The following is a 121,519-nucleotide window of genomic DNA, read 5'->3' as shown; positions in this document are numbered from 1 at the left end:
AAGAGTTACATACAGAAGGAGAGGCAGAGAGAGAGAGAGAGTCTTCCTTCCGCTGGTTCACTCCCCAATAGGCCACAATGGTTGGGGCTGCACGGATCCAAAGCCAGGAGCCAGGAGCTTCCTCCGGGTCTTCCCCACGCTGGTGCAGGGGCCCAATGACTTGGGCCATCTTCAACTGCCTTCCCAGGCCACAGCAGAGAGCTGGAGCAGCCACGACTCAGTACAGAGCCCAAATGGGATGCTGGTGCTGCAAGCCAGGGCTTTAACCCACTGCACCACAGCACTGCCCTGAATCATTTCTAATATTCAGATTCCCCCTCTGTGTGTGTGTGAAAGGGCAGTGAGGAGCGGGCTGTGCAAAGGGAGACCCTCAAGGGAGTCCTCTGAGCCAGGCACTGTCCTCACTGCGTTATTAATGTTCATTCATCCTTTGATGCTGTCACCCCACCAGGAAGGCACTGCTGGCACCGCTGTTTTCCAGGTGGAGAAACCAAGCCAGGGAGCGACTTGCTTTAGGCTGCTCATTCAGTCAGGGCCAGAGTCGGACCAGCCCAGGGATGTTCTGGGTTGAAAATCCTGCATGTCCAGTCTCCCTCCATGGCACCTGCAGAGAGTGTTTGGAATTGTGCTCCAGTCTGTGTGTGGGTGTTTTCTAAAGTCCTGATGATGAATGCCTTTCCGGCATCATGGCACTTTTCGTGCACTAACAATATACACCCTCCATTATGACACCGGGGAGTCATTGACTCTGGAGCCGGAAAGGGGGGGATACAGACTTTAGGAAAACAACAGACCCCAGTTCCAAGAATAAAAATAGCACACCAGTGTGTGCTGTGGCCCAAAGGGAACCTAGTGTCTGAACATTTTCAAGGCCATAGGAGTTCAGTGATTCAATATTCTGGTGGCCCAAGTAGAAAGACAAGGAGGTGGGACATGCTACTCAAGCGCACCCATTCAGCAAATAATGGAACAGGCATAACAAAACTGTACAGCTGATGGCCTCTTGTGCAGCTACATTGTTCAGTGCATGGGGTTCAGATCTGCTACACAGTTTATTTCCTATCTTTAAAACTGTTTTTTTTTTTGTAGAATCACAGTCACTCAGAAAAGTTTGATTCTAAAGTTTAAAAAGCTGGAGCTGGTACTGTGGAGCAGTGGGTTAAGCTGCTACTTACAATGCATCCCATACTGGAGCGCTGCTTTGTGTCCTGTCTGCTCCACTTTCCATCCAATTGCCTGCTAATGTGCCTGCAAAAGCAGTGGAAATGGCGCAAGTGCTCGGGCCTCTGCCACCCACGTGGTGGACCCAGTCAGAGTTGCAGGCTCCTGGCTTCAGCCTGGCACAGCCCTGGCAGTTGTGGTCATTTGGGGAATGAACACGTGAATGGAAGCTTGTTGTCTCTCCCCTTCTCTCTCCCTGTGTCACTCTGCTTTTCAAATAAAGTAAATCTTAAAAAAAATTAAAGGTAAAGGACAATCCCATATCCAAAGTTAAGGTAGATATCAAGATATTATTATCCCAAGCAGAGATTTGCAAATAGACGTGGCTTAAGGAAAAGTTTGGAGTTGAGGGGTCCAGAATATACTACTTGTGAGACGAAAGTTAATTTGAGAAGAAGGTACTGAATTCCTTTAATTTTTTACCTACCTAAACGCAGAGCCTCCCAAGAAAACACGAAAGAACGCAGTTGTCTCTAATCCCTCTCCCGGAGCAACCAGGGAAGGCATGCGTCTCCGGAGACATCAGCACCACACCTAAATAGACACTGTCAGCAAGTTCTCAGAGCTCCCACGTAGACCTCCAGGGGCCCTGAGAAGTCACCTCTCTTCCCTAAGTGCCCTTCTCTTTTATGCACCTTTTTGGGTCTCATTTTTCTGCAGTTTGCCTTACACATGTGTCTTTTCTCTTGCTAACCCGACTTTCATCTGCTTTTCAGGCTCCCACCACTGATCATAAGAGAGAAGTAGAAGTTTCTCCCCCAACTTGTCAAGATACATCCTGACCTTCTCTACAGAAATTCGTTTTGAGCTATGCCTGTGGGCTTGTGTGCCCCTCCTGCATGGTATCTTTGATATGGTTGCCAATCACAACGGCACATGCGAATGGTAGGGTGTGTTCTTGTGGGAGCTGACTCAGAAGGTCCTGGGCCTCAGTCAGTGATGGGCTGAGGGTTGCATTTGGCTTCTCTCCTGGAGTGACTTAAGGATCTGCTCTAGGGTTTCCTACTGGGATGCCAATCCCCTGTCCTAACCTAACCTGGGCTCCCACTCCCTTGAAGAGAGTGTAAATTTAGGAGTTATGCAACTAGGTAGTTAACTCAATGGTGAGTGTAAAATGAGTCCAGATGGAATCAAATGATTGATATGGTGAGATTTACCAAGGTCTTCCTAATTTCTTATTTCCTTTCTGTGGGACTTCATACTAGTATGTTCTCTGAATGGAATGACGCATTAGACATTATCAGCATTAGACACAGCAAGCTGGAATCTGCATGTCGGGCAATCATTACTCCTGGACCAGGCGAGGGCTGAGCTGTTGTTGAGTGCTGTGATGCTCCTCAAAGCCATAGTGTGACTTCTGAATGGCAGTTCTCAGCTCCAGTGTCATTTTTGTCTTATTTAAGCTAGAGATGATAATAACTGCATAAGGGAAATCTCCTGAATCTCACTAAGTGTCAAATTTTTTCCTCTCATGCTAATCCCTAATGGAGTAAATAATTGTATTCAAAGAATACAAGCCAAGCATTTTATTCTGTAAGATTCTATGGAAACAGCCCATTTATCTCTTCTCTTGTTATTTAAAAATAACAAAAAGAGACTTTATATTGTGGCACAATGAGCTAAGTAATGCTACTTGGAATGTCTGCATCCTGTAGCTTTTAAAAATATTTCTTTCTTTCTTTGTTTAAAAGGACAAGAGCGAGAGTAGGAGAGACAGAGGGAGAGAGATCTATCCACTAGTTCTTTCCCCAAATGGCCTAAACTGCAGGGGTTTGGAGACTGAAACTGCATTCATGTCTCTGACATAGGTGGCTGGGGTTCAAGCACTTGGGCCATCATCTGATGCCTTCCCAGGAACATTAGCAGGGAGTTGGTTCAGAAGTGGAGCAGCAAGACTCTATACCAGGGCTCATATGTGGGCTGGTGCTGTCACAAGGGTGCTTTAACTTACTGAGCCACAACATCGACTCCATGCCTCCACTTCTAATCTAGAGTTCTGCTAATGCACCTGAGAGGCTGCAAATGATGGTCCACTCCTATGCAATGCTACTCTTGTAAGAGAGCCAGATGGAGTTACTGGCTCCTGGCTTTGGCCTCACCCAGCCCGAGCTATTGTGGGCATTTGAGGAGTGACCAATAGGTGGAGTTCTCTCTCTTCTCTCCTCTCCTCTCCTCTCCTCTCCTCTCCTCTCCTCTCCTCTCCTCTCCTCCCCTCCCCTCCCTCCCCTCCTCCCCTCTCCCTCTCTCCCTCCCCCACTCTCCTTCTCTCCCTCTCTCTCCCTCCCTCTCTATCTTTTTCTCCCTCCCCCCTCCCTCAGTTACTCTGCCTTTGAAATAAATTAAACAAACCAATAAATAAATGAATACTTTCCCCTGGAAACTAAGTAAGTGAAATCACACAGCAACAAAATTGTTTATTTAGATAACAACTATTGGCCAGTGCCGTGGCTCACTAGGCTAATCTTCCACCTGCGGCACCAGTACTCTGGGTTCTAGTCCCGGTTGGAGTGCCAGTTCTGTCCTGGTTGTTGCTCCTCTTCCAGCCCAGCTTTCTTTTTTCTTTCTTTCTTTTTCTTTTTTTTGGACAGGCAGAGTGGACAGTGAGAGAGAGAGAGAGAGAGAGAGAGAGAGAAAGGTCTTCCTTTGCCGTTGGTTCACCCTCCAATGGCTGCCGCGGCCGGCGCACCGCGCTGATCCGATGGCAGGGGCCAGGAGCCAGGTGCTTATCCTGGTCTCCCATGGGGTGCAGGGCCCAAGCACTTGGGCCATCCTCCACTGCACTCCCTGGCCACAGCAGAGAGCTGGCCTGGAAGAGGGGCAACCGGGACAGAATCTGGCGCCCCGACCAGGACTAGAACCTGGTGTGCCAGCGCCGCAAGGCGGAGGATTAACCTAGTGAGCCGCGGTGCCGGCCCCAGCCCAGCTTTCTGCTGTGGCCTGGGAAGGCAGTGGAGGATGGCCTAAGTGCTTGGACCCTGCACTGCATGGGAGACCAGGAGGAAGCACCTGGCTCCTGGCTTCAGATTGGCGCAGCACACCAGCTGTAGCAGCCATTTGAGGGGTGAACCAATGGAAGGAAGACCTTTCTCTCTTTCTCTCTCTCACTGTCTAACTCTGCCTGTCAAAACAACAACAACAACAAAAAAACGGTCAGTGAGTTAGTACATTGTTAGGTGCCTTGCTAATACAGAGATAATACAGATACAAATACTTTCATCTGGGCTTTTCAGCTTTTCCAAAAGTAAAAACTATGAAATCAAAAGGAAAGATGGACCTTAAAGTGATATTTTTCAAAGAAAAGCCACTATAAATTAACAACTGTGACTTGCGTGAATTTGCATGTCTGATTTGTAAGTAAAGAGAAAGCTGTTTGTTCAGCTGTTCTTTTGAGTATGATTAATGACTACTTCAAAGTGCTTCATTCCACTTGTATGCTAGCTGGTTTAGCATAAACACACTGGGACTTTCTCAAGATAATCAGAGACCATCTGCAGGATTTGGGGGCAGAGACCCGTAAGCTGGCAAAGGAAATTGATAACTCTTAGCTCATGGCTCAGGGTTCAGACCCTTGTGCCTGAAACACATCTAATGCAGATGCTATTTTCTGGGCCTTGTGAAAACAAGGGCCTGTTCCTGTCCAGCTGTGGCCAGGGGAAGGCTCTTAGACGAGTTGGAGACTTACACATTGCTAAGAGGCTGATAAAAACCTGAGAAGTCTTAACTACACATATAGTGCTTTAAAGGTAAGTATGCAATGTGAGTTGTTCAGAATCACGAACTCCACCCTCCAGGCAGCAACACTAAATCATAAAAGCGGAGGTAATGTAGATCCTTCTTAACGAAGCAGCCAAACACAGGTAGCGAGGTGTGGGTGACGAAGGAAAGAACACTTACATAATTGGAAATGATCTCAGATATAAGCTGCAAAGACACTAAGAATTTATGCTTTTTTACTTCCTATTACACAGTTTCAAAAATCACTGTGCAATCATCATATCCTCTACACTAAAAAGCAAAATGAAATCTAATCAGACATAGGAGTGGTTTTCTTTACCACTCAACTACTTTCAAAAGTATCCAAATGAAAATGAAAATTAATTAAAATCCTGTTTTAAACCTTTAACATCAGTTAATTTAAGGGATAAAGATAGTCAAATATCAAGCTGATTGAGAATAAGGTATATGCCAGACCTGAGAAAGCTTTCTCATTAGAGCAAATAAAAGCATAATGACTAATAGTTGTCAAATGCTTACTACTGATGAAAATGGAGGCCATGTAGGGTACTTTAGAAAGTTCATGGAAAATTAAATTAAAAGATAAATTTATGTTGGTACACCAAGAAGTTTGAAATCTATGCATAGCTTTTTTGTGATACACATATTCAATGAACTTTTTGAAGGTCTTTCATCTACTTAAAGGCAAACTGCCCATAGCCACATAACTTTATTATTATTTCTCAAAAAGGCTAACCCTAAACATAAGAAAAACATAAATGTAAATCTTTTGCCTTGATCAGCATTGTTAATAAAAAAAATACTTCATGATACTTGTTAAAACACGGTAAAGGAGACTTTATTCAGGACCACTGTTGCAGGTGTAAGGACCATCGCAATGGGTCTTGTTGTGGGGGAGCGATATTGGGCTCAGCTTCAGATACAGAATGGGCAAGTGGAAATTTAAGGCCAAGGAATAGTATGGGAATGAGTGGATGAAAATTGCTAGGAGGAAACATCAGGGGTCAAGGGGCTTGTGACCACGCTGACTCAGGATTCTTGCTGAAGACAGGGCAGCATGTTCAGACATCACCTGGGGATGGTGGAGGACAAGAAATCTGGGCAGATATTGAGATAATCAGGTCTTGATTGAGGATGGGGGGCGGTGCCTCTTGTCAAGCTGACTTAGCAGGGTTTTTGCCAAACTGGATTTTACTGGAAGCTCACAGACGGGTTTAGGGATGGTTAAGAAGGCTGACTACAGTTCTGCCAGGTGAGAGAGCTTTGTCAGAATGCTTCAGTACATTAAATTAGTGATGGACACATAAGTTCAGACATCTGTTTGCCTTATAAAAGAATATATTATTGTCAACCATGAAGAAATTCAGAGTAGTTCTTCCTTAATGAATTGTGTTGGAACTGCTGTAGAATGGAGACAGTGTTTGATATCTTCAAGTTTGCAAACTGTTTTTGTGGTAAGCACAGTAAAATCTCAACATTCTTACTTGACCTGATTTTGTTTTTGACACTGTATTTTGACACTGTGATTCCTAATAGCAGTAATTCCTTACGAAGTACAGATGAGGAAAACCAAGACATTTGCTAAACATCCTACAACTGAGAATGGAAGAAATAGGACTCAAATCCAAGTCTCTGACTCCAAGGACCATGTATGCTCTTCACCACTACACAACATACATATGCATTAAGAAAAATAGCAAATCGAGGCAGTAAGAATATGAAAAAAAATACCAAAGTGAATGCCAAACACACTGCTCAAGAAATTCATCAGCAAAGGATAGCAGAAGAATCTCGGAGGAAGGTGAGGCTTGATGTGGATTACAACTTAAACTTTTTGACAAAATTTAGAAAGAGGGTGTAGCAGGATGACAATGAAGATATCCATCATCCTTTCTCATGAATACTCCTTTGGTGTTACCAGAGAAAGAATTGGCTTCATCAGTCATTGAGCTGATCCATTGTGACCAATCTTATGTAATTCTGTCATAAGTGTATATATATATGTAGTATATATAAAAGACATCTTGATTAACTATGTGCCAATCATCTCTACTTTATATATGAGAAGTGCCTAAGTGAAGTGTACACTGTAAGAATTGATGAAACTGCTGGGAAACCCTTCTCTGAGCAACTTTGCATATCTTTCTAACTCCCCTTTGTTCCAGATTATCATTTCAAGGATGTTAGTGTGGCCTTGGAAGCAAACACTGCATGCCCCCTACTGGCCACTATAAAAGTTTTGGAATCTATCAATTTAGGGTTCTGTAATCCAGCCCACCGCATTTGTAGATGTCCATCTTGGTCTATCCATGTTGTCTCTGTGAGTCAAGGAGCAAGACAAATGGACACAAATAGTCTGGCTTGTGCTTCTTGCTGTGCTATGAGTGGAAAATGTCCTTTATCTGTGACCCAGTTTTCTCATGTCTTATGCCAACACCCACAAAACTATGGCATTTAGCTTGTAAGTAGGTAAAACCTCAGATCTTTCACAATTCTCAACAGAAATACATAAGATAGGAAGATTTAACTTCCTTTGTAGATAGGTCAGATTTTTCCTCATCATTGTTGAAAAACAAGTCATTTACTATGGCATCCATTGGATTAACAACAAGCAGATTACTATTTCAGCCAAGAGAAACCAAGAAAAGTAAAATTCAAGGATTGGTGCCTCCCGTGTCCTTACACTCAAAGTGCTCATCACGTAAAGCTAGGACTGTCAAACTGTGTCCAGCAAGCCAGATCTGTCCCGCCACATGTTTATTGTCTAGGGATCGACTGTGGCTGCTTTGGTGCTGCAGTAGCAGAATGTAGTAGCTGCAACAGAGAATGTATGGTCTACAAAGTCTAAAATACTTACTGTCTGACTGTATATAGGGATCTAAAGGAAGAGCCACACAGAAAACAAAGAATTCTCTCAAAACAATCTAAAGGTAAGCAGAAGGGAATGAACTTAACTATAAGCACATGAACACACTTGCATATGGCCCCTGCCCCACTCTTGTCATTTATTTTATCCTTACAGCAGCTTTATGAGGCTTATAGGTTGGGATCTTAGCCTTTGGGTCCAAACTGTTGAAATTCAAAGCCTTGCCTCTTATTAGATGAATGATTTTGGGTAAGTCACTTTACGTCACTGCGAGCCCTCTTCTCACTTGCTAACTGTGGGTCACATCACTTGGTTAATGGCAGAGTTAAAACTTCATGGAACAACACCAGGTACATGGTAAAGCATGTGCTATTATTGTTTATCTCCATTTTTCATAGCAATAAACTGAGGAATAGAGAGGTTAAAGTATTTTTTCAAGGTCACATAGTTAGAAAAATGGAGTGGCAAGGCTTATTCTCAGCTCTGATTCCAAAGCCCATATAATTGCTGTTATATAACATCTAAATAATAAAGGTTTCTTGATTTTTTTTTAATTTGAAAGTCAGAGAGTGGCCAGCATTGTGGTGCAGTGTGTTAAGCCACTGCTTGTGATGATGGCATCCCATATGAGCACTGGTTGGAGTCCTGGCTGCTCCACTTCCGATTCAGCTCCCTCCTACTGTGCCTGCAAAAGCATCGGCAGATACCTCAAGCACTTCGGCCGCTGCCACTCAAGTGCCAGACTCTCATTTATGATGCTGTACAAAGATTGAAAGCTTGTGAAGGAGGATTCTACTCAACTGTCCATTTCACCATGTAATTAATAGCTCTCTTAAGGTTATAGCTATTTTCAAAGATATCAATTTTAATGAAATGTTTTTATCTCCATAAGTGAAACTTGAGGTTTGATTCTGATAGAAGAACAACTACAAATTGCTTGATATAAATTGTTTTGAAACCTCATACCCACAACTGTTGCCAGGGTTTCCAGAATTTTCCCCACAGTTAGATCCTAAATCAAATCTCTGTGGCTCCAGACACTGCCCCCTATTGTCTGGGTCTAGTTCTGGCCACATTACTGTTATGCCAGGCCATGGCATGTAATTCCTGAAGAAGATCCTTAGCACTTACCCCTCCCAATGTGTCTACCAAACCATATTATCGTGGCTCTGCATGGAAGAGCTTCTTCCTAATCCTACTTTGATACTAGGCCATTGGCCTAGAAAAGATTCTTTTCAGAAATTGAGAAGATTTGATTTTTGAAAGTGTTATTATCTACAGTACAATTTGCCATTTCTCTGAATCTTCCAAAGACAAATCCCTCTCGTCTTCGCTGCCCTATAAGCAGCTGCTCCGTGCTTTAATCTAGCTGACCCTGGCAGAAATCACAGAACGGAAACAATACTCCTCTGCGTTGGGTGCTGGAGAGTAGGCTCAAATTTTCATTCATTTCTAATGAATGCATGACATTTCCAGGGATATATTTTGAAATCTAAGCTTACCACTGGTCTTACTGATTTTACACATATGGCTGAGTTTTATTTAGTTTTATCTTGTTACAGTTCTCTGTATTAAAACAGATAGGTTTGTATCCTATAATCTGTGCTCCAATGTAATGAAATTACGTGATAAATATAATTACCACACCATTTGAAATAAAGGACTTAATTCAGAAAGAAAGAATTACTTTTCTAAATATAGATTGGTTCAGACAAAATAAGGTTCACCTTCATTTCTAAATTAAATCTCATTTTAAAACACTCTCTAGGAAAATAATTCTGCAGGTAAACTTTAGGTTTAATGACTGACTAGGAAATACACCCTCCATGGAATTCATCACATTCCTTGCCTTGGCCTTACCACCTGAAATGTCTATTTACTCCCTCTTTTGCGCTCAATACTAAAACTACAATTTCTCAGCAAATTTGCTCTATTTTTATACTTCCAAGTTTTCCAAAATATCAGACATGTTTAGTCAAATACAGTAAAAATATTTAAATGTATAGCTTTCTAAGTTAACACAGATAAGACAGACTCTTTATTGAAATACTGCTTGAAAGATTATTGTTCAGTAAAATAGAAACGGCATTCTTAATACGTTTTAAAAATATGAACAAAACTTTTGAGTAGAATTTGTAATACAGTACCAAAATAGATGTACAAATACTGAAACTATCAAAAATCTTAACGAAAGTGAGATAGGTGACTGAAGAAATTGAAAAAGCAGTGAGTTTTGTTTTGTTTTTAACTGAAGGCTCTTGAGCAGTCACAAGCTGCAGCGTTGTCTGGAGAACAGCCGCTGTGTGCGCTGACACGTGGTCCCTAGTGGCAGAGGTGCGCCTTAGCAAGTGGTGGGCTGGGTTAATTTTGACAATAAGTTTTATGTGAGCAACAGTGAGAATAGTATGTCTGAACCTTTGCTAAGAGCCAAAAATCAGAAGGACATCAAAGCTCAACCGAAGAGTCCGCATTTCTACAGAAAATAAAATCAATTGGTGGACTTTCTAGAAAGTATATATAGTGCATTTCCTGTTCGAACCCTCCTTGTGTTCTGATAATTTAAAGAAATCTGTAGAGGTCGGCCTCTTTAGTTCCTAACTTCATCAGTGCGCCGGGATGGAACATGAGGTCAACAATGTATACATCCGGCAGGGAGAAGCCCCCAGTCGCTGCCTTAGGAGACACATTCACCAGCTTCACTTCATTCCAAGCTCGGCCATATTCCCCTCGAACTAGAGAGCAGCTGAGGCCAATCCGATCCGCGAGAGCCTGTGGGAAAAACAAAGGAACAACCAAGGGTGATGAGGAGGAGGGGCAGAGAGAAATCTGTAGGCATAAGCCCACCTTGGCTGCAGTACTTGAAGCATGCAACTCCTGGGAAGACATGCTTAGAGAGGAAGCGTCAAAATGTGGAACATTGTCACAGGAGGAGATCCAATGTGGCAAGCTCCTTTTTCCTCAGGATTCTGCAAAGCTCACAAATCCCTGTGTAGATCCTGCTGGCAAGTGACAACTTTCAAGTAAGCTACGGTGTGTTGCATCAGCACCAGGTTGACAAAGGGGACTGAACAGTGGCTATTCCACAGGCTCTCTGTCAACTGTTCCACACTTGTATGCTGTGCTGTGATATGCTGTGGGATTGAATGGAGGCATTAGATCAGCAGGGACCTATATCAAGTCAGTTTATTCTATATAATGTAGATGGGTGCCGGGGAGCAGGTTTGTGACTGGGTCTTCTTGAGTTGGGGTAAGGTAAAGAGTAGGGCCATAAGCTGGAAGCCACACACACACACACACACACACACCAGCCTGCCCTATGTAATTCTATCTGCCTACTTGTCAGTCAAATAACCCCTATCCCAGGATGTTTCTCCCCTCACCTGGGATCTGGGGTAAGTACCATGTAGCCACACCCCTTCCAACCTCATCAGAGGCCAGGCAGCTGGGAGGGGCTTGCTCTCTTCTCCCTGCAAAGGAGGACTGGACAGGGCGCTGAGGCACCCTATCTGTTCTTCCCGCCCCCATCCTTTTCCCTTTCTGACCCGCTCTATTCCTGCGCACTTCCTCTGTGTGTGTGTGTGTGTGTGTGTGTGTGTGTGTGAGAGAGTGGTTTCCTCACCTTTAAAATGTCATCGCGTTGTGCACCGTACTTATGCTTGTACTTAGAATGCTTCTCTAGGTAACAGATTCCGCCTTGCCCACAACAGTCCTTGCAGGCTGTTTGCTGCCACTTTCACCGGAGGTTGCTTATGTTCCTTGGAAGCTGTTTCTCCCTATGTTCAATCCTGATCTCTGGAAATTTCTCAGTCATATCATAGTGAATGAGAGAGGCGGCTCAGGCTGCCTGGGTTTGAATTTCAGTTCAGCTCAGAAGCTTACTGGCCACTCACCGCAAGCAAGTGAGCTTCCATTTCTTCAACCATGAAATGAAAATAATAGCAGCTTCCTCATGGTGGCGTGATAAAAGTGAAATGAGGTATAACATATTCCACGTGCTTAAAAGTTAAGTAGCTAACAATACCACAGGGCGGAATTGTTTTGTTTGAATATTAGGTATATATAGATTAATTTAATGTATTGATTACCTGCTATGCTGAGGTGTCCCGGAATTTGGACTGAGAATGATAATTATCTATGGTAGAAGTAATGCGGTAGGTTTTTGTTTCAAATAGGCATGAATTTAAATTCTAGCTCCACCTCTGGTTGACCTTGGATGAATTATTTCTCTAAGCATGAATTTTCTTGTCTTAAAGGTAGGGGGGACTACTGTCAACCTTTGGCATTTTGGAGAGTGTTTACTATAATATTTATCAAGTGCCTATCAGGTAGCTAAAAGTGAGCTATAGTAGGAGTTGCAGGTATTATGAGAAAGGATTTTACATTTTCTCTATGTATTGTAGACTTAAGCGTGTTTGTAATTTAAAGGGCAATAGCTAATATAGATACATAGATTTAAGACAATAGAGAAGGAAGACTTGATAAAGCAAGAAATGTAAGAAAATAGGAAAGGTTGGCATTTGAATGCTAAATAGAATTAGGTTGGAACTGCAAATAAGATTCACCTGGATGTGGTGTGGTTACAAGTATTTGGAAGAGAGTATGAACATTTCAGAAACATGTTTTCAGCTTCTATTAATGTGTCAGTCACTGATACAACTGAATAAAAGATTGCCCTGTCTCTTAAACTGACCCTTCTCTAGTCTTCCATTTCAGTCAATAATCTCATTTTCTTCAGCAGCCACCCAGAGACTGGAAACACAGTGTTTCTCTCGTGCAGTCTTTCCCACCACACCTAGACAGTCACCGACTCCTTTCGGTTCTATATGCGCCATTTCCCTCTGAACACATCCCCTCTTCCACATCTGCACTGCATAGCATTAGCGGAGGGTCAGCCATGCTTCTTGCTCCAGTCACCCTCTAGTTGGTCTTCCTGTCTTCATTTTTGCCCTGGTTCCTTTGTCCCTGCAAGAGAGCTGTCACCACTGCCTTTCAGGATCTTTATCAGCAGGAGGCTACAGTCACCAGCAAGAGCCGGGCAGTGACCTCAGAACCGGAATCCCAGTCACTAGTCCAAATCCCTGACCCTAAATTTATCTTTTAATTTCAGTTTTTCCGTAAACTTTTTAAAGTACCCTTATATTTAAATGTAAGTATATCTAAATGACAGGACTTCTATTATGCAGTTAAATGCTAAAAACAGGTTCATTTTAATATGCTAAAGACAACATTTTTATCTAATGGCAAATGAGGCAAAATATCTCCAATACCTTGAAAAGCAAAGCCCGGTGGTAGAAGATTCCTTTTTTGATCTGTCCAATTGGCACAACATTGGATTTAAGTTGGAATTTTAGCTCACTTATGTGGAGTTCCCAACCAAAAGAAATCATTTTCTCTTTTGCGATCTTACCACCCATTTTTTCTGCCACATACCTGTGTCAATTGCATTGAGATCAAATCAATCAAGTTTAATATTTTATTTTCAATACATTGTATATTACACACATGCACAATTATATGTGTAAAAGACACATTTCCTCTGAATTTTTATTGTTGGCTTTACTTTAAAAATGTACTTACAGTAACAAGGTTGATGAGCTTATTGTATGCGAACATAAATTGAAATTCTAGTAACTTTGTTTGACATGAAGAAAATGAATGCTAATTTTCCCAGTATTTATAAGAAGATATATGTCAGCTAACACTAAATATCAATGCCGTTTAAAATTTTTATCTTTCTTTTGTTCTTTTTAAAAATTTTATTTATTTGAAAGGCAGAGTGACAGAGAGAGAGAGAGACAGATAGAGATAGAGGTATCTTCCATCTGCTGGTTCACTCCCTAAATGGCTACAACAGCTGGGGCTGGGTCAGGCTGAAACAAGAGCTAAGAACTCCATTTGGGTCTCATGTGGGTGACAGAGACCCAAGTGCTTGAACTACCATCTGCTGTCTTCCAGGTGTATTAGCATGGAGCTGAATCCAAAGTGGAATAGCCAGGACTGGAACTGGTGCTGCAGTATGGAATGTAGGCATACAAAGAGGTGGCTTAATCTACTATGCCATAACACCTGTCCCTATCTTACTTTTGAAAAATACTTTTAAATATTTTAATCTGAATTCCAAGGCATTACACTTCTTTCAAGGAATTTAAACTCAGAATGAGACAAACATAAAGGTTTTCCCATTTGAATTACAAGAACTTTCATATTTTATTATTTTAATGTTTCTTCTAAAATGTATTATTTGTTCCAATTTAGAAAAAGATTTGACATTCTGTGACATTGAAATTAGAGGAGACAGAAGACCAGGAAGAGACGAGAAGGGGGAGGGGTGTAGTAACAGACCAGTGAGCAAGGTAGGATCCATGTAGTATGCTGAATCTGTGAGTTGTCTCCTTGTGTTGAGTTCTAACTGAAGAAGTCAGGAAACACACCTGCAAAACTGTCAACTAATCCTCTATCACCACACTCTTGGAGTAAAGGCAGAATTAAACAGAATTTCCTCTTGCTGTATGTGAAACCAAGCAAAAAACAATGGTTAAAACAAAACAAAGCAAAACTCTAAAACCAAAACAACAATAACAATAACAAAACAAATATTTCGAGAGAAATCTGCTGAACTGACCCACGGTTCCATCCAGCCAGAGGTACTTGTAGTGAATGCCAAGGAATCAAAGATGTGAGGAAATATTTCTACATCTCTGTCTAGCTTGGAGTGGCTCAAGCTGAAAAAAGTCAGTTATTTGGGAATGATAAAAAAAATGTTTCTAATAGAGCATGAGTAAATTCGGCAAACGTTTATATGAGTCGGAGGAGCTGAATAAGAGTTCTGCTTGAATCATCACCTCTCAAGGATACCAGGAAAACTTTGTGGCCTAAAATATTCTCTCCTAGACCTGGCTGACAAGAAGTCAATGATCTCGTAACTTGAAAGTTGTCACATTCAAGTTCGATGATTGCAACTCACTTGTTTTTGGAGTAGACCCAAGCTCTCATAGAGATGGCAGCTATTTCAAAAGCTGGCGGCTCACCTACTACGTGATGTCAATCACAGTGATTCCTAATCGGTTATAGATATCAAGTTCTCAGCCTTCCCTTAGTGGAGTCAGATGCAACAGTCCTGAGTTGGCATTTAACTTAACGGTTAAGATGCCAGTTGGGATGCACGTGTCCTGTGTTGGTGTACCCTGATTCAAGTCCCAGCTTCTACTCCTGACATTGGCTTCCTTGTAATGTGCATCTTGGGAGGTAGCAGGTTGTTGAGTCCCTGCCTCCACATGGGAATGGAGCCCAGTTCCTGACTTCCACTTGACCCAGACCTTTGCCATTGTAGGTATTTAGGGAATGACCCTGAGAAAGGAAACATGCTCTCTCTTTCTCCCTCTCAAAAAACCAAAAACAAATGTACCCACGTGGACGAAATAGAGGAGTGCCATGCACTGATAAACTTTAGAGTTCTTTATTGTTGGTGGTCGAGAGTGGGCTCATGCCCACCTCGGAGCTGTAAGCAACAGGGTTGACAAAGGCAAAAACCATGAGGAGGGGAGGGGAATACATGGGTGCTAGGGTCAAGCTGACCTAAATCATATACCAATTACAATCTTGACCATACCGATTGCAATCTTGACATTAGTCCAGGTGTTGACATAAATCATATACAGGACTTACACAGAACACAATCTTGACATTAGCCCAGGTGCAGCCTATCTGTTTCATGCCTGAGTGATCAAGCTAGGGGATTTCTGTGTTCTGTTAGGCAGGATGTGATGTGCTGTTGTTGTTTTAGTTTTAGACCAGTCTCACGTTGGGGGGTGCTTTTTCCAAGATGGAGTCTTGTTTGTCTATAAAATGGAGTCCTTACTGTCAGCGTGTCACTTCACAAACAAATAAGCAAAACAAATTCTATGAAGAGTGCAACTTCCTGGACTTTCATAGAATCCTGAGCCTGCCCATGCAACCATCTCTTAGGATGTTCATACCCTACTTTAGAACAATGTGAAACACAACAAAAACAGACATGTAACAGAAAGAGGCCTGCTATTTGTATCAAGAATAATTTGTGAGTTCATAAAGCATTCACAGTATGATTCCATTAAATTCTGAGTACTCCATTCACATAAGAAATTATATAATTTTAAAACTTGATTCATTTATAACTTATTCAGGATCACATGGAAAGATGTTTAGCTGGAAAAAATAATAGGCATTTTCCTGTAAGCAATTTCCAGCTCTCAGCTCTGATGCTTAGTGGAAATGTGGCCTAAAGTAGAAATTGAGAACTTTCTCAGTTCATGGTGTTTCAATTCATTGTCAGAGTCAGAGTGAAGGAGCTATAAATTTCAATTTTATTATGTTGTATTTGTCTGAAAATTGACTAAGAAAGCAGATCACTAAATTTTAAAAACTCAGGAATTTAGACTCAGAAACTTACTTGGCAAGAACTTCGATCTGTTCCTTAATATTTGTTATGGGCAGTATTGACTTGGTCACCTCATATACATAGATACAGAAGTCAGGGTCAGAGGGAGGGTACCATTCTTTATCAAGGGTCCCTTCTCCAGTCAATTTTGGTACTGCCAGAACCTCTTCCTCCTCTTTTGCTTTTTCCTCTTCTCTTCTTCCTCTGCCTTTCCTACAAGAGTAAACGACAGCAACCAATATGACACCCTCTGTTAAACAAATCAGCAAACACTGTGTTCTGAGTTAATCTGAAAAGCATGACAGAAACAGGGCGTCTTAGAACTCAACATCTTTAAACATCCTGTTTAAAATTTTCATTTACAGAGGCTATATTACATAGAAGAAACTAATTTTAAGAAAATACTATGTAGCCGGCACCGCGGCTCACAAGGCTAATCCTCCGCCTTGCGGCGCTGGCATACCGGGTTCGAGTCCCGGTCGGGGTGCCGGATTCTGTCCCGGTTGCCCCTCTTCCAGGCCAGCTCTCTGCTGTGGCCCGGGAGTGCAGTGGAGGATGGGCCAAGTGCTTGGGCCCTGCACCCCATGGGAGACCAGGAGAAGCACCTGGCTCCTGCCATCGGATGAGCGCGGTGCGCCGGCCGCAGCGTGCGGGCTGCGGCGGCCATTGGAGGGTGAACCAACGGCAAAGGAAGACCTTTCTATCTCTCTCACTGTCCACTCTGCCTGTCAAAAAAATAAATAAATAAAAGAAAAAAGAAAAAAAAGAAAATACTATGTAATACATATATTATTAAATCATATTGGGCTTCTGTATAGATATCTGCAAAGTATCAGGTACTCAGCAAGTATATATTGAATATTTACTGAACTGAAAAAAATTTAGTTTGCCACCTCAGAGAGTCTAAGCTAGTTTTATATCGTATCTTGCTTTGGTTGAGATATTTTTTCTAAGATTTTATTTACTTATTTGAGAAGCAGAGTTACAGAGAGAGGGAGAGAGAAAGAGAGAAAGGTCTTCCATCTGCTGGTTCACTCCCCAGTTGCTGCAATGGCTGGTGCTGGGCTGATCTGAAGCCAGGAGCCAGGAGGTACTTCTGGGTCTCCCATGTGGGTTCGGGGGCCCAAGCACTTGGGCCATCTTCCACTGCTTTCCCAGGCCATAAGCAGAGAGCTAGATTAGAAGAGGAGCAGACAGGACACGAACTGGTGCCCATATGGGATGCCGGTGCCACAGGCAGAGGCTTAGCCTACTATGCCACAGCGCTGGCCTCTAGTTATCTTTTGCAAGAATTTGTGTTACCATTTTCAAGAAAAAAATATCCAAAACATGGAAATAAAGCAAAAAACAACATAAGATTGGCACTTATTTTCCAAGTCACCCAAGATTTATTTAGGGAGACATACTTAGTTCTATACTTAGTAAAAGGAGAATTTTCTTAGTAAATAGTAAAAACGCTATTTCCAATTAATGAAGACACTATTTCCTATTAATTTTATTAGGAAACAGTAAAAATATTACTTCCTACTAGTGAGAGTTCTGGACATAGAGGATTACTAGTTAACATGCAAATTTTTATTTAATTGAAAAGCAGATAATTTCCATCTAATGAAAAAGATACTACCAAATATTGCAGTTAATTGTCTTGTAAGATTTCATCCAGTTTTTTTATAACTCATCAATCTTTTTCTAGTATTCCTTAATTAAATTGGATATAAATACCTTACACCTCAAATGTTTGTTGAACCAGTATCAACATCTTACTGGTTCTCTCATTAATTAATGAGCTGAACAAAAACATTGGCATGGATTCTCATTCTGGGAATATGGAATAAGAACACTGCAACTTGACATCTCCATTGAAGATAATCATAAAAGCTGGACAAGATGCATGCAACAACTACTTGAAGACCCTGAAAAGCAAGTAGCAGCAGGAAGATCAGAGAAGACTGAGAATGAGTGCTGAACTGATGGTGAGCTTATCTTCCATATTATTTTCTTCCATTCCCCATGGTGAACTAAACCTAGCCAATATCTGGACATCGGCTTTAACATGAAGAAAACTCAGGGAGAAGCCCTCCTGAGAAACAGGGAAGACAGGGAGTGGAGAAGTCTCTGCTTTGTTATTTCTTATTTTTCTCCATTCTGATGCACCTCAATTCCTAAGAATCCTGTGACAGTGGTGACACTAAGAGACTATCAGAGCCTAAAATGGCTTTATTCTCACCCAGACCACTTGATGTTCGGCTGCATACAGGGGTGCAGTCATGGTAGGAGTGTAACAGAGCAGAATAAATAAAATTTTCTGGTAAATGAGCTAAAGGGAAACACCAAGCAACTGGAAATGATGAGGGAGATCATGGACAGAAAGAAGTCATAATGCAACACCTTAAGATTGCTTCTGAATCCCTGGGCTTATCCTCATCTGTGCATGCATGCTTTGACTCTAAGCGACACATACAGACTTTGAGAACTGATTGAATTTGAGAACAAAGGGATAGACTACCACTCAAACTCCAAACTGGATGCTAGTTAGAATATATGCAAGATTGATCAAAGTGGCACTGCGAAGGCTTTGAAAACTGGATTGACATCGGAATGACACCCCACGGGGATATTGATTGAAATTTACAGCCTGGGGCCAGGCACTGTGGCATAGCAGATAAGGCCACCGCCTGCAGTGCTGGCATCCCATATGGGCACTGGTTCTAATTCCAGCTGCTCCACTTCCAATCCAGCTCTCTGCTATGGCCTGGGAAAGCAGTAGAAGATGGCTCAACTCCTTGGGACCCTGCACCTGTGTAGGAGACCTGGAGGAAGCTCCTGGCTCCTGGCTTCAGATTGGCACAGCTCTGGCCATTGCGGCCAATTAGGGAGTGAACCAGTGGATGGAGGGCCTCTCTCTCTGCCTCTCCTTTTCTATCTGTGTAACTCTGACTTTCAAATAAATAAATAAATCTTTTAAAAAAAAGAAATTTACAGCCTGAATCCAACCATGAAAAAATAACTGCAATAACACACACACAAAAGGGGTAGTCTTAGGATGTGACTAAAGCCCTTAGGACTTATAACATAATATAACTGAAATTTTTTATCATGTGAAGAACTAGGAAAATCTCAACTCATATGGGAAAAAAACACTCAAAGACACCAACATCTGGATAAAAGCTATTAATCTCACAAAATGCTCCAAGGAGAAAAGTCAAGCACTCTTGAAATGAATAGAGAGTTAGAAAGTCTTAGAAAGGAATGGAGATGTAAAAATAAAATTTTTAAGTGGAAAATACAGCAATCAAAATAAAATCCAACTCCTTGGGGTCTAATGGTGTGGCAGGTGGAGCCACACAACCTGTGTTGCCGGCATCCCATAATGGGCACTGGGTTGTCTCTGGCTGCTCCACTTCTGGTCTGGCTTCTGGCTGATGGCCTGGGGAAAGCAGCAGAAGATGGCCCAAGTGCCTGGGCTCCTGGCAGCCATGTGGGAAACCCAGAGGAGGCTCCTGGCTCCTGGCTTCAGCCTGGCCCAGTGCTGGCCATTGTAGCCATCTGGAGAGTGAGCCAGCAGGTGGAGGATCTTTCTCTCTCTTTCTGTTTCTCCCTCTTTCTCTTTAACTCTTTCAAGTAAGTAAATAAATCTCTTTTAAAAACCCTCCCTGAATGGATTTAAAAGCAAAATAGAGATAACAGAGCATTGAATCAGTGAATTTGAAGATAGAGAAGTAAAAATGATCCGATCTGAACAATGTAAAATTGACAGTCTCTCAAGGGTATAACATAAAAGATCTAATACTAGTGTCATCAAAGTTAAGGAGAAAAGGTGAAATACAGGAATAATCAGATAAATAACGGTTGTCATGGTTTCATCAATTTGTACAAATGTACATGGTCAACAGTTTCAGTGAATGCCAGTAAGGTAATCCCAAGGAAATGCACACCCAGACACCTCAAAATCAAACATCGTCGAGCTGAAGACGGAGCAGAGGATAAGCCTGTCTGTGCAGGAAATCCTAAGGAATCTACCAAAATCTCCTGGGACTAATAAGTGCGTTCAATAAGGTCTCAGGCTATAAGCTCAAAATCACTCATGTTTCTAAATAGTAACGATGAACATGTGGAAAGCAAACTTGAAACCAAAACATTTGGGAGTATTTACAATTGCTCCAAAGAAAATTAAACATTTAGGTATAAACTTTATAAAGCATATAGGAATTCCACGTTTTAAATTCCTATATGGTCTGAGTGAGGAAAATAAAGCATTTTGTTGAAATAAATAGTAAAGACCTAAATAAATGGAAAGACACACTGCTTTCATGTATTTGAAGATACAACATATTGAAGACATCAGTCCTCTAATGTGATTTTTTAATACGATTCCTATAAAATCTCAGCAAAGTTTTCTCTTAGACAAAAAATTTTATTCTAAAATTTATATGAAAAGGCACAGTCTATGTAGAATAGCTAAATGAAAAATAGTAGGAAGACTAACTATACTTGATATCAATGTTTACTACACAACTACTGTGAAAAAGAGTGCTTGACCCCAAAGGAGGGATAGAGACATATACTGATGTAACAACAGAGGAGCAGCAATAGGCCCACATAAATATGCTCACGAAATTTTTGACAAAAGTGAAAAACGAACTCAATGGAAAGAAGATAGCCTTCTCAACAAATCATATTGGAACAATTAGAAATATAAGGTCCATGTAGTGACAAAATCTGTCATTATCTTAACTGCACATGAATCTACGTGTTATAACACTGTATAGAGCTAAATACCCACACACAGAGAGAAGTGGAACACCTGAATAAGTCACTGGATTGAGCCCATATCAATATTATAATTATGATATGGTGCTATAGCTTTCAAAATTTCATGATTGGTACATAGGATCTCTATTATTTCTTATAACCTCATGAGAATCTGTATTTTTAATTTTAGTTAAAATTTCACTGACCATTTTTGTGTGTCAACTACTTCTGCATTCTATTCTTTCTATTAATCTGTCCATACCTTCACCAATCTACACTTTTTTAGTCACTGCAGCTTGACAATAAGTCTTAAAGTCAGGTACAATGATTATTTCAAATTTTTTCTTCAAAGTTCTTTCCATAAAGTTTAAATATCAGTCTGCATCTACAAAAAATCCTGCTGAAGTTTGATTTAACTAACCAGTAGATCAGCTATGGGATGAGACATTTTACTATATTATACTTTTCAATATTTCAACTTGATATGTCTCTGTACTTATTTAATAATTTAAAAAATTCTGCCATAAGTGCTTTATGGTTGTAATGTGTAAGTCCCATCACATTTATTTCACTATAATTTTTATTTAATATTTTATTATTTAACACTATTAAAATATTTTAAACATTTGGTTTTAATTGTTTACTGCAATGGAAGTATTTTTGATTTTTGTATATTGATCTTATTTACTGACATGATATTAAACTCATCTGTTAGTTTTAGGCATTTTTTTCCTTAATGGATTCCTTGAGGATTATTTATGTAGAGAACTATGTTATCTGCAAACAGGGACAATTTTCTCAAACACTTTCCAACCGTTTAACTTTTTAACTTACCTTGTCCAGGATTTACTATTGTAAATGTTGAATAGGGGTGGTGAGAATGAATATCCTTGTCCTGCTTATGACCTTTTCAGTCTGTCACCGTTAAGTATGATGTAATCTGTAGATTTTTTCTAGATGCCTGTTTTCACATCGAGTAAATTCTCTCCTACTCCTTTTTTAAAAAAATTATGAATAGATGTTGAATTCTGTCAAGTGCTTTTTCTGCCTCAATATGATCATATAGTTCTTTTTTCCTCCTGCTGATATGGTGGATTACATGGATTGACTCTCAAATATGAACCAGCCTTGCAATCTTAGGGTAAAACTATTGCTTAGGTGAATTATTCTTTTGATCTATTGATGAATTTGATTTGCTATTTCATAAAGGATTTTTGCATCTATCTTCATGATGAATATTAGCCTATAATTTTCTTGTACTCTCCTTTGTATTAATGTTAGACTAATGCTAGTCTCACAACATGAGTTGGGATCTATCCTTTTCCTATTTTTTTTAAATGATGATGTAGAATTGATGTTAACTCTTTCAATGTTTGTTAAAATTCACCAACACAACTGGATCAGGTGATTTCTCTTTTTGAAAGTTATTTTAAATGAATTCAGTTTAATTACTGGTTACAGGACTATCCTAGTCTATTTCATCTTTGGTGAATTTTGATAGCTTGTAGTTTTTCATGAATTGGTCCATTGCATGTAAGTTGCTGAACTAAGGTGCTTGAGGCATTCCAGGATTTTCCTTTGATGCAGGGGTTTGTAGTTATAATTCCTTCTTTCACTGCTGGTATTCATGATTTGTGTCTTTTTGCTTTATTAGTTGTCAGCTTTCCTAGGGATTTATCAGTGTTTCTGATCTAAAGAACCAGCTACAGGGCAGCATTGTGGCATAATGTGTAAAGCCTCTGCCTACGACTCTGGCATCCTATATTGGCGCTGATTAGAGTCCCAGCTGCTCCACTTCTGATCGAGCTCCCTGCTAAAACTCCTGGGAAAACAGGGGTGGACTGTCCAAGTGCCTGGGCCCTGCATCCCTGTGGGTGACCCAGAAGAAGCTCCTGGCTCCTGGCTTTGGCCTGGTCTACCCCTGACTATTGTGGCCATTTGGAGGTGAAAGCAGATAGATTTCTCTCTCTCTCTCTCTCTCTCTCTCTCTCTCTCTCTCTCTAACTCTGCCTTTCAAATAAATAAAATAAATCTTTTTAAAAACTCCAGCTTTTAATTTCATTAATTTCTCTACTGTTTTTGTGCATTCAATTTCATTGATTTCTAATCACTATTATTTCCCTCCTTCTACTTGTGTTGGGTTTACTTTGCTGTTGATTTTCTCAGGTTCTTGAAATGAAAGTTTATTGATTTGAAAACCACTTTAGTTGCTAAAATGAGCATCTTGTGCGATAGATTTCCCTCTCAACACTGCTTTAGCTGTGCCTCACTAATTTGTATACATTGCATTTTAATTTTCATTCAGTTTTATCTATCTTTCAATATTCTTTGAATATCCTTTTTGTCCTATACATTATTTAGAAGTAAATCATTCTATATCCACAGGTTTAGAGATTTTCTTCTGTATATCTGTTATTAATTTCTAGCTCAATTCTACTGTGGGCAGAGAGCATATTCCTTTTTTTTCTTAATAAGAATTTACTCACAGGAATACATATAAGTAGAAAAGATAACAGAAAAGCTAAATAATTAAATGAAGACATTGCAAATCAAGTTTCACTCTGTAGCTTTTAACTTGTATCCAGGGATTATATATATATATATATATATATATATATATATATGGCAGAGAGCATCCCCAATGTGTGCCAGTACAGTGTAGGAGCCCTGATTTCCATTCATTAACTTAAACATATCCTTAAAATCTTGCTTTGAACAACAAAAATGTTTAGAAGGCAATATGCTGAGTAGGAATAAACATTGAAATATAGCAAACATAGCAATTATTTTTCAATTTCTACAGTTGTCTTTATGTGCCAACTAACATTTAAACTGTCCTTTATAGACTGTTTAACATGTAGTTTAAATTTTAGATTTTTTTAATAAAATCACTAGTAGGATATAACCTCGCAGAGAACATATCACACTGACAGCACAGAGGAAAATATTTTGCACAGATAAATCAGCTTTCCATATTGTGCTGGTTACACAGAATAGAATATCAATCTTATTCCTAACAGATCCTCAAAAGGTATTTCAAGGTCAGGTGCATACAAAATACATATTTATTTATTTATTTATTTGAAAGTCAGAGTTACACAGAGAGAGAAGGAGTGACAGAGAGAGGTCTTCCGACCAATGGTTCACTCCCCAGTTGGCTGCAATGGCCGGAGCTGCGCTGACCTGAAGCCAGGAGCGAGGAGTTTCCTCCAGGTCTCCCACGTGGGTGCAGGGGCCCAAGTACTTGGGCCACCTTCTACTGCTTTCCCAGGCCACAGCAGAGAGCTGGATTGGAAGTGGAGCAGCGGGACTTGAACTGGAACCCATATGGGATGTCAGCACGGCAGGAGGAGGCTTTACCCACTGTGCCACAGTGCTGGCCTCATATATATATAGGGAACCTACACCCACATGGGATACTCTTGGCTCCTGGCTTCTGGCCTTGGCTTGGCCCAGCCTTGGCTGTGGTGGCCATTTGGGGAGTGAACTAGTAGATACAAGACCTCTTTATCTGTCTTGCCCTCTCTCTCTGTAACTCTGCCTTTCAAATAAATAAGTCTTTTTAAAAAAGGAAGTTTAAATACAGAGCTAAACTGAGTTGTTAAGCCACAATACAAATTAGTACAACTAGTAGAATGAAAACCAGCACCACTCTATGTGACACAAAGCATGCAACTTCACCACAAATTTAATTACTTTCAGTCACAAGGAGGTAGAATGCATGCCTGAACCTTAAATCACACTTCAAAGTCTTGGCCCAGAAATTAAATCTAATGAAGTATAAATTGCACCCACTATGTTAATGTTTTAATGTAAAATTAAGATGTCATCTTTAGTTTGATATGCCCAATCCCATTTATTACTCCTCAAAGGTAAAAGGAGTGACCCATTTGGCATTTCACAGGATGCTTCATTGTTTAAATTTGTTTTGTTTTATTATAAACTTTTTTCTCGGATATCCTAAATTGTGACTCCCAGGAAGCAGCTTCTACCATGGGACGGCAAGCTGATACTCTATTTGCTTTGCTTGTGCAGTTCTTCATTGGTATGCAAAATGAGGCCCCACCATGTGGGGAAATTTATATTAAAATCTTTAAATAAAGAAAAACTCTTTACTGTTTGCAATCCTAATTCTTGGGTTTATTTATTATGTGCTACAATGTCGCTCCCCCTCTTCATGGAGGAACAACACAGGACCCTGCGCTGTTCTTTTGTCTGCTCGGTCCTTCCCGGATTTGCTGCTGGTTCTTCCCGGGTTGGCTGCCGACCCGTCCACCTCCGTGGAAGGGCGGCTCCCCCTGCCACTTTCCCCACTTCCGCGGGGGAGCGGCACACCTCCGGCCGGCTCTCTCGGGGGCTTCTCAGATGTTATCCGTTAGATGTTCCCTTTAGATGTTCCTGGTGCATGTTGTCTCTCTCCTCCTTTGTAGTCCTCTTCCACCAATCCCAACTCTGCTACCCACACGCTGAGTATGCTGCTCTCCTCCAATCAGGAGCAGGATCAGCTCCTGCAGGTTATTGGTTGAACTGGAGGCAGCTGTGTAGAAGTTGTTTCCTCCTCTCCCAGCACCATATTGTGGGAGAGCAGATGCATAGAATAAGTCTTAATTCCAGTAACTTAGTCTAGTCCGAGTTGCTCCCCACACTACAACATTTTATTTTTTTTAAAATATTTATTTTAGTTATTTGAAAGGCAAAGGGATGGAGGCAGGGCAGGGGGAGAGAGATCTTCATCTGCTTGTTCACTCCCTAAATGGATGCAATGGCCAGGGCTGGGCCAGGCCAAAGCCAGGAGCCTGGAACTCCATCCGTCTCCGATGTGGGTGAAGAGGTCCAAGGACATGGACCACCTCTGCTGCTTTCTCAGGTGCATTAGCAGAGAGTTGGATCAGAAGTGGAGCAGCCTGGACTCAAACCAGTGCTCTGAGATTTGGGGTGCCGGTGTAGCAAGCGGTGGCTTAACATGCTGTGCCACAACACTGGCCCTGCTATAGAGATTTTCCTCTTTCTTATCCCCATGCATCATTTATTTGGTTCTTGTTTTGGTATAATTCCCCACAATAGTTAAGAATGTACTGGTTCGTAAGTAGAATGAAAAAATATGTTTATTGTGTGTTCACATATGGCACAGAGTTGTAACTGGAGATACATTTTTACCCAGACTCCAAATGTTAACAATGTTTCCTAATATTGACTTAACACAGTGATAGCAATACCTCCCTCCCACCCCTCTCGGTAGGTACATCTTGTTATTGTTACCAGCTGCCTTAGTACCTCTTGGCGGGAGTGGAGATGAGGACGTGGAAGGTGGAGGAGTTTGTTTGCACTGGTCACTTAGTGGGTTCTAATCAGCATGCTTGTCCAATGGCACTGAACTTGTCTAAGTATTCTTGGAGAAACTGGTTGCTTCTGCTGCTAGGTTGACGGGGGTCCTGTTATGTGGGGGGACATAGGATGCCCCGCTGCTGTATTGCTCCCCAGTCCTAGGCCCCCAGTCTAGGATTCACCTTCTTCTTATCACCTTTGGAATTCTTTGTCTCTTGCATTATTCCCAGGGTTAGTAGTTGTATTTTGCAAGGAGGAGCAGAGAAATACTAATCTACATCATCTTTGAAAAATTTTAAAAATTATTTTATTAATTGAAATGGGATAAAGGGGAAGGGTGGGGTAAAGAGAAAGATCTTGCATTCACTGGTTCACTCTCCAAATGCATGGGGCTGGACAGATCAAAGCCAGTAGTCTGAAGTTCAGTCTGGGTCTCCCCAAGGGTGGCAGTACTTGAACCACTGCATGCTGCTCCCCAGGGTATACAGCAGTGTGAAACTGGTATTGGAAGCAAAGCTGGAACTTGAACCAAGGCACAATGACATGGGATGTGGGTTTCCCAGCAGCCTCTTAACTGCTGAGCCAAAGGAGTCTATGACATCTTGAGAGGAACTGATCATGCTATCTAATGCCATACTTCCAAATCTTGAAGTCCCACGGTGCCCAAATCCCTAATGCTTAAAATTCCATACATTTGCATCTCTTGAAGATTAAAATTCTGAATGTTGAAACTAGGAAAGCTGCAATCTTGAAAATTGCAATTCTCCTGGGGGCCAAAGGCTATATAAGAGGGGTAGAGATCAAGTTCTGAGAAGGCACTGGGCCATGCAATATGAGATGATGAAAATGTCCGTTCAAATATGCATTGAAGTAGGTGTCGTGGTGCTTAAGCTGCTGCTTGGGACAGCTGCATCTTGCCTAGCTCAAGTCCCAGTTCTCTGTGCTTTCAATCCAACTTCCTGCTAATGCCCCTGGGAGGCAGCAGAGGATGGACCAAGTACTTGGGTTCCTGCCACACTCTTGGGAGATTCCGATGGAGTTCCTGGCTCCTCGTTTCTGCCTAGCCTAGCCCTGGCTGTTGTAGGCATTTTGGGGGAGAACCAGTGAACGGAACATATTCCTGTCTGGCTTTCCCTCTTTGACACTCTGCCTTTCAAACAAATATTTTTAAAAAAGGCTAATGTGTCTGCCCTGGTGTTCCTGAAAGCTGATGAAATTCCAAGAGCTCTTAATGAATTAAAGCCATATTTGCCTGAAGAAGCTAGTGAAATTGCTGTTTCAAAAATAATTATATGCAAGGTAGGATAAGAAGATAATCACGATGGTCTATCAGCAGTATTGTTTCTGCTGAATTTGTGGTCTGTGTATGAGTGCATGCAGAATATCTAAAAAAACATGGCACAGAATTTGAAAAAGTTTAATAAGGGATGTTCATGTTTGTGTATACTGAATCACAGAAGAATTTCAAAGCAGAATTTCAAAGACAGCAGTGCCCATGACAAATGAATATGAATGTGTTCTCCCAGGAAACCCATGGCTTCCTCCTCCCCCAGATCAACTACTACTCATCATGATGCAAGACTTTGAATACTGTTAATGTTCATGAAAGTCACTCGGCTTTTGTGGACTGCCTCCATGTAATTACCCACATACTGTCTCTGTAATACGTTGTTTTCATGTCAACATTTTTTGATTTTTGACTGTTTCTTTTTTAAGCCCCTTTTCCCAGCATGTTAAATTGTCCATATAATTATTATTATTTACAATTCATGATGCTGTGCATTTCATCTTTGCCCCATTTCTAATACTGGAGGTGTAAATTGTGTTAAAATGCTTACAGAATTATAATCTGTTCCATGTATTTGTGTGTGTGTGTGTGTGTGTATGTGACAAATTTGATTCCCCAAAAGTGCATTATCACAACATTGACTTTTTGGCAGTATGCATGTATATAACAAGACTAGCACTCTCTAAATAAATACAGAGATATCCTTTTTGTATATTGGCACTTGTGGAAGAAAATTTCTCATAAGCCTGGCTCTTGATTGCATATGTGGTCATGACTCACCTTGATTTTTGACGAATGTGGTAAAAAATCTAAGGTTGCTTATCACAGTATTTCAGATGACCACAGTTATAAAGCTAGATACAATCTAGTTATGTGCACTTGCACTTTTTGTGTACTTTGCACACTTTTTGACTGTTCCTCAGGAATATGTATGACTGTTGTTACTATTCCTGAGTGTTGATGCTTGCAAAAGTACGTATACGGGGGCTGGTGCTGTGGCGCAGCGTGTTAAAACCCTGGCCTGAGGTGTCGGCATCCAATATGGGCACTGGTTCTAGTCCTGGTTGCTCCTCTTCTGATCCAGCTCTCTGCTATGGCCTGGTAAAGCAGTAGAAGATGGCCCAAGTCCTTGGGCACCTGTACCCATGTGGAGACTTGCAAGGAGCTCCTGGCTCTTGGCTTTGGATCGGCGCAGCTCCGGCCATTGCAGCCATCTGGGGAGTGAGCCAGCAGAAGGAAGACCTCTCTCTGTCTCTATCTCTTTGTAACTCTGTCTTTCAAATAAGTAAAATAAATCTTTTTAAAAAGAAGTATGTATACTATTATTGTTTATTGTGTAAAGTGGCCTATGAAACATTCTGTCATGTTTTCATGTTTTCCAAATAGGGCTCCTTTAAAAATAGAAACAAATGATTTAAAAATAATTTTTTAAAAATTATTCTTTCCTGAATTATATTTTTGGGATTTTGATCTTTTGGGAGTTATACTTTAGAGATCTGAACTTTCAGGATTTCAACATTTGGTATTATGATGTTCCAGATTGTGATTTTTGGTATTATGGCTTCAAACTATCTTGACCTGCAAGAAATCACCAAGTGGTTTTGAGGAAGAAACAAACACAATTCAAAGGAGAAAAGGTTGTTTTCGAGCAAATGTTGTTGGAATAATTTGATGTCCATATGCAAGTTGAACTTTCACCTAAGCCTCCCATGTAAAAATAAACTCAGAATTTTGCTAGAGTCAAAAGATCTAAAAGCACTCACATTTTGGAAGTGGAGAAAATACTGATGTGGGGTTAGTTTTTAGACATGAAACCAAAACCAAAAATCATCAAACTTTGATAAATTGGAATTTATCAAAATTAACCCTTTGGTCTGAGAAAAATACCACTAACAGAATGATTTCACAAAGTATAGATTTGGAGAAAATATTCGCAAGCCAACAAAGGACTTCCAACAAAGATACAAATGAGCTCTCAAGACTAAAAAGTAAGAAATGAACAAGGCAACTTAGAAAATGGACAAAAGGATTAAACAAATACTTCATCAGAGGATGTAAGGATAGCAAATAAGCAACATCATCAGTTACTAGGAAAGTTAAAATTAAAATCATGATGTGGTACCACTATTTACATATTAGAATGGCTAAGAATTATAATGCTGAGTGTTAACAAGGATGTGGAGCACCTTACAACTCTTACATGTTGCTGGTGAGGATACACAATACTATCGCCACTCTAGAACAGTTTTGCAGTGTTTTATAAAGTTAAGCATACAATTATTACATGGTCCAGAAATTTTACTCCCAGGTGTTTAACCTAAACAAATTAAAACTTACATGCACAGAAAACTCTGCACACGAATGTTTAATATGACTATATTTATACTCACTAAAACCTTGCAACACGGAAGTGTCCCTCAACAGGTGAGTGGCTGTGCCGTAGCATACAATGGAATTCTATTCAGGAATAAGAAGGAATAAATTCCTGATTTACAAAGCAGTTTGGAAGAATCTTAAAGGCACTATGTTGAACGAAAAGATCCAGCCACAAGGGTCATTTACTGTATGATCCCATTCATGTGTTATTCTCAAAAAGACTAAACTATAGTAACAGGGAATAGATCAGATAATATCAAGAGTGACACAGCTGTAACAATTACTACACAAATATCCACATCTTTAAAATTAATGGAACTGTTTACAAAAGTCAATTTTATGGACCAGTTAATATCAAAAATAAAATAAAGTTTACCATGTTTTAATTTTACACTTACATGAGAGGTATTTTGCTTTTACATAGACTATATCTTAACACAATAATGCAGAAGTTTGTTCTTTATTTGCTTCTTGTACTAACCTTGGGCACCCTGTGGTGTGATGTGTACCCCTTCTACGAAAAAACACATCCCCACCTTAAACATTTTCAGTGTCAAAGGATGCAATTACCATTTTGCTAAACTACCTCTGGGCTAATATGTAGCTTCCTATCTGTCTCCGGTACTTCAGCAAGGTTTGTTTTATCAAACATCTCCACTAGCTCAGAGCCAGCACTAGGAGAACAGAGAGTGATCCAGAGGAACCGCTGGGAGGAAGTGGTAGGATTTCCTCCCTCCCTGTGCGAGCAGTTTGCAATAAAGTCACAGAAATTTAACAGGGACCACGCAAGGTCAGGAGAGTGCCGGCATTCTCACCAGCCGGGCAGGACTCCGCCTAGCTCTTTTCACAAGTTTGCAGCTTTAAATGCTTTTCCTTGATACTTACTAACAGGTGAGTCTAATAAGTGATACTCTTCAAGATGCTTTTCCCTTTTGAAGTAAAGAGGTTCTTGGATTATTCAATGCCACACAGAGGCATGTCAAGAGGCAGCCTTCTGTGGCCAAAAATGGCCTTCCATAGTGAGTTGTCCAATGAATGAAATGAGACCTACGTTCCCGGGAGTCCAGGTAGTTTGCTGGACTTCACTGTGGGCCGAGAGGCGGACCTGAAACCATAGCTACAACCACAGAGTTGTTCCCCTGCTCAAAACCTAGCTTTCCAACTCTTTACGATGGGAAGTTTCCAGAACAGACGTGGGTGGGGGCTTTGAATGCGTGGAGTTGCTGCTTCTAGTTCTACCAGAAAGTTCTGGTAGATGTTAGTTTTCCATTCCATGTTTTTCCAGCAGATTTTTTTTTCACTTAACCAGTTTATATAAACCCTTCAGTTTATGATCACAAAGCATCATTGCTTTGCCTGGATATCTTCCACACTCTTCCTTTGTATGTAATACCAACCACAGTCCACACCTTAGGAGATGTGACAGCACAGTCACTCTAGCAAGAAAATGTTGAGGATATGAGCTAAATAGCTTCCAATACCACAGTGGCTCTTAAGGGCTTAAGTATACAAGAGCACAAGGGTAATGGCTTTTTGTGTAAATCCAAAAATGGTTTCACAGAAGAGTAAATATATTTTAAACTATAATGCATGTAGAAGAAAGTGCATTCAAAATATGTCAAGCCTCAAAAGCTCATAAATATACCGTAATTGTTGCAAGTGAGAAGCTCTGTCCTGTTTCCTGCTTCTCCTTCTTACTTCTACCCTGAAGGGTTCAAGACTCAGTTAATCAGAGGGGCAGGAGGAATGGGAGTAAAAGACAGGAGGAGAGAAGATAGCACTGGGTTTGGAAAGTTTAACCCCCTGCAAAAGGCAGCAGATCTGGGGGAGGCAGGAAATACCCTCAAGCCGCTTTCTCTCCAGGGCTGGACTTTGGAAGGACTGACTGCAGCTTACTGTTTCTGTTGCTGTGTGAATTACAATGACTGTAGGGATGTACAGTTCCTGCAAGTGATCAAAGTGACCTATGTTCTCAACCAGAGTCAGGAAAGAAATTCTGGGTAAATTTTAAAGAGATGATAAGAGGCAACAATAAAGTTACTTTTAATTCTGTCTCATGATTTTATAAGGAAAACCTCTGCTTCACCAAACTTGCTGGATAATTAAAAGTTGTTGTGATTATAATTAGGAGAAGAATACAATGATGCATTCTCTACCTTGGTCCTTTTTCTTTCGTGGCGCTTTTGCTAAGAACAGTATTTCGCCCAGAAGTCGGCTCTGATTTCTCTTCTGTGGGAGATCCAAATCCAGTACTAAAACGAGAACTGATTTTTTTTGTCATTTGAAAAACAATACAAACAATTTTAATCATGTGGAAAATAACAACTTGTTACATTTGCAAGGCACTTTATAAAGTCCTTCCACTTCCATTGTATGATTTGATTCTTGTCATCATTGTGAAACAGGGGACCCTGCATTATTCCATCTACAGCTAAGGAAACTAAATCTGCACATAGACACTAAGACACTCAAGATCACTGTAAGTGCATGGTAGACGAAATGTGGAGCCAGAGTTCCTGGTCCCCTTTAAGAGTTACTTGAGTATAGATAAAATATTATTTTCTTACTTGGTCTTTTCTTTGCTTGCCCTTCTTAAGGAAGATGAAGAAGAAATACTTCGGCCATAACCAATGTCTGATTTATCTTCCAAAGATGGAGGTGGAGAACTAAAATTTTCCACATTTAAAATTATGTAGAAATTAAAAGAATATATTTGTCAATATCCACTTTGTCCCACAAAACAGATTTTTTTTCCTGAAACCCATATTTAGAGTTGACTTTTAACAGTGACATACTGTTTTAAAAGCAAAAAAGGAGAGGTTGAGATAAGACAAAAGTAATATCTAAAGCTTTTCAAAAGCTAAAATAGGAAATATTTGTAAGAAGTGTGTGACATAAACACTATATAGATATATGAAGGGAGCTCAAATGAGTGTGAAAAAATATAATTAAAAATGTGTTAATGTGTGGCGTTGGTGTTGTAGGTTACGTTGTAGGTTACGTTGCCATGTGGGACACTGAAATCCCACACAGGAGTACTTGGGATCAAATCCCACCTCTACTTTCCACCCAGTCTCCTGCTAATGTGCCTGGGAGGCAGGAGTTGATGGCCCAAGTATTTGGGTCCCTGCTATCCATATGGGAGATCCAATTGGAGTTCTTGGCTCCTTGCTTTGGCCTGGCCCAGATTCAGCTGTTACAGGCATCTGGGGAGTGAACAGTGGATCTCTCTCTCTCTCTCTCTCTCTCTCTCTCTCTCTCTCTCTCTGTCATCCTGCCTTTCAAACAAATCAATAAATCATCAAAAACCATAATTCCCATTTTCCATGAACTTTTTAAGGCCCCCTCATAAATTGATATACACGACCATCTTAAAGAGGAATGTTGAAGTTTTCATTTTTAGCTTGACCATTTACTTCTTACTTCAAAGAAAAATATTGGGCAGTATACTCCAGCACACAGCTCTGTCAACTTGGAAACATAATTCATTTAGTTTTGCTTCTATCTATACTTTCTTCAAGTACTACAAGGGTAAGAGGCCCTAACCTCAGAAATCCATTGGAAATTGCCTGACAACATGGAGTCCAAGGAGGAGATTTGTGGTTGTGGCTGTTCCATGTCAGGCTCTGAGTTTATGGACCAATGCTTATTTTTGGTGGCACTTGATACAGAAGACATGAAAGATAACATGCTGGGAATATTTACATATTCACATGCTGACGGATAAACCAAAACAATTCTCTTCCACATCCTCCCTTCTCCCAAAGACTCACATATCGGAAGATTTACTGTTAATTAAGAGAACAGCACGCCGATGATTTAGTTCTTGTAAGCAGAGCTCCTTCAGAGGCAAAAGTTTTGTGCCAGAATTTATCTATAAGAAATTTCAGGACCAAAAAGTAAAATCTGTGTGGATCATAATTTAAAAAATGAGCGCTTGGCTGTTTTATACATCTAATTTCACACACTCACACACATGATATATACATCTAGAATGAGAAGCAGGAACTGAAAGCTGTGAACATTCTGGCCTTGGACAGGACATATCCCTTCAGTTTCCTAGGATCTTTACACATAGTTGTTTTATATACGGCCACTATCTTGGTCCGAATGTTCTGTGTATATAGAAGCAATACAGTACTGAAACATCACTGAAAGTGTTACGAGGATGTCTAGAACCAGGCTAGACAAAGCTCTATACTAACCGGGCAGAAAGGCACACTAGATTCCCTTCTGAGAGCTCTTCTCAATCAGGCTGTTAGATCACTTCTTCATTCAAAACACTTTTCATGATCTTTTTAAAGAAATACAAAAGTGATCCTCTGAAAATAAGACAAATCCTGTCATTTTTCTGCCCAGGACACCACTGTGGATTCCCACTTCATTCAGAGCAAAGGCCAAGCCTTCCAATGATCTACGACAGTCCCATGATCTGGCCTCCCTTTGCCTACACAATTGCATCTCTACTATTCTCCCACCAGGTCCATTCAGCTCTGGTGACACTGTCCTTCTCCCTGCTCCCTAAGCGTGTCGAGCAGGCTTACCCCTCATGGCTTTTGAACTGGTTCATTCTTCTGCCTAGTAAAGCTTTCCCCTCAGATATTCTGGTGGTTGAGTCCCTCACTTCCTGCAATTTTTTGCTCAGAAATTACCCTCTGAGTTAGGCCTACCCGATGACATTTTTTTTTAAAAGGCAACCACCAACCCCAGTGCTCCAGGCACTAGAAGCTCCTCATCTACCTCTGCTCTCTTTTCTCCCCTACAGCTTTCATCTTTTCTAGTATGGGGCTCAAGTTACTGATTTATAACATTTGTGTTTTGTTTTCTGCCTCCTCCCACTGGGACCAGGGGAGCAGAGCTCACGCTGTCTCTTTTGGTCACATGGGATACTATGACACAAATCTGACAATATCAGAAACTTAATGTTTATTGAACAAGTGAGTTAGGCATTCTGTCAGGATCATATCTGTGGTGACATTTTCTTGGTCAGTATTCTGCAGGTGTTTTCTACTCTTTCCCTAAGTTTTCTTAAAGTATCTTTGTATTGACTGTGTGATACTTCTTTTAAAATTATTAATAACTGGATTACATGAGCATCTTCAGTGCTGTTTCTCGTGGGTTTGTGTGTGTCCTAGGGTGATATATGGTATAGTGGTGGCAGAGGCAGAGGTTGGCTGCAGAAGGAAGAGGCAGGGCAAAGCTTTGGCCTGTGGCTTTCCATTATTCAAAATTCCTCAACTTCTCTGCTGCCATGATTGAATGCTCCCTGCAAATACAGCTCCACATGCCTCTTGGACCCCAGAAACACAGGCAATAAAAGCAGAAACAGACAAATGAGATTCTATCAAGCTAAGACCTATTGTGAATGGCATCAATCTTAGCAGTTCTTTCTCAGCTGTGGCATTGCCTATGTATACAAAGGCTGTTGATTTTTGTGCATTAATTTTATATCCTGCTACTTTTCCAAACTCTTCTATGAGTTCCAATAGTCTCTTAGTAGAGTTCTTTGGATCCCCTAAATAAAGAATCATATCTGCTGCAAAGAGGGATAATTTGACTTCTCCCTTCCCAATTTGTATTCCTTTAATTTCTTTTTCTTGCCTGATGGCTCTGGCTAAAACTTCCAGAACTATATTGAATAGCAGTGGTGAGAGTGGGCATCCCTGTCTGGTACCAGATCTCAATGGAAATCTTCCGACTTCTCCCCATTCAATATGATGTTGGCCGTGGATTTTTCATAAATTGCTTTGATTGTGTTGAGGAATGTTCCTTCTATACCCAATTTGCTTAGAGTTTTCATCATGAAAGGGTGTTGAATTTTATCGAATGCTTTCTCTGCATTGAGATAATCATATGGTTTTTCTTCTGCAGTTTGTTAATGTGGTGTATCACATTGATTGATTTGCAAACATTGAACCATCCCTGCATACAAGACTTAAGAGCAGGCTTGGCAAGGCAGAAGAAAGAATATCTGAACTAGAAGACAAATCTTTGGAAATCTTACAGTCAGACCAAAAAAATTAGGAAATGAAAAACTGTGTTGGAGATTTAGGGGATACTATCAAATGACCTGATATGGGTCGTAGGAGTTTCTAAAGGTGTGGAAAGAGAGAATATATGCTATTTAAAAGCAATGTTAAGGGATCTAAAGAGAGATACAGACTCCAAAACAATAGTAAAGGGAGACTGCAACACCCTCCTTTCATCAATGGACAGAACAACCAGACAGAAAATCAACAAAGAAACAGCTAATCGACACTGACTTGAAATGTTCACCTGAGTGGTAGGTGGGCTCTGGGCCCAGTGTGGCAGACATTTGCTCATTTGTGGCTCCCAGTGTATTGGGAGCACTAAATGGATGTTACTATGCTGCCTGTATAATCCAATGTAGAAGTCTTAACTTATAAGCAGACTACGTTAAATTCCTAGTATTAATTGAAATATTTTGTTAATTTATAAAGATGTGTGTACACTTGATTTGCTTCTAATATACTAAGGTTGAAATAAATGACTAAATGAACCTAACAACTGATATCTTTAGAACTTTTCACCCCACAGCTGCAGAATACATATTTTTCTCATCAGTGCATGGAATTTTCTCTAGGATTGATCACATGCTATGCCATAAAGCAGATCTCAGCAAATTCAAAAAATAGAAATCTTATCACGTATCTTCTCTGACCATAATGCAATGAAGCTGGAAATCAACAATTTAAGAATCTCTAGATCATATGCAAACACATGGAGACTGAACATCATGCTCCTGAATGAACAGTGGGTCATAGAAGAACTCAAAAGAGACATCAAAAATTTCTGCAAACTAATGAAGATGACAACACAACATCAAAACTTATGGGATACAGCAGAAGCGGCAGTAAGAGGGAAAGTTATGGCAATTGTGTATATATGAAGAAATTGGAAAGGTATCAAATAAATGAGTGCATCTCAAGGACCTAGAGAAACAACAAGCCAAACCCAAAATTAGTAGGAGGAAAGAAATAATTAGAGAAGAAATAAACAAAATTGAAACAAAATGTACAAGAGATCAGTAAAATGAAGTGCTGGTTTTTTGAAAAAAAAAAAAAAATACACAAAATTGGCCAGTGCCGTGGCTCACTAGGCTAATCCTCCACCTGTGGCTCCAGCACCCCGGGTTCTAGTCCCAGTTGGGGCGCTGGTTCTGTCCCGGTTGCTCCTCCTCCAGTCCACACACACAATAGCTAAGGTATGGAATCAACCCAGATGTCCATCAATTGTTGACTGGATAAAGAAATTATGGTAAACATACACTACAGAATATCAGTCAGCTGTAAAAATAAATGAAATCCTGTTTTTTGCAACAAGATGAATGCAACCTGAAACTGCTATACTAGTGAAATAAGCCAGTGCCCAACAGACAGACACCATGTGTTTTCCCTGATTCAAAGTAACTAATAGAGTACCTGAAATGTAATGTATTGGAGTGGAATAGACATTTTGAGATTCTATGTTTGTTTATAGCCCTTGTCTCTTCTGTTGTTTTTCCTTTTCTTAATACTATTTGTTGAACTCTTTTACTTAGTGTAGGGTTAAGCATATGATCAGTAAGTAAGCTGGAAATAGATCTTTGTAAAAATTAAGAGTGGGAATGGGAGAGAGAGGAGGAAGAAGGGTTGGAGCTTGGGTGGGAGGGAGGGTGGGGGGCAGTGTCACTATGTTCCTAAATCTGTATATATGAAATAAACGAAACTTGTATAACTTAACTAAAATTTTTAAAAAATTTAAAAACCAAAATGAGGTATCCTCTCACTCCAATTAGAATGATTAAAATCCAAGATTCAAAGCAAATGTTGGAGAGGTAGTGGAGAAAACAGTACCCTATTACACTGTTGGTAGTAATGTCAATTATAACAGTCATTATGGAAGACAGTATGGAATTTCCCTAGAAATTAAAAATAATTCTAAATAATTCTAAATTCAGTTAAGTAAAACAACATTTTTCTATACTCCATTTTCAAATTTAATATTAAAATTTCATTTCAATTAAGCTATTATTATTAAAATGAAAAATGGACACTTATATTTACATAATAAACATTAAACTTTAGAAGTAATAAAACCACCAAATTAAAAATGTTCCTTGTAGTACATGAAGCTGTGACTGATATTAATAAACTGACATAAGTTCAAATAATCAGGCTGTAGTTAAAGCTGTATAAAATTGCAAAATGTTATAGCCATACAAAGGATGAAGGGTGATTTTAAAAGTTACGTCTGTAAAAACACAAATTAAGTGGTTATAATAGTGCCACATAATGGCACCATGATTAAAGAAAATATTGCCATCAAAAGTACTAAAATACAAGTAAGCGCTGTCACCTACCCGGCCGTAGTCATAGAAGCCATCACAAATTATGTCACTGGATGACAAATAGCCAGTCTGGCTGTATTTCAGCGAGAGGTTATTGTTGAGCAGCTTGTTGTAAGCTACCTCACTGAATTTATTTTTTCGACTTACTGATAGATTAATTTCTTCAAGGATATCTAAAGCTCTGTCAATAAAAGTAAAAAATCTTATTTAGTTTACACAAGCACTCCCCGTTGAGTTCTCAACTGTATACTTCTTAATCCTTTTTTGTTTTATTTAATAAGATTCATTTTCGATTATCTTTATATACAGAAGATCAACTTAGTATATACTAAGCAAAGATTTCAACAGACTGCACCCACACAACCACACAAGATACAGAGTATCAATCCAACATGAAGGCATTACTATTATGAATGTATATGCACCTAATTACAGGGCACCTGGCTACTTGGAAGAATTACTAAAGGACTTAAAAGGGAGATATAGACTCAAATACAATAGTAACAGGGGACTTCAACACCCCACTCTCACCAATGGACAGATCGACCAGACAGAAAATCAACAAGGAAACAACAGAGTTAATTGACGCTGTAGACCAAACAGACCTCGTAGATATCTTCAGAGCCTTCCACCCCACAGCCAGAGTTCACGTTTCTCCCCAGTACTTATTAATCCTGAATGAAGAACTGATGTGCATATTTCCCCTATCCTTTTAGTGTGAGCAACACGGAGAGGAAAATGAATCAGCTCTTTTTGAGACCCTGTGTACTGTCTCACAGCTGAATGCTTTCAGAAAAAAAAATCATTTTTTTTCACTTGAAGCAAAATTAATATTGGACCCCAATTTTTCAGCTAACCAGGCAAAATACACTAAGAATAGGAATAGTTAAAATCAGTACAGTAAACCTGCTTATGGAACATTAAAACCCTATTTGCTGACACTCTAAAGGCCACTAAGTCCCTTGCTGTTTCTAAGGACATCAGATGGCAATGAACTTGGGCACATTTGCCGTTCTGGTGAACAGATGTGAGCGAATGGGAGGAGAGAAAAATAGGGTAAGTCCTGGCCAACCCAGTTCAACCTTGAAGTTGAGAGACAAGCAGGACTGTGTGTGCCGGGAGCAGAGAAAAGTAAGAGCGAAGCATTTATCAAGGAGATGATTTCATACAGGGCATTCAGTGAGCTCGGGCCAGGGCTGGGAAGAGCAGGCATATCCTGGCCTGCAGGCCATCCTCAGAGCACAGGCCTGAGCCGTCCGCGAGCGGTAGTGCAGGCTCTGCACCCGAAGAGGACGCTCCTCCACGTTCTGCTTTCCCGGAACCAAGCGCTGTGGTGGGCATCCACTCACCCGAGCCTGCACAACTCGGTGGCTGTGAGTTCATCGTTGGCGCACACCGCCACCGCCCAGCTGGCATGCCTTCTGACTTCTGCGTTGTCCGAGCGCAGGAGCTCTACCACGGGCTCCAACCCACCAGCATTTCTTAACTGTAAAGCAGAAACCAAAATTTGATGCATTAAACGCTTCAGCTTTTAACCAGCTCATTATTGGATGGATGAAAGGTTTTAGCTGTGTAAAATTGTTTTAGTCTCTGTCTTTAGTTATAATTATTAAATTCGGCAGGGATTAGGGAGAAATTTTTCCAAACCCCAATGAATAGGAGCTCACTTTGTCTTTATGGAGGGGCCCAGCTGCAAGCTGCAGATCTCCTGGGAGATAAAGACCTGCAAAACTGTCACCCTCCAGGCGAGCTCAGGGACACCATAAAGGATGTTAGACGCCAAAATGCAGGGCTGATCTTATGCAGTGGGTCAAGCTGCCACCTGGGACCCTAGCATCCTGTATGAGTGCTGGCTCCAGTCCCAGATGCTCCACTTTCAACCCAGCTCCCTGCTAATGTGCCTGGGAAAGCAGCCGAGGCCTCTGCTACCCACATGGGAGACCCAGATAAAGCTCCTGGCTCCCTCTCTGGCTAGGTCCAGGCCTTGCTGCTGGCGCCATTTGTGGAATGAAGTAGTAGATGGAAGCTCTTGCTGTCTCTCCCTCTCTCTGTAATTGACTTTCAAACAGAGAATTTTTTTTAAAGAGTTATTTATTTTACATGAAAGACAAACACAGAGAGAAGGAGAGGCAGAGAGAGAGAGAGAGAGAGAGAGGTCTTCTATCCACTGGCTCACTCCTTGAAACCAGGAGCCAGCAGCTTCTTCTGGGTCTCCCACTCGGGTGCAGGGGCCCAAGGCCTTGGGCCATCTTCTGCTGCTTTCCCAGGCCATAGCAGAGAGCTGCATGGGAAGTGGAGCAGCCGGGTCTTGAACCGGCGTCCATATGGGATGCCAGCACTGCAGGTGGCGGCTTTACCCAAGCGCCGGCCCCTGTAATTGACTTTTCAAATAAATAAGTACATAGAAAAAAAAAAAGCCAAAATCCAAGACAAGGTGGGCAATGTGCCTTACCTCCCCAGCTCCCAGGACAGAACCTGATAAGACCACCTGCTGCAGGTGCTCTCATCACCACATCCCTGAGCCACGGAAGCCAACAATAGGGCGGCCATACTAACAAACTCTGTCCCAAGAAGAACAGCCACCCTTCACCTTCCCAACCCCAAGGGTGGCCTCCTGCCCTGGCCCATGGCCCTGGGGGACCTCCGTAAAGTTTACTACTCCAGTAGTAATTTGGAATAGTAATTTAAGTAGAAGGGAAGGAAGAAGGGAAGGAGAGAGACGGAGAGAAAGCAGCACAGTAATAGAAGAAGGGCACATGGTTTTACAGAGACTGGGGAAGGAGCTTGTCTTCTCCCTGCCTGCCTGCGGGATGCTCTATTTCTTCACTTTGCTCCTGAATATGGCTGTGCCAGCTTAAATGGCACATTTCAATGACCTTGAACTGTCTACTCCCCCCCCCCCCACATCTACTCCTTTACTTTCCTGAAAACTAACCACCCTTTTGAATTTTGCTTTCCTCACCTGGTTTACGTGTACTCTGCATGTCTAAACAATGCAGAGTTTAGCTTTGCATATTGCTTAACACAAACAAACACATTACATGGATTTTTTTTTTTTAATTCTAGAGACAGAGAGAGACAGTGATCTGCCATTTGCTAGTTCTCTTCCCAAATGCCTGGGAGCCAGACCTGCATTCAGGTCTCCTGGGTAGATGGCAGGACCCAAGTACTTGAGCTGGGACTCCAACTCAGGCACTCTGATATGGGGTGCTTTCCTAACTGTTGGAGCATCTGGCCCCTGGCATTGCATAATCTTGGGTGTCATAAAAGTGATTCTTTGGATTCTTATAGTTATAGTTCATTTGTTTTTATTGACTTAGGATCCCACTTTATGAATACTCATATGTTTCAATTAATTTATCTAATCACTTAATGTCGGACAATTGATTTATTTATGCTTGTTTAGAGATTATAAACAATGCCTTCTCATACACAGAAGCAAGAGTTTTTTTTTTTTTTTTTTTTTTTTTTTTTTTTTTTTTTTTTTTTAGGTATAGACAGAAAAAAAATTGCTGGATTATAGGGTATCCTCATATCTTTGCTAGAAAAAGTCAGTTTTCCAGTGTTGGAATAATTTTGAAAGGTTTCAATGATAAGTAAGTTCAAATACTTGACAATGTTTTAAATAATTAACCCACTGGTATGTACTGGTACTGAACAGAAAAATGAAGAACAAATGTTACTGTCACTCTCACCTCTGTCCGGGCCTCGACGTCACAGGCAGTCGCAGCCACAGTGAGAGCCGCTCTGCTCTGCACCACGGTGTTGGCGGAGCGAAGAGGGTTGACGATGGCCTGCATGACGCCTCGGCTCTGCACGGCCCCGCGCAGGGGCTCCTGCAGGGCCATGTTCGTTAACACTGTGGCAGCATTGGCAATGGCTCCATCTCGTTTACTGGACAGGATGTTTATTAATGAATCGATGCCATCAGCTTCAGCAGCAGCACTGGGCAAATGAAGTGATTCGGCTGAGTTTAAGAAACAGTCTTTGGAGCATATAACCAGGCTTTTAAAACAAATGAATTCCAAAACACAATTTTAGAAATAAATGAATTTGCCCTTGAGGAACCCGGAATTGAGTACTGGTGACTTAAATAGAGTCTGGGAAAATCTCAGATGTGCATGGATCTAACTGATCCTTTTCCTGCTTCTACAACTTTTAATTATAGGAAACTATCAACAACTACTTCTTAGAAATCCTACTGCATTGCTAATTTTTTACTTAGTGATTAGATAAGAAACTTTTATTCACAGAACTATTAAAATGCTCCTGATTGGTAGGAACACAAAACCATAAACAGGAGGAATAAGCAAGCACGGGAATTCATGACTTGAGCTATATTTTTTTAGCCCATATTTCCCTTCTTCAAATTAGGTTGCTAATTGTAGTCACAGGTTAACATATTTGAAACCAGCAAATCATTTTGCATGTGAATGTTGCTTTTAACTACTAAACATCAAAGATCATCGTCATGATATTGACAGACAAGCACATATATGTATGAGTACTATACGTATACTATGTTGTTAAAATTCCTATTTCTGGTATGAAGAGACTACAGTTATCCATTAATACATAAACTTTTTTTTTCATGATTATAAAAAATAAATTTAAGTATATGATACTTTTTCTAGTTTTTGCTATTTAATTGTTTTATAAACTCACAAACAATAAAAATAAAAATTAAAGCATTTTAATGAGTGGCACATTATTTTATTATATTCCTTAATTTAGGAGTTATTTCAAATAAGAGATATTCTAAGCAATATGATATACAGAACATCCTGGTTTCAAATGAAGAGTCCAAATTATTTGCTAAAGATTCATTTAAATCACAGTAATAGAAGTCATTTAGAAAATAAAAATATTCAAAACTCCAATAACATGAGCATCTCTTTTAAGTTTATATTTGACGCTGGTTTTCATTTTGGATCATATTAATAAAACAAAATTGAAAAAAATGAGGCTATTTGAGTTAGTCTTACTCTGTATTCTGATAGATTAAATTTAATTTGGTATGAGCACTTAAATTTGCTGATTGGGCAGGAGAACTGGTGATCTCAAAGATAGAAATAATGACAATTATCCATCAAAGAGCAGATAGCCAAATATAGTTAAGGAGCTTGGTAGCTCCTGGTGAAAGGAAACTGTGATTGTGGCACAAAACTGACTTTCAGGAAGTGAATGACAGGAATTGGACAGAAATGGAATGAGTCAAGGAGGCAGCCCTGGAGACCTAGGGGTCAAGTGGGGTTAACCTGAAGGATCATCTCCCAGCCCTGGCTTAAACTAACCCCTCCCGTCAAGCACACTTTGCTGACACCTAGTTCTGCTATACCATTCTCTGATCTTTGGCATACAGCTAACCTTCCTTGTGGTATTGATGTGCTGTAACTAGGTAGCTGGTTGAGGTCTGAGTTGGCTAGAAGTCCCTGATAGCCCCATGCTATCCCTCCACCTGTCGATCAAGATGCTCCCTTTCCCAGAATGTACCTGTTTCATCCAGAAGAGGTGGATGCCACAAAAACACGGACAGTAAGTTCCACGTGGAATTTATGGAGGTATGAAATTCCCAGGTGGCTTCATGCATGTGGAGGCGCCACTCCCTACTTCATAAAAGAGGCCACCAACCAGTGCCTTCTCTTTTGCTGAGGACCATGGCTGGAGGTACTATTCAGGTGCTCTCTGGCTCTCCCACCCCCTTCTCCCATGGGGAAGTCTTCTGGTCCGTTCATGATAGGCATTTCTATGTGCGGCAGCCCACACTCAAATGTGAATGTATGTTTTCTCTCTGACTCTTAAGTACATCCTGTTCCTATTACTGCACCTTTGTAAATTATCTTTGTGTGAGACAAGAGCCTGGACTAGAAATTAAAAAATGCCCATACCCACAACAATATCTTCCACTATTTCTCTTGGAGGATATCCCTTAAAATTAAACTTTGGTTATATGACATGTAACTAAAATTTACTTATATAAAAGTATTGGAAAGGCTTACATTGTATTCTGATAGCAGAAGGGACAGCATTTAATTTTTCTCTTCTAGGTGATAAAATATACACCCTTAAGATAATTTCACATTTAATTATCTCTCCTAGTATTAATTGGTATGGTGGTCAATTAGTTTATGAGCAGGGGAAAATTTAGAGGTTCTAATACATTAATTAATCAGAATCTTCTCATATGTTTGCTTTCATATTTTTGTGGTCCAGATACTGAATTTAAAAAAATAGCTGCCAACAAGACTTCTAAATTATGTATATTTTCTAATTAATACATAATTAAAAATTGTCAAAACTCTTTTTCTCTTTGACTTGTTTTTCAAGCACTTAAAGCAATCAACTCCTTTTATTGAAATACTTGGTATTTAAAAATAATTATACATGCCCTTGCCCAAATACCTAACTTCTTTGCTGCTTAGTGGTTGTTTCCTTTCACAATGTTTACTTTAAAAAAAAAAAACTTGGAGAATTAAGAAATAGCATATAATGGAACTATTTCAATCGCATCTATGATAGAATCCAAAAAACTATTTTAAATAGAGGCTAGCATTGTGGTGTAGTGAGTAAAGTTGCCTCTATGACGTCCATATCCCATATGAGCACCGGTTCAAGGCCCAGCTGATCCACTTCTGATCTAGCTTTCTGATAATGTCTTGGGATAAGTAGCAGAAGATGGTCCAAGTGTGTGGACCCTGCTGCCCACAGGAGAACCTGGAAGAAGCTCCTGGCTCCTGGCTTTGGTCTGACCCAGCCCAGCCACTGCAGCCATCAAGAGAGTGAACCATGAGATGGAAGATCTCTCTTTCTCTCTCTTTCTCTGTTAACTCTGACTTTCAAGTAAAATAATTCTTTAAAAAGTACTTATGTAAGTGCTTACCATTAAATTCTCAGGCTGTCTTTGTATATATCAAGGAATCTTAGCTTAGTGAAATAAGCCAGATTCACAAAGAGAAATATCACATTTTCTCTGATTTGTAGAAGCTAATATACATTTTTCAAATCCTTAATATGTATGAGTGAAAGTGACATCCTGGGATTTGATTATTGCTTATAGTCTTTGTATATATTTCTGCTGAATAGTGGTCTTTCTACTTTTTACTCATTGAACTCTTCATTTAATGGAACATTCAGCCTGTGAGTATAAATATATTATTACAAAAATTAGAAGAGAAATGAAGGAGGTGGAAGGGGAAGTATCATCATATTATAATTGTATCTATGAACTACTTGAAACCTGCTGTTTACTGTTTATATTAATTTTCTTAATTGACAGGCAGAGTTATAGACAGAGAGAGACAGAGAGAAAAGTCTTCCTTCCATTGGTTCACCCCCCAAATGGCTGCTACGGCCAGCGCGCTGCGCCGATCCGAAGCCAGGAGCCAAGTGCTTCCTCCTGGTCTCCCATGTGGATGCAGGGCCCAAACACTTGGGCCATCCTCCACTGCACTCCCGGACCACAGCAGAGAGCTGGCCTGGAAGAAGAGCAGCCGGGACTAGAACGGGTGCCCATATGGGATGCCAGCGCTGCAGGCAGAGGATTAACCAAGTGAGCCACGGCGCCAGCCCCACTGTTTATATTAATTTAAAATTAATAAATAAAAAGAATAAATTCCCCCAAACTGTTTTTCTTATTAAAAGCTAAGAAAAATTGGGTCATTGAAATGTAGAGATTTGCATCAGATGTGCCTGGTTTCTTAGCCTTTCTGCTTTGACTTAGCGTCTTTCTTTCTCCTAGATGTAGGCATATTTTGCCTTGGTTAATTTATATCTCTACTTTCTGCTCTTTTATTTGCTCTTTATGGAGACAAATGGAAGTACATAAAAATATATCTGCTTAACATCATCTAAGATTTGGGCTGGCATTGTGGCATAGCCACTTAAGCTGCCCAACATGCCCTGTGGGCTCTGGGTAAAGCCATGGATGCTCTACCTCTGATCCAGCTCCCTGATAATGCTCCTGGGGAAGCAGCAGAGGATGGTCCACCCATGTGGGAGACCCGGATGGAGTCCCAGGTTTCTGGCTGTGGCCCTGACCAGCCCCGGCGTTGTGGCCATTTGGGGAGTGGACCAGCAGATGGAAGATCTCTTTTTCTGTCTCTTCCTGTCTTTATCTAACCCTGCCTTTCAAATAAATAAATAAACCTTGGAAGGAAGGAAGGAAGGAAGGAAGGAAGGAAGGAAGGAAGGAAGGAAGGAAAGAAAGAAAGAAAGAAAGAAAGAAAGAAAGAAAGAAAGAAAGAAAGAAAGAAAGAGAAAAGGGAAAAGGGAAAAGGAAGGATGCACCCAGGAATAAAGCCATGGTAAATAGGAAGCCTAATTTTTCTAAAATAAAAATAAAAAAAATAAGACACCAGAGAAAACAGTACATAGTGGAAAAAAGATTTTAGTACATTGAATATAAAAGTCTGCACAGAAAGACAAACCACACACTCCCTATTGAGAACAATTTGCAGCATATGTGTATATCTGTCCATAATTTGCTATGTGCAGCTCCATTGAAGTCCAAAAACAATAACTGAGACTAAATCATTATGATGGAAAGTCAAAATCATGTTTTTTTACTTTTACTTTTATTTTTATTTGAAAAGCAGGATGAGAGAGAGAGAGAGAGAGAGAGTCCTTCCATCTGTTTGTTCACTGGTCAAATGGCTGCAATGGCCAGTACTGGGCCAGGCTGAAGCCAGGAGCCCAGAACCCCATCTGGGTCTCCCACATGGGTGGTCAGGGCCTGAGTACTTGGGCCATTTCCCACTGTTTTCCCAGGCACCTTAACAGGGAGCTGGATCAGAAGTGGAGTAACCAGAACTTGAACTGGCACTCATGAAGCTGGCATCACAGACGGTGTCTTAACTTGCTGTGCCACAATGGACCCCCAAACTCATATTCTTACTTCAAAAACTAACTTCATGAACTTTTTTTCTTTTTTAAAATTTAAGGTATATAAATTTCATGTATTTCCTACATACAGAAACAGGCACACAGTGATACTTCCCACCCTCCCCTCCTGCCCACGCTACCACCCTTCCTTCTCCTCCCTCTCCTATTCCCATTCTTAATTTTTACAAACATCTATTTTCAATTAATTGTATACCCCTACAACTAACCCTAAACTAAGTAAAGAGTTCAACAAATAGTATGAAGAAAAAAACACTGTTCCTCAACAAGGACTGTAAATAATCATTGAATATCAAAATGTCACACTCTTATAGATTACATTTTAGGTACCCTATTAATTACCATGGTTTAGTGAAAACATACGGTATTTGTCTTTTCGGGACTGACTTATTTCACTAAATATATATAATATTATACATAAATAAATATATATAATATATATAATGGTTTCCAGTTGCATCCATTTTGTTGTAAAAGACAGGATATCATTTTTATTACTGTATAATATATTATTCCATAGTGAATATATACCATAATTTATTTCTCCAGTAACCAGTTGAGAATTTTTAGTTTAACATTGATTTTGTTTACCTCAAACCCTGGACATTCTATTTTTCTCTGTAATATGTACACAAGCTGAAGGCTATCATATTTTAAAAGCATAATTTCTTAAATAGTATGTGATTATGCGACAAAAGTCAATCTGCTTTGTTATAAAATCCAGAATTAGGTACAAATGTTTTCACAATAATTTTACTTGATAGTCATAGAGGGAGAGAAGAGGAGAGGGGAGAAGACCAGAGGGGGGAGAAAGAGAGAGAGAGAGAGAGAGAGAGAGAGAGAGATCTTCTATCTGCTACTTCACTCCCCAGATGACCACAATGGCCAGGGCTGGGCTGGGCCAGGTGGAACCCAGGAGCCAGGAACTTCTTTCTGGCCTTCCACATGGGTGGCAGGGGCCCAAACACCCAAACATATGGGCCATCTTCTGCTGCTTTTCCCAGGCCATTAGCAGGGAGCTGGATTGGTAGTGGAGCAGCCAGAACACAAACTGGTGCCTGTAGGGTAATGGCTGCACACAGGGGTGGCTTTACCTGCTACACTGCAATGCCACCCCCTAAAAATACTTCTGATCATTGCTATCATTAGTCTGCATCCAGATGGAGTTTAATCAAAAGTTTACAATGTAAACTGAAAAACAATAAGCAACATATATAGGAATGTATACAAACATTTGTCTATATCATTTCATATATGTAAATAGGAGACAAGTTTGACAGATCATTGTATTTAATGTATTGCACCTTTAAACTCATCTTCTGATTCCATTTTTTCACATACTTTTTAAAGTTCCTTCATACACATTCAAGAGTAAAAATCAACTCTACAGAAACTTTGATAGCAATGAGATTTAAGTTTGTGTTGCTCTAGTGTATCATATGTATCTTATATGTTTATATAACATCAGATAGTCACTATCTAGCACTCCAGCTATTCGCAATCAGTATAATGAATGTAAGAAAGCATTTTGAAATGACTGCAGCTTAAAAAAGGACAAACACAAACACAGCAACTGCTAACCACACAAACAGGATATTAGCTTTTTAAAAGCCTCAACAGGGGCCGGTGCTGTGGTGCAGCGTGTTAAAGCCCTAGCCTGAAGCTCCAGCATCCCATATGGGCGCCAGTTCTAGTCCCAGTTGCTCCACTTCCAATACAGCTCTCTGCCATGGCCTGGGAAATCAGTAGAAGATGGCCCAAGTCCTTGGGCCCCTGCACCCATGTGGGAAACCTGGAAGAAGCTCCTGGCTCCTGGCTTCGGAAGGCGCAGCTCTGGTCATTTCAGTCATTTGGGAGTGAACCAGCAGATGGAAGACCTCTCTCTGTGTCTCTACCTCTCTCTGTAACTCTGTCTTTCAAATAAATAAAATAAATGTTTAAAAAAAAACTCAACAATAAAATCCTCTCATATGGGATGCTAACTTGCTGCAATGTGGGTCTCATGAAAAATAAATTTTTATACCCCATCCGTAGACTATACTTTGGGGAACACTCACAGATTCACTTAAATAAGTAATTCTGTCACTGAGAATAATGTTGTTAAAGATTTATTTATTTATTTGAAAGTCAGAGTTACACAGAGAGAGTCAGAGAGAGAGAGAGAGAGAGTCTTTCATCCGTTGGTTCACTCCCTAATTGGCCGCAACAGCTGGGGCTGTGCCTAACCGAAGCCAGGAGCCAGGAGCTTCTTCCGGGTCTCCCACATGGGTGCAGTAGAAAATGGGTGTCATTTTCTACTGCTTTCCCAGGCAACAGCAGAGAGCTGGATCAGAAGTGGAGCAGCTGGGCCTCAAACCGGCGCCCATATGAGATATTAGCACTGCAGGCAGTGGCTTTACCCGGTATGCCACAATGCTGGTCCCTGAGAATAATTTTTATCCAAGAAACACAGGCCATAGAAATAATCCAACAAGATTTACAAAATAAAAATTTAGTTTTCTTCTTCAGATGAAATGCAAACTCATGGAATAAGCTTGATGTATAGTTTGGAATTAATGATAAAGTTTTGCTGTTATTATCTTTGTTACATAAGGGTTTTGATAAAGTAAAATGTTTCAGTCCCCACTCTGATTCCCATTCAGAATTCCATTCTAGATTTCTGATGGTGCACACCCGGGTGGGAGTAGGTGATATCTCAAGTGCTTGGGTTCCTGCCGCAGATATGGAATGCCTGGATTTAGTTACCGGCTCCTGGCTTCTGTACGGCCTAGCCTTCTGTACGGCATTTGATGAATGAGCCAGTGGATGTCTCTCCTCCTCTATCATTCTGCCTTTCAAATAAGTAAAAATAAATAAATAAGTTTGAAAAAGGAAAATGGTTTCAGAAAAGTTCTATTTTCTCTCCTAACAATGAAGGTAACTGTGGTTTCCTACTGACCCTAATTGGTAGTTTATAAATGGAGGAAGTTGGGAAAAGGACAGAAAAAATAATACAAGAGTTGCACCGTATTTTAATGAAATTCATGTTAATTTAACATGAAGCACTCCCCAGTGTAACTAAAATAATATTTTAAAACATTATTGAAGGAAATTAAGCTGAAAATTTTTATTATTTCAAAAATTAAAAATTTTCACATTTCCCAAAAGTATTATAAATTAAAAAATGTCAGAGAATTTCAGTGTACCAAAAGGATATCTGTCTAAATTAGCTAAATGAATTACATTTTTATCTAAAAGTTATAATTGCTTGTTTGTTTCCACTTTCTTTTTTATTTTTTTTTAATTTATTTGACAGGTAGAGTTATAGACAGTGAAAGAGAGATGGAGAGAAAGGTCTTCCTTCTGTTGGTTCACTCCCCAGATGGCCACTATGGTTGGCACTGTGCCAATCTGAAGCCAGGAGCCAGGTGCTTCTTTCTGGTCTCCCATGTGGATTCAGGCACCCAAGCACTTGGGCCATCCTCCACTGCCCTCCTAGGCCACAGCAGAGAGCTGGACTGGAAGAGGAGCAACCGGGACTAGAACCTGGGGCCCATATGGGATGCTGGTGCTGCAGGTGGAGGATTAACCAAGTGAGCCACGGCGCTGGCCCCTGTTTCCACTTTCAACTATTCCTTCATATAGGGACTTTTTTTTAAAAAATATTCTCACTTTTAATTTATTCGCTTAAAATAACTTTCCTTTCCCCTCCTTTCATTTTCGATGAGTGAATCTGGCTATTTTTGTCCTTATACTATGCCTTTAAATGGTTATTTTATTCTTATTACTTTTCAATATTTTACTCATTTTAAGTAAACATTTTCCTGCAGACAATAATGGGTGAAAAGTGTCAATTAAATATTGTTATAGATAAGCCTCCACTGTTGCTTCTGAGGTTGAATTGATATGGTGTAACCAGTTAGTTAAAAATTTAGGTGAGTTGGACTCTTGTCTTTGCAAACTGGTGCTGTCTCTTTAACTGTTTGTTTGATATGTCCATGTTCCCAGGATGCATTTGTTGCATCTGGGACCAGGGTGCACACTCACACCCCACCTGAGTTGTATATCTGATTGGGGTATCATTCCCTTCCTTTATAAAAAGAGGTAGAGGTACTTGTAAGTGCCACTCTCGTTTTCTCTCTTTCCACCCTGGTCTTGGATAGACCTCTCCCACTCAGAGGTTCTGTTTTTGGTTTTTTCCTCCCTCCCTTGTTTACGGGCAACTCTTTGGCCCACTCATGTTGGGCATTTCTGCATGGGGTGGCCCACACTCATGTGTGAATGTGTATTTATTTCCTCACTGCTAAATAAATCCTGTTCCTATTTGTACACAATACCAGTCTCTGCTTAGTGTTTTTACTTCTATGGGAGACAAGAACCTGTATTGGAAATTAATGTATTCATTGCCCACAAAAATTATGTAAAAACAAACAACAGTGATGGTTACTGTCTACTTTAAGTTATGTGTAATGGCCAATGTCAAATAATTTTTGTGTGTTTTACACTGTCCTTTTCTTTTTGTCTATATTTTTAATCTAAGGCTATTTTACCCCAAATATCTACCTACTATAGGACGAGCACTGTTCCCAATGCTTGGGTTATTAACAGTGAATTAAATAAGTAGAGGTTGCTTCCTTCATGGCTGCTGGTGGTGGGCAGACAGAACATAAATAATAATGGGATAGGTGAGTTACACATTATGTTCGAAAATACTAAGCATCTGAAGAAATGGCAGCAGAGAAGGAGGATGGACAATATGCATGTGTGGGTGCAGTCTAAGCACTGTGGCAATATTAGGCCTCTTAGCCAAGGTGACATCTGAACAGAGACTTGAAGTGGGTAAGAGTGTGAGCTGCAGGCTTACTGGGACAAAGCATTCCAAGCAAGAGGGTGGTGAGTCCAAAAGACATAAGGAAAATACTACTGGAAGTCAAGAGTACTTCCAGAATATCTTCATCATTTTACTCTATATCTGACTTGTAACTATAGGAATTTGTGTTTGGTAATCTTTAAGCTACAATTTCACTAACCCATAACTTAAATATCTGGAAACTTCATATCTCCAGAACTCTCTGAGAAGCCAAATTATGCACTTAGAGGAGAGGCCTCAGGTCATTCTTTATGGCTTTTATATAACATTGACAAAGTTTGATTATCTGGTACCCAAGCTTTTTTTATTTAATAAATATAAATTTACAAAGTACAACTTTTGAATTGTTGTGGCTTTTCCCTCCATAACCTCCCTCCCACCCGCAACCATCCCATCTCGCACTCCCTCTCCCATCCCATTCTCTATCAAGATTCATTTTCAATTATCTTTATATACAGAAGATCAACTTAGTATATACTAAGTAAAGATTTCAACAGACTGCACCCACACAGATACACAAAAGAGAGAGTACTGTTTGAGTAGTAGTTTTACCGTCAATTCTCAAGCTTTTAAGACAGAAGGGATTTGATGGGAATTTTAACAGAGAGGAAGTTAGAGCCTCTCGCAGTCAGATCCACTGACAGCATGGGAGACCTGGGCTGAGCTCCAGCCCAGTTTCAACCTGGCTGAGCATTTGGGGAAGTGAACCGGGGAATGAGAGCTCACTCTCTCTGACTATGACTCAAATTAATTAACTTTTTTTAAAAAGGCCTGTGTATTTTCCTAACAAACTTGAAAACATTTTGAGAGATTTTGTAGTGATGTGGGCTAGGCAGGGAGCTGGTTAAGGAACTAAGGAACTAGCTGTCTTCTTGAGGCAGCCTTGCACTGCTAAAACCACACCCCTACAGTGTAGATCCAAAATGGCTACAGGCATGGCACACTCACTTTCTCTTGATCATGGGCTCCCCCATCAAGCACAGGACACCATGATGGCCACACGTATGCTGAGCTCCATGTGGAGATGCCACGAAACTGTCTTGGAGATCACCACTTGCACTGAACCCCATTCACCCAAATTCCAATTAGGACATTACTGCCACCCCTTAAAAGGGGTGACCAAGCTTGGGGAGGGCAGCCCCTTCTCTCTTCATGAAGGGAGGCTTCCCACACTCCTTCTGAGTATGAACTATCTCTTTAATCTCTTTAGATAAACCCTGTCCCATTCTCACACTTTATCTGTCTCTGATTTGATCCTTCTCTTATGTAAGAACTTGGAATAAATCCAGTTGGGTAGCCCCAACTCCACAGCAATAATACTGTTGAAAAACAAGCACCTGGTGACCCTATTTTCATGAGGGATCCAAAAGTATAAACCAAGACAGAACACATGAAATAATATGCAAATTATCTTGAAAATATAAACTATTAAATTCAGAACATTTCAAAGTGTGAAATAGAAGATAGTCAAAATGTTCACAGAAAATGCAATGAAAAGATGTTTATTTTGGTGCAAAATGCTTTTGAAACTGATAGTTCTTTCATAATATTTATTTTCCACAAACTTGCTGTACTGTGTTTCTTTCCTTTTTTTTTTTTTTTTTTTTGACAGGCAGAGTTAGAGAGAGAGAAAGAGAGAGAAAGGTCTTCCTTCCGTTGGTTCACCCCACAATGGCCGCTACGGCTGGCGCACCATGCTGATCCAAAGCCAGGAGCCAGGTGCTTCCTCCTGGTCTCCCATGTGGGTGCAGGGCCCAAGGACCTGGGCCATCCTCCACTGCACTCCCAGGCCACAGAAGAGAGCTGGACTGGAAGAGGAGCAACCGGAACAAAATCCAGGGCCCCAACCAGGACTAGAACCCCAGGGTGCCGGCGCTGCAGGTGGAGGATTAGCCAAGTGAGCCGCGGTGCCGGCCGTGCTGTACTGTGTTTCTGTACTTACTTTGCACTAGCAGGATTGCAAGTGGTGAGGTTTGCCAGGGCTAGAGCTGCAGCTTCCCTCACCTCTTCATTGTCACTTTTTAGCAACTGAATCAACTGTGGAATCCCTGCATAGAAAGAAACGTGACTTAAAAATGTATATCCATGTGTACTGGGACATGGTAACCTAAAGTTTTTGTTTCCTGTTTGCTTACCATGATTATTGAAAAGACGTTTGCTGCCCGAACTCTCACACATTACCGAAATAGCTTGGGAAGCAGCAATTTTAGTTCCATCACTTTCAGAACCCAAAAGGGTTACAAGACACTTTTCAACCTCTTGTTCATGAAAGAATTTTCTATTTTCAGCTTTCATAAAAGAAAGGGAAAAAATCAGAATTTTACTGCAAAACTGTGTAGGTATTACTGCTCACCCACCCAAAGTATGATAGGAAGTCAAACCATTTACTAGCTTTAGTATCAGTCTAAACTAAACAAAATCTATACCTACTAAACCTTTAGAACACAAAATTATGCAAAATGAGTCACGGATGTTGCATTTTCCCCTATTCCCTTACATGATATCAATACTATTGCAAAGAAAATTCCAAAACAAGAGGCAACTTTTCAGCTTTAGCAAAACTCATTTAACATCAATCATGTGTTGACATATATTGCTTAATATTCAAATAGACTATCTTCTCAATAAAGGCAAAATCTTATTTATTTGATAGCTGTTTTAAACACAAAACCCAAGATTTGAAGATGTATTAATTGGTGAGCTAGATGCTTAAGACTTCGGAAAACAGGCTGACACTGTGGTGCAGTGGGTTACACCGCTGCTTGGGACACTAGCATCCAGGACCAGGATGGAGGTCCTGGTTTCTGCCTTCAGCATGGCTGTGACCTGGCTGTTGTGACAATTTGGGGAGTGAACCAGCAGATCGAAGATCTCTCTCTCTCTCTCTTTCTCTGTCTCTCTTGCTTTCTGTCGCTGTGCCTTTCAAATAAATAAATAGATCTTAAAAAATAAAAATAAGAAAAAATTGCAGGTGAAGAGCAGAGAAGAAAATAAAAAAAGGTACTAAAGCATGATCCCAAGTCTCAAGAAACTTGAAGAGTCATAGTTACCTTTTATCTGAATACGCAATACATACTTAAGTAGCAAAAATTTAAACAATTTCTTGTAATCCACTTAGATAATCCAAAAATACATTAGAATAGTTTTCTTTATTTCAAAGCAGTTATGGGGCAAGCGCTGTGGTACAGCAGGTGAAGCATCCACCTGCTGTGCCAGCATCCCATGTGGGCACCGGTTCGAGTCCTAGCTGCTCCACTTCCTATCCAGCTCCCTGCTTATGTGCCCGAGAATGCAGCAGAGGATGGCTCAATTCCTTGGGCCCCTGCACCCATGTGGGAGACCCAAAATAAGCTCCTGGCTCCTGGCTTTGGCTCTGCTCAGCTCTGGCCTTTGTGACCATTTGGAGAGTGAACCGGTGGATAGAAGCTCTCTCTCTCTCTCTCTCTCTCTCTCTCTCTCTCTCCCTCCTTCTCTCTCTCTGTAACTCTCTCAAATAAATAAAATACATATTTAAAAAGTAAATAAAAACACAGTTATGATTCATTCAATTAGGAAACACTAAATTTGAAAGTAATGTATTTTGATATGGTTTTGTTTCTTAAGCATTATTTCTCTCCTTTAGTTTAATTTTTTGTAATTGTCAATTTATTTACCATACATTAAATATTCCCTTAAGCTAAATTGGAGCATTAACATCTAACTTCTGTTGTGTTTATTTTCAGTTTTAAATAATTTTTATTTTATGTTCTAGCTAAATCTAAAGAAGTTATTACCTATTCAAGTGTATACTAGAAAAGGTATTTAGTGCCCAAGGAGTTACCAAGACTAGTGTGGAAAGAAATAGTTTACAAATAACTCTGCTAAATTATTTATAGTTCTGGGCTGGCATTGTGGCTCACTAGGTTAATCCTCCACTGTGGCGCCGGCATCCCATATGGGCGCCGGGTTCTAGTCCTGGCTGCTCCTCTTCCAGTCCAGCTCTCTGCTGTGGCCCAGGAAGGCAGTGGAGGATGGCCCAAGTGCTTGGGCACCTGCACCCACATGGGAGACCAGGACGAAGCACCTGGCTCCTGGCTTTGGATCGTTGTAGCTCCGGCCGTAGCGACCATTTGGCGAGGCGAACCAATGGAAGGAAGACCTTTCTCTTTGTCTCACTGTCTAACTCTATCTATCAAATAAATTAAAAAAAACTTATTTACAGTTCCCCCAAGATATTTTTACAGATTTTACTTTTTATTAATAACCTTGATAAAGCTTATAAAATTGACATTCATAAAGTCATCTTTCATGATTAAAATAGAAGAATGTGTGAATGTGTTCTTAGGATGTTAATATACAAGAGGAGAATAATCTGTTAAAACAAGAATCTTTGCAAAAATTGCTGATAATAATCTAGACTATAACGTTTACATGTGGAGCTAATTCATTACTTATGCATATTTTAACTAACACCTTTTAGAATTTTTCAGAAATTAATAGCAACTTGATTTCCATTTTAAAGTTAAGATATGAGTTCTCTCTTCATTTAGTAACAATTCAAAAATTTTTCACAGGTGCACTATCAGATTCAGATGGAACCATATCCTCAAATTTTATACCATGAAATCTAGCCAGAACCGGCACAGGCTAAGTAACTTAAACCAATCATGAACCACATTATATAATGCTAATATTTTAATCCTATGTTCCTTTTTATTTAACATTAGAATCTAGGCACTCACTAATTGTGTTTCATAAAAAAACTGCAAATAACACTTAAATCTCAAGTATGTGACTCCTAAAATGTTTTAAAATATATGTAATTCTTCATAGTTTTCAGTAACTAATATCTGAAACCTGTTAAAGTGAAATGAACACTATGAGAAACGGTGACTTGATCAGCCCTTGCCCTGACTGTTGATGAACAACTTAATACGTTATCCCTCTTAGTATTTTTTTTGTTTGTTCTACTTAATACTTTTGGTTGAATACTGTAATCAATACACAGTTATTCTTAAGTGTTGAAACTTAACTGAAAAGTGATCCCTGTTAAATATAAGAGTGGGAATAAGAGAGGGAAGAGATGTGCAATTCGGGACATGCTCAAGCTGACTTCCCCAAGTGGTGGAGTTAGAAACATACCAGGGGATTCCAATTCAATCCCATCAAGGTGGCATGTACCAATGCCATCTCACTAGTCCCAGTGATCAATTTCTGTTCACAATTGATCATAATGATAGGACTAAGAGCCAAAGGGAACACATAAACAAGACTAGTGTCTGCAAATACTAACTGATAGAATAAAAAAGGGAGAGAACGATCCAACATGGGAAGCGAGATACACAGCAGAGCCATAGAATGGTAGGTGTCCTAAACAGCACTCTGGCCTCAGAATCAGCCCTTAAGGCATGCGGATCCGGCTGAAGAGCCCATGAGAGTATTTCAGGCATGGAAAGCCAAGACACTCTGGAAAAAAAAATGAACTAAATGAAAGACCTCCGGGAGTGAGATCCCAGTGGAAAGAACGGGTCATCAAAGAAGGAGGTACCTTTCTCTGAAGGGAGGAGAGAACTTCCACTTTGACCATGGCCTTGTCTAAATATGATCAGAGTCGGTGAACTCAAAAGGCTTCCATAGCCTTGGCAACTCATGACAAGAGCCCAGGGTGATTACTGATGCCATAAACAAGAGTGTCACTTTGTTAAGTCAACAACAGGAGTCACTGTGCACTTACTCCTCATGTAGGATCTCTGTCCTTAATGTGCTGTACATTGAGATTTAATGCTATAACTAGTACTCAAACAGTATTTTTCACTTTGTGTTTCTGTGTGGGAGCAAACTGTTGAAATCTTTACTTAATATATGCTAAACTGATCTTCTGTATATAAAGAGAATTGAAAATGAATCTTGATGTGAATGGAAGGGGAGAGGGAGCGGGGAAGGGGAGGGTTGCGGGTGGGAGCGAAGTTATGGGGGGGAAGCCATTGTAATCCATAAGCTGTACTTTGGAAATTTATATTCATTAAATAAAAGTTAAAAAAAAAAAAAAAACGCGGGGAGTGTCTATAACCCAGGCAGGGAGGTGACTATTGTGAACATGGTCAGGTGAACAGAGTAAAGACATAAGTAAGTCAACAAAGTAGAAGAGAATAATCAGGCAAACAAGGAATATGCTAATCTATTCTTTAGCACTGGGCCTAGGGATGTTGGTTTTGGCCTGGTACTGTGTTTTGGTAAGTGGACAATTCTAGGGCTAGCATTGTAACACAATGGATTGGGCTGATGTTTGAGATGCCAGCATCCTGTATTGCAGGATGTGTTCAAGTCCTGGTTACACTGCTTCCAATCCAGCTCTCTACTAATGTACCTGGGAAGGCGGGAGATGACGGCCCAAGTATTTGGGCCCCTGCCACCCACGTGATTCCTGGCTCCAGACTTCAGTCTGGCCCAGTCCTGGCTGTTGTAAGCATTTGGGTAATGAATCATCAGATGGAAGATCTCTCTTTGTCTTTCCCTCTCCTTCTGTCATTCTGCCTTTGAAATAAATAAATAAATAAATAAATAAATAAATCTTTTTTAAAAATGAGAGCTGGAATAAAATGGATTAAAAGATTTATTTTTTATTTTAAAAGAAGTGGGTAGGTGGGTAGTTACACCCACAAATGTTGTGGTTGAGGTAGTTCAGAGTCCTTAGGGGGAAGTGAACTGCTGGCTAAACTTCGAATGCAGAGACTTCCTCAAATCCCTGTGCTTCCTGCCAGAAGAAGATTCACTCTCAAGGATTTACTGTGATTTGTAGACATAAAAAAACCCTGAATTTTTGTGGAGTCGCCAATCTTTCTAGAGTTCCAAGAATCATGAAATGAGCTTTCCAAATAGATATCTCCTAGGCTACAAGAAAACCAAAGAGAAGCTGAGACAGATAAAGGTTTTAGGTGTGACATTCTTCATTTCTCTCCAATACTGCTTCCTATAGGTCTCACTTAGCCAAGAAGTCCAGGAACAGAAGGACAACAGAACTGACATGCTCCAAGAATTCCCAAGTTGTACTGAAAGAGTACTGAGTAAACCACCTTCTATCTATGACGAAGCTTGATTTCAGAGTCTGTATTTAGGTTCAGCATTTATAATGTAATTTAGGAGAAAAAAGTTTCGCCTTGAAGAAATTCAGTACTGAATGTAAAGGAAATTCTTCCCATAATAAACAGATCATGACACATAGAGATCGATATATAAATCAGTTAAAATAGTCAAAGCTGTCAAATTTATAACAGTAGTGATGTGGGAGAAAAATTAAATCACATCTAAAGATTTATATCACCACAGCTTGTCACAGAAATGAAAACTGGATTATGTAGGTAGTATGCACATATTGCTTTTCACATCTATACAAGATGGTACCATCAACTACAACTGATTGGAAACTGCTTTTTTAAGACATTTTATCCATTTTTTAAAGATTTATTTATCTATTTGAAGGGCAGAGAGAGAGAGAGAGAGAGAATTTCTTCATCAGCTGGTTTACTCCCCAAATGGTCACAGCAGCTGGGCCTGTGCCAGATTGAATCCAGGAGCCAGGAGTTTCTTCCTCAACTCCCATGTGGGTATGGGGGCCCAGCACTTGGGCCATCCCCTGCTGCTTTCCCAGGTGCATTAGCAGGGAGCTGGGACGGAAGTGGAGCAGCCGGGACTTGAACAGGTGCCCATATGGGATGCTGGTACTGCAGACAGAAGGTTTACCTTCTATGCCACGGTGCTGGACCCTGAAAACTACTTTACAGATATCATTATGAGGAAGGGTTTCTTGCAACAATGCTTTCAGGACCATAAATAATTAATATATTCTATATAAGTACAAATTTATTATGTAAATGTCATTAAATTAATTAAATTTAATGTAAATATTATTTCATTGTATTTACATTGAGCTTATTATATTCCTGACAAAGCAACCACTGATTTAACTCATGACAGTGTTTGGGCTTAAATAGTAAGTATACCACTATTCTCAGATGGTTTTTTAAAAGCAGGCAAATACTCTACTGCTTTTAGTACTAATCAAAATTAAGAATACTTAATTTAGATAAGTATACATACAATCATAAGCTGCTTTAGTAATTGCTTTTGCTGCATTCTTCTGAATATCAGGAATTGTAGAGCTTTCTGCAAATGATAGGAGTTTTTGAAGCCCCCCTGTCTGCTGAATCAGCACCCTGGTATCCACATCTTCAAGGCAGTTGGCTATCACGGAAAGGGCTTCTGTATGAAGGTCATTCAATTCCTAATAACAAGCACAAGCACAACTTTAGAAAGATGTACTGAAAGGAACTTACACTGTTTTATTTCAGAAGAGTCTAAGGACAGTGAGAACATAATTTTGTTGTGACAGAGGCCTAAGGAAACAGGAGTTCTGCTTATCAAAGTAACACCACTCTCCCTAAGCATCTTCTCCATTCCCTTACTCTCAAATGTTTTATGGATGAAAAATGAATGTCCTTGAGGAAGTTTCCAATAACGGTAGTCAAGTGAAATTGCCCAAACAACCTTCCACAAAAACAGTTCTAAAATCTGGAGAAAAACCTTTTTTTTTTTTTTAAAGCAGATGGAAACTGGAGGAAAATACATTTCTTAAACTGTGCAAACGGGAAAGGTAAGTATTGTGAATTTATGGTTTTCTTGCCTGAGGTTACTCTCAAATTCCTACAACAATGGAAAACAGTAGCCCTATCTGAACAGCTAGAAATGTAAGGGGGAAATCCTTGGGGTGATGGAAACATAGAAAGGATGGTCCGTCTTCACAGTATTCCACAGAGAACTGCTTCTGACTGAGCTCACTTCACAACCAAAAACTGCAACAGTGAGCCCATGCTCATGGAATTCACTGGTCTTACCATGTTCCCTATCATCATAAAGCAGCCAGCTGCACAGAACAGTGGGATGGCCTTTTAAAGACTCACTCATAACTCAAAGTTCTCCAGGAGACTGTTTATGCTTTGAATTCGTGTCTGGCGGATAGTGGCTTTTCTCCCACAGCCAGAAATCAATGAGTTGAGCTGGAAGTGGTACCATTCTTTATTAACCCTAGTGACTTACTAGCAAAATGTTTGCCTCCTACACCTGCAACCATATGCTCTGCTGGCCTAGGGATCTTAGTTCCAAGTGGAGGAACACTTCCACACCAGGAGCTACTACAATAGGTCTACCGAACTTGAAGTTAAACTGCCACTTAGAAACTTTTTTCTCCTCATGCCTCTGAATTAACAATCAACAAGCAAAGGGTTACTGTGCAAAGGGAAATTGGACCACTACACCACAACTGAAGTAAGGAAGAATATGTCTGGAAAATAAGAGATCCCTTAGCATAACCATACCCTGCGACTAGTCAGTGGAAACTAGCATGGCCCAATCCAAGGTTACTAATGGCCCAGATCCTTCAGAAATTAAGGTCTGCAATATCTCACAGGGAAAGAGCCACAGCCTGCTGAGGTGCTGGCTACGGGCAAAGGGAGTATGGAATAGGTAATGGAAGAAGGTAGTTATGATCAACCAAGTGGTCATTGACAGAAATGAGGTTTGTACTTGTCAAGAGTATTTCTTCTTTATTTTGTTATATGTGTATATGTGTGCATGTATGTTTGTATATGTATATGTTTTTCCTTTATCCTATAACATGACATGTATTAATTTTATATAATAAATTTTAAGTTCTTGAATATCAAAGAGTCAACATCGCCCATTATTTCCTGGGGGAAAAATTAATGAACTTTTGGCTGCGCACCGACATTCTGTCACACTGAGTGGAGGTACATCTTTGTCATTGCTTAACTGGCATTGAGTCTTAATGCTTCCTGAGTCTGCACTCAACTGGCCTTCTTGGCATCCGGCCTACCCTGTAGATTCTGGATCGCCCAGCCTTCACAATTACATAAGCCAATTCTTTAAACAATACTCTTCCATACATATTTTGTTATTAGAGTTAATTTAATTTATTAGAATACTGAAGCAGGGGCAATGAATATGGAATCTATGTATTACCATTTCACTCTGCAACTGAGAATCTGGACACTTTCAGAAGCTATCCACAGCATTTCAAGTCAATGAGTGGTATCCATTACACTGCTGATTGGTTTTGGTTTATGTAAATAGGAAGTCTTGGAAGACATTGCAGATTCTAAATGTGTATCCTTCATACCTAAAAACTTAGGAACAACTATGGAAACTCAGATGTAATATTGCTCAAAATGTGTTTAGAAAGTGAATTAATTATTCTTCTTTCTTAATCTCAGAGAAAATCAGGACAAAGATTAAAGGACTAAATCTATATATTTCAGGATACCAGGAGGAAGACCTACACAAGAATGTAAAAATCTTAAATCTTCTAAGCCAGAAGACTACTTGATTACCTTATAATGGCCTCTGTAAATGGTTTGATTTAATTAGGCTAATTAAAAGACTATGCAGCAATTAGAAAGTTAGTCTGTTACAGTCAGTGTTGTGCTAACATGCAGTAATATTTTGTTAAAAATTGTGCAATTTATATTTTACAACAATATTTAGGAGAGATGTATTTCTTCATAGGGAATTGAATGAAAATTGCAAATACCTTACTTTCTAGGATCTTAATAAGTTGGTCCAGTCCTTGATTATCTCTTAGCATTGTTAGGGATTCTTTATCATTTGTAATAACACCCAGGGTTTTCAGAGTCAACAACTGAATTACTGGATAGTCAGACTTCAAGAGAGCTAACATAGAAGGGATTGCATTTAGTTCTTGAAGTGCAATTCGACATTGAAAATCCTGCCACAAGATACAAATGATCAAATCAGCAATGTTTTAAAGCAAAATATATTATGAAGAAGGGAGAAATACTGCTTTACAGCAAAAAACATTATTATTTATCATTTTCTCATCTTTTATTCCATTTCCTTCCAAAATAATTCACAAACAAAAACAAGGAAACTCTCAATTGGCAAAACCAACATTTGTATTTTAACCATGAAGACCTTGTCAACAACAGGAAATACATATGATCTGTGACTCTTGCAATATCCATTATTTATTTATTTTCCAGCAATTACTACTACTAGAAACAGTATGACAATAAATATATGCATCATAATATTATTTTCACACTCTGATATACTATTTCAAATAATATGTGTTGTATGAAATGATGGCTTTATTATCCTTATTATTATCTTCATTCAAAAGGATTGTTTATGAAAAACCTGTATGCAAGCTATGCTGTTGACAGGCCCTGTGCATGCGAATGTATAGCCAGTTTAGTTTAGATACATGATTTTTTTTGGCTATTTTGATATTTTTTATTAAGGGCTATACAAATATCCAGGAAGATAAATAAATATGATGCAATGATATGTGTCCCGAAATGAGGAACTTTCTTTCACTGCATTGTTTGCTTTCACAATGGCCTTCAAACAACAGGGGGTAGTGATTCTGTGCCCTTTCTCTTCTTTTATTACACACTATTGGTTTCTGAATCAGCAGCCTGTCCTTGGTATTCACATTTACAAACCAAATTCATTTCCAGCCCACTATTTAGAGTGAGTGCATTTTTTTCTGTTCTACGAAGAGGACCTTTTGGTTCACATTTGGATCATAATGCACAGGGGTCAGTTTCTCCCACAGTCTGCTTCTCTCGGTGTTGAAGCAGAAGCCGGTTACAGCTTGGCTTATCATTCTCACCAGAACGGTTTTTGAGTTGTTCTTGGCAAAGGAGACCACTGAGGGGAACATGGCGACTGCTCCCATGCAGTCTCTGTAACCGGCCCAAAGTCCCAGATGCAGGAGAGAGACAGAGAGAGAGAGAGAGAGAGAGAGAGAGAGAGAGAGACAGAGAGAGAGAGAGAGAGAGAGAGAGAGAAATCCTCCATCTGCTGGTCTGCTGGTTTGCTCTCCAAATGGCCAACAAGGCCCAGGCTTGTCAAGGCCAAAGCCAGGCACTCCACCCCTGGTCTCCCTAAGTGGGTGGCAGGCACCCAAGAAAGTGGGCCATCTTCCATTGTCTTCCCAGGTGGACCCTCAGGGGGCTGGATTGGAAGCAGAGTGCAAGAACCCAGCGAGCCCTCCAGTGGGATGCTGGCATCACAAGCAGCACCTCAGCTTGCTGCATCACCGTGCCACACCTCAGATACATGATTTTTAAGACATTTACAGTATCAAGAGGGTCATTATGGTCTGGAAATGTTGTTCGTTGTGTGTGTCTGTAATTCTGTGTGAGTGTGTGGAGGGTAGGAGTTTCTCAGGGTAGGTTTCGGTACAGAAAATAATGGAAGATGCCACGAAAAACCTCTAAACTCTGACTACTAAATCATGACATTTTAAATAAAAATGTAGTAAGTATCAAATAATACACAATGTGGAACATGTTCTATTTACAAATTAGCTTTCCCGTATCCATCCTTCAGCTCACATCTGATCTTTAGTTTCCTTTAAACAAACCACAAACTGGAGGTTGCTCTTTGTCATGGATTGAATTGTGTCTCCCTACAATACGTATTGAGGTCCTGACCTCAATACCTCACAATGTGTCCTTATTTGCAAACAAGGTTCTCACTGCAGATATAATCAGTCAAGATGAGGTCATCGTGGAGCGGGGCAGGGCCTTTATGAGAGACAGAGACCCAGAGGGAGAGATTGTGGCGAAGTACATGCAAATAAAGGAATGCGAAAGACTGATGGCAACCACTAGGAGCTGAGAAGAGGCAGGAAGGAATCCACAGTCTCAGAGGGGGCAGTTTCTACTCCCTTTATTATGGCCAAGCTAAACTGGATGCAGAGAAATGGACTATTGGTATACACTGATGTCCTAGCGTGGTGGGCTCCTGAGGTGGACATGGAAACTCTGTGCCCACCCCCTCCTTCCCTTCCCTTGTCTTAGACATTTATTCCATTTACCAACCCTGGGTTATACCTTTCATAATAAATCAATTAACATAAGTGAAATTATAAGACAAAAATGAATATCTGGACATTCTATGGATGTCTGATGAAATTAATGGATTATTGTTAATTTGTTAGATATGATTATGTTTTTACACCTTTTCAAAAATCTCATTTTTAGAGATACATACTGAAATATCTCTATGATTGAAATAATATGATATAATTTGCTTTAAAATAATTGAGGAGGGGCTGGCACTGTGGCGCAGTGGGTTAACGTCCTGGCCTGAAGTGCTGGCATCCCATATGGGCACCGGTTCTAGTCCTGGCTGCTCCTCTTCCAATCCAGCTCTCTGCTATGGCCTAGGATAGCAGTGGAAGATGGCACAAGTCCTTTGGCTCCTGCGCCCGCGTGGGAAACCCAGAAGAAGCTCCTGGCTCCTGGCTTCGGACTGGCGCAGCTCCGGCCGTTTTGGCCATCTAGGTAGTGAACCAGCGGATGGAAGACCTCTCTCTCGGTCTCTACCTCTCTCTGTAACTCTGTCTTTCAAATAAATAAACTAAATCTTTAAAAATAATTGAGGAAACAGCGAATAAGGGTGTAGATGAAACAAGCTTATCATGTATTTATAGTTGTTGAAGTTGGGTGATGGAATGGGTATACTGGGTTCATAATTCTGTTGCTGTAACTTTGTTTATATTTGAAAACTTTAATGTTTAGTTAAGAATAAACATTTTAGAAAAAGAGAAAACAACCAAAAAAGAAATTATGCAAAACTAGTTGAATTTTTAAGTGTTTCATTTTCCAAATTGGAAATAAATTCCAACATCAGCTTTTCTCAAAAACACTTTTTAAGGAATTAGTCTTACCTGTACCAAGTTGTAAAGGCTTTCAATAGAATTTTTCTGGACATCAGGGTCTGGGCTATTCAGTAGTCTGATAAGTGGCTCTAATCCACCATGTTCACATATTTGCACTTTCCCAGTGTATTCTGCAGACATGTTTGCTAGACAAAGACTAGCAAACTCGTGGGTAACCACTTCTTCTGTATGCCAAAAGTGAATAAGACAAGTGTGTGAAATGCTTATTCAACACTACTTTTGAAATATGCTTTGAAAGCCAAAACACTACAAATTGTACCTTGCTTAGAGCACACCTATTTTCTAAACTCAAAACTAAGCTGTAGTTGGACAGATTTCACAATTACTACCTCATGAACTCTTTTCAATATGCAATCAAATGTAAAAAATAAACAAGTTCTATTTTTAAAATACATATAAGATTCAAAGTTACCTTCTGGAGCAAGCTGGGCAATAACGGAATCCATGACATCTAACTCCCTTAACAATTTTTTAACATCATCTACACAGGAAAAACAGAATATTGATGTTGATTATTAATGATAAGTGCAATGTCTATTGAACAGTACCGTATGAGATAGGCAATATTATCACAGAGCTTGGAAGTGGTGAGGCCAGGTTTCATTCCCAGACAGGTCTGATCCCTCACAGTTCCTAGCTTCTATACTTCTTGACCACTGGGATACACTACCTTTCAAAACACTGAAAATTATAAATATAAAAGTGCGAATTCTGCCAAGAATACTACAAGTAAAGCCAAGTTACTGTGATACAACACTTGTTTATTATATTAATTCATTTTCTGCTTTGTTGGGAGGATACTTTTAATTTGGTTGTAATAGAGCTCGCACAAAACACAAATAAGAATTATCTTAGCCAATACATCTTGATTACATTTCATTTGATTATCAGAAATGCCAAGAAAATGCTGAATAACAAGTAGATTGACTTTTTTTTTTTTTTTTTTGACAGGCAGAGTAGACAGAGAGAGATAGAGAGACAGAGAGAAAGGTCTTCCTTTGCAGTTGGTTCACCCTCCAATGGCCGCCGCGGCTGGCGCGCTGTGGCCAGTGCACTGCGCTGATCCGATGGCAGGAGCCAGGTACTTATCCTGGTCTCCCATGTGGGTGCAGGGCCCAAGCACTTGGGCCATCCTCCACTGTACTCCCTGGCCACAGCAGAGAGCTGGCCTGGAAGAGGGGCAACCGGGACAGAATCTGGCACCCCGACCGGGACTAGAACCCGGTGTGCCGGCGCCGCAAGGTGGAGGATTAGCCTAGTGAGCCGCGGCGCCGGCCGAGTAGATTGACTTTTTAAAAAGTCATTTTTATACAATTTATATTAGCCCAATTAAGGCTAGACAGGTTATGTCCCCACTTTTTCTTGCAACCCTTAACCTAATTTTTTTCTGATAAATAAGGTATGGCTGATCCTTTGTTATTTTTTAAAACAAATTTAAAATTAATAATAATAATACGCATTTCTTTGGCTTTGGTGTGATCAGATCATGGTGTAGTGTTCACAGTGAGGCCATAGCCTCCTGAATATTGGACATGGCTACAGTCCTGCTTCTGCCTAAGCAGGCCTTGTGGAGGCACACCTTCCTAGATGGAATGCAGCTGCAGGAGCAGAAGGTTTGAGTTATTATTAGATATTGCTTTTAGGAAAATTCCTTGTCATAATTCAAGGGCAAAGAAGATGAGCCTGGAGCAACTTGAACTTTCGCTTCACACCATAAATATGTCACATGATGCTTATCTCACTTGCTTGTGCCTGTTTGTTTTTCTTTTATAATGATTAGTCAGGCTGTACATCCCTAACTGTTGTGTTACTTGTTGACCCTAGACTAAATAATAAAATGCTCCTGCTGGAGCTATCCAGCATCTCTCTCTCTCTCTCTCTCTCTCTCTCTCTCTCTCTGTCTTTTTTCATTATTTGACAGAATTAGTGAGAGAGAGAGGCAGAGAGAAAAATCTTCCTCCTGCTTGTTCACCCCCCAAATGGCTGCTACGGCCGGAACTACGCCAATCCAAAGCCAGGAGCCAGGTGCTTCCTCCTGGTCTCCCATGAGGGTGCACGGGTCCAAGCACTTGGGCCATCCTCCACTGCCTTCCCAGGCCACAGCAGAGAGCTGGACTGGAAGAGGAGCAACCGGGACTAGAAGATGGGGCCCATATGGGATGGCGGTGCCACAGGCAGAGGATTAACCTAGTGAGCCATGGCACCGGCCCCACTTTTTTTTTTTTTTATTTGACAGATAGAGTTAGACAGTGAGAGAGACAGAGAGAATAGCCATTCTCTTCGGATCAAGATGCCCGTGTCTTGGCTAGTCACTTGAAATTCCCCACATGGTGATCAACATTTCTGCTTTTTGACATTACTTTATGATCAGAGGCTTGCAGCTCCTTTCTGCTATTTGTTCATAAAATACATGCTAGGTTATTGTGAATAGCATTACCAACTTATTCCTTTAAGCTAATTGATTTGGTGCCCATTATCCGAATTGCTTCTATCCCCCTTACTGCTCCCCAAGCCTCCAGTGATCACCATTCTGTGTTGAGAATGAATGTTTTCAGATTCTACAGATAAAGAAGAACATGTGGTAATTGTCTTTCTGTTTGTTGTTTATTTCACTTTCCTCCAGCTCCATCCATTTCGTTACAAATGATAGGATGTAAGTCTTTATTATGGTTGATTAATATTTCATTGTGTATATATAACATTATCCCTATCCATTCATCTGTTGTTGGACACCTTGGTTGATTCTATGTGTAAGATCTGACACTGAAAATACTAGAAGAAAACATGGCAGGAAACTTAAAGATATTGGTGCAGGCAATGATTTTTTTTGTTAAAATCCCAAAGGTGCTCTTTTAGTTTTGCAGTTTCTCATTTTGGTCAATTTTCTTTGTCTGCAAGGCATAATTGGGACTACCAGAATTTTGGAAAAATGACTGTTGCAGCAGCTGAATCTGATGGTCTCTGGATCAATTCTTTCTGATTATATACTCAGCTGTGACTAAGACACAGCGATATGTCACTGTCACTGTTCAAAATGGCTAAGAGAGGTCCAACAAAATTTACAGTACAATATGTGAATTGACTTGAAATACAAAGAACAACCAAGCTTCTAGGAATGTAGTGTTCTAAGGGGATTGATGTCATTTTATAATCAACTTCATTTTAAAAACTGTATTATAGTTCCACAGATTAAGAAATAATAGTAGGATATACTCGGACCTTCCAAAGTATTTGGGTGAACTGTTCAGAAGTGCAGCCTCTGAGAAAGACTGTTTCTATCCTCTTTCACTCTTAAGATTTCTGTTCGAATGATAGTTATGAGGGCCCTACCAAAGTCTCCTATTTTGCATGCTTCAAAACAACTATGAGCCTTTAGATCTCCACCTGCATCCCACATATACTATAAAAAATAACCTTCCTGATACTTCAAAGCGACAACATGCTCAAGAAATCCCACTCTGCACTCTGGTTCCCACAGAGAGAGGCCACAGGGCTCTCCTTCGGATGAATAGCATCAGGTGACACCACACCCCAGTCTTCCCAAACAAGTTAAAAGTGTGTCAGGGGATTCTTTGTGCCATGAAAACTCCCTTCTAGGTTTGAATTTAGTCCAAATGGCAAGTAATGCCTAATAGCAGATCTGATAAATGTATCCACCACATCATATGATTCCAGTTCAATGGGCGCTCTTGTAAGTTGGTGACACAATTGATCAATTTATCATTCTGCTTTTTGACACCAAATTGTTCAAACAATCTTTCTTTTCTTGAGGTTAAATCAGTGAAAATAATGGACAAGATGTGTTTCTATCACTTTAAATGTGATACTGATCTCGGTCCCCTTCGTTCTTAACTGGGAACATGCTCAAATATGGCTAATGAACAGAAACTGACCTGTGGAGGATGACATTTTCTAAACAGTGTGATACCTAAAGTTTTAAGTTGTTTCAGAACTGTTAGCATCTTCACTCCCTAGAGTACCTTCACAATAAATTGTTTTTTTCTCTTAAAAAATTACTTATTTGAAAGGCAGAGTGACAGAGCAACAGTGAGAGAGTGACAGTGAGAATGAGAGACAGACATTGAATCTTGACTTTTTTTTTGACAGGCAGAGTTAGTGAGACAGAGAGAAAGGTCTTCCTTCCGTTGGTTCACCCTCAAATGGCTGCTATGGCCCGGCGCGTTGTGCCGATCCGAGCCAGGAGCCAGGTGCTTCCTCCTGGTCTCCCATGGGGTGCAGGGCCCAAGCACCTGGGCCATCCTCCACTGCACTCCCGGGCCACAGCAGAGAGCTGGACAGAATCCAGCGCTCCAACCGGAACTGGAACCCCGGGTGCCGGCGCCGCAGGCGGAGGATTAGTCTAGAGAGCCACGGCGCTGGCTGAATATTGACTTCTAATAGTAAGTATCCTGCTGCCAGAAATATTCCCCAAGCCCTTGCTTTACAGCACAGCCACCATTAGGGCTCCCGAAATTGCAGACTTCTCCTAAGCACCCCAAAGAATTCTGCCTGCTCCAGACACTGCAAGTGCTGTTACCCAGAGTCTGTGCCTGACACAAATCTCCCTTTCCGTTCTTCTGCCCATCCTCTGTTTATAGGCATTTCTGAAGATACTATAATGCCAAAGTTCCTTCTGAGCGTAATGAATAAGAGGATCCCACTGTCATCACACTGGGACCAGAGCTTCTGTGGTCTCTGGGGTGGGAATAGCGGAAAGTAGGGGAGAGAACTTGCTCTTGTGTTTGAACAGACTATGGTCTGCGGGGGGCGGGGGAGAAGTCTGCTTTTTAGCCATGTCCCATGGTAGAGAGACACATGTTTATTACTAGCAGCCTGAATTTCATGGTGGAATTCTATGTCCACTGAGTGTCAATTATTGGAAGTTTCAAGACCTTTTTTTGGGTGACTCAAAAGCTATCCTAATAACATAGGCAAATGAACTCATGAATAGAAAATGTATCCTGTTTATAAGTCAGAGAGTGTCTTGGCATGATTTTGGCCAAACTGATATTCTAACATATGCAATACTAGGCTTTAATTAATACTATTATACTACCATATTGAAACATTCCAAGTAAGTAAAAATATAGTTTATAGTTTAAAAAATCACGTATTAAGACTCCTTACGTTGGAATCCATTCCTATGGAATATATACAAAAGGGAACTTATGTTTAGGCAGTGGATTTTTCAAAAAGAAAATCAATTTTAAGAGAATGATGGCTTTTTCAGTTGGTAAGGCTGGTACATATTATGTCATCAACTTTGAGAGAAGATTTTGGGTGGATATATTTCTACATATTTTTATATTTTAAAAATACCCCTTGAAAATATCATACATTTGCTGTTTTGGGCTGATTTAATTTTTTGCTATATTAAAGTTGGCTTAAATAAAGTTAAACAAATCTTTTATTTAAATGAAGGATAGTGCATTATATAATATTGACCATTAAAGTTGATACTTACTATTAGAAGTCAAGATTCCAAATATCATAGTAGCATTTCTTTTTACTATTTTGTCTTCATGGATCAGCAGTTTAGTTAAGGGTTCCACAGCTCCAAGTTCAAGGAGGGTTGCTTTATTTTCTTCGCCTGATATCACAGGTAAAATTAAATCATACACGGATATCAATTGATTCCATCTACACTCCTCTTTGTGTCTTTCCAATTTCTTTTCTTTTTTTTTTGCTTATTTTGTATTTTCCTTTTTCATGCTTCTTTTATTTATTTATTTATTTAAATAGACTCAGTATGATTTGTAGATACAAGTCTAGAAAGTTAATGACATTCTTTTCCTCCCTCCCTCCTTCCTACCCTTCTCCTTCCTTCTAACTTTTTTTTTTAGTTTCAGTGATAACATATATTCAATTTATGTTATAGTAAAAAAGGCTTAATGCTTCACTAAATAAGTTTAACAAGTAAAGAGCAAAATGAATTTAGTGGGAATATATACAACAGCTATAAACAATCGTGAAAGGTATAAATAACTCACAGTTTCTTTTTGTCAATTAGCCATTCATAATTTTTTTTCAATGTGATAGAAGCAATGGCCATGTAACATGTAAATTTCCTGTGTGGTTGCAAGATATTGCCTTTTTTTTTCACACGCGTCTTTGTTTCTCCTCCTATTTAAATTTCCTGTGTGGTTGCAAGATATTGCCTTTTTTTTTCACACGCGTCTTTGTTTCTCCTCCTATTTCTGTAAGAATCAACCTGAAGGCCAGAGTAGCCCAAACATTTGCTTCTCTCCCTTCTCCTTGGTATCGTGAAAGGTGGCTTTCTCTCATCTTCAGTCTTAAGCTTATGCTGCATCTCCCTAGAGGTCCTCCCCATGACCCATCAGTTTCTATTTAATGATGGGACCACATCCAAATCTATCTTACCTGTTTTTATCCTGCTTTATTTTTATTAGACCATCATTTTCCTGCTTCACTCTAATTTAGCTTTCTTCAAGGACAAAGTCTGCGCTAATCTCTCATATCCTTGGTGGCCAGCACAGTGCCAGCCATGTAATAAGCATTCAGTAAATGGTTGCTTGCATAATTAATCATAAAAGCTATCATCACATAGAGATCCCACTTCATGTTACACTTCTTGTGGAGGGTGTGGGGGACTCATTTTTCACTAAATTGAGTTACAACTCTTTTTTTTATTATAAACACTTTTATTTAGTAAATATAATTTTCCAAAGTACAGTTTATGGATTACAATGGCTTCCCCCCCCCATAACTTCCCTCCCACCCTCACCCCTCCCATCTCCTGCTCCCTCTCCCATTCCAATCACATCAAGATTCATTTTCAATTATCTTTATATACAGAAGATCGATTTAGTATATATTAAGTAAAGATTTCATCAGTTTGCACCACACAGAACATAAAGTGTAAAATACTGTTTGAGTACTAGTTATAGCGTTAATTCACATTGGACAACACATTAAGGACAGAGATCCCACATGAGGAGTAAGTACACGGTGACTCCTGCTGTTGACTTAACAATTTGACACTCTTGTTTATGGTGTTAGAAATCTCCCTAGGCTCTAGTCATGAGTTTCCAAGGCTATGGAAGCCTCTTGAGTTCGCTGACTTTGATCTTATTTAGACAAGGTCATAGTCAAAGTGGAAGTTCTCTCCTCCCTTCAGAGAAAGGTACCTCCTTCTTTGATGGCCCATTCTTTCTACTGGGATCTCACTCGCAGAGATCTTTCATTTAGTTTTTTTTTTCCAGAGTTTCTTGGCTTTCCATGCCTAAAATACTCTCATGGGGTCTTCAGCCAGATCTGAAGGCCTTAAGGGCTGATTCTGAGGCCAGAGTGCTGTTTAGGACATCTGCCATTCTATGAGTCTGCTGTGTATCCCACTTCCCATGTTGGATCGTTCTCTCCCTTTTTTATTCTATCAGTTAGTATTTGCAGACACTAGTCTTGTTTATGTGATCCCTTTGACTCTTAGACCTATCAGTGTGATCAATTGTGAACAAAAATTGATCACTTGGACTAGTGAGATGGCATTGGTACATGCAACCTTGATGGGATTGTATTGGAATCCCCTGGCACATTTCTAACTCCACCATTTGAGGGAAGTCCGATTGAGCATGTCCCAAATTGTAACTGAAAAGAGTTACAACTCTTTATATGTGACACAAGATGTGCCTGCATTTAGTAAAGTTGTACACAAGGACATGAACATGTTGAAGCATGTATTGCTGAAAATTACAAACTCTCGTCTCAAATCTTCAGTAATATTTGCATTTTACTTGAGTTCTGTTAAAGGCCTAGATTTCAGCCTCTAGTAATCACTATTTTGTGTCAGATTGAGTTTTTCTTAGCTTTCCCAAGTGAGAGAGAACATGTCTTATTTGTCTTTCTGTATCTGGTTAATTTCAATTAACACGATATCCTCCAATTCCATTCATTGTGCTACAAATGACAGGATTTCATTATTTTTTGGCTAATATTCTATTGTGTATATATACCATATTCTTTTTATTCACTCATCTGATGATGGATGCCTTGGTTCATTCCATATCTTAGCTATTGAGAATGCTGCTGCAATAATGTTCATTATTGGTGGAGCAGGTATCTCTTTGATATAGTGATTCCATCTCTTTTGGACATTTTTATTTCTGGCTTTCAAAAAAAATTTCCATAGTGGCTATATTAATTTATATTCCTACCAATGTATATAAGACTTCTCCTGTATCCACATTGTAACTAGCATTTCTGAATTTCCATTAGAATAGCCATTCTAACAAGGGTGTGGTGGTTCTCAGTGTGGTGTGGTTTTGTTTGCATTTCCCTCCTGACTAGTGAAACTGAACATTTTTTTCATATATCTGTTGACCATCTATATTTCTTCTTTTGAGAACTGTTTATTCAGGTCTTTTTCCCATTTCTTAACTGGGTTTGTAAACTGTTACCGAAGTTTTTTTTTTTTTTTTTTTTTTTTAGTTCTGATATATATTATCAATATAGATCCTATGTATCCTTTGTCAGAGAAATATTTTCTACCATTCAGTCAGATGTCTTCTCTCTATCTCCCTCATTGTCAGAAACTTCTCAGCCGATGTAATACTATCTGTTTACTTTTGCTTTGTTGCCTGCAGCTTTGGGGAGTTATCCAAAAAATTATTCCCTACACTACTCTTTTGAAACGTTTCCTTTATGTTTTATTCCAGAAATTTCATAGTTTCAGGTCTTACATTTATGTCTTTGACCCATCTTGCATTGATATTTGTATATGGTGAGAGATGGAGGCATAACTTCATTCTTTTCCATATGCATATACGGTTTTGCAAGCACGATTTGTTGGAAAGATTTTTTTTTCCTAATTTATGTTCTTTATACCCATGTCAAAGTTCAGTTGGCTGTATCTACATGGACTATTTCTAGGTTGTCTAGAAATACATTGTTGCATTGATATATGTGTTCATTATTATGCCAGTACCATGTTGTTTTGATTATTTTGCCTTTATAACATGATTTGAAATGAAATATTGTGATGCCTGCAACTTTTAATATTTTTTTCAGGATTGCTGTGGCTATTCTGGGGTTTTGGTGGTTCTATGTGAAGTTAATGATTTTTTTTCTAATTCTGTGAGAATGTTATTGGTAGTTTTATAGGGATGACGTTGAATCTGTAGATTCCTTAGATAGTGTGAATATTTTAACAAAATTAAATTATTCAATCAATGAACAAAGAATTTTTTTGTGTCCTGGATAATTTCCTTCATCATTATTTTATAATTTTCATTGTAGAGATTTTTTACCTTTTTATTAAATTTATTCCTAAATATTTAATCTTTCTAGCTATTGAGAATGGGATTTCTTTTTAGCAAAATCATTATTGGTCTGTAAAAATACTATATTTTAAAGTCAATTTTGTATTTCTGAATTGGATTATCAATTGAAGGTTTAGATTTTTCCATGTACAAATCATATCATCTACAAACATGGATGGATGGATGTTTTGACTGCATCATTTCCAATTTTGGTGACTTTTTTAATTTCTTTCTCCTCCCTACTTGCTTTAGCTAATTTTTGTTTTACTATTGCTAATATTTGTCTTGTTACATATCTGAGAGGAAATGCTTTCAGATTTTCCCACTTAGTATGATACTGGCTGTGGGTTTGTTTTACATAGCCTTTATAATGTTGATGTATGCTCTTTTTATACCTAATTTTAGAAAGTTATTTATCATGCTGAATCTTATTTTCTTATTCACATTTATTTATTTTTAAAATTTTTCCCCAGTAGTACTAATCCCATCTTATGTGATAAAGTGATCATATTAAGTGTGAAATTGATCATATACATAGAATTAAAAGTCAAAGGGATCACATAAATAAGACCAAGTGTCTGGTAATAACAAAAGATAGAATTACAAAGGAGAGAAAGTTTCAACATGGGAAGTAGTCCACACAGCAGACTCATAGAATGACAAACGACCTAAACATCACTCTGACTTCAGAATCAGTCCCTAAGGAATTCAGAACTGGCTGAAAATCCCATGAGAACATTTCAGGCATGGAAAGCCAAGATATAGTGGCAAAAACTGTTCTGCATGAAAGCTCTCTATGAATGAGATCCCAATGGAAAGAAGGGGCCATCAAAGGATCTACTTTTCTCTGAAGGGAGGAGATAACTTCCACTTTGTATATGGCCCTATATAAATACCGACAGAGTTTGTGGATTCAAAAGGCTTCCATAGCCTTGGCAGCTCATGTGGTCACTGACGTCAAAAAAAAGAATGTTAATTGTTAAATCAACAGCAGGAGTCACTGTTCACTTACTCCCCATGTTGGACCTCTGTCCTTAATGTGGTGTACTATAAGAATTAAGGGTAAAACTTGTCTTCAAACTGTGCTTTAGACTTTGTGTGTCTGTGTGGGTGCAAACTGTTGAAATCTTTATTTAGTATAAAGCTGATCTGTATATAAAGTCAATTGAAAAGGAATCTTAATGGAAAATGGAATAAGAGAGGGAGTAGGAGGTGGGATGGGAGGGCGGGAATGGGAGGAAGAACCACTATATTCTTAAAAGCTGTACATATGGCTGGCGCCGTGGCTCACTAGGCTAATCCTCTGCCTTGCGGCGCCGGCACACCGGGTTCTAGTCCCGGTCGGGGCGCCGGATTCTGTCCCGGTTGCCTCTCTTCCAGGCCAGCTCTCTGCTGTGGCCAGGGAGTGCAGTGGAGGATGGCCCAAGTGCTTGGGCCCTGCACCCCATGGGAGACCAGGAGGAAGCACCTGGCTCCTGCCATCGGATCAGCGTGGTACGCCGGCCGCAGCGCGCTGGCTGCGGCGGCCATTGGAGGGTGAACCAACGGCAAAGGAAGACTTTTCTCTCTGTCTCTCTCTCTCTCACTGTCCACTCTGCCTGTCAAAAAAAAAAAAAAAAAAGCTGTACATATGAAATTAGTATTCATTTGGGGTCGGCGCCATGGCTCACTTGGTGCTGTGGCTCTGCCTGTGACGCCGGCATCCCATATGGGCGCCGGGTTCTAGTCCCGCTTGCTCCTCTTCCAGTCCAGCTCTTTGCTGTGGCCTGGGAGGTCAGTGGAGGATGGCCCAAGTGCTTGGGCTCCTGCACCCACATGGGAGACCAGGAAGAATCACCTGGCTCCTGGCTTCGGATTGGTGCAGCGCCGGCCGTGGCGGCCATTTGGGGAGTGAACCAATTCTCTCTGTCTCTCTCTCTCTCACACTTTCTATAACTGTACCTGTCAGATAAAAAAATTTGTATGCATTAAATAAAAGCCTTCTAAAAATTTTTTCTCTAGAAACCTTTTATTTAAGGCATACGGACTTCATGCATTTCATAACTACTACTTTTGGAACATAGTGATTCTTCCCACTCTACCCACCCTTGCACAAGCACTCCCAAGCTTCTTCCTCATCTCTCTCCTATTCCCATTCTTATTTTTTTACTAAGATGTATTTTCAATTAACTTTATACACATAAGAATAACCATATACTAAGTAAAAGTGTTTAAAATAATAGTGTGAAAAAAACCTGTTCCTCAACAATTGAGACAAGGGTTGTTAAAAGTTATTGCAACTCAAAGTGTCAATTTCCCTTCTATAAATCATCTTTTAGGTACTCTATTATTTACCAGAGATCAAGTAGAACATACAATATTTGCTTTTTTGGGACTGGGTTTCTTCACGGAGTATAATGTTTTCCAGTTGCATGCATTTTGTTGCAAACGACAGGATTTCATTTTTTATTGCCATGTAGTATCTCATGGTGTATATATCCCATAATTTTTTCCAGTCTTCAGTTGAAAGACATTTGGGTTGATTCCATATATTAGTTATTATGAACTGAGCTGCAATAAACATGGGGGTACAGATAACTCTTTCTTCTGCTGATTTCATTTACTTGGGTATATTCTCAGGATTGGGATGGTTGGGTCATATGGTATTTCCATACTTCTGAGGTATTTCCATACTTCTTCCACAGTGGTTGCATGAGTTTACATTCCCACCAACAATGGATTAAAGTTTTTTTTTTTTCCCCCACATCCCTGCCTGCATTTGTTAGTTGATTTCTGTATGGAAGCCATTCTTATGGGCATGAGGTGAAACCTCATTGTGGTTTTGGTTGACATTTACCTGATGTCTAGTGATTCTGGAAATTTTTTCACTGGTATGTTGGCCATTTGGATTTCCTCTTTTGAAAAATGCCTATTTAAGTACTTTGCCCATTTCTTAATTGGATTGTTTGCTTTGTTGTTGTTGAGTTTCTGGAGCTCTTTTTATATTATGGAGATCAATCCTTTATCAGTTGCATAGTTTGCAAATAATTCCTCCCATTCTTTCAGTTGCTTCTTCACTTTGCTGAGTGTTTCTTTTGCAGTGCAAAAGCTTTTCGGCTTATGTAATCTCATTAGTTAATTTTGGCTTTGCTTGCCTGTACCTCTGGGGTCTTTTCCAAGAACTCTTTGCTTATGCCAATGTCTTACAGGGTTTCCCCAATGTTTTCTCATAGTTGGTGATACTGGGCCACAGATTTAAGTTTTTGATCCAGTTTGAGTGGATTTTTGAGTAAGGTGTAACATAAGGGTCTTGTTTCATACTTCTGCATGCAGAGATCCAGTTATCCCTGCACTATTTGTTGAAGAGAATATCCTTGCTCCAGGGATTGGTTTTAGTTCCTTTGTCAAAGATAAATTGGCTGTAGATGCATGGGTTGATTTCTGGAAATTTTATTATTTTCTGTTGATCTATCCATCTGTTTCTATACCAGTACCAGGCTGTTTTCATTACAAATGCCCTGCAGTATGTCTTGAAATCTGGTATTGTGATGCCTCCAGCTTTGTTTTTGTTGTATAAGATTAGGTTATCTATTCTCCTGGAACAGGGTCTCCTGTGTTTCCACATGAATTTCAGCATCATTTTTTCTACATCTCAGAAGAACGTCTTTGGTATTTTGATCAGTATCACACTGGATCTGTAAATTGCTTTGTGCAATATGGACATTTTGATGATACTGATTCTTCTAATCCATGAACATGAAAGATTCTTCTACCTTTTGGTATCTTCTATTTCTTTCTGTAATGTATTGTAATTCTCATTGTAGAGATCTTTGACATGCTTGATTCAATTTACTCCAAGGTATTTGATTTTTTGCACCTATTGTGAGTGGGATTGATCTTAAAAGTTCTTTCTCAGTTGTGGCATTGTCTGCATATACATATACTCTTTATGAGTTTCAATAGTAGCTTAGTGGAGTATTTTGAATCCCCTATAGAATCCTGTTATGTGCAAATAGGGTTAGTTTGACTTCTTCCTTCCTAATTTGTATTCCTTTAATTTGTTTTTCTTGCCCAATGTCTCTGGATAAAACTTTCAGGACTATACTAAATAGCAATGGTGACAGTGTGTATTCTTGTCTGGTTCTGCATCTCAGTAGGAATGCTTCCAAGTTTTCCCCATTCAATAGGATGCTGACTGTGGGTTTGTCATAAATTGCCTTGATTCTGTTGAGGAATGTTTTACCTATACCCAATTTACTTAAAAGTTGACATTATGAAAGGATTTTGTATTTTATTAAATGCTTTCTCTGCATTAATTGAGATTATCATATGGTTTTTGTTCCTCAATTTGTTAACATTATGTATCACATTTATTGATTTGTGAATGTTGAACCATCCCTGCATACCAACGATAAATCCCACTTGATCCAGGTCAATAATATTTCTGATGTGTGTTCGATTTTTCTGTCTATGTTCATCAGGGAAATTGATCTGTAGTTCTCTTTCTCCATTATATATTTTTCAAGTTTAGTATTTAGGTTCCATAGAAGGAGTTTGGGAGGATTCCCTCCCTTTCAATTGTTTTGAATAATTTGAAAAGAATTGGAACTCCTATGTTCCAATTGTTCCTATGTTCCTATGTTGAATCATTTGATAGTATCCCATAAATCTCCAACACCATTTTTTAGCATTCGAATTTCTTTTTTTTCCCTACTGTAAAATTTCCAGTGATTTATCTTCTAGGTCAGATATTTTTTCTTATGCCCCACTGAGTCTGTTTTTAAAGCTTTACACCACATTTTTTGATGTATTGAATTCTTCATTTTCAATATTTCACTTTGGTTTCTCTTTAAAATCTCTATTTCATGGGAAAAATTTTCATCCATGTTATGTATGCATTGCTTTAAATCACGGATTTGTTTCTGATTACTTCTAGGTAATCCCACAATCAATTTTTTGAATTGTTTCTGGCATTTCTTCAATCTCGTCATCTTCACATTCTAGTAATAGTGTTGTTGTGTTCCTTTGAGGCATTGCATTGTCTTCCTTATTCTGTGTCTTGAGTTTCTATGTTTATTTTGGGGCACTTGTGGAGATACTTTTTTTTTTTTTTCTTTTTCCCCGTGATGGCTTTTATGGCTTTTAGCTTTTTATGCCTCTGTAGCTTAATGGAATTTCTGCTCTTTCAGTGAATACTCAGAGGTGTGTGCTGGATGTGGCCCGGGAGCTCTGCTCAGTGCACATTGTGAGGGGACTGTCCAAGGTGACGCCCAAGTTGGGCATGGTAAATCTATTGTTTGTTTTATCAGAGGGGAGGATTTTATCAGCTTTGTTTATGTAGTCTTAGGCTCATCTCCTCTCCTCCAAGGAGACCAGTACCCAGGCACTAGCCCCAGTGGGTTTAATATTCATCTGTGCTGCCACAAGAACTACACAAAGGATTTGTGCAGTCCTTTGTGTGAGCATAGATCCTGCAGCAATGACTCACCAGGCAATCAGGGAGTGTGTGTGGAGCCACCCAGAGACTGCTCAGAGATCCAGCCACACCCTGCACCCTTTCACACAGCCACAGTGCTTTTACAGTCCATCTCAGTGCATAGTCATGAGCATTCAGTTCCCTCTCAATTCTCCCAGCCACACTCAGGTATCTCCTCTTAGCTGGTTGTTGGGCATGCAGGCACAAGCTGAGGCAGCTGTTACGTATGTCCAAAATGGTGTCTGCCCTCTCTCAGCTAGTTACAGGTTGCAAGTTACTCCAGGGATTATAATATCAACATCAGCAGTCCCAATCCTGCAAGGCATAGTTGGAACTTTCCTCAGTTCCCCTGTGGCATGCAAAGGTGACACTGGGATTTTGCATGGGGCTCCCAGCACTGTGCTCCAGGAAGTGCTGACTAAATGTCCGCAGGTTGTGTAGTAAGAAGCCCAGGGGACCCCCCTCCCCCCCGTATCACACAGAATGAGTGAAGCTCCAGAGTGTATGCCCAGAATTCCTGCAGTTGCAGAGTGCAGAGGTTTGTTCTCTAGCCTGGAAAGTGCCCTTCTGGCTCTGGTGGCTTATGGTAGAAGTGAAACTGCTTGCTGTCCCCTGACTCAGAATAGATAATGACTCCACCGGAACAAACTGTGTTTTATGCTGTGTTAGGGCATGGGGTAGGAGGGAGGCAAACGCTTCTGTTTTCAGAGCCACTTAGTTACTCAGACCCCCTACTCGACTCCCTAAAATCAGTGGAGACTGTGAAATTCTGCAGTTAGACCTGCTGGTGCTAAGAGCTGTGGCATCTTCCTACCTTATCCCAGCACTAAGGCATTTCCCAGCGAGGAGCCAGTTGCATAGACACAGGGGTGGCTGGCAGCAGCAGCTGGTCATGGTGTTGCATCTGTTCTCTCTCTTTGCTTCCCCCATAGTTTCTGTTTTGTTCTATCACTTCTCCACTGAAAATTTCTTTCAGTAAGTCCTCCAGGAATGTGGTTCTTCATTTTAATGGCATATTTCTGTGGCTAAGGTCAGTGCAGCATTTCCCTACTCAACATCTCAGATTCCCCTTCAACAGTTATCTTTTAAAAAATTTAAAAAAAACTTGATTGTATAAAACACCAAACTTAAAATTATTTTGTATGGATTTAACATGAAATATATTCTTATTTCTTTACCTCTTGTCATACAAAAGCAATAACGCATAATTAAGTACATATGACAGCTGGATGACAAATGATAGCTTTGTGAGTATAAGGCTGAATGTGATCCAGCCTGCCATACAGGCGTAATTCAACATCTCCCTGAAATCTGACCAAGAACTGTCCTCTGAAACCAAACCATACTTTCCAGAAACGCTGTGGCTTTTGTATGCATCTCAGTGTTGACCAGAGTGACAAAGCCACTCGAGAACTGTGCCATTTGCTTACGGAATGATTTTTTCCCTGTCATTCAAGTCACAAAATATGTGCAAAGTATAATTTCTTTAAAGTCAAATTGTTCCTATTTAGTTTGAAAACTAAAGTTTTGATAAGAATATCAAGATGCAATAAACTCTCCTCAAATATCGTATATTAAAATATCATGCAATATAATAGAAGTATAATTTTTAACCTTTTGCAATAAACTAAAATATAATCATACCATATATTTCTAAACAATTAATGAACATTTATAACTTTAAATGAACTATTTTTTGCAATTTCCATTTCAAAGATGAAATACAAAGATAGTTCATCCCAAATATCTCAGATCCAGTTTATCTTACTATTAACATTTGGATTTAGTATAGTAGATATCTTCAATTGATACACTGATATTGGTACATTATCATTATTAGCTAAAGTCAATACCTGCTTGGATTTGCTGGTTGTTTTTTTTTTTTTTTTTGACAGGTAGAGTTATAGACAGTGAGAGAGAGAAAGACAGAGAAAGGTCTTCCTCCTGTTAGTTCACTCCCCAAATGGCCACTACCGCCGGCACAGTGCCGATCTGAAGCCAGGAGCCAGGTGCTTCTTCCTGGTCTCCCACGCGGGTGCAGGGCCCAAGCACTTGGGTCACCCTAAGTACCCTCTCGAGCCACAGCAGAGAGCTGGACTGGAAGAGGAGCAAGCGGGACTAGAACCCGGCACCCATGTGGGATGCCGGCGCCGCAGGCGGAGGATTAACCAAGTGAGCCACGGTGCTGGCCCCTGGATTTCCTAGTTTTAATTTCTTCTTTTTGTTCCAGGAATTACAGGTTCCCCATGTCACTTTATAATCATATCTCCTTAACTCCTCTTGACTATGAGAGTCTCTCAGTCCTGTCTTGTTTTATATTGCCATGACAGTTTTGATGACTTTGCACTAGGTATTTTATAAAAAGGTTCCCCGTTGGAATTTGTCTGATTTTGTGTTTATCATGATTAGACTGGAGTTATAGGTTTTGGGGAAAATAATTCAGAAATAAAGTGCCATTTTCATTACATTATATCAAGGGAACATATTATCATCATGAGCTATCAATAATGATGTTAATTTTGATTACCTAACTGTGGCAGTATTTGTTAGGTTTATCGATTATAAAATATGCTTCCTCACCTCTGTATTATATTCTTTGGAAAGAAGGCACTAAGTTCAATAAATGCCTGGAGAGTGAGAAGTCATATTTTATTTATAGATTCTTTAGATTCTCCTCTATCTGAAATCCTTCTGTGTGGGAAATTTGCCTTTTTCTTCCATTTATTTACTTATCCAATCATTTATTTACATCATTGTGGACTTGTGTATATTTATTTCCTACTTGGGTTATAATCAAACACCATTTATTTGCTTTCTCAAATTATTCCACACTTGACGACTGTGAGTTCTTTTAGGGCATGTGATAGTCAAACTGTGATGCAACCTTCACCATGACTATTCTAACTGCTTGCTCAATTATTCTTTAAGATTCAGTTAGGCACTTAGGAAGATACGTTACTTTTAGGAATGCATCAAATATTCTGGTTGCCTGAAAAACTTCATCTGACAAGAAATAAGGGAGAATATAGTGATTTTTAAGAAACCAATGAAAAAGAAAGAAAAAAATGCAAACCTTTTAAAGCAAATTTATAAATGGCTTCACATGCTTTAGCCAAAATTTCTTCTTCTGGAGAGTTAAGCATCAACACCACAGTTGCTGCATTTTTGCTTTCTATCGTTAATGGATCAAACTGAAATGAAGAAAGAAAAGTATCAGATTCACATATGAGCTTATCAATGGTGTCTTAAAACTCAGAGAATAATATTGAGAAAAGTGATGTAATTGTGCAATAAATGTACTGTAAAGTTTCTTCCTGAAAAATATAAGTGATAGGAAAAACAATTGGTAGTCCCATAATTTCTGGAGTATTATTTGAAGAGTAAAATGTTTTGGATTCCAAAAAAAAAAAATCCAGTTTTTCAAGTTAGCCATGTGGAATCAAACAAAACACTCAAAAGCTCCTGGAATGTCATTTTCTTTTTTCTATACAATGGGAACACTAATACACAGATCATATGTATAAAGCACTTAGCACATTGGCACAGAACAGGTGCTGATAAATTATATATGGTCTTATAATCCTTAGTCAATACTCACGAATCCTTGAGTACCTGTATGTACACCATGTTTTGATGCTCTGACAATCTCAATAATCAACGCTTTCTTTCTAACCCATAGACTTTCTGGGAAGGCTGGATTTATGTTTGTGTAGTGATGAAAATGCAATAGAAAAAGCATGTAACAAAAAGTAAAATAGGATAACGTCTTGAATAGGGGAAATTATAATATAACAAAAAGTATAGGAGTCTAAGGAAACTGGTGTCTTGCTATGAAACCTGGAAAATTCATGTGTAACTAAAATGAACAATAAAAAACACATAAGGCTTTCTGTGGCTAGGGCAAAAACAAACTATTATACTATATGTTTTCTGCCTTTCAAATAAAATGAAAATAGATAAGAATTCAAACAAATTCTTGAAAAAAATGAAAGTGAATACACAAGATAACAAAATCTTTTGGATAGAGTAAAAATAGTACTAACAGGGAAGTTATAGCAATAAATGACTACATCCAAAAAAGGAAAGATTTCAGATAAACAACTTAATTATGCAGCTCAAGGAACTAAAAGAGCATGAACAAACCAAACCCAAAATTGGTAGGGAAAAAAAAAAGATCAGAGAAGAAATGAATGAAATAGAGATGAAAAAAATACAAAAGATGAATGAAACAAAGTTCTGTTTTTGAAAATATAAGATAAACAAATCTTTAGCTAGACTAAAGGGAAAAAGAGAAAAAAACAAATGAAATCAGAGATGAAAAAATATTATAAACAATAACACAGAAATGGATAGCATTATTATGATTATTATTATTATATATTATATATATATTATTATATACTAACAAAATGGAAGTCCTAGAAGAAATGGATATGTTTATGGACACAAATAACCTAGAAAACATGAGCATGCCATTAACAAATGAGATTCAATTAGTAACAAAAACTCTCCCAGCTAAGAAAATCCATGGGCCACATTGCTTCATTGTTCATTTCTTTGCCAAACTTTTAAAGATCTAATTCCAATTCTTCTCAAATTATCCTACAGAACATTGAAATGAAAGGAAACTTTCCAAATTCATTGTATGAGATTAGCATTACCCTGATACTAAAACCAGACAAAGATACAATAAAAAAATTATAATCTCTTTTCTTAATGAATATATATGCAAAAATTTTCAAAGAAATACTAGCATACTAACACCAGCACTTAAAAATATATATATTTAAAATATATATTATATATATACATATATATCTGTATATATGTATAAAAACATACTGGGGCTTGTGCTGTGGTGCAGCAGGTTAAGCTGCCATCTGTAATGATGGCTTCTCATATGAGTGCAGTTCAAGTCCCCTATGCTCTGCTTATGATTCAGTTCCCTGCTAAAGTGCCTGGGAAAAAACAGAAGATGGTCCAAGTGCTTGGGCCCTTGCCACCCAAATGAGAGACCTGGATGAAGTTTCAGGTTACTGTCTTTGGCCTGGTCCAGCCTCAGCCGTTGTGGCCATTTGAGGAATGGACCTGCAGATGCATGATCTCTCTGTGTCTACTTCTTTCTGTAGCTATGCCTTTCAAATAAATAAATAAATAAATCCTGCAAACATCATACCATGTTCAAGTAGAATTTATCCCAGCACTGTGAACATACTTCAGCACACATATAATGTTAAGCATAACATATTATGTCAATAGAATGAAAGACAAAAAAAACTTATGATCAGCTCAATAGATATGGAAAAGGCATTGGGTAGAATTTAATATCCCTTTGTGACAAAAAACCCTCAAAGGTTAAATATAGAGGAAAAGTATCTCGACACATTAAGAGCTATACATGACAAACCTACAGCCCAAGTTGGGAAACACTGGAGTTACTTCCTCTTTGATCAGGACTATGAAAGAAGGAGGCAAAATTACCCCATTTGCAGAAAACATGGTTTTATATTATGTATAAAGAAATCTAAGGGCATCACGAGTAATCTGTTAGGATTGATAAAGTAATTCAGTAGGTCACAGTGCATAAAATTAATATACAAACACTGATAGCTTTTGAATACACCAAAAAATGAAATTGCTGAGAAGTAAATGAAGAAAGCAATCTCATTCACAATAGCTACAAAAATAACTAAGAATAAATTTAATAAGGAAATGAAGATCTATAAAATAAAACTTACAAAACATCAATTAAAGAAATTCAAGATGACATGAAAAAGGGAAGGCATTCCATGTTCATGGATTATGAGAATATTGTTAAACCATCCACAATACCTAAAAAAAACTACAGATTAAATGCACCTCCTCTCAAAATAGCAATCACATTCTTTATAGAATTATAGAATATGACAAAAATCCATATGGATGGAACCATACAATACTTCAAATAGCCATAGTGAATCCTGAACAAGAAGCATGCTAAAGGTATTGCAATACATGACTTTGAAACATATTACACAATATAGTAAGCAAAACAGCATGGTACTAGCATAAAAACAGACACGTGTTCCAATGGCACAGAATAAACAATATCAATAAAAATCTATGTATTTACAACCAACTGATTTTTAACAAACAACATAGGTATATGCTTTGGAGAAAGGAAAATTCCTTCAATAATAGTGCTGGAAAGCTGAACATCCATATGAAGAAAAAAACCACATCTCTATCTCCCAAAATATATAAAAATCACTCAAAATGGATCAAAGACATAAATGTATGACCAGGGATTTTGAAATTACCTGAAGAAAATATAGGAAAAATACTTCATAACATTGGCCTGAGCAGGGATTTTTTTTTTATGTAACCCCCAAAATCCCAGGCAACAAAAATAAAATTTGAGAAATACATCAAACTAAAAACTTCTGAGCAAAAAAGAAAACATTCAACATAGTGAAGAGATAGCCTACAAAATGCAAAAAAAAAAAAAATACCAGCAAGGTATTCATTCAAATTTGATCACTTTCAGAATATATAAGGAATTCAATCAACTGCAAAGAAAAAAAAATCATCCAATTAAAATACATCATATGTTAATGGAGGCCAGCTCTGAAACATAGCAGATAAGGCCCACCACCTTTGATGTCAGCATCCCATATGGGCACAAGTTCATGTCTTGGCTGCTCCACTTCCAGTCTAACTCCCTTTTAATGCACCTGGGAAAATAGCAGAGGATGGCCTAAGTCCTTGGGTCCCTGCACCCACACAGGACACCTGCAAGAAGCCTGGGCTCCTGGCTTTGGTCCTGCCCAGTCCTGGGCTTTTGTGGCCATTTGGGGATGGAAGATCTCTTTCTCTCTCTCTTTCTGTGTCATTCCCTCTCTCTGTGTAGCTCTGACTTTCTAATAAATAAATACATCTTTTTGAAAAATAACAAATGTTCCTCAAAAAGTGGCCATACAAATGGCCAGAAGTATATGAAACAAAATTCAGTATTATTAATCATTAAATACTGATCAAACCACAATAAACCACTTCACCACTGTTACAATGGTTATTATCAAAAGACAATACTTGAAAAATGCAGATAATTATACAGACACAGGGTGACTGTCATACACTCTTGGTGAGATGCTGATATAACACAGCTTGAAAGTTTATCAAAGAACAAAAAAAGAGCTATCATATAATCCATCAGTCTCACTATTGGGTATATATACAAATGTATACAAAGGAGATAAAATCAATATGTTGAAGAGACATCTGCACTAAAATGTTTATGGCCACACTCTTCATAACAGTCAAGATATATAATCAAGCTAGGTGTCCATACACAGATAAAGGGACAAAGAAAAACGTATATATCCAAAGTGAAATATTTATGAAAACAATACATTTCTGTCATTTACAGCAACATCTTGGATGAATTTATATTACATGAAATAAGTCAGGCACAGAAAGACAAATACCATTTTCTCACTTATATAAGGAAAATAAAATTGACCTCAAATAATTAGGGAATTGAATAATGATTACCATAGCTTGGGAAGGTTACAGGGGAACGGGGATGGATAGAGGATGGTTAATGAGTGCAGGGATACTGTTGGATAAGAGAATAACTTCTAATGTTCTGCAGCACACCAGGATAATTCTGGTTTGACAACAAATAGTTGAATATTTCAAAATAGAAAATAGGTTTTTTAATCTTTCCAAAATAAAGAGGTGTTAAATATCTGATAAATGTCTGAGGTGTTAAATATCTGATAAATGTCTGAGGTGATAAATATGCCAATTATTCTTATGTTATCATTACCTACTATATACATATATCAAAATGCTACATTATAATCCATAAATATATACAATTGCTATAGTAATTAAAAACTATTTACAAATTTAAAAAATTAAAATGGCATGATGGTTGATCCAAAATTCTACCATATAAATAACTACATTAGATACAAATGATCTAACATTCTTGTAAAAAGATCAAAATGAATAAAATAAACATTCAATTATAAGCTATCTACAAGAAACCTCATTTAATAGAGACATACATGTAGATTAAAAATAAAACAAGGAAATGAAACAAATCATGCAAACGCTAATCATAAGAAGCTACACTCCCTATGTCAATGTTAGATAGAACACAATGCATTTATTGGACTAATGATATTAGCAGACAAAAAGATAGATATAATGATTAAAAAAGTTAATTTTTAGGAAGAAAATGCCCCTAAGTGTTATTTATATAATAACACAAGTTTAAATTAAATTTCTATGCAGTGGCATAGAAATCAATGATATTCTCAGATATAAGTTTACAAAAATATGCTCAAGATGAGAACACAAGAGGATCCAAGATGCCTGAGTAGTGAGAAGATGCACAGGCCTTAGCTGCAAAAAGAATGAAAAAAAACAAAGGAAGGGCCAGGAGTCTGAGAGACTGACTGATAGAAATTTTCAGTGAAGAAATGACAGAACAGAACAAAGATTCAGGGGACAGCAACAAAAAGAGGACAGACATACTGCTGTGGCTGGCTGCATGGCTGAGAGAAGCCATCTTTCAAGTCAATATAGAAAGAAAGTTGTTGCATTCCCATCCACTGGCAGCTTTAACTGAGGGGGAAATCTTCAGTCCCCCACTGATTTTAATTCCAGCCTGGGGAGTTGACGGGTCTGAGTGACTACTTGGCAAAACACAAGACTCAGTAGTCAAGCAACGTATCTCTAATCCACTGATACCAGAAGCAACCAGAACCAGAGTCAGAGTAACTTACAGGGTGGAGAGCAGACCCCATGCATTCTACAACTGTGAGAATTTTGGGCATAAATGCGGGAGCGGTGCTCACAAACTCTATGTGATCAAATTGCCCTCAGCTTCTTGTGGCTAGCACCAGCACCAACACATAAAAAATACGGATCCAATCTGAACAAGTTACCTCTGCATCGCCTAGCTCATGGTGCTGGCAGCCCCAGGCACAAACCCTACCAACATTTTTGTATTGCTTGTGAGACCTGTGGACGGTATTATAGTCTTTGGAGCAATCCACATTCACTTGCATCACTCTGCCTCCCATCACCTGGTTCCAACCCTCGGAAATCTGGGTAATGACCCCACTGTGCCCTGCAACGCCAGAAATACTAATATCCTCAAACACACTAGAATCTACCTGGTGGGACCTAAGGATGAGCCTGCCTGCATTCCACCTTTCCAGACCCATACCTGCCAGTGCGAAATCTCCTGTATACCTTGCCATCACCTGTGGGACTATAACAGAGTTTGGTTTACATCTCCTAGTCCTAGGACTAGGGCTGTTGATGTTATAAGCCCCAGAACAGTTGCTGTCTCCCAGTAGGGCCTGAGGAATGTGTGGTCCACATCACACAGAACTAGAGCCATAGTTATTGGTGCCACCAGTCCCAGCATCGACCAGGCTTGCTGGGGGGACAAAAGGACAGTCCCCTCTGTGTACCTCAACACCAAGCATAAGACCCTGGCTATCACAATCACTGGTTTTTTTTTTGTTTGTTTGTTTTTTTTTTGTTTTTTTTTTTTTTTTTTTGTAACTGATACCAAACTCTGAGGGGACTGAAGATACAAATGCAAGGAAGCTCACAGTCACCTCAAAGTCACACTTCTACCCTTACAAAATGCTGTCACTTACAGACATGGCTGGCATTAATTAATGTAAACAGTAATCATTCAGAGGTTAAATTTCTAAGATTATCTAGAACCAAAGCCAAAGCAACAAGTCAAGTGATACCCTTCATTCCATCAAAACCATACACTCTTTTTCAATAAACCTACTCCATAAATAAAAAGGGACTATTACACCAGCTGTGTAGATGCCAACAAAGGATACATGAAGAAACAAGGTAGCATGACACCTCCAAAACAATACAATAGTTCTCCAGAATTAGATTCTTTTTTTAAAAAAAATTATTTATTTATTTTAAAGTCAGAGTTACACAGAAAAGAGAGGCAGAGAGAGAGAGAGAGAGGTCTGAGGTCTTCCATCTGATGGTTCACTCCCCAATTGGCCGCAGTGGCTGGAGCTGCACCAATCTGAAGCCAGGAGCCAGGAGCTTCTTCTGGGTCTCCCATGTGGGTGCAGGGGCCCAAGGACTTGGGCCATCTTCTATTGATTTCCCAAGCCATAGCAAAGAGCTGAATTAGAAGTGGAGCAGCCAGGTCTTGAACTGGCACCCATATGGGATGCCAGCACCTCAGGCCACGGTATTAACCCACTGTGCCACAGCACCGGCCCAAGAATTAGATTCTTATACGAAAGAAACTTATGAAATGCCAGAAATAGAATTCAAAATAGTGACTGTAAGGAAACTCAATGTGATGCAAGAAAATACGATAAAAATAAATGAAGTTGAAGCTACAAAATTATAAAAGATCAACAAAACAAAAAAGCTGGTAGTTTGAGAAGATAAACAAAAGAGACAAAACTTTAGCCAGACTAACAAAGAAAAACATAAAAACTTAAAAGAATAAAATTAGGGTTGAAAAAGAAGACATTACAATTGACACACTGAAATATAAAGGATCATAGTTAAGCACAACGATAAACTGTATAGAAATACACTGGAAAGCTTCAAAGAAATGGATAAATTTCTGGATGAAAATAATCACAGATTATATCAAGAAGATATAGACAACCTAAGCAACCCACAATAAGCAATGATACTGAAACAGTATTTAAATGTCTTCCATCAAGTCAATTTGTAGAACCTGATGGCTCTACTACTGAATTTTACAAAACATTTAAAGAGGGACCAACTCCAAACTTCTTGAACTATTCTAAAACACTGAACAAAACTCTCTATGAGGCCAGCATCAGTTTGACACCAAAAATAGAGGCACAACACAAAAATATCACAACAGACCTATATCCTTGATGAACACAGATGCAAACTCTCAATAAAATAGTGAAAAAAAACAAAATCACATCATAAAAATCATATATCACATTCAAGTGAGATTTATCCAAGATTCAAGGGGTTTCAATATTAGCAAGTCAATAAATGTCATAAATAACATCGGCAAAATGAACAAAAACTCATGATCATCTCAATAGATGCAGAAAAAGCATTATATAGGATTCAGCATCCCTTCATGATTAAAATCTTCCACAAATTAGATATGGAAAGAACATACCTCAAAATTATAAAGCCTATACATGAAAAACTAACAGCCAGTTTTACACTGAGTGGAGAAAAGCTGAAATATTTCTTTTCAGATCTGGAACAAGAAAAGGATGTCCACTTTCACCACTCTTATTCAATATACTTCTGGAAGTATTAGAAAAAAGAAATTTGGTGTAGAAAAAAATAAAGGACATGAAAATTAGAAAAAATGAAGTTAAAATGTCCATGTTTATAGATAATATGATATTGTACATGGAAAAACCTAAACACTCCACCAAAAAGCTGTTAGAACTAATAAATCAATTAAATAAAGTTCCTGGTTACAAAATACACATACCAAAACCAGTAACTTTTTTATATGCTAGAGATGAACTCATAGATAGAGAAATCAAAAAGAAAACTCACAATAGCCCCCAAATTATCAAATATTTAGAAATAAATTTACTAAGAAAGTGAAAGATATTTACAAAGAAAATTTTTGAAAATGATGAAAGAAATCAGCAAGCATACAAAAAAATGGACAGATATTTCCTGTTCATGGATTCAAAAAATTAATGTCATTAAGATGTCTATTTACCGCCGGCACCGTAGCTCACTAGGCTAATCCTCCTCCTGCGGCGCCGGCACCCTGGGTTCTAGTCCCGGTTTGGGGCGCCAGATTCTGTCCCGGTTGCTCTTCTTCCAGGCCAGCTCTCTGCTGTGGCCCGGGAGTGCAGTGGAGGATGGCCCAAGTGCTTGGGCCCTGCACCCACATGGGAGACCAGGAGGAAGCACCTGACTCCTGGCTTCGGATTGGCGCAGTGCGCCAGCTGTAGCAGATATTTGGGGGGTGAACCAACGGACAGAGGACCTCTCTCTCTCTCTCTCTCTCTCACTAACTCTACCTGTCAAAAAAAAACAAAAAAAAAAAAAAAAAAAAAAAACGATGTCTATTTACCTAGAGCAATACATAGATTCAGTGAAATCCCTATCAAAACAATGACACTCTTTGCTTTGAAGTTTGGTTTTATGTTCTTCCATGATTCTATATGAATTTTAGGATTGTGTTTTCTAATTCTGCATATGACAAAGCTATATTAATTAAAACAGCATGTTAATGGCACAAAAACTGACATATAGAGTGGTGGAATAGATTAATTCACATACATGTAACCAATCTGTTTTTGATAAAAGTGCCCAGACCAAACATTCAAGAAGGGATAATTTCTTCAATGAATGTTGCTGGCCAAACAGGATGTATATACGTAGAAGAATGAAATTAGATCCCTACCTCTCCATATACAAAAACCTACTCAAGATGGATGAATGACCTACATTTAAAATCCGAGACAATGAAATGATAGAAGATGTACGGGAAACACTTTGAGATATTGAAATAGGTGATGACTTCTTAGATAAGACCCCCCAAGGTACAGGCAACAAAATCAAAACTAGACAAATGGGATTACATCAAACTCAGAAGCTTCTGGACAGCAAAGGACATGATAAATAGACTGAAGAGACATCCAACTGAATGGAAAAATATTTGCAAGCTACCAATCTGCAAAAGATTAATATCCAGAATATATCAGCAACTCAAAAATCTCAACAACAGCAAAAAAAAAATCCAGTTAAGAAATCATCAAAGGGCCTCAAAATACAGTTCTCAAAAGAAGAAATATAGATGGCCAACAAATATATGAAAAAAATTCTCAACACACTAGCCATCAGGAAACTGCGAATCAAAGCCATAATGAGCTCCCGTCAGAATGGCTGTTATCCAAATGACAGAGTGACAAATGCTGGTAGGGATGTGGAGAAAGGGGAGCACTTATGCACTGTTGGTGGGAAGGTAAATTAGTGCAGCCACTGTGGAACACAGATGGAGATTTCTTTAAAAACTAGAAATAAGACTTGCCATCGTATCCAGCAATCACACTACTGAGTATGTACCTAAAAGAGATACCTGCACCACTATGTTTATAACAACACTGTTGTTCACAATGGCCCAAATGTGGGAAGTCAGCCCACTTAATTTCACCCACACACCAGAGGATGGACTCAGAAACATGAAGGAAGCAGAAATTAAGACGTTTATTGATACCTGGTCTTGAAGTGTGATAACTGGCCAGTGGAAGTAGATCCTGTGTGCCCTCAGATATTTAGCTCCTTTAAGCCCTACCACGCAAAGGTCCCTTCTGCCAGTTTCTTATTGGTTGAGAAACTTTGGAGGCACAATCTAAACCCCACAGGCACTTAAATTAGGTTGAGAGAGGAGTAAAAGGGATAGGTGCTGCTCCTAGATTTGGACAGGGGAAGATAAGTTACATTGTGGTATCCTCAATGACAGTACTGTGTAACAGATATCAGGTAGTTACTGATTGCAGAATTGCTGAAAGTTACAAAGATAACAAGTGGTGCCTGGTTTGAAAAGCAAGTTTAACAGTTGAACTACTTTTATCCGACAGGCTCCCACAGCATGGTGTCGTGGCTGCACTAAGCCTAAGCCAAGTCTTTTATGAAATACACCATAGTTATTTCTCACACATAATATGTAGTTAATCAAGGTGTCCATCAGCAAATGAGTGGATAAAGAAAATGCTGTATATACATACAATAGGATGCTATTTAGCTATCAAAAAGAATGAAATTCTACCATTTGCATAAAATTGGATGCAACTGTAGGACTTTATGTTGATTGAAATTATCCAGATTCTGAGAGGCAAATACCACAGTCTCTCTTTTATGTGGGAGCTGAAATTTAAAATAAACAAGAAATGCCTGTATCTATTAGTATTGCTGCAAATATGTTTTTGTCAAACCTTATTTAATAGCCTTGCCAAACAAATGGTTAGAGTGATATACTACTACAGGTGTAATGATCCATGATTTTAAAAAATTTGCTGTTATAAGTGAAAGACATATTTTTATTTGATTTTTATTTGTAGCCATTACCTACATTCCCACTGAATTATGTCTTTTTACTTTCACTTGTTGAACTCTTTATTTAGTGGATCATTGTCTTTGAATAACATGTAAAGTATAAATATATATAGATATATAATATAAATTATCTCAAAATTAAAAAGAAGGGCAGGAGGAGTGGGGGGGAGGGAAAGAGGAAGGTAAGTATTATTATATTCTTATAATTGCATTTATGAATAACCCTGAATCAGTTCCCTTTGTATTAATATCACATTAACATGTTAACTAATGAAATTGCAACACCATGAATTTGCTGTGAACTTCAGAACCGTACATATTAATAAATTTTGGAAAAAATATAAAACATCGCTGAGACAATTGTTATACAGGCTTTGGCTGCCTACAGTCTGTTGGAATCTGTTGGGAAGCAAGAACTATTTTTTTTACATTAAGATTGCATTTTTCAAGACTGCTATTATGTCCCCAAGACTTTGAAACATATATATAATAGCAATGATATCATAAGTTACAGAAAATATATCAGACAAAATATATATTGTTTATTCATCTGTTAATTCTAATCAGTGTGTGTTCTTGACAAGCACTGTGCTCATGGATCCACTTTCAGCTGATATTAATAATGTGAACCAGCAGCAAAATGTGGGTTTTTGGAAACCTAGTATATATTGAAAAAATAAGAGAATCTCCAACATTTTAGTGATATGTCCAAAGGAAAGAAGCCAGAATGCAAAACTATGTCATGAGACTACAATAACTATTACTGCAAAGTATTTCTGGGCCCGAGACACAGGGGTGCATGTGTCTATGAAGAGTCCAGATGATTATCATGTTAATAGCTCTTATTCACAATATTCTAGGCACTGAAAATTGTATATAATTAATTTTTTTGTAACTCATACAATAGCTGAAATGAGTTGGATACTGCAATTCTTCCTAGAATAGAGGAAAACATATGGGGAATGTTTCAAGACTAGGCAAAGCCTTCTTGAATAAGACCCCACAAACACAGGCAGTACAAGCAGAAGTAGACAAATTGGACTACATCAACCTAAGAAACTTCTGTACATGAAAGGCAACAATCAACAAAGTGAAGAGGCAACTTACAGAATGGCAGAAAATATCTGCAAACTATGAGTCTGTTAAAGGATTACTATCCAGAATATATAAGGAGTTCATGAAATTCAACAACAAAACAAACAATCCAGGTAAGACACAGGCAGAGGATTTGAGCAGCCATTTTTCAAAAGGAGAAATACAAATGGCCCACAGACAGAAGAAAAAAAATGGTCAAGATCATCAGTCATCAGGGAAATGCAAATAAAATCACAATGAAATATTGCCTCACTCTAATTAGAATAACCAATATCCAAAAATCAAATGATAAAAAATGGTGGCAAGGTTGTGGAAAAAAAGGTACCCTCATACACTGTTGGTGGGAATGCAAATTGGCACACTGTTATGAAAAACATCATGGTCATTCCTCAGAAAACTAAAAATAGATCTACCGTTAACTCAGCTATCTCTCTCCTGGGAATATATCCAAAGGAAATGAAATCAGCAAATGAAAGTGACCCCTGCATTCCCATGTTTATAGCAGCTCAATTCACAATAGCAAAGATAGGGAATCGACATAGATGTCCATCAATTGATGAGTGGATGAAAAAAATGTGGTATGTATGCATGATAGATTATTACTCGGCCATAAGAAAGAACGACATCCTGACATTTGTAATAGGTTTGATGCAATTGGAGATCACCCAGAAATATGAACATCAAGTTTTCCCTTATTTGTCAAAACTAATATAGAAGGAGTATAAAATTTGTGTGGATGTCATATTGTTTGTTTTTTAATTCTAAACATTCACTGAATCATACCATGTAAATGACAATATACTCTTCTTTCTCCATGTTATGATCATTGTCATAAAACCTTGTCTGTGATACTAACATGTCTGTGTTCAAGAAAAAATAGTATGTAGTGCCTATATATGAAGTGAATGTGACAAAATATTAAAAAATTTAAAATCATAATTTATAAAATGTTAAAAAGAGTACAAACTTTCAGGTACAAGATAACAAAATCTGTTGATCTCATGTGCAGCAGGCATGGTGATGGAGGTGTTAATATTTGGTTGTGGTAATGATCACACTATATACACATATTTCAAACCATCATGTATATTTTTAATGTTTTTAAACTATTTATCTTTATTTGTCAGTTAAATATTTTTGAATTATAAAAACAATAAAGAAAAATCAAAGTAACTTTATCAAATCTGACAAGTTGGCCAAAATATTAGTTTGTGAGAGGCAGAGTTGGGACAGTGTTTCTCATTTTTAACCCAAATCCTCTAATTATGAAGGGAGATTTCTGCATGAAGTGCAAGTCCCTGAAAACTTTAAAATCATTTGAGTCCATGAACTATATTTATTTCTTTTCTGTTCATACTTTGAATGAAATCATATCAAATATCTATTTTTAAATTTTCTAAACTGAAATTGTCAAAGGTAATTTTCCACTTTTAATACACTCTGTCAGCATCTGATAGAAACTTTAAGATAGGGAAGATAAAATTATGCTTTTTGTTGTGGGGAATGCATTGCTTATTATTTGGAATAGAAAAGCAAAGATAGGCCCGCGCCGTGGCTCACTAGGCTAATCCTCCGCCTGCGGCGCTGGCACACCGGGTTCTAGTCCCGGTCAGGGCGACAGATTCTGTCCCGGTTGCCCCTCTTCCAGGCCAGCTCTCTGCTGTGGCCAGGGAGTGCAGTGGAGGATGGCCCAGGTCCTTGGGCCCTGCACCCCATGGGAGACCAGGATAAGTACCTGGCTCCTGCCACTGGATCAGCGCGGTGCGCTGGCCACAGCGCGCCAGCCGTGGCGGCCATTGGAGGGTGAACCAATGACAAAGGAAGACCTTTCTCTCTGTCTCTTTCTCTCACTGTCCACTCTGCCTGTCAAAAAAAAATTAAAAAAAAAAAAAAAGCAAAGATAATCCCAGGGTACTCTGTCAAAAAAAAAATGAAAAATACAGGACTTAAAAAAAAACTGTCGGGGCCAGCACTGTGGCACAGTGGGTTAACACCCTGGCCTGAAGTGCCGCAATCCCATATGGGCACCGGTTCAAGACATAGCTGCTCCACTTCTGATCCAGCTCTCTGCTATGTCCCGGGATAGCAGTAGAAGATGGCCTAAGTCCTTGGGCCCCTGCACCCATGTGGGAGACCGGGAAGAAGCCCCTGGCTCCTGGCTTCAGATTGGCACAGCTCCGGCCATTGTGGCCAATTGGGGAATGAACCATCGGATGGAAGACCTCTCTCTCTCTCTCTCTCTGCCTCTCTTTTCTCTGTGTAACTCTTACTTTCAAATAAATAAATAAACCTTAAAAAAAAAAAACAACTGTCACCAGCTAACTATACACACACACGTGTATATATAATTGCTGTAGCATAATTACCAATTTTTTTTTGAAAATTCACTTGGATAATTAACATTAGCAAGACACTAAAAAGTGTAAATGTAAACTATTTTCAAAACAAATAAAAATTGTTTTTTAGTGTATTTATTTGAGAGAGGTAGAGAGGAGGGGGAGAGACAAGGACAGGTTTTCCATGTGCTGTTTTACCTACCACTTTTTTGCAACAGTTGGATCCGTGAACCAGGCTGAAGCCAGGAGACCATAACCCAATCAGAGACACTCACAAGCAAGGCAGGGATCTAGTTACTTAAGTCATTGCCTGTTGTTTCCCAGGGTATGCATTAGCAGGAGCTACATCAGGGGCAGAGACAGGACTTGAACCCAGGCACTCCAACATGGAATGTAAGCATCCCGACGGGCATCTTAACCACTAGGCCAAATGCCTACCCCCCAAAAAACCCATTTATTAACTGGGATATAAATATGCCATTAACTGGAAAAGCTAATAGGAACTCTTCAATTGTGCTACTTATAAATGACACCATGGTAAATGTTTGGTTATGTAATGCCAGATTTCCCTAGCTTACTATTAATCAGGCTATGGACTTAAGGCACCATAAATTCTTTTGTATACTGGTAACTTACAGTTTGAAAAATTACTTTTAAAACTAGTATTTAAATGCTAGTATTCCAATCATAAACTTACCACATCCTTAGGAGAAGGCTCTACTTCCTTCTTTATTTTTTTGCCCATCCTAAAAAAAAGATGCAACAGGTGGTTAAAGTGTTATGTGTCCATTATGCGTGCACTCTTCAGTTATCTTTATCCTTTGGAGGAGGTGTATTTCTTCCTTAAAATTTATATATAATAAAAAACAATAAAGGTGCAGGCGCTGTGGCTTGCAGGTAAAGTTGCCACCTACAGTGCCGGAATCCCATATAGGTACCTGTTTGAGACCCGGCTGCTCCACTTCCAATCCAGCTCTCTGCTATGACCTGGGAAAGCTGTGGAAGATGGCCCAAGTCCTTGAGCCCCTGCACCCATGTGGGAGACCCTGAAGAAACTCCTAGATCCTGGCTTCAGATAGGCCCAGCTCCAGTTGTTGCGGCCATCTGGGGAGTGAACCAGCAGATGAAAGACTCTCTCTCTCTCTCTTTTTCTCTCTCTCTCTCTCTTTCTTTCCCTCTTTCTCTATCTCCGCCTCTCTGTAATTCTGCCTTTCAAATAAATAAATAAAACTCTAAAAAATGCAGTAAATGTAGAAATTATTATCTATGTAAGAATATGTTATGCATATCCCTATGTCAAAATCTATAGTTTTAAAGAATCTTACTGATATGATTTTTGGGCATTAGTCCTGGTTTCAATTTGGATGACAGATTAGTATATTAGTTACCTAATTTTACTTATATAACAAGAAAATTGCTTATCATACTTACAGTTCACTTATTTTGGGCTTGAGAGACAAAATCCAGAATACTTTTGAGATCTGCAAGAATGTGGCACAAAAGACAGGGATTTCTGTAAAATTTTCCTTCAGTAATCTATCCCTAGTATCTACAGCTGTGTTTGGAAAATAGTATGCATTTGGTATTTAAGAATATCACTAGCTCCACTTTTCCTGGGAGTAGATTTTGTAAATAATACAAACACAAAACCCTATCCTACCAAATTGCATTAACATTCGTGTCATTTCCTCAGATAAAAAATGTAATCCATAGTTCAATTAAAAAAGCAATTGAGGATCTGCAGATGTATATTCTAGGGAAATTGGAATTGTTCCTTGCAAAACCTTTACCCACCTGCACTCATTTGTTCATGCCTGTGTGGAAAAAAAATCTCAGACAAGCAGTATAATGTGTATACAACACAGCTGACATACCACAGAATAGTCACTCGACCTGGATAAAGAGAACTTTCTAAACTGTTGATGCCTGTTTGAATAATCCAAGAAATCTAGCTATATATATATATATATAGAGAGAGAGAGAGAGAGAGAGAGAGAGATTTATATATAAGTATTTAGGTAGAAATATATAAATATATATTTATATCTATATTATAGATATATATTATCTATATTATAGATATATATTTATATAAATATTTGTATATTATATATATATAGAGAGAGAGAAAGAGAGAGCGAGAGAGATTTCAGTCTCTCATCCTCTCATTTATGGGCTCACTCTTATTCCCCAAATGCCTGCAGTGGCCGCGAAGCTAAATCTGGACCCAGGAATTCAATAAATGTCTTCCATGTGAATGGCAAGAACCCAATTACTTGAGCCATCACTGTTCCCTCCCAGGGTCTTCCTTAGTAAGTAACTGGAATCAGGAGTCTGAACCAAGGATTGAACCCACATACACCAATGTGTGACATGGACATCCTAAACAGCAAATTAATTGCTAGTCCAAGTGCAGTCTGAAAACAGTTTCTGGTATTATATTTGGCATTTGAACAATCTCAATTTTTACCTCAAAGAAATAACCATATTCTCAGAAATGCTGAGCAGTAGACAATCCTTAGAGAAAAATCTACAATGTCCAGGCTAATTCAAATTGCTAGACAAGGATCAGAAGCAACTCCTAGCATTAGAGACACTAGCCAGAATTTAACTCAAACATTAAAGAACCATAGTTCATAGAAATTTATAGGGATCTCTGAAGGACCTTCATTCCAGGTCACTAAGTTCAGGCCACATACATTTTAAGATCTCAGAGTCAGGGCCCACTTACTAAGTGATGCAGTACCTCACACTACATCTAGTATGCTAAGATGTATGAAAGTCCCCCATTAAATATAGTTTTCATCATAGAAATCTGAAATACACATTTTAAATTGTTCAGCAATCAGTCTGTACACTTGGAAATTCTTGCAAAATGAGAACATTGTTATCAAATATAATGGGAAATTTGATTTTTTTTTCATTTGAAAGTGAAAGTTACAGAGTGGGAGACACACACAGAGAGAGAGAGAGACAGAGAGAGAGAGAGAGAGGGATCTTCCACCCACTGGTTTACTACTCAGATGGCTGCAGCAGCCAGGAGTGAGCCAAGCCAAAGCCTGGGGCCAGGAGCTTCCTCGGGATCTTTCACCTGGATATCAGGGGCCCAAGCACATGGGCCATCTTCCATTACTTTTCCCAGACCATTAGCATTGAGCTGGATCGGAAGTGGAGCAGCGGGGATATGAACGGGTGCCCGTATGGGATGCCAGTGTCACAGACCACAGCTTTACCCATTACACCACAATGCTAGCCCCAAGAAAAATTTAATATTAGCAAAGCATTTAATTAAAATTAATCTTTCCCTTTTTCCCCCCAAATCTCAACCACCACTGAAAAGTGCACAGGCCCTAAACCTTCCGCCTACAATGTTTCAGGCAGACACAGAAGCAACAAATGAGAATCTGTCACACAATTACTCTCCAGAAAAAAAATTGGTTCCTAGCTCTTTATAACTAATTCCAAGATATAGCAGCCTTTTGTTTATAAAATAATTCCTTATTAATAATATTTGAGAAGCAGTGCAATCACAGCTGCATAAAATTGTTTTACAATCATCTAATTTTCACTCAGAAACTATTTCTATTTCAGAACAGTGTTTTTGAGTGACTGTATAAAGAAGAGTGCAGAGGCTGTAATGATTTAGACATACACGCTTTGCAACTACAGAGCTGATTCTAGGCGATCCTGTGGCATTAGAAGCATATGTGTTTATCCCTGTGTTGGGTCTAATAGTAATATGGAGAGTAAATAGCTCACATGGGGTAGAGGGAATGAGCTCTTGAGATGACTCTAATCTATTTTCCTTATAACAGTAATGCATTTCATTGCAGAGAACTTGGATCACAAAGAGCACAATTAACAGAATAAAAATCACTGAAGGATAAGCTGAGTAAAATTAGCACCGTTTCTACGTAGTTCTTGTGTGTGTGTGTGTGTGTGTGTGTGTGCTTTCTGCAGTGATTCGATCATCCTACCTCTGTTTCTGTCCCCTGTTCCCACCTCCCCTTCTTGAGACCATTTTCCTGCCAACTCCTGAAACTAACAGACACTTCATAAGCCATAAGTGTCCATTACTTGCTCTAGTCACCTTCAATGGATCAGCATACCATGCCATTGAAACAATAGCTTAAAATCCATTATTTAGCTAGACATTCTAGCTTGGGATGTTTCCAGTTCTCTGGGATTATGGTTCGTCGTCCTCGGACCTACACCTTCACCTACACCCCGGACTGGTCCCATAGGATAGAGCGCAAACATTACAATGTCTGGTGAAAAGTGACAAAGTTCAAGACATTGGCTAAGGAAACAGATCTACCTTAAATGGGCATCTTCTTCATTACTGGAGTCATAGTTTGTTGTTGTTTTTTTTTTTTTTTTCCTTTCCCACGAGTTTATTGGCCATTTGTAAGTCTCCTTCGTGCACGCCCAGGCTACTACCTAAATACTTTCTAACCGGAGTTGTGTCTCAAAACGTCTTAAAGGGGAGGAGGAAGGCTAGAGCAAGTCGGGGCCCACCGCCTGATTCGCTCAGTCATGTAAGGCATCCTCAGACCCTCGGACCCTCGCTCGGGGCCGCAATTTTTGTCTTCGTAAACGGGATGCTCAGGACACCACCCGACCCTCGCCTCACGCTGCAGGCGCCGGGCAGGGTCAACCCCTCACAACGACCCCTCAGCTGCCCCAACGGGCGCCAACCGCGAGAATCCTTCTCTTTCCCTAAGTGTTGTGCGATCCTCTGCCGTGGGTCCCGCCAACCCGCGTGGGTAGCCGCGCAGCAGGCACCTGCCTTTACCTGCCAAGAGGTCCCACGGGAACCGGCCCGTCAGATCCTGCAAAGGACGCTGGCCGCCGCCTGCGCACGCTTCCCAAGCCGGTGTTGTTGCCGGTTGCCAGGCGACGACCCGGCCCGCCTCCTAACTGCCAGTCCCTGGTTGCTAGGCGACGGCTCCCGGTCGCCTGGACGCCGTGAGCGCCTGCGCACCTCAGCCCCCGCGGCAAGAATCCTAGGTCAGTATCACAGGAGTCCGGTGAATTGTGTTTGCTGAGACCAGTGTTTTGGGGCCGAATGGAAACTGAGAGCACTGGGCTCGTTGGTTGTGCAGGGCCAGCCATCTGAAAAATGAAGTGGACCTGCAGTTCAACCTGGCTTCTGGCCAGACGACTGGCTGTGGGTTCAAATACTCAGGAAACTGAGTGCACTCTCCCAAAGATCTCAGCTACAATCTCTTGCCAATGACACTTGCCACTTCCCGCTCAGACTCAGCTAAGCTGTTGACCTTGTATTGCCAGCTCTGAGGGCACTGAGGTGTTCATTCTCTCCTCGCAGAACGAGTGATGGCTCTTCAAAACCTTCTCTACACCCTCCTTTCTTTCCTCTTTCCGCACTCCTGAATCTCCCAGATACAAAAAGAATTGCAGTCAGCAATGAAATCAATTAGTCACGCACATGTTCTTCCTCACCTCCTTGCTTACATCATGTCACTCAACCCAGGTCATCATTTTTACTATTTTCTGTTTAAAAAAGAATATTTATTTAAAAGGCAGAGTTACAGAGATGCAGAGGCAGAGAGAGAGAGAGAGAGAGAGAGAGAGAGAGAGAGAGAGACGGAGAGAAACACAGAGAGACAGAGTCAGTCTTCTATCCGCTGGTTCACTCCCCAGATGGCCGAAACTCCAGACCTATGCTAATCAGAAGCCAGGATCCAGGAACTTCTTCTGGGTCTCCCACGTGGGTGCAGGGGCCCAAGGACTTGGGCCGTCTACTGCTTTCCCAGGCCATAGCAGAGAGCTGGATTGGAAGTGGAGCAGCCAGGACTCGAACTGGCACCCATATGAGATGCTGGCACTGCAGGTGGCGTCTTTACCCGCTATGTCAAGGCAATGGTTTCATTTAACTTTATACACAGATTAACTCGATTATAGCTAAAGAGTTCAACACTTTGTATGAAGAAGAAAAAGCAAAACAAATCAACAACAACAAAACTAAAATTAAAAAAAAATAAAAAAAACAAGAACAAAAACTGTTCCTCAACAGTCCAGACAAGGGCTGTTCAAAGTCATTGCATCTTGAAGGTAATTTTGCATTATTTTTAGAAACTTATAATCTTTAGAAGAACCCAAGAACAATACATATTTTGTGAGCACTTAGACATAACTATAATTTTGAAATATAAGAACATTGTCCAGTTAATACACTAAAACAGAGTAATTCTTTGAGAACAAGTTTTACTATTAAGTCTCATAATACAACCATTTGAGGACAGAGGTTCTGCATGAGAAGTAATAGTAACTCTTGTTATTTATTTAACAATTAATACTCATATGTATGATGTCAGTGATTATCTGAGGCTCTTGACAAGAGCTGTGTAGGCTATGGAAGCCATTTAAATTGACAAACTCCTTCAGTATTTCAATAAGGCCATAGGTAAAGTTGAAGTTCTCTCCTCCCTTCAGAGGAAAGTACATACTTCTTTGATGACCACTTCTTTCCACTGGGTTCTCACGCACAGAAGTCCTTCATGTAGAACATCTTTTGCTGCAGTGTCTTGGATTTCCATGCCTGAAATGCTCCCCTGGGCTTTTTGGCCAAACCAGGATGCCTTAAGAGTTGATTCTGAGGTCAGAGTGCTACTTAAGGCAATTGTCATTCTATGAGTCTGCTGTATGGACTGCTTCCCATATTGGAACATTCACTCTTTTTTAATTTTACCTATTATTATTACCAAACACTTAGTCTTATTTATATAATAACTTTAACAGTTGACCCCATCTATATATGATCAGTTTAACATTAATCCTATCCATATGATCTCTATAACACTTAGAATCCCATTTTTACTACCCAAATTAAAGGGGTTTGAGGTTCCATGGCAAGTTTTTATGCTATACCTTTAGAAGTAAGTCCATAGGAATGTAAGCAGAACTATACTGCTTTACAGTTACAAACTTCATACATTTCACAATTACAGCTTTAGGGTCATGGTGATCTTTCCTCCACGCCCACCTTCCCACCCACACCCCCACCCCCCTTCCTCTCTTATTCTCACTCTTATTTTAACTAAGATATATTTTCTATTAACTTTATATATGTTGGATAAACTCTATGTTAAGTAAAGAGTTCAATAATTAGTATAAAAAAGTATAAGTAAAATAAGATAAAAAGTGTAAGTAAAATAAAAGAAAGGAAAAAATAAAAAATTAAAAAACCCTTAACAGTCAAGGCACAGGCTATTCAATGTCATTGCCTCTCAAAGTGTCAATTTCACTTCTACCGAAAAGTTTCCATTTTAGGTGCTCTACTAATTATCACAGCTCAGGGAGAACACATAGTATTTATTCCTTTGAGACTGGTGTATTCACTAAGTTCCAGCTTCATCCATTTTGTTGCAAATGACTGGATTTCTTTTTTTTTTAACTACCATGTAGTATTTCATGGTGTACATATCCCATAATTTCTATATCCCATCTTCAGTTGATGGGCATTTGGGTTGATTCCATGTCATTGCTATTGTGAATTGAGCTGCGATAGACACAGAGATACAGATAGTTCTTTCATATACTGATTTCATTTCCTTTGGGTATATTCCCAGAAGTGGGATGTCTGGATCATAAGGTAGGTCTATATTCAGATTTTTGAGGTATCTCCATACTGTCTTCCATAATGGTTTTACCAGCTTACATTTCTACCAACAGTGGATTAGGGAACATTTTTTCCCCACATCCTTGCCAGTATTTGTTGTTTGTTGATTTCTGTATGAAAGCCATTCTAATGGGGGGTGGGGTGGGGTGAGATGAAACCTCTTTGTGGTTTTGATTTGCATTTCTCTTGGCTAGTGATCCTGAACATTTTTTCATGTCTCTGTTGGCCATTTGGATTTCCTCTTTTGAAAAATGTCTGTTTAAGTCCTTTGCTCATTTCTTAACTGGGTTTTTTGTTTTGTTGTTGTTGAGTTTCTTGATCTCTTTATATATTCTGGTGGTTAATGCTTTATCAGTTGTGTAGTTTGCAAATATTTTCTCCCATTCTGTCAGTTGCCTCTTCACTTTGCTGACTGGTTCTTTTCAACAGCTCTTATTTCAATCCAGCTCCCTGTTAATGCTTCTGGGAAAGCAGCAGAAGATTAAGATCAGAAAAGCACAGCACATCTGAGATTTTATTCTCAGAAAAATGCAGAGAACACCTACGCTTTTGATATATGTATTTGCATATCATAAATCTTAATTCTCTATGTGATATGGACGGATTTCCCAGTTATTGAATATGGGTTTACTTCAGGTTTTCATGTTAAAAATATCAGGAAAAGTAGAGTAAATTATTTTGGCCAGTTTTCAGTGGCACAAGCGAGAAAAGAACAGTTCTGTTGCTACTGACAACGTACACTCAGGTGGTGAGGATACAGACCTTGTGGAGAGTCCAAGTCCTGTGCGGGGTGTTTGACTTCAGTACCAAAATGGCAGTTTCACTGAAAACATCAGGTTTCCAAGGGGGCAGAAACCATGAGGATTTCTGACTTACCAGAAGATGGGGGACAGACTCCACCCCCAACATGGAGTCCCCTATCGGCGGTTCCATGCTGCATGCTTGAGAAGTGAAGTGATATTTGTTATGTTTTATTTTATCTTTATGGGGATGCTCTTCGCTTACTGGGGTTCCATCTCCCAGGCATGGCAGTGGCAGCCCGGTGTTCAGCGTACCAGGTATGGTGGGCATTTTGAGCTTCCGTCTCAGACCAGTGTTTTTCCCCTTTGGCCCCTGGGGTTCAGTATTCAGGTGTGGCGGGCCTTGGAGCGTTCATCTCGGAGGCGGTTGTCTCTTTGGCTTCCTGGAGATCTATTTTCAGGTATGCTGGGCCTTCTGATATTTCATCAAGACCACGTGGTTTTCCTTTTAGCCTTCTGAAGCTCTATTCCCAGGTAAGGTGGGCCTTCCAAGAGCCCATCTCAAACCAGGGTCTTTTCTCTTCGGCATTTTGGAGGGTGTTATCCAGAATAGGCATTGTTTTCTTTCTTTTTTTTTTCATTGTTGTGTGGTACTTTCTATTTTGGGCTTTTAAAATTTTTTTCTGTTAGTTTTGGCTTCATGCTGAAGTAGGCAGGCATACAGGTTAAAATTGATAAGGTTTGTGAGCTGGAAGACCACGCCTTCAACATACCCCTGTGTGACCTCATGCCCCTACCTGGCCACACCTGGATGCCCACCGTCCAATCAGGTTAATTAACCACTCCCCTTTGGAAGTGGGTTAAAAGCCTGGAGCACGGTTTGTTTAGCCTCTTTTCCCTGGCTTCTAGCCAGTAGGGGGCTGGCTGCAGCCCCGTGCCCCCAGGGTGCGTGGCCTTCTGGCCACCCACCCTAGGCTTCCTGGCCTAGATGTTCCTCCATTGGCTGGTTCCTGGTGCTCAATATGAACCCAGATTTACCTCTCTCTCTTAGATAAAGCTCTCACTCTTCAATGCATCTTTCGCAATTAATAAAAGCTTAAAATGTACCGTACTGCCTCATTCACTTCTGCTGGTATTTAGAATTCTTCTCTAAATATTAGGCAAGAATCCACTTGGGCTTATTAATATTGGGGATTTAGTAATAAGCGTATGGTGATATTGTATAGCACCCCAAATTCCAATAACATATGTGGCACCCCAGACTCGACTTTCGGGGAACTTTAAGGGGTCACATTACAATATAATTTTAAGGGGTCAAATTCTGATATCATATTAATAAGCATATGGTGATATCTTATGGCACCCCAAATTCCGATAAAATATGTGGCACCCCAGATGGGACTTCTGGGGAACTTTAAAAGGCCACATTTCAATATTATATTTTAGGGGGTCAATTCCTATATCAATGCCAGATTGTAGTAGAATTCATAATTGTAATTGGATTCCCAGTCTTTTTGTTAAATCACTTTTTGAATTCCTCATTTTCTTTATTGTTTTGCCTTCACTCTGGCCTCCTTTTCCTTTGGGCTATGTGCCGGTCACCTCCTGGATTCCCTTTTTTAAATATTATTTAATATTTTCTGTCTTCAACAACAACATATTTGATATTTTATACCTTCAGATACAAAGAAAACCCCACATCTGAGATTTTATTCTCAGAAAAATACAGAGAACCCCTACACTTCTGATGTATATATTTGGGAAATACAAGTCTTAAAACTTTATGTTGCACAGAAGTATTTGTGGTTATTGCAAATGGGTTTTCCTCAGTTTTGCATTTTGAAAAAAATCAGGAATGCTAGGGTAATTTTTCATTGGCTAGTTTTGGGTGGTGGAAACTGGAAAAGACCAATTTTATTGCTATAAATGGTGTTTCCCAGACTTGGCAACATTTTGCTTATTTATTTTTTTCTTTTCTTTTCTTTTTTTTTTCTTTTCTTTTCTTTTTTTTTTTTTACAGGCAGAGTGGACAGTGAGAGAGAGAGACAGAGAGAAAGGTCTTCCTTTGCCGTTGGTTCACCCTCCAATGGCCACCACGGCCGGTGTGCTTCGGCCGGTGCGCCTCCGCCAGCGTACTGCGCTGATCCGAAGGCAGGAGCCAGGTGCTTCCTCCTGGTCTCCCATGGGGTGCAGGGCCCAAGCACTTGGGCCATCCTCCACTGCACTCCCTGGCCACAGCAGAGAGCTGGCCTGGAAGAGGGGCAACTGGGACAGAATCCGGTGCCCCGACCGGGACTAGAACCTGGTGTGCCGGCACCACCAGGCAGAGGATTAGCCTGTTGAGCCATGGCGCCGGCCTATTTTTTTATTTTCATGTGGTCCTTTTTATTTTGAATTTTTTAAAAATTTTAATCTGGGGCCATTGCTGTGGTGCAGTGGGTTAAAGCCCCAGCCTGCAGCGCCAGCATTCCATATGGGCACTGGTTCGAGTCCTGGCTGCTCTACTTCTGATCCATCTTTCTGCTATGGCCTGGGAAAGCAGTAGAGGATGACCCAAGTCCTGCATCCGTGTGGGAGACCTGGAAGAAGCTCCTGGCTCCTGGCTTTGGATCAGCTCAGCTTTGGCTGTTGCGGTCAGTTGGGGAGTGAACCAGTGGAATGGAAGACCCCTCTCTGTCTATCTGGCCCTACCTCTCTCAGTAACTCTATCTTTCAAATAAATAATTCTAATTCTAAAAAAATTTTTTTAGTCTGTTATTTTCTTTCCTTCATGCCTGATATTGGAATTTATTTAATTTGATACTCGGTCTTTTTTTTTTTTTTTCATAGTTCTGTGCATGTCACCAACTGGGTTCCTCCTTGACATTATTCTTTTGACTTCACTTTGGATCTCTTCTCCTTTGGTCTATGTGCCAGTCCCCTCATGGATTATCCTTTTTAAAATTAATTAATTTATTTTTTAGCATCAACTTCAACATATTTGACATGTTATAACTTAAGATTGAAAAAAACACACATCTGAAATTTTTATTCTCAGAAAAATGCAGAGAACACATACGCTTTTGATATATGTATTTAGGTAGCATAAATCATAATCTTTTAAGTCATACAGAAGGATTTCACAGTTATTGAAAATGGGTTTGTTAAAAATATAAGGAAAGGTAGAGTAACTTTTCTTTGGCTGGTTTTGGGTGGCACAAACTTAAAAAAATCCAGTTCTGTTGTTACTAAACACATATACTCAGGAAGTGAGAATACAAACATTGTGGAGGGTCCAAATCCTGTGGCAAGGAATTTGACTTCCATACCATAATAGGAGTTTCACCAAAAACACTTACATTGCCAAGTGGGCAGAAGCCGTGAGGATTTCTGACCTTACCAGAAGATGGGCAACAGAGCCCACCCCCAAGATGGAGGCCGCTGTGGCCAGTCACATGCTGCATGCCTGATTAGTGAAGTGATCTTAGTTATATCTTATCTTCAAGGAGGTTCTCTGTGCCTGTCGTGGTTCCATCTCCCAGGCAAGGCAGTGTCATCCAGGTTTCAGTATCCAGGCGTGGCTGGGCTTCCGAGATCTCATCTCAGATGCGGTTTTTCTCCTTGGCCTCCTGGAGAGCTGTTTCCAGGCATGATGTGCCGCCTGAGATTGCATCAAGACCAGGGGGTTCCCTTTCGCTTCCTGAAGTTCTGTTCCCAGGTAAGGTGGCCCATCGGAGATTTCATGCGGACCAGGGGGTTTACTTTAGCCTTCTGCATGGTGTTTCTCTGAAAAGGCATTGTTTTCTTTTTTTTTCTTTTCATTTTTTGTGGGGTACGTTTTATTTTGGATTTAAAAATTTTTTTCTGCTTTTTTTTTTTTTTTTGGCTTCCTGCCAGATTGTGGATACATGTAATTGGATTCCTGGTCTTTTTTTTTAATCGTGGAATCTCCCTTGTCACCTTTGGATTCCCCATTTTTTTTTTTATCATATTGGCTTCACTCTGGCCTCCTTATCTCTGAGGCTATTTGCCAGTCACCTCATGGGTTCCCATTTTCAATATTTATGTATTTTTTCTGTCATCAATAATAACACATTTGATATGTTATACCTTAAGATAGAAAAAAACACCTCACATCTGATTTTATTCTCAGAAAAATACAGAGAACACTTACATTTCTTATATATGTATTTAGGAAACGTAAATCTTAAGACTTCATGTTATTGAAAATGGGTTTACCTCAGGTTTTCATTTGAAAATAATCATGAATGCTAGAGCAATGTTCATGGCTGGTTTTGGGTGGTACAAACTGGAAAATACCAGTTCTGTTGCTGTCCCCAGCAGACGAAGTTTTGCTTATTTATTTTATTATCTTCATGTGGTACTTTTTATTTTGGATTATGATTATGGTTAGGGTTGCTTTAGAGCGAGGCCTATGCTGCAATTCCTGTTTTATTTAGTTTTCATCCCTGAGGTGAGGTTAATGCTAAAATTGGGTTTAGTGAGGAGCTATGTTTACGGCTATACTTTGAGTCAGGCCAAGGTTAGGGTTAGTGTTGGGTTAGTGTTGGGTTAGGGTAGAGTTAGAATTCAGGGTTAGAGTTATGGTTAGAGTTAGGTTAGGTTTAGGGTTTAGGGGTAGGGGTTAGAGTTAGGGTTAAAGTCAGGGTTATGGTTTAGTGTTAGTGTGAGTTTTAGTGGTGGATGTGGATCCAGAGCTTGAAACATATGGTAGGCAAACACTCTCAGGGCCGGGTGAGTGGCATTCTTTCAGAGAATGTGTTCTGTATCACAGACAGAACACAGGGGCTACTCTGAGCTGCCGCGGTATGCTCAATGGGCACCCATGATCGTACACAAAAAGCCTACCAGATTGAGTACACAAAATATGACTGCTCCCCGTAAAGGGTGCACTCACAAAAGTTTGTAGTCACTGTTGTTCCCCGGAGCAGCTGAGTCAATCTGGTGAAGTGACTTCAGCGAAACACCCATTTCAGACATAACCAAGGATTGAGTGTTTACAGTGACATAGTGATTTCAGAAGAGGAATGTTTTTCTTGGGCTTGCAGTGTATACACTTCAGAAGAAGTGTTGTCACACTGCTTCCAAAGTGTCCTACTTGTATTGTGCCCAAGAGATATGTTGTGCCTGAGGTGCCTGCTTGGAATAGAGGTAGTCTCTCCTGGGCAATGCAGAAACTCTGTCGGGCTTCCTGAGTGTTCACCCACTGATACCCATAAATGGACCTTAACAAGCATGTAGTAACATGCAACATAAGGACTTGAGGGTTACTGGACACAAGTGATTTCCTGAACTTCTCTCATGGAGTGCAGTTCCTACCAGCTTGGCATCCAGCTGACAGCAGTTTCAGTTGGAATAGATGACATATCACACAACCACAGCCTACTGGCCTAGTGGTCGATAATGACCCAGAGCTTGAAAAGTAAGACTGGTGAATGCTCCAAGAGCCATGTGGATCCCTTGATTTCTGTATCGCAAAAAGAACATGGGTGCTGTGCTGAGCTTCCTCGGTATACTCTATTGGCACCACAAAATGAGTACTCAGTAATGTGTCTGTTCCCCAAAAGGAGTGCACTCCCAAAAGGTTGCAGTTCTACTGTTTGCTGGAGCAGCTGACACAATTTGGTGAAGTGACTTCAGGCCAAACACCAATTTTAGGCACAGCCATGTATTGAGTAGCTATTGTAACATAATGATTTTGCAGAGATAGGCAATGTGGCAACTCCATTGATTATCCTGAGTGTTCTCCAACTGATACGTGTACGTGGGCTTTACATAGTATTCCATGACATACAGTGTCAGGAAGTCAGGGTTACTGGAATCACGACTTCCTGAAGTGCTCTCACAGAATGGAGTTCTTACAGCTTTGTATCCAACTAACAATGGTTTACACTTGGAACGGATGACATGTCTCGCAGCCCCAGGCTACTGTTGTAGTGGTCTATATGGATCCAGCACTTCAGATGTATGCAGGTGAACTCTTCAAGTGTTGCATGGATCCCATGATTTCAGAGAATGGGTTCTGTATCTCAACACAACTCATACGCTAAGACTCCTGGGTAGGATCAATTGGCATCCACGCACAAATGCAAAAAAACCTACTGAGACAAGTACACAGGGACGTGACTGTTCCCCAAAAGGAGTATGCTCCTGAGAGTTCGCAGTCACTGCTGTTCCTGGAGCAGCTGACTAAATTTGGTGAAGTGACTTAAGGCCAAACACCAGGGTGAGGAACAACCAAACATTTACAATAACAGTGAATTCATGGAGGAAGCCTTATTCTTGGGCTCACAGTGTATGCTCTTGGGAAGCACTGTGGTCCCACTGCTTCCAAATGGCCTACCTGAATTGTGCTCGAGAGAGAGGTTGTGCCTGAGGTGCATGCCCTGAATACAGATAGTGTTTCCTTGGCAATGCAGTGACTCCATTGAGTCCTGAGTCTTCGCAGACTGATCCCCATCCCTGGGCCTTATTGAGCACACCTTAACACGCAACATGAGGACTCAAGGGTTATTAGGAACAAGTGGTTTTTCAATGCGATACCAATCAAGATACCAAAGACCTTCTTCTCAGAACTAGAAAAAATGATGCTGAAATTCATATGGAGACGCAGGAGGCCTCAAAGCGCTAAAGCAATTTTGTACAACAAAAACAAAGCCGGAGGCATCACAATACCAGATTTCAGGACATACTACAGGGCAGTTGTAATCAAAACAGCCTGGTACTGGTACAGAAACAGATGGATAGACCAATGGAACAGAATAGAAACACCAGAAATCAATCCAAACATCTACAGCCAACTTATATTTGATCAAGGATCCAAAACCAATTCCTGGAGCAAGGACAGTCTATTCAATAAATGGTGCTGGGAAAACTGGATTTCCACCTGCAGAAGCATGAAGCAAGACCCCTACCTTACACCTTACACAAAAATCCACTCAACATGGATTAAAGACTTAAATCTACGACCTGACACCATCAAGTTACTAGAGAACATTGGAGAAACTCTTCAAGATATTGGCACAGGCAAAGAATTTCTGGAAAAGACCCGGGAGGCACAGGCAGTCAAAGCCAAAATCAACTATTGGGATTGCATCAAATTGAGAAGTTTCTGTACTGCAAAAGAAACAGTCAGGAGAGTGAAGAGACAACCGACAGAATGGGAAAAAATATTCGCAAACTATGCTACAGATAAAGGATTAATAACCAGAATCTACAAAGAGATCAAGGAACTCCACAACAACAAAACAAACAACCCACTTAAGAGATGGGCCAAGGACCTCAACAGACATTTTTCAAAAGAGGAAATCCAAATGGCCAACAGGCACATGAAAAAATGTTCAAGGTCACTAGCAATCAGGGAAATGCAAATCAAAACCACAATGAGGTTTCACCTCACCCCAATGAGAATGGCTCACATTCAGAAATCTACCAACAAAAGATGCTGGAGAGGATGTGGGGAAAAAGGGACACTAACCCACTGTTGGTGGGAATGCAAACTGGTGAAGCCACTATGGAAGTCAGTCTGGAGATTCCTCAGAAACCTACCATTCAACCCAGCCATCCCACTCCTTAGAATTTACCCAAAGGGAATTAAATTGGCAAACAAAAAAGCTGTCTTCACATTAATGTTTCTTGCAGCTCAATTCACAATAGCTAAGACCTGGAACCAACCTAAATGCCCATCAACAGTAGACTGGATAAAGAAATTATGGGATATGTACTCTATAGAATACTATACAGCAGTAAAAAAAAAAAACAATGAAATCCGGTCATTTGCAACAAGATGGAGGAATCTGGAAAACATTATGCTGAGTGAAATAAGCCAGTCCCAAAGGGACAAATATCATATGTTCTCCCTGATCGGTGACCACTAACTGAGCACCAAAAAGGAAACCTGTTAGAGTGAAATGAACACTATGAGAAACGGTGACTTGATCAGCCCTTGCCCTGACTGTTGATGAACAACTTAATACGTTATCCCTCTTAGTATTTTTTTGTTTGTTCTACTTAATACTATTGGTTGAATTCTGTAATTAATACACAGTTATTCTTAAGTGTTGAAACTTAACTGAAAAGTGATCCCTGTTAAATATAAGAGTGGGAATAAGAGAGGGAAGAGATGTACAGTTTGGGACATGCTCAAGCTGACTTACCTCAAACGGTAGAGTTAGAAACATACCAGGGGATTCCAATTCAATCCCATCAAGGTGGCATGTACCAATGCCATCTCACTAGTCCCAGTGATCAATTTCTGTTCACAATTGATCATAATGATGGGTCTAAGAGTCAAAGGGATCACATAAACAAGACTAGTGTCTGCAAATACTAACCGATAGAATAAAAAAGGGAGAGAATGATCCAACATGGGAAGTGAGATACACAGCAGACCCGTAGAATGGCAGATGTCCTAAACAGCATTCTGGCCTCAGAATCAGTCCTTAAGGCACGTGGATCTGGCTGAAAAGCCCATGAGAGTATTTCAGGCATGGAAAGCCAAGACACTCTGTCAAAAAAAAAAAAAATGACCTAAATGAAAGATCTCCGGGAGTGAGATCCCAGTGGACAGAACAGGTCATCAAAGAAGGAGGTACCTTTCTCTGAAGAGAGGAGAGAACTAGAACTTCCACTTTGACTATGACCTTGTCTAAATATGTTCAGAGTCAGAGAACTCAAAAGGCTTCCATAGCCTTGGCAACTCATGACAAGAGCCTAGGGTGATTATTGATGCCATAAACAAGAGTGTCCATTTGTAAAGTCAACAACAGGAGCCACTGTGCACTTACTCCTCATGTAGGATCTCTGTCCTTAATGTGCTGTACATTGTGATTTAATGCTATAACTAGTACTCAAACAGTATTTTTCACTTTATGTTTCTATGTGTGTGCAAACTGTTGAAATCTTTACTCAATATATGCTAAACTGATCTGTATATAAAGAGAATTGAAATGAATCTTGATATGAATGGAAGGGGAGAGGGAGCGGGAAAGGGGAGGGTTGCGGGTGGGAGGGAAGTTATGGGGGTGGGGGAAGCCATTGTAATCCATAAGCTGTACTTTGGAAATTTATATTCATTAAATAGAAGTTTAAAAAAAAAGAAACAAGTGGTTTCCCAAAGTTCTCTCCTGGAGTGCCGTTCCTACCAGCTGGGTATAGAACTGACAGCAGTTTTCAGCTGGAACAGATCACATATCTTGCAGCCACAGGCTACTGGTGTAGTGGTCAATTTGGACCCAGAGCTTGAAATGTATCGTAGGTGATATGCCGAGATGAGCTGATCCCGTAATTTCAGAAAATATGTTCTGTATCACAATTAGAAAACAGTTCCTACATTGAGCTTCCTTGGTATGCACCATTTTCATCCACAGTCATACAATGGAAGATTATCGAAAGAGTATGGGGGGGGGGTGGCACCATGGCTCACTTGGTTGATCCTCTGCCTGTGGTGCCTGCATCCCATCATCCCATGTGGGTGCCGGGTTCTGGTCCCGGTCAGGGCGCCGGATTCTGTCCCAGTTGCTCCTCTTCCAGTCCAGCTCTCTGCTGTGGCCCTGGGAAGGCAGTGGAGGATGGCCCAAGTGCTTGGGCCAATGCACCTGCCTGGGAGACAGGAGGAAGCACCTGGCTCCTGCCTTCGGGTCTGCGTAGCTCCGGCCGTGGCGGCCATTTAGGGGCTGAACCAACAGAGGGAGGATCTTTCTCTCTGTCTCTCTCTCTCACTGTATATCTGTCCAAAAAAAAAAAAAAAAAAAAAAAAAAAGAGTATGCAGGGACAGGACTGTTCCACAACAGGGGAGTTAGGTTTTGCGCTTCTGCTAATTTGAGGGTTATATGCTTTGTGTTAGGTCTAGACCTAGGTTTAAGTTTAGTGTAAGGGTTCGGGTTTAGGATTAGGATTATTGTTAGAATTATTGCTAGGTTTAGGATTAGGGTTGAAGTTAAGTTTAAGTTTAGGGTTTAGAGATAGTATTAGGGTTTAGGATTAGGGCAGGTTAAGGTTTAGGTTTAGGGGAAGGGTTAAGGTTAGAGTTAGGTTTAGTGTTCAGGGTTACGGTTAGTGTTAGCATTAGGTGTTAAGGCTATGGTTAGTGTTAGATTTTTGGTATAGAGTTAGGGTTAGGGTAAGGATTAGAGAGCTAGGACTATGCTAAAATTAGTGTTGCTTCATGTTAATGATAAGGATGAGGTGTTAGGGTGAGATTAGGGTTTAGAGTTACGGTTAAAGTTAGGGTTAGGGTTAGGTTTTAGTGTTAAGTTAGGTTTAGGGTTAGAGTTAGTGTTGGGTGTTATGCTTAGTGTTGGTGATAGTGTTAGTGTTATGATGTAGAGTAGGGTTAGTGATAGGGTTAGGATTATAGTTAAGCCTATCCTACAATTAGTGCTATGTTTAGTTTTAATAGTAAGCGTGAAGGTTAGGGCTAGAATTGGGTTTAGTGCTTGGGCTAATTGGAGGACTACAGTTTGTGCTAGGCCAAGACCTAGGTTAGGCTTAGGGTTAGGAATAGGGTTGGGGTTTATGTGACAAGGTTATTGTTAGAATTTGTTACTGGTGATAGGGATAATGCAAGTGTTAGGTTTAGCACTATTGCTAAGTGCAGGGCAAGTGAGAGGCTTAGGGCCAGGGTAGGGCAAGGTTTGGCATAGGGATTAAGATTATTCCTATGCCTAGGCTACAAATCATGTTTTGTTCAATTTTAGCAGTAGGGTGAGGGGTAGAGCAAGAATTCAGTTTAGTGTTATGCTTTGTGTTAGGCTGAGGCCTAGGGTCAGGGTTAGATTTGCATTTAGGTTTAGGGTTAGGAATAGCATTTAGAGTTAAGGCAGTGTTGAGTATAGGGTTACAGTTAGGGTTAGGTTTTAGGGTTAGGGTTAGGGTTAGATTTAGGGTTAGTTATAGGGTTAGAGCTAGGCCTATGCTACAATTCGTGTTACATTTATTTTTATTGCTTATGGTTAGGGATAGTGTTAGGGTTAGAGTTTAGGGTTAGGAAAAGCATTAGAGTTAGGGTTAGGTTTAGGAATTCATGTTAGGGTTAGGGTTAGGGTTTAGGATGAGAGTGTTAGAGTTTATGGGTATGGTTAGGGTTAGCATTAGGATTCGAATAAGAACTAGGTATATGCTACATTTACTGCTTTGTTTAATTTTATTGGTTTCTGTGAGCATTAGGGCAAGATTTAGTTTTAATGCTTGGGGTAAGTTGATGGCTACTGTTATTTTTTAGGCCAAGGTCCAAGTTTAAGTTTAGGGTTAGGGTTTAGGCTACCATTGATTTTGTTTTAGTTCTTAAGGTTAAGGTTAGGGTTAAGATTAGGTTTAGGGTGAAGCTTTGGGTTAGAGTTAGGTTTTAGTGTTTGGGTTAGTGTTAGTGTTTAGGTTCTCATTAGGATTAGCTTTAGATTTTAGGGGTAGAGTTAGGGCTAGGTTTTAAGGTTTAGTTTCTGTTAGAGTTAGGGTTAGGGTTTAAGTTTATGATTAGAATTAGGTTTAGGTTTAGGATTAGGCCTAAGGTACAATTCCTATTATGTTAGTGCTAGTGTTAGGTATAAGGTAGGTTTAGGGTTTAGGGTTTAGGATAAGGGTTCGGGTTATGGTTAAGCTTTAGTGTTTGGGTTAGTGTTAGGGTATAGATTTAACTTTGGGTTTAGGATTAGGTTAGGATTAGGATTAGGTTTAGGGTTCAGATTAAAGTTAAGTGTTAGTGTTTAGGGTTAGAGTTAGGATTAGAGTTAGCTTTGGAATTTCTGTTATGTTAGGTTTATGCTTAGGACTAGGGTTAGGGTTTGGAATAGGGTAGGGTTATTGGTAGGGATGAAGTTTAAGTTAAGGGGAGGGTTAGGTTTAAGGTTAGCTTTAGCATAAGGTTTGGGTTATGGTTAGGATTTAAGTCTAGGGTTAGGGTTAAGTTGAAGGTTTAGAGGTAGGGTTAAGGTTAGAATTAGAGTTTATGTTTAGTTTTAGGGTTAGAGTTATGATTAGTTTTTGGGTTAGACTTTAAGGTTAAGATTTGGTTTAATGTTAGTTTTACCTTTAGGGAGTAGGTTAGGGTTAGTTTTAGGGTTAGGCTTAGGGTTATGTTTAGGGTTTAGGCTTAGAGTTATTGTTAGTGTAAGGGTTTAGGGTTATGGTTAGGTTTAGGATTAGGGTTAGGTTTAAGATTAGAGCTTCGCCTATGCTACAATTCATTTATGTTTAGTTTTAGTACTTAATGTGAGGGTTAGGGCTAGAATCAAGTTTAATGCTTGGGCTAATTTGAAAGTTACTTGTTTTGTTAGTTTAAGGCCGAGGGTTAGGACTAGGGCTAAGTTTTAGGGTTAAGGTTTGGGTTAAGTTACAGTTAGGTTTAGGGCTAGGGTTAGGGGAATGGCTTAGGGTTATAATTAGGGGTTAGCATTAGAGTTAGTAAAGTAGGGTTTTCTTAGGATTAGCATTAGGGTTAGGCTTAGGGTTAGGTTTAGTGTTAGAGATAAGCAATTCATGTTAGGCTTAGGGTTACAATAGTATTAGTTTATAGTAAATGCTATTGTTATTGTTAAGGTATTGACGTAGGTTTAGGTTTCAAGTTAGGGTTAGGATTTAGTATTAGGTTTAGGGTTTAGGGCTAGGGTTAGTGCTAGGTTATGATTTAGGGTTTTGTTACTATTAGCGTTTTGATTATGGTTGTTGTTAGTGTTAATGTTTAGTGTTAGATTATGGTTATGGTTAGGGTTAGGGTTAGCTTTAGAGTTAGGGTTAGGGTTTTGGGTTTTGTTATGGTTGGCATTTCATGTTATGATTGTGGTTAGTTTTAGGGCTTAGTGTTAAGTTGGGTTAGGGTTTTGGTTCCGGTTTAGAGTTAAGGATAGGGTTTCAGTTAGGTTTAGGGTAGGCTTTAGGTTTAGGATGAGGGTAAGGTTAATATTAGTGATAGGGTTTAGAGTTAGTGTTACGGTTTAGGTTTAAGGTTAGGGTTAGTATTAGAGTTACTGTTAGGATTTTATGGGTAGGGTTAGGGTTAGGATTAGGATTAGAGCTAGCCTATACTACATTAAGTGTTATGTTTAATTTTATTAGAGAGTGTGAGTGTTAGGGCAAGATTTAGATTTTATATTTGGGGTAAGTTGAGAGGCACTGTTTATTTATGCCAAAGCTTAGATTTAGGGTTAGTGATAAGGTTTGAGGTTGAGGGTTAATGTGAGTTTAGGGTTAGGGCTTAGGTTAGGGTTAGTGTTAGGTTTAGGTTTAGGGTTTAGGGTAAGCGTTAAGTTTTAGAGTTCAGGTTAGGTTTATTATTAGGGTTATTGTTAAGTTTAGGGTTTAAGGTTAAGGTTAGTGGCCATTTAGGATTTAGGGTTATGTTAGGGTTTCCATTCTTTTTATGGTGAGAGTTAGGGTTAGTGTTTAGTGGTAGGATTGGATGAGGGTTAGGAATATTGCTAGGCTTATGCTACTATTCATGTTATGTTTTGTTTTAGTGCTTAGGGTGAATTTTAGGGCTAGAATTAGATTTCATACTTGCACTAATTTGAAGTTATGCTTAGTGTTAGGTCTAATCCAAGCTTAGGTTTAGGGTTATGGTTTTGGGTTAGAGTTAGGGACAGAGTTAGGGTTGGGTTTATTGTTAGGGCTGAGTTTAAGGTTAGGTTTAGAGCTACCCTCATGCTATAATTCATGTTATAGTTTGTTTTAGTTGTCAGGGTTAAGGATACAGTTAGGGTTAGTGTTTAGTGTAAAGGTTCTGGTTTTAGTGTTTAGATTAGTGTTAGTCTTTAGGGTTAGCATTAGGATTAGTGTTAGGTTTTAGGGTTAAGGATATATTTAGAGTCTAGGGTTAGGTTTAAGATTTAGTTTAAGGTTAGGGTTAGGTTTAGTGTTAGGATTAGGATTAGAGCTAGGTCCCTATGCTACAATTAGTGTTATGTGAATAGTACTAGTAAAGGTGAGAATTAGTGATAGAATTAGTTTTAGTGCTTGGGCTAAGTTGAGTGCTACAGTTTGTGTTAGACCATGGCCTATGGTTAGGGTTACAGTTAGGTATGTACAGTTTCAGGATATGGTTAGGTCTATGCGGCTGTTAGGGTTATTTTTAGAATTCATCGTTGGTGATAGAGATAGTTCAAGAGTTTGGTTTAGCACTAAGGCTAATTCCAGGGCTAATGGAGTTGTAGGGCCAGGGATAGGGAAAAGGTTAGGGTTACAATCAGGATCAGAGCTATGCCAATGCTACAATTTATGTTATGTTCAGTTTTAGTGGTATTTTGAAGGTTAGGGCTAGAATTAGTTTTTGTGCTTAAGCTAAATAGGGAGTTATACTTTGGGTTAGGCCATAGCCAAGGATTAAGGTTAGGTTTAGGATTAGGTTTAGGGTTAGAAATAGGTTATGGTTACATTTAGAGTTAAGTTTTAGGTTTAAGGGTGAGGGTAGGGTAGGGTTAATGTTAGGATTAGGGTTTAGAGTCACGGTGTAGGGTTAGTGTTTAGGGTTAAGGTTAGGGTTAGGATTAGGGTTATATCTAGACCTATGCTACAATTCATGTTATATTTAATTTTAGTGCTTAGGGTTAGGTTTATGTTTAGGTTTAGGGTTTAAGGTTAGGATTATGGTTGGGGTTGGATTAGGGTTAGGGTTAGTTTTAGGGGTTAGGGTTAAAGTTAAGGGTTAGGATTTAGAGCCAGTGCCGCAGCTCAATAGGCTAAAACTCTGCCTTGTGGCCGGCACCCCGGGTTCTAGTCCCGGTCGGGGCGCCGGATTCTGTCCCGGTTGCCCCTCTTCCAGGCCAGTTCTCTGCTGTGGCCAGGGAGTGCAGTGGAGGATGGTCCAAGTGCTTGGGCCCTGCACCCCATGGGAGACCAGGAGAAGCACCTGGCTCCTGCCATCGGATCAGCGCGGTGCGCTGGCCACAGCACGCCGGCCACAGCGGCCATTGGAGGGTGAACCAATGCCAAAGGAAGACCTTTCTCTCTGTCTTTCTGTCTCACTGTCCACTCTCCCTGTCAAAGAAAAAAAAGGGGGTTAGGATTTAGGATTAGAGTCCCTGTTTTGGTTTATGGGTAGAGTTAGCATTAGGGTTAGGATTAG

General features: G+C 39.6%; 1 protein-coding gene and 1 pseudogene across 8 annotated transcripts; both read right to left on the bottom strand.

Annotated features, from left to right (window-relative positions):
* Positions 1–7,604: 7,604 nt before the first annotated feature.
* On the bottom strand, positions 7,605–103,000 carry ARMC3 (armadillo repeat containing 3). 8 transcript variants are annotated; one of them, XM_051834347.2, is made up of 20 exons: positions 102,877–103,000; positions 99,513–99,562; positions 98,779–98,827; positions 83,645–83,762; positions 71,306–71,431; positions 66,254–66,322; positions 65,830–66,005; positions 62,659–62,853; positions 60,153–60,336; positions 54,212–54,364; positions 54,019–54,124; positions 42,025–42,274; positions 39,679–39,815; positions 38,342–38,510; positions 33,753–33,853; positions 32,547–32,645; positions 32,136–32,243; positions 16,251–16,451; positions 13,090–13,252; positions 7,606–10,591 (listed from the first exon to the last, which is right to left on the bottom strand). In XM_051834347.2, exons 3-20 carry the CDS (start codon positions 98,824–98,826, stop codon positions 10,382–10,384), a joined length of 2,613 nt encoding a protein of 870 aa, XP_051690307.2. In that variant the 5' UTR covers position 98,827; positions 99,513–99,562; positions 102,877–103,000; the 3' UTR covers positions 7,606–10,381. The 8 variants fall into 8 exon arrangements, with proteins under 8 accessions (XP_051690349.2, XP_051690315.2, XP_051690307.2 ...); XM_051834369.2 differs by having other exon boundaries at positions 32,136–32,231; XM_051834360.2 differs by lacking the exon at positions 102,877–103,000 and adding an exon at positions 102,400–102,825.
* Positions 62,863–65,813, bottom strand: LOC127487758 (large ribosomal subunit protein bL33m pseudogene; annotated as a pseudogene).
* Positions 103,001–121,519: the final 18,519 nt, after the last annotated feature.

Source organism: Oryctolagus cuniculus, chromosome 2 (assembly GCF_964237555.1).
Source record: "Oryctolagus cuniculus chromosome 2, mOryCun1.1, whole genome shotgun sequence".
NCBI lineage: Eukaryota > Metazoa > Chordata > Mammalia > Lagomorpha > Leporidae > Oryctolagus > Oryctolagus cuniculus.
This window is presented reverse-complemented; position numbering and strand designations above follow the sequence as displayed.

What these genes read in the sequence shown, in the direction of transcription:
- ARMC3 (XM_051834355.2), bottom strand. Translation starts at nt 98,826, where the DNA reads ATGGGCAAAAAAATAAAGAAGGAAGTAGAGCCTTCTCCTAAGGATGTG. An exon ending in TTAAGATCCTAGAAAGTAAG is followed by an intron (nt 60,337 to 62,658) that starts GTATTTGCAATT and finishes GCTTGTTATTAG; the next exon opens with GAATTGAATGACCTTCATAC. An exon ending in AACAGTAAATCTTCCGATAT is followed by an intron (nt 32,646 to 33,752) that starts GTGAGTCTTTGG and finishes GGAAAATTTTAG; the next exon opens with TTCTCCACCTCCATCTTTGG.